Consider the following 144,179-nt stretch of genomic DNA (forward strand, 5'->3'; position numbering starts at 1 on the left):
AATTAACATCTTAACCATCTTGAGTCTTCCGACCAATGAATTTGATACATCTTTCCACTTACTTAGGATTTCTTTTTATCTCACTGTGTATTATAGCTTTCTGTATATAGTTGTTGACCAAATTTTGTCATATTTATCCCTATCTCATAATTTTTGATGCTATTGTAAATGGTATTCATCCTTTCAATTTCTAATTGTTCCTTACTAGTATATGGAAGTACAATTAAACTTATATTTTACATACTACAAATTGCTAAACTCACTAATTAGTTCTAGTAGGTATCTTGTAGATACAGATATTCTATATACAAATTAAAATGTCATCTGAGAATAAGATAAGCTTTGATATGTTATTTTTTGTTTTTATTTAGTTTTCCATATTTTTAATTTCCTTTATGATTTACTCTTTTATATATAGTTATTGCTGTGTGTTATATATGTTGCAAATATTTCAATGTTTCTAGAGACCTTTCTGATATTGATTTCTAATTTAGTTTCATTTTGTATTTAAAGGATGTATTTTTTAAGACTTGAAACTTTTCACATTTATTGAGCCTTGTTTTATAGCCCAGAAGATGGTTTATCTTAATGTTTCTTATACACTGGGGAAAAAAATATATAGTTTGCTGTTGTCTGAAGTGTTATATAAATATCAAATACACCAAGTTGTTAGTGTTTAAGTTTTTATGTCCTTACAGATTTCTACTTGTTCAATTTATTTTTGAGAGGGTGGTATTAAAATTGACTATAATTTTAGATTTCTTTATTTTCCGTCTAGATTTATAAGCTTTTTCCTCATGTATTTTAGAGCTCTGTTATTAGGTGGTAAATATTTAGGATTGCTATATCATCTTAATCAGTAGGCTTCTTATCATTATGAAATATACTTTTTTTTGAAATACACTTCTTTAGCATTATTTATATTTTTTCTCTGAAATCTAGTGTGTCTAATAATAATATGACCCTTTCAGCTTTCTTTTGGTTAGTGATAGCATTGGATATCTTTTTTTTTTTTTTACTTGTAATCTATTTGGATCTTTATATTTAAGAGTATTTTCTGTAGACATTATATAGTTTGGTCTTGCTTTTATATTCATTCTGACAAATGCTTCCTAACAATTGTGGTACATAGAATGTTTACGTTTAATGTAATTATTGATATGGTTATTTAAGTCTGTCATCTTGCCATATGTTTATTTATGTTCTATTTATTCTTTCAGTTATTTTTCTTCTTTTTCTCCCAGTTCTGTATTGCTGGAGAATTCTTACTGTAAACGCAGTCTCAAAAGGAAATAAAATTTTTTGACATAATTATGGTTCTAGCGATTATTAGCAGAGGTTGCTATTACCATCCTTGTGAAGACATTTAATCACCCCATGTCATTATGAAGGGTGCCAGTTATTTCATTCTAAATTTTTTGCAATCCTTTTTAAATTAGCAGAGTACAGATATTGATATGAAAAAATTTGAAATGAACTCATTTCTAATTTCCAAGAAAAATCTAAAGGGCATGCTTTTAATAACTCCTGCTGCAAACAAGTATTACATAACAGGTTTCTTGTTGATATAAAAATATAAATATCCCGAGAAATGTTGGATGAACCAAGATCCAACAGAGCATGACTTTTACAGAACTTACTAATTTTTAAGAATCACCACAAAATGCAAACCTATTTCAAAGCAAGTTTGAGGAAGCTGAAAGAAATACTGCCATTATGAGCTCTGAAAATGGAGATACTTGGATGACTTCTGTCTTCATAGCTTATGAGTTCTTTAAATAGGAAAGCCTGTTCTGTAGATTTCACCGAGGCAAATTTGGCATAGACCCTGGCCCGCCTGGAAAAACTCCATTGTGCTAATGTATAAAGCAGAGTTAGGGCCTGTCTCCTTGGCATAGTATGGCCACATAGAAAAGGATGCATATGGCTCTAGTTTAGTTTTTTCCTCAAAGAATTTCCTTGCTGCTTTGAGTACTAGAATTTTTCTCCTTAACTTTGCAAATATTTATACAGCACATGTCTGATAACTCTTTTTTTAAAAAAGGTACAGGCCCTAGAAAGTTAAGAAGGCAAAATGCAATATGCTTAGAAAAATAATTAATAAAAATGCTAGTGTTTTCTTCATTGCTGGTATCCTACAGCCCAGTGAAGGTTCTTACAAAAAGTAAGATCTCTGTAAGCATTTTTGAATCAGTAAATGTCAAAACATGCCACCTCTCATTCAGAAGAGAAGTCTTCTGTGGTATTTTCACTTATGGACTTTTTCTGACTGCAAGGTTACTATTCATAGTAGGAAACACTGCACTTCAGGGTATAAATTATGGCCATTATCTAGGCTGGGGATAGGAAACTCCCCTCGCCCCAACAAGAACTTGCAATGATGTTGTGGAAACAGGACATAAAAAGATGAGTTACAATAAAATGTAATAGTAAAATCAATAGAGCTACAGAAACTGAAAAGAGTGAGAAGAGAGAAGGTGGGAGATGAGTAAGATGTTGATATTTGGGTGAGAGTGAGAAGGGAATAAAATATACTAATTGGGAATGTATGCCTGGAGGCAAATTCTGTGAACAAATCAATAGTTTTTTGTTTGTTTTGGTTTTGTTTTGCTTTTTGTTTTTTTGTGTTGTTTTTTTTTTTTTGCTAGGGCTGGTATATTCCTGTAGTGAGCGTGAAATATGAAGAGGTATCCAAGAGTCAAATTATGGAAGACGATGAATGCCAGTCTATGACAATTGAACCCTGCGTTTCTTAAGCAAAGTTAGTGTGTGAAAATGGTGTTAACAGAAAATCAAACCCGCAGAATTTGATAAAAAGAATTGGAAGACCTAGAAGGTAGAGTAGAGGGACCATTAGCAGGCTTCAGAAATGGCTTCAGATATGATGTGGTCAGAAACTGGTAGTGATGATGGGAATCAGATAAAAGATATGGATAAAAGAGCCATTAAAATGGAAGCCTGGCTCTGGGGAAGGAGGGTATTTGAAATAATTATTCCAACTATTCAAGGCTGAGTTCTTATAAGCATGAGGGCACATTTCATGGGAATGAGAAGATGTGCATTTTGGAAAATGATGATAAATTCAGTTTTAGATATGTTGAGTTTTGAGGTGAAAGGTCAAATAAGACATTTATAGCAAAATTTTGAATATCCAAGTTAGAAACTTAAATATGGCAATGATAAACATTCAACTGCATAGACCTGGGAAATAAATTCACAAAAGTAGGATAGAGAGGAAAAAGAGATGTGAGATAAGTGCAGAACCACATTTAAGTGGGTGGGGGGGTGTAGAAGAGACCATGAGGAATAAGTCAGTTAGATGATTGAAAAATTAGACACTTCAGTATAATGTAAAGCAAATAATGATACCCAAATTTTTCCATTGTATTTACAGTTACAGAATGCCAAAGGAAAATCAAACTTGATGTAAGCCATTAAATTAGTGATTAGTAGGACATCAATAAATAAATACCAGAGAAAGTTACAAAATGTTAGTTTGCAAACTAGGGCCTAATTAAATGCATAAATAATTCAAAACAACTGAAAATAAAATTCTTTGAATATGGATTATTGCTAATGCAAATATTATACATGGCTTTATTTTATTAATTTTCTATTTTTTAATCCACTGATATTTATAATTTATATTAAAATTCATTTTGTGTTGTAGAGTTCTATGCGTTTTTAAAATGTGTAATGTCATAGATCTATTACTATTACAGAATCATACAGATTAGTATTTTGTACACCTAAAAATCCATTTTTTTTTTTAATTTTTTTTAATCCATTTCTTGTTCTTCACCTATTCACCTTTCCCTTCTGCCCTCCTTTTGACAACCACTGTTCATTTTACTGTCTCTATTGTTTTGTCTTTTTCAGAATGTCAATCAGTTGGAATCATACATTATATATCCTCTTCAGATCAACTTCTTTAACTTGCCAATATGAATTTAAAGTCCTTTCATTTCTTTTTGTGGCTTGATAGCTCATTTATTCTTATCACTGAATAATATTTCGTCTTATGGATGTACCACAGTCGGTTTATCCATTTACCTATTGAAGTATACCTTTTTTACCTCTAAGTTTTGGCCACTATGCATAAAGTTGCTGTAAACATTTATGTGCAGGTTTTTATGTAGACATAAGTTTTCAACTCAGTTGGGTACATATTGAGGAGTTTGAGTGTTTGGATCATATGGTAACATTATATTTAGATTCATAAGAAATTACCAAAATGTCTTTCAAAATGGTTATACTTTTGCATTCTGACCAGCAATAAATGACAGTTCCTGTTGCTCTGCACCCTTGCCAAAATTTGGTGTTGCTATTTTTCTAATCTCGGTCTAAATAGGTATGTAGTAGTATCTCATTGTTTTAATTTTGAATTTCCTAATGATTTATGATGTTGCACATCTTTTCGTATGCTTGTCATCTGTATATCTTGTTGGTTAAGGGTCTTTTCATATATTTTATCCATTTTTTATTCAGTTGTTTGCTTTCTTACTGTTAAATTTTACGATTTCTTTGTATGTTTTGGATAAAAGTCTTTATCAGATATGTGTTTTACAAATATTTTCTCCCAGGCTTTGGCTTGTAGTTCTCCCAGGCTTTGGCTTGTATTTGTCTTAGTGTCGCTCACAGAGCAAAAGTTTTTAATTTCAAAAAGACCAACCTATCACATTTTTCTTTCATGGAGTACATTTTTGGTGTTCCATTTAATAAGTCATTGCCAAACCCAACATCAGACATTCTCTTAGTTTATCTTCTAAAAATTTTACAGTTTTGCATTTCATATTTAGGCCAATGATTTATTTTGAGTTAATATCTGTGAAAGGCATAGGTCTATGTCTAGATTCATTTTTTAAAATTGTATATGGATGTCCAGTTGTTCCAGCATCATTTGTTGAAAAGACTATTCTTTCTCCATTGAATTGCCTTTGCCCTGTGTCAAAGATCAAATGACTGTATTTGTGTGGGTCTATTTCTGGGCTGTCTGTTGTGATCAATTGATCTAGTTTTCTATTCTTTAACCAATACCACACATCTTGATTATGGTAGCTTTATATTGTCTTGAAGTTGGTTAGTGCCAATTCTCTGACTTTGTTTTTCTTCTCCTGTACTATGTTGGTTATTCTAGGTCTTTTGATTTTTCATTTAAACTTCAGAATCAATATAACTTGCTGGGATTTTGATTGAGATTGTGTTAAATAGATTGCATTGGCAAGAATTGACATCTTAGCATTATTGAATAACCATTTCTCCAAACCTGATATACACATGTCCAACAAGCACATGGAAAGATGCTCAAGAATAGTCAGTAGTGAAATGCAAATTAAAACCACAGTGAGATACCACTTCACTCCCATTAGAATGGCTACCATTATTAAAAAAAAAAGCACACACAAAGAATTACCATATGACCCAACAATTTCACTTCTAGGTATATATACCAAATAACTGAAAACAGGTACTTAACAAATACTTGGATATGTGTGCTTACAGCAGCACTATTTGAAGTAGCCAAAAGGTGGGAACAGTTCAAGTGTCCATTAACAGATAAACAGATAAGCAAAATGTGATGTAAACATACAATAGAATATTATTCAGCCATAAAAATCAATGATATGCTGACCTAAATAGATATTTTTCCAAAGAAGACATACGGATGGCCAAGAAGCACCTGAAAAGATGTTCAAAATCGCTAATTATTAGAGAAATGCAAATCAAAACTGCAATGAGGTATCACCTCACACCGGTCAGAATGACCATTATCATAAAGTCTACACATAATAAATGCTATAGAGGGTATGGAAAGAAGGGAACTCTCCTACATTGTTGGTGGGAATGTAAATTTGTGCAGCCACTATGGAGAACAGTATGGAGGTTTCTTAAAAAACTAACAATAGAGCTACCATATGATCCAGCAATCCCACTCATGGGCATATATCTGGAGAAAACTGTAATTGGAAAAGACATATGCACCCCAATGTTCATTGCAGCACTACTTACAATAGCTAAGATGTGGAAGCAACTAAAACGCCCATTGACAGATGGACGGATAAAGAAGATGTGGTCTATATATACAATGGAATATTACTCAGCCATAAAAAAGAATGAAATAATGCCATTGGCAGCAACATGGATGGACCTAGAGATTATCATACTAAGAGAAGCAAGCCAGACACAGAAAGACAAATATCATAGGATATCACTAATATGTGGAATCTAAAATTTAAAAAAGACACAAATGAACTTATTTCCAAAAGAGAGGGGGACTCACAGACATAGAAAACAACTTTATGGTTACCAAAGGGGAAAGGGGGTGTGTGAGGTATAAATTAGGAAGCTGGGATTAACATATACACAGTACAGTACTATGTACAAAATAGATAACCAACAAGGACCTACTGTATAGAACAGGGAACTATACTCAATATTATGTAATAACCTATAAGGGAAAATAATCTGAAAAAGAATATGTACTGTACACCTGAAACTTGTACACCTGTAAATCAACTATACTTCAATTAAAAATTTTTTTAAATGAATGATGTGCTAATACATAGTACAACATAGATGATTCTTGAAAACATTATATTAAATGAAAGAAGCCAGACACAAAAGGTCACATATTGAATGATTTCATTCATATTAAATATCCAGAGTAGGTAAATCCTTAGAGGCAGAAAACTGATGGAGGGTGAGGGGGTTAATGGGAAGTAATTGCTTAATGGTTAGCGAGTTTTTCTTTTACGTTGATAAAATGCTTTGGAAGTAGACAGAAACAGTGGTTGCGCAAAATTCTGAATGTACGTAATGCCACTGGATTGATCTCCTGTGAAAGGGTTAATTTTATGTTATGTGAACTTCACCTCAAAAAAAAAATTTTTTTTAAGCATCTCTATTTGAAGGCATTAGAGAGTGATCCAGGCAGGACTTGATAAGCCCTGGTCCTGAGGAGAAAGGAAGCGAATTTTAGCAATTCTGACATTTAGTACTTTTTCTGCATTAAACCATTTGCTGATTCTAAGCATCAGCTCAGGGGCTAAATAACTGAGCTGAAAGAAGTAAATGATAAAATCAGAAGCTCAGCAAAACTTTCAATAATTTTATGGGACTAAGATTGGGTGTAAAGTGTGGGACAAAAATTACAGTTCTGTTTCCAATAATGAAGAGAGGCTCAAACAAACTAGAATAAAGATGAATTAGAAACAGACCAGCCTCAAGTAGACAAACTCAGCTAAAAAACACCTCATTCCTAATTGAATTATGTGTTCCTACCCAAAAGAATGCCAGAAGCAAACTTGAATCCTTCTGCAGGAATGTAAAATCATCCAGGTCTCTAATAATAATGAGTGTCTTGGTCAAGTTAATGAGAGCAAAGATGGAGTGTAAGGGATGGACGTAAAATGAAGTTAACTGAACTATCGACCATCAATTTGAGTTTGAGGGCAGGGAAGGAGTCAGAAGGAAGAGACTCAGAATTAAAATTTGAGCATCTAGGAGGATAGTAGTGGTATCACTTGAGTAGGACATACAGGAGGAGTGGGTTTAAGAAATGAAAGAGTAAATAAGCTTGGATGGGGATTTACTATACTTTGAAGTATCTGTGGATTTGTTCCAGGTGGAAATGTGTCCTGTTACAGGAAAACTGTCTAGAAAAACAATATTTTTTATACGTTTGGACCTGACTCTTTGCATTTGCCATCACTGGGCAGCCTGACTATACATGATGTGAATGCCACCTGTTACAAAGTTCGTCTGAAATAGCTATGTGGTTAAAGTCGAAAAAGTACAGATTGTCATGTTGGTAATGAACTCTCTTAAGTGCATAAAAGAAAATAAATTTATAAAAGTGAAATGGAAGTATTACTTTACATATATGAAGTAGAATTCCTAAGCTCACAGTCAATTAAAAAAAATTTTATCTCAGCGTAGTTTTTCCATTCAACTGTGAATTTGATACTACTGAAATATCAGTATATGCTGGAAACACATTCTCCTCAGTTTGCAACTTTACAGAAGACATTCCTGTCTCAATCCCAGGTTATACAGAAAGCTTTAATAATATTTGAAAACTGTATATAACTAAAAAATGATTTACATTTTCAATTGTTTGCAAGCCTTCATCTAATTTATATTACATATCTTAACACATGATATTCTATGTTAATTTCTTTCTCTCTCAGCATATTTACCTAAAAATCCTTTTCCAAGGAATTTTACTTCTTTCCATTGAGAGCAGTGGTTTTTAAATCAGCTCTGAGCTTTATAAGGAAACAACTGATGAAAATTGATGAATTCATTTAGAAACAGATTATATAAAGTAAAATATGCACTTACTGTATTCGATATAAACATATACCTTATAAATATATTTTTTTCTTTATTATAGTAAAGAGAGAGTGGCAGAGATCTAAAAAGAATGTCTATATTGAATACACATGAAGAATGAATAAGAAGGGGGTTTACAAAGCATTTCATGAAAGGAAAAGTATACACCTTTGTTTTGGTAGAAAGATCAAATGGTTGATTTGGGCAATTTTAAAAAACAACTATATCCATTTTCAGAAAAGTGGTGAAAGCGTCTAAGAGCCAATCTATAACAACTGATCCAGAATCTCAGTTCATCTACTTAGATTTCAGCTCATACTCATGTCCTCCTCATAGACAATAGAGAGTTCCCTATTGCAGAGCTCATTCAAAGCTAATTCAAGACATTAAAAGTCCCTGATTATTGAAAGTAGTCCCTGCCAACTACTTGCTATAATGTCATAGGCAGAGATATTCCTGAATCACCCCCTCAGATGGAAGACTGGATAAATCCACTGGCATTTGGAAAGGACTGAACCTATAAAAGCAGGACCCTGAGGTATTGTATCTGACCTAGACCTCTAGAAAAAAATTTAAAAAAAAAAAACTTTTATTTATCATTGAGCAAAGACAGATAATATAAATTAATAGCAAAATTCAATTGTAAGCCAAGCAACACACACAAGCCACTGAACTCTTCAGACAGACAATCACATAATAAGGTCTAAGTAATAGAATAGTCCTATGCCATCATAAAAGTAATCACTCATTAATCAATGTTGGTAAAATCTAACATTGCTTATCCTACATAGTTTGGTTACATTGCATATTTTATGGTTACATTAGCTAAAAATGGATTATAGGTTTTGGCTAGTGAGTCACTCACTACAAATATACATGGTAGATTAATTTTTCAATTAAAATTTAGATTACATGAGAGGAATTCAGAATCATTATGAAATACCATTTAATTTTCTATTTAACCAAAGTGACAGTAGAAGATGTTAAAGGCAAAAACAGAAGGTTGTATAGTTGTTAATATTGAAAAGACTGGGTTTTCTTAAGTAATCAAAGACCTGATAAAGACAATGTGAAGCACAGTAAATTATTTTAAGATGGAAAATCTTTGCCGTTCAGGCAGATTACTTAAATGTAAAGCAAAATCTTTGTTTACAATTTCTTATAAGAGAAGACCAACACCTAAACAAACTTTGTCCTTTCAACAGAAAGAAAATCAAATTCTAATTTTGTACCAGCATACTTTTAATATTAAACCTCATTTTTTAAAAATTTAAATAAATCCCTTTGAATCTTAGCAAGCTTGAGCACATATAAAATTTCTTTCCCAGGATTCCTTTTCCACAAACCTTCTAAACTTTCTTACATCCATTCAGTTTTTGTCCTATTTTTTTTTCCTTTTACTCATTCTGGAACAGCCAGTCACTTTACTTTCCTTACCTACTTTTTGTACACAGTGCTTTCTTTTCACCCTCTAAGTAGTTTTAATTACATATATTTATTAGAATTCTTAACCCTTAGAATCCTTAATTCCTAGTGAAAACTAAGAAGTAAGCAATTGTGGACTGTCTGTTATGCTAGCATTCTGTATATTGGCAAATTTATAAATACATTTCTGAATTTCTAGAAGCATTGATGCATTCCTCCTCATAGTAAATTTTCCAGTGTGGCACAGACATGTTTACTAGTAGACCCAAATATCTCTAGCTCCTTGGTAAAAGAAAGCCAAAAATGAATAAACCTGTGTTCAGTAATTAATTTTTCAGTATTTTATCTTATTCCAAAACAGTCTAGATATTCAATGAATATTCATCATTTAATTTTCTCAGCATAACTGTAAGGATTCAAGTTACCAAAAAGATTTTGGAAACTATTTTTAAGTAGACATACCATAAAGCATAGTTATTGCTGAAAAGCTCATTTATAAACTTTTATCTTACTTATTTCTATTTAACTTATTTGTTCTTAACAATATATTTAGATTACTTGTGAAAATTTCATGAGACATTGAACAGCTAATCATCACCTTAAGTTCTCTTACTGACAAATTCTGTAACAGAGATAACATGAGCTTATTTGACTTTTAGTAAACCTAGGCAGAATAAAAGTTACATGCCTGCATTATATTTACTATTAATAGCTCTAAAGATATGCCTGTTTTAATTAAACCAACAAGCTTAAACTAGCTTTTATTTGCTGAAGACTATCCTAGATCACTTGAACTTGAAAAATGTTTGGTTTAGTTTCTATATTTCTGAGAGTATGCTTGATTTATATAAATGCTCAGTTTTCTTTAAGCCAGTTAAATTGAGGTCTTTACAAATTAATTTTGGAAATTCCATTGGAGGTAGAAAGAAAATCACTCATCTATATAACGTACATAGATATACATAAACATATAGAGAGATGTAAACAGAGATCTTACAGCTCTGGGTTCATAGAGGAGACTGTGTAGAACATTTACTTCTCAAAGGCACAAAGAAAAAATATCAGTTTCTCTAGGAAGAGTTTTTTTTTTTTTTTCCTAAGTCCAGATCTTTTGCAATATCGGCAAGCCTCTTAAGATGCATACAGGAGGTTTGGGGACTGGTCAAAAGGATAGGTGGCCTTTGAATTATTTTTAGAGCTGCATTTCTGTTCTTGTAAAGACTGGATTTGTAAAACGAGTACAGTTGTTTTTTCACTCCTCAAAGAATTGGGTTGCAACCAGAATGATATCAAGAGGCTGACCCAGCCATCCAACTACATTACCTTTAATTTGTTTCTTTATATCAAGAAGAAGATTTTCAACTAAGGTGGAAATAAAAAATTCCTATGTTCTACACTTGGAACATATCTTTGGAATGTTGAGGCAAACCCTTCCACAAAGGCCTCAGAATCTTAGCTTAGGGAAGAAAGCCTTAAAAAAAAAAAAAAAAATGCTCCTATCAGGCTCTGAATATCAGCTTTCAATTTCACCAACATCTCACCATAGAGATTTCTTAGAAAATCTTATCAGGTTTCAGCTGGGACAAATAGTCAATATTCCTGGAAGTACTGAACAATCCCATGGATGTAAGAAGCATCCCCAAAGAAAGTAAAGAAGATACCACCCTCCTAAGATCCAGAGCCACGCCCAAGGAAAACCAAAAGAAAGAAAGACAATTTCCCTGAGAGCCGGCAACAATTTGTGGGACCCTAGCCATAAATGGAGTGAAACCCACATTTCTGTTAAGCCATATTTTCGGGGTCCCCAACCTGACGGTTAAGCTGCCTGGACACACAAGAACCTGTGTGCCCCAGTCAGGCAGAAAGCCAAGTTCTCAGGACACAGAACAAAAAGCCAAACAAGAAGGCAATAGCTGTCCCTGGAGAGGACAGATCAACAACCAAAGAGTACCTGAAAGCAAATTTACAAGTCACAATTCAGAGATCTAACTCTTACACATGTTTTTTCTTGCCAATGTGAAAGAAAGGGGCAATATGAAATTTCACCTTCCTCTTTTACCCAGGGAACAAAAACAGACATCTGGGAGAGCTTTGGTAAAAATTCTTACCCTTTGCTGGCTTCTGTCAGTTTTCCCAGCATCCTTTCTACAGGCTCTAGAGCAAGTGGGTTGTCCCAGCAAATCTCTCCCTGGTCACCAGAAACTGTGGAGAAGGAAAAGTCATTTCCCTCTATCCTTTATGGTGAACGTTTGGCTGAGACCCCTTTTTCTTTAGAGCACCTGGTAAATGGATAAGCTAACCTAGGTTAAAAGTTCTCCACTGTGGCCACTGTAATTCAAGATGATCTTTGGTAAAGTTAACCCACTCGTGCAGTTTTAAAGCAAAATTTTACCCACCTGAAACCTCACACCGGACCCAGGCAGACCCAGCCCTACCCCAGACCCAGAAATGCTCCAAGTCTGAAAGCTCGTGATGCAAAAGCTGCAATGCTACGATGGGAGAGGGACTTACTCCCCACCTCCAAAGGAAGCAAGAAAACAGTGAACTGAAGGGGCTCGACAGGTACCTTCACCTGCTGGCTCACTGCTCCTGGGGCCGTTGGGGGTCTCTTCAGTTCCCTCTTCCAACTCCAGGACTGTTAAAAGATAAACTGAGGCATATTAAATTTAAGCATTTATTTGAGCAAAAATCAATTCCAACCTGAGCTCTGAGGACATGTAGGAAATGAAAAACCTTTATAGGCAGAAGGGAGCAGGAACAAGAAAGTTATACTGACAAAGAAGTGGGTTGGTTATTACAAAGTTACTTTCCTTTAGGGGATGGCAAAGATCTGTTACCTAATTGACAGATTACCTAACTAGTGCTGATCAGGTGATCCTTGAAGGACTGAAGATTCATTTTCTGGGAGAGCCAAAACGTTAATTAAGTCTTGGTTTGATGACATGGGATTTAGCATAAGCAACTCAATTTGGGGCCTGTTGTCTTGTTTTTAACACACCTTAACGAACTAAATCCTGCTGTAATGCAGAGATTTATCAATGTAAAGGTAATTAGTTTCATTAATTAGACTGAGGTGGCTCTAATGCCATGGCAGCCAATGTAAGCAAACCAAAATCTAAACCTATAAGTGCCTCAAGGACATGAAATTAAAACGCTAAGGACAACCGATTACAAACAGCCAACTAGGATTTAAGCTACAGCCAATCAATAATCTTCTTACTTTGCTTCCAAACTTTCTCTACGTAAGTCTCTCCTCAAGCTCCTGTCAGCAGTGGGATCCTAACCACTTCTGGTTTGCTGCTGCCCAATCTGAATCACTTTTTGCTCAAACTCTTAAAAGTTTTAATATACCTCAGTTTATGTTTTAACAGCTCCAAATGACTTATCATTTTTCTGGATTCTCCTTTGATACTTAAGCTTCCAGTTCTGTTCAAAACCCAGTGTCTGGCAGTAACAACTTTCCAAGTCTTATTTGATAATTCGAATTCATTGCAAGATGAGAAACTGTGACAGAGAAGAATAAATCTGACTCCGTATTGGATCTATTCCTTCAGCTCTAACCCTTGTGCTCTGTTGCCTGTGCTTGGTCACGCTGGCTCTGCATCTAAGAGAGTATTGCCTATAGCCAGAAATATGCAAGATAGCCCATTCTCAAGGCTCTGACCTTTATAAAAAGTTGCAGAGCAGAAAATAACAATTGTCTTGTTGGAGGTTTACAGGAACATTGTGAGCAGACCTACATGGACAGCTGCCAGAACGAAGGATTCCTGCACCAAGAAATTTGTTACCAACCAGCCACGGTGCTCCTGCACTGCCTTTTTGTATAAAAGAAGCCTGAATTCTTACTCGGGTAGATGGTTCTTTGGGACATTAATCCACCATCTTCTTGGTCTGCTGGCTCTCTGAATAAAGTTGCTGTTCCTTGCCCCACCAACTAGTCTATTTAGTGGCCTGTCCTGTGGCGAGCAGTACGAGCTTGGACTCGGTAACAAAACAAGGTAACAGAGCTAATGGGAATTGGATAGAAGAATAAGGTTCCTGCTTTAAGTCTCTTGGCTTTAACAGACCCACTAGATTCATGGTAAAGGAGGGGCCTTTTAAACTCCCTGTTTGTAGCTCTGTTTGCCTTGGCTACAGTGGCTGAAATTTTAGCTGATATCAAGTGGTATGTAAGTTACAATATTTTGCTATGCTGGGGACATTTCCTTTGCGATTAGATGGGCTAATAAGGGAAATCCTTCTACCTAATAGGCTTGTTTTATGAAGAGACTATTTTTGGAGTGGTCAAAACACAGGCTTTGGGGTTCAGCAGATTTGACTATAAGCCCCATTTAGTGGTGTATGGGTTTAGGCAAGATGCTTTAACTTGCTAAGTTTCAATTATCTCATCTGTAGCCTAGAACAATACTGGACTCTCATAGAGCTGCTGTAGGGATTAAACGGTATAACGCGTTAACCATATCGCGGATAGGAAAGGTCACACACCGTAAGCATTAACGAAGTTAGAGTTTATAATGATGATGACTTTTTATTGGAGAAGACAAATCTATATTCATACTTTAAAATTTGTCTGAGAGGGCTTCCCTGGTGGTGCAGTGGTTGAGAGTCAGCCTGCCGATGCAGGGGACACGGGTTCGTGCCCCGGTCCGGGAAGATCCCACATGCTGCGGAGTGGGTAGGCCTGTGAGCCATGGCCGCTGAGCCTGCGCGTCCGGAGCCTGTGCTCCGCAACGGGGGAGGCCACAACAGTGAGAGGCCCGTGTACCGCAAAAAAAAAAAAAAAAATTTGTCTGAGAGGTTTTTCTATCTTGCATTATACGAATTACCATAGTATCAGGGGAGTGTGTCATCATGAATCTGTAGTAAAATAACTGTGATAGCCTATAATAATTCTATTTAATTAATACTTTTAAGGAAAGTAAATTGGTTATTTTGCCCTGCAGAGGGCTAAAAAAGACTCCATTGAGTCTATTTATTCCAATAATAAAATGGGTTCCATTTAATAACTATGAAAAACTAATTTTGACTAATTTTACAAAATTAATTAATTTATTTTGGAATCGGTAGTCATACTTTTCAGTTCCTCCTTCATGTAATTTTCAGAAAAAACTATAATTGGAAAGATATTTTAGTGAGGGAATATATAACTTTGATGTAGCCTATATCCTTGATTTAAAGTAAAGCTTTAGTCCATTGTTGATGGTGGAAGTAGTTTGAAAGTTTTACAGCTTTGCTATGCAATCTGACCTTTACAACACCCCAAAAATGGAATGCTTACATGCCATGCTTAAATTCCATCTTACAATATGGTAATGCCATTCTTTTTCAACATAGCATAGTCATTTTAGACCACTGTAAGCTTGACACCTGATTTCACTTTAACAGCACCTGCCCGGAGTACAATTAGCAGTCCATTTTTAAAGAAGGATTTCCATACTGCACAGATGGCATTCCTCATACCAGACAAGCAATGATGTATGTTTGGAAACCAGCCAAACTGTCTGCAAAAAAAATTGTGAGAATTTCAAGACAGGCACCTGCGCAGAAGGAAATTTTTCCCTTTTCTCTCCAACTATAAATGAACATCTGTTAAAGCCTATTCTCCTTAACTTTTCTTTCTATTTATTCTCATCCGACTTGGTATATTATTAGTACAATTTCAAAGACTATAACCAAATTTTTGCTTTGGCTTGTGACACCCATGTACTGCCCATTAAGAAAATGTACCAGAGCTCCATTTTACAACGAATTTGGATCTACAGGTATATCTTTGAATGGATGTCATGTCATTTCACTCATGAATTAATTCAACAAATATTTATTGCTTGCTACAACTGAAACCATGCCCCACGGACTTAACAGAAGCTGACGGCTAAGGGGAACTCTAGAACTTGTCCTGAAGAGCAACAGATATGGGAACAGCTTGTCAAAACCCCTCTGCTTGTAAAGGGCCTTCACTGATGAAGCTGGCGATATTTTTCCTTTTTCTTTCCCTCTCTTTCATTGCCTACCTTCCCAGCTTCAAGTAGCCCAGTTGTTTTACAGGAACTTGGAGTCAGCTCTCGTCCAGTGCGAGCCCGCTAAGGCCGGTTGGGCCCACCGACCCTAAAACTGGACCTGTGCAGATGAATGGCCTTTTGAAGTCTGAGGACTGGAAAACTCCACCCTCAGATCCTTCTAAGCCAGCGGTCCCCAACCTTTTTGGCACCAGGGACCGGTTTCGTGGAAGAAAATTTTTCCACAGACAGGGGTGGGGGAGGGGTGGTCAGGCGGTAATGGGAGCGATGGAGAGCGCTGGGGAGCGCTGGAGAGCTGCAGATGAAGCTTCCCTGGCTCACCTGCTGCCCACCTCCTGCTGTGCAGCCGGTTCCTCAAAGGCCGTGGAACGGTCCCGGTAGCGGTCCGCGGCCTGGGGTTTGGGGACTCCTGTTCTAAGCGCCTCCATTTTGAATACGCAGCTGCAATTCCGCAGTGACGGAATACGCCTCCGCAGATTACGTCACCTCTTCCCGCTTCCAATCACCTTTCGCCAGCTTAGGACCACCAGGCGCAGCCCATAAATATCCCAACCCCCTTGCCTCCGTGGAGGCGGATCTAAGACTTGTTCTCTGTTTCCTTGCTTGGCTGCCTTGTGAATAAACTCTTTCTTGGTTGCAAACCTTGGCTTCTCAGCATTTGGCTTGCCGCTCACAGGGCAAAGGAACTTGGTTCAGTAATATAACCTTTCAAGCACAGGATCGATGTTTATAATTGCGCAAATCATGCGTTGCTCACCGCCAGGGCATGTCATTTACTTCACAATTACCATTGCAGTTTTACAACGCACACTCTGCTCACTGAGCATGGCATTCTGATATTTTGAGGCAGGAGTGCCCTTTTGTAATTCCCACAGATTCAGGATATGGGCTGGTGGTCGGGCTTCCAAGGACAGTTCAACGTACTGGAGACAGAGTAATGAGCCCAATACACAAAGTCCTTGCTCCCAGAAAGTCTGCAATCAATAAGGGGAAAAAAATCAGTAGATGCCTTCCTAACAGCTAAAAAGGAAAAAACAATACTACTTAAAGGGGTAGAATGTGACAGGTGGTGCCGTTTTATTTAAGATCAGGGATTGCCTATGTAAGGAAGTGGAAGCCTAAAGGAAATGAGGGAGTAAGTCCGAGACCTATGTCGTGGAAGAGCATTCCAGGCAGAGGGGTTGGGGAATGCGAGGCCTGAATGAGAGAGGCATGAACTCAGCGTGGTCAAGGGTAGGCATGAAGCCAAGAGTGGTTGGAGCTGAGGCCGTGCAGAGAAAGTATTGGCAGACAAGTCAGCAGTTTGTGGCCAGATTTGCCTGTCTTGAGGCCCAGGTGAAGGTTTTGGTTTTTATTCTGAGCCACTGGAGTATTGTACGCAAAGGAGGGACATGATCTGATTTGCCTTTTAAAAACATCTACAAATGTTACATTATGGACTACAGCTTTCGCTTGAAATTTTACATTTGCAAGAGTCCCCATGAACCATTTATTAATCTGATTTGCATTTTAAAGGGACCACTCTGACCGCAGTGTGGAGAACTGATTATAGCAGAAGAGGAATGGAAATGAGGACAACTATTTTCATGTGTTAAATTTCCCTAAATAGTTTGTAAGTGGCTTTAGCATAGGACCACTGCATTCTTCTGTCCTTCTGCCCAGAGAACCACCTAGAATTTCAAATGCTGTTTGGAAAACAGTAACTTTCATAAGCATAGGTAGGTGTGTAAATTGGTATTTTTAGGCGGGAAATCGGCAATGTGTACAAAAATTCCTAGCAATGAGCACACCTCCCTGTCCCAAATAATCTACTTCCTATAAAAATCCCTTCATGGGAAAAATCAGATTTTGCAAAGAGGAATGTAAAAAGAAGTTCATTTCAATATTGTTTAGGGAAAATTTGGGGGAGGGGGAGTAAATACTCGCTAATAAAGGATTTATTCAATATTGCATACTACATCCACATAAGGGAATACTATTTAGGTATTAAATATGCTTATATTATTAAAACCAAAACAAAACAAAACAAACAGCTTACAGAGCAGCATGTATGCTCTTTCAACTATTACTCAAAATATACATTTTTACTGAAAAATATTTTCTAAAATTTTGTGTAATGTAAATAAAAAGTTCCTGTTACCCATATATATTCCAAGAACATGCAGACGGCATCTCTCCTAAGAAAACATCTACACATAATTTGAATATTGCCAACAAGTAAGCCTAAATCTAGTTAAAGAGGCTTGCACAATTTCTATGTCAATAGTACATTTTAGTAATCAGGGTAACAGTAAAGATGCTGATAGAATCTTCACGAGGCTACCAGATAAGAGTATGGTCACAATTAAGCATCTTTTCATTTAATCAATCTGACTTGTGGTCTGTTGTCAGACTGAACATTCTAATAAGACAAAGTCTCCTTATAAATGTTCTGACTCTAACCTCATGAGTGGTATGACATTCAGTAAGTATTTCATTTTAGATACAATTGATAGATCTTGTCCATCATCATTCTTTGACATCAGCTAAAATTGCATCTTTCCACAGAGCCAAAACTTGTGGTGGTCCGAGAGGCAAATTCGAAAAGAATATCTAATGAATTCTAAAAGAAGTTGAGTTGATGCTACTTTTATAAAATTTCTAATGTCATGAGTTACTTTATCTTTTTCTATTGAACAATTGAAGAAGTCTTTTTCAATTTTATCACTTTAGATAAAATGTTCTCTGTCCACTTTTTCAATGTTTTTAAACACTTAAACATTCTCTTACACTTTACAGGCCTGATGTCGTGAAAAATTACTATATCCCAGTGTTGGCAAATCCAAAGAAAATTGAACTCTGCCCTAAAGAAAGTGAAAGCCAAGCAAATAATTTACCTAGGATTAGTAGTCTGGCTTTAAACGTATAGTGTGGGTCTAACGTTTCATCAAACTGAGCAAGTAATGATATATTTTTAAAGTTAACATGTGTACTAAATATAAAAATAATATTTAATGTTTTCAACTACCAATATTATTAACATGTATGCAAGAATGCAATGTATGTTTAATACTTTTAGGATAGTGTAATTGTTCCTTAACATTGTGATTTCTTTCATTTAAAGCAAATACATGTTTGTGTCAGTGCATTTAGTTCATAAAAGGCACAAATATAAATTATAGCCTAAACTTGATATTACTATATACTAAATCACTATATCATCCCTTACATGAAGTGGATGTGACAATAATTTATATTTACAAATTCATTCTCCATTGGAAAGTGTTTCTGAGAATCATCTTGACACAAAAGTGACCAATATCTTAAAGGGGGTTCACTGAGCTGGCTGAATATACTGTAACCCAGTAAACATTTTTCTTGATTTTTTTCTTGACCACGGTTTGAAGCTGGGTTTGAATAAAAGTTAGTAGCTATTATGGAGAAAAAAAGATATAAAAGTAAAAAACAAAAAATGTTTACTCTGTTAAATGTACTCTCAATATATTTAACCATTTTAAATGTCAAGATGAGAGTATTTAAAATAGGGAATTTAGATAAAATAGGGAATTAGATAAAGAAAAACCATATTTATGTCCTGAAGTACATATTTTATAGGTTTTTCAGAGTTTGGTGTAGCCATCTTTTTCTGGGGCCGTTTTTGTTCCTTTGTCCACTACCTCTAGTGCTATTTTATAAGAGCTAAAAGCAGAAATGTTGAGGTACCCATGAAAAGGACTGTTCTTCAATATTCCGGTTAGCTTCAGGCATATTTAGGGAAAATGAAAACATAATAAAAAAGCCCACTTTTATAACAGTATTTGCAGATCGATCTTGCAGATTTCTAATGCTCATAAGATTTGAAATGTTTAGAATATCAAACTAAATGCTGAATTCGTAATAGCTCTGAATTTGTTTTTACTTACAGATTGCTTTTTACTGAAGGAATGCAACAAAAGGAGCTAACAAGAAAATACAATTATTCCCCAATGGTTCAAATAACTATACCAATTATGTATTTGTATTTGATAGTTTAAACATTGCATTGTAATCTAAATACCACTCACCTCGAATATTAACTGAATTATGTTAATACCGTTTTATTAGAAAATAGACCATGGTATAAGTGACTTATTCTTAAAATTCACCCGCCTAAATATATTTAGAAATTAAGGTGAACACGTTTTACAGTAAAGCTTTCTAGTCACTAACTTAGGATAGCTACCATCTTGTTGCTGATTTTATTTTAGCTCTATAGTTTTCTCTAAACTTCTCTCAGAAGAAAATTAGCGTTTGCCATTATAAATATGCCAGTAATTTAAAAAATGTTCTTGAAAACCAGTAGCATTAGAAACATAAAATATATATTTTTATAATTTACTTCACTTTTCTATCCACCCTCTAATCTCATTCTATTATCCTAAGGAAAGCCCTTATTGAATGTCACAAGTCATTCTCACGTTTATTTTATGTAATGTCATCCAGGAGTGTACTAAAACTGTGGGTGGGATAATTTTAAGTGCATTTAGTTTGCTTAAAAAAACAACAAAATGGCAAACTCAGTTCTCAGGTCTATGAAGGGGAAAATATAGGTTGACAACCCTAGGTAAATATGGGAAGTAAGAGATAATTGGGATCATATTACTAATGAGGTAAAAGTATGTGGATCAGCTTTTGGAAAAACTTTGTAGTGTTCATCCCTCTAAATCCTGTGGGAAAAATCACTCTAACCATGATTCCATACTATTTTCAGAGAAAGGTGCTTTCATGCTATTATAAAGTTCCATGGAGCTTCAAGCTCTGACACAGAATTATATGAAAAGGGCATTATGTGAAAAGATACCATGGCAAGCCAGGATCCCAGTGTAGAATCAAAACAAATAAAGTTCTTTTAGATTTTGTCATTTCTGGAGTAAATTAAACCCGATAGTACGTGAGAATATCTGACGTTTCCTTATGGGATTTTAATTCTAGAAGGATGCTGAGTCACCGTCTAGCAAACTTAAGCACCACTTTTAAGATAAGAGAATACAAAAATACTCCAAAAAGACAGTAAGTTCTTCCAATTAAAATTAACCTAGCCTGCTTGTTTACCTGTCAGTGTGTCATCATTTTGCTAATGTGTTCCAGCATCTTATATGGTGGATCACTTTAATCCACTGTGAATAAAATGATGCCCCCTTTTGGTCAGCCAGTGGCCTCTTCTGCCTAGTGATTCTTAACGTTCTCCAGAGTCAAGTTTCACTTCATCATTTTAGAATAGCTTATGATTCTCTAATAAAGGAATGGTCCAGAATACAAATGCTTCACATTTCCTAAATGTCATATCTATTCAGAATCACTTTTTCCCACTTCATTTATCACGCTAAGTGGTAATTCTCGTATCTTTCTATTTGGCCACAGCCCTTAGCTCTCATTTTAGCTGCTTTTCAGCTGTCCTTTCCTCTTATTACTGGAGATTATTTTCCTGCTGAAATGAAATATTCTCCACTTTGTCCCTATAGAACTCAATTGGATTTTTTTATCTTCCCACTTCTGTCAAGATGTTTTGAATTTAAATCCAAAGTAAGAAAAGTCAGTCCACCCAAGTAGATGTCATCAGTACAAATATACTTTGTATTCATTCAAGTAATTGATAGAAGAGTATCTGTTTTATGCCTGGAAGATGTTAATCTGAATTGTCTCCCTCCAAAAGTTAATTTAGAAATATTGCTAACTGCCGTGATAAAATTTATTACACAAAGGGAAAAATGTGATATGAACAATCTAATTATTCTATTTCTTGAATACTCTGTATTTATCATGCTAGACTAAGCAAATTAAAATTAACCAAATCTATTTTTTTGTCAGTCTCACCATTCTAAAGCAAATGAAATCCAATAATGAGGTTTTTGGAAATTTTTACGGATTAGTGTTCTTTATTTTTATTTCTAATTAATTAGGGGATGGGGGAACTGCTGGATATTTCAGAATATTTTTGGTTAAAATATGGGACACAAGAAAAACAGTGTTATAAAGTTATTAAGTAGGATGTAGATATCCAATGTATGTGCGATCATGCATGATACAAAGTACATTAAGTTAACATAATGCTTGACTTCTTATATTGGTAATGTCCACTAGGACTAAGAATTCTGATTAGCTTATTTTCACATCAACAACTCTGGATATTTTTACTTAGAAACAATCATTGGATAATTCATCTCTATTTATACATAAGCTTAAAAATGTATGACTGTGTTGTTTCTCACATTGTGGTGAATAATATTACTTTTTCTCCTACTTTTGTCTTTGATTTCATAAAACATACAAAGAAATCTATTTGGCATATTCTTCAAATCAGGGAAATGGCTTACCACATGCCTATTCTCAGATGCTTTTTTATTACACAAGGATTTTTTTCAGTAATAAAAAAGTTCAGAAATTTAAAAAATGTGGACGATTCACTAATTATGATCATCTGGGTTTACACAAGTGCAGACGAATTGGCACTTCAGCTTTATCATGAAAACCTGTAAACATTTAGGAAATCACTGTAGGGAGACCAAAATTATTTACAAAGGATCATTTATTAAACACTTTTTTTTTTTACAAAATACAAAGATTGTTGTTCTGCGTGAATACATCATATATGAAAAAATAATGTGTTTTTACTGAATTTAATTTGAAAACATTCAGAATTTTACCTTCTACCAACTTGAGGAATCAATTTTGTTTTGCAACTTGTCTACCAAGGCCAATCAGGGGGGAACCCTTTTTCTTGTTAATTAAATCATATTCACAACAGCTAACATTTTATAGAAATAAAATCAGACAATGTCTGTCATACAAAGCTCTTTCTGCAAGTAACTGATTTGCCTATGATCCTAAATTTTTTTTCCAAGCTATAAGATAGGAAGAACTGAGGAGCTAGGTAAGTTTTATAATAATGTATTAGCAGCAGTTGATAGAAAATGCAACATAAGATTTGTTTTGTCTGTGGTACAAGAATATGTCCTATCAGACTCTAATGTATTTTTCTCTACTCAAACACAAGTAAGCATGTGCTGATTGTTTCTGGGATGACAAAATGTATAAAAAGACAAGAAGCTGGCTCTGGCTGTCATTGTGAGTGCCTATTTTCATCAGCTAATACGAATGCATTGCTAAACTTAGTGAAGACAGTAAAATGACTTAAGGGTAATATATACAGAGTTAAAATACATTTTTTAATCCACTTAAGAGTGATTTCAGGCACTGTGGCTGTTCAGGATAAAATGTCTCATGGTTTATTCTTGATAGTAGTGTAATTGTCAGTGCAAGCAAGAGCAAATACCTGCCCACTGTCACACACATAACCTCGGACATCTGGAATGTTCAGAGCAAATTCACCTTCTGCATCTTCACTCTGGAGGCACCTTCAATGCACGTCTCATAGTTTGCTCTTGATAGCAATTTAATTTTCAGTGCAAGCAAAAGCAAACACAAAGCTGCTCACTGTCATACACACGACCAACACATCTGCAATATTCAAAGCAAGTTCACCTCCATCTTCACTGTAGTAGAAACTTTAATAAGTGGCACTTAGTGTAAACCCTCTATATATCATGAGAAACAGACTCGAGATGCCTGAATTTAATAATATTAAAAATCACGGTCCTAGTCATCTCTCTGTGTAAACGATGTTCGAAGAAGGCTTGCCATCACAACATTTCTTTCCTGAGAATGGAGCTGATCCCCTCCGTGTATATCATAAGTGTGCATGCTCTGAGCTGTGGTCACTGTCGTGGCTGTCTTCATTCGCTAGAGAGTCCCCTGTTTGTTGGAGAGTGGCTGCACCGATTCCCGAAAGCTCTGAAGGGAGAAGTGTTCCTTTTTTCACATTCACCAGTTCCTTTTCTCGAGCAGCAGCTCCTTGCTGTCCTCCTTTTACTCTCTTCCACTTCATTCGCCTGTTCTGGAACCAGACTTTCACCTTTAACGAAGAAAGGGAGCAAACAAAAGAAAGCACGAAAGAAAGTTAAATGGACCATTTTATTCTTCCTTTTTGGTCATCAGTGAAAAAAGTAGCTTTTCAAAGCCTTATACAAACACACTATGAAAGAGTGAATATGAAAATAAATCAACATTGAATTTAATCATGTCCCATGTTCATGAGAATAATTTTAAAAGTTTCAGAAGGTACCAAGGACTATATTTCACGTTTTATGACTTACAGTATAAAAAATAGATGGGAAAGTACTCTATCATTTTAGGTGGTTCAAAGGTATTTAGCTTTATAAAGAGTTTCTGTGAATTAGAACTAACATTTAATAATTGTCTGGGTCAAAATACAGCCCTCCTCCCCACCCCCCCGGGCTGTCAATTCCTGAACCCATTTTAAAAATGCTCAGGGAGGGCTTCCCTGGTGGCTCAGTAGTTGAGAGTCCGCCTGCCGATGCAGGGAACACGGGTTCGTGCCCCGGTCCGGGAAGATCCCACATGCCGCGGAGCGGCTGGGCCCGTGAGCCATGGCCGCTGAGCCTGCGCGTCCGGAACCTGTGTTCCGCAACGGAAGAAGCCACAACAGTGAGAGGCCCGCGTACCGCAAAAAAAAAGAAATGCTCAGGGAGCTACTGATGAAGCTACATCTGGAAGGTCATTCTGTGCCGCTGCAGTCCACGGCTGCATTCCCAAAGCTTTACTTGACCATTCCACCTCAGAGTGAATCCATCTTCTTTTGAACTCTGCTTTTTTTCTGCCCTTAGTACTTTTATTTTACTTTACATATATGTGATTCCAATGATTTCCTCAAAACACGATCGAGATCCAAAATTTTCACTGATACTTGTTAATTGCTAATACTGAGATTGTATATTATGTTAGTCTCATCAGCTTTGTAGAGACATGCATTAAATGACCATCCATGACCACAACCATAATAATTAATGGCATCATTTCACTTTCTTGTTTAGGAGGAACTGACTTCCTTTCCTGCTGCACTTCTCATCACTGTATATTCTTATTAGGCTAACTATTCCTTTTACATTGCATTTCTCTGTCTACCCCACTCAAAGTTACCACAAGCCTGAATTTTGTGTTTATCATCCCCAAGCCCTTATTTGAAACAAAGAAATAAACAGAGACAACAGCTTTTTTCACTACATGTGACCCTAAAGAGTACTGTTTAATTTCGCCTGTCTTTTAGATTTATCGAAATGGAATGTTTTTAACTATAGCCTTCTTGCCTTATCCATGTTGATTCAAGGGACTGCATTCATTCATTTTTCATGACTGTATACGATTTCATTGTGTGAATATATCACGGTGTACCCATTCTCCTGTTCATGGACACTTGAACAACTTGTTTTTTTCCATTATAAATGATGCTGTTATAAATATTCTTGCATTTGTGTTGTGATAAACATGTGATAGAACTTCTCTGAGTATACACTCAGGAGTTGCCATCGTACACAGGGTGTATGAATGTTGAATTTAACAGGATAATACAGAAAAATTATTTTCTAAAGCTTCATCAATTTAACCCCCCCACAGTCCGGGGTGTAAGAGTTCTTACCAGTCCACATCTTTGTCAATATTTGGAGTTATCAGTCAGTTTTTTTCCAACATAATGACTATAAATGTTATCGCACCATCTTCTTAGTCTGCATTTCCTGATTACTATGAAGTACAGCATCTTTAAGTGTTTATGGCCCATTTGTATCTCTTCTTTTGTGAAATGCCTCCACATCTTTGGGTTACACTGAGTTGTTTTTGGATTTAATTTCATTCCTTATGGACTCTTAAAATATGTTCTGAATGCTCATTTAATGCTTTGTGGTTATATGGCTGTTACTATAGTCTCTCAATTTATAGTGTGTCCATTTCCTTTCCTTAGACTATCTTTTGATGATCAGAAACTCTAAAATTTATTATATTCAAATTTATCAATTGTTTCTCTTATGGCTATCTTTTTCATGTCGTCTCTAAAAATCTTCTTTCTTCTGAGACCATTAAGATATTCTTCTTTGTCTTCTAAAAGTTTTAAGGTTTGCATTTCAAATTGGAGTGCTCAATCCATGACATACTGATTTTAGTATATACTGCAAAGAAAATTTCTAAATTTACTTTATTCCACTTGTACAATAAGTTATTCCAAGACCATTTAATGAATAGTCCACCCTTTTTCCAGAGATTATTGTTTTCAACTTTGTCATACATCAAGTTTCCATTTACACATAGCTTTATTGATGCACTCATTTGTTATATCCTTTTGATAAAACCACAGTCTTAATTATTATAATTTCATAGTAAGTCTTTATATCTGGCAGAGATAGTTCTGTTTTATTCTACTCCAGGAATATTTTGAATATTCTCCATTTTCATTTTAGAAACAATCTCAATTTCTGTAAATGCAGAGTGCTAAAGAGAAAGTAAAGAGAAACATATTACATTTCTAAAGATGTACTTATTTTAGTGGTCTTCAAATCACAATACTCCATCAAAATTTGTACAGTTTTCTCAGCTGCGGCACCAAAAAACATTTAAACCAAGTCATTTCTCAACTCTGGATTTTCACTGTTCTATCAGGCCATAATTAAAATCTTGTATCTTACATTATCCATACATATATTAATCCACTTAACAAGCAAAAATAAGAAAATGTAGGAAAAGATTGCTTAGAAACGCAGAATATGTAGTAAAATAGACTGATTAAAAACAAGCTGATTGGAGTTCTTGTATTATTATTACTTAACAGCCAAATGACAAGCTGTGATTTTTAATCACATATCTACTTAGGGCTAAGCCCCTATACTGATAGGTGCTATATATGCATTTTTCAAATACTCAAAATTTTTTCTATATGATTCCTGTTTTATAGATGAGGCAGTTGAGACTCAAAGGTTAAGTGACTTGCCTAAGAGTACACAGACGGGAAAATGTGTTGCCAGAATTTAAACCTGGTGGTTTGTTTGGCTCCAAATTGATTTTTTTTTTTTTTTTTGGTTTTGTTCCTGTTATATTTCAAACTCCTGCTTTTTAAGCCTTCAGGTTAGAAAAGTAAAGGATATAAAGTATGTGAACTCCATCCATATGATTACTATCATTCAGGTAATTCTCCTACCCAATATAATTAGGTTTGTAAATATGACAGTATTTTCCTGTACTGTAATTTAGGTAATTATACTACTCAATTTAATTACCTTTGCAAGTTTGACATTGCATGTTTCATTAGATCTTTTCCACATGAGTTGGGCTCTACTCCTGGCTTCACTTCTGAGTTTCTGTGTGAATTTGAGAAAATTATACTTCTCTCTGCCTCAATTTTCATATTTGTAATATTGGAATAATGAGCCTTTCAAGATTCTCCATAGGGACATTTTCTCCATGGACAATTCCAGATGGAAGAAACACATCATCATCATTGTCACCAAAGAGTGAAATATCCAGCCAAAATAATCTTGGCAGAAAATGGGAGGAATAGATTTCTTTAAATCTATACTTATTTCCTTTTCTGGGAGGAGGGGTGCATTAATTCTATAATACCAGTATAAAACCTGTTATGTGCAATTCTAAATGAGAAAAATGTAAGAATATGGTATTGATTTTAGAAACAGTATAGGTTATTTTGTGTTGTTTCCTATGTCTACCATGTGAAATTTTGCCATTTCATTTTCTTAAACAGACAAATGAAAGACTTCAGAGTTTTCAATAGTAGCTATGTATCAATATATATACATGGATATATAGATATATGCATGTATATGTGAAAGCATTTGATGATTATATAATAAATCTAATAATTCTAATACCTTTAGGTATTTTCTTGAGGTATTTCTTGAAATGCCTTGAGGTATTTTCTTAGTTCAAGCTACATATTTGATACAGGAACTCCATGAATTTAGTAATGGAACAAAACACAGAAACAGATCCATGATGAGTACACCATATAAAAATGGGAAGGAAGAGTACAGAACTTCAAAAGTCAGTGTGTCCAGTTGTATTTTCAAATATACTATAAAATATTGGGATGAATTGAAATAAGGAGAGGAAGATTTTGGGGAAAAGCATATGTTTTTCTACAACCATCACAGTATTAAAAACAAATCTATAAAAGTATTCCGGATTATGTCAATCTTGCCATTAGAATAATAACTCCATGGTTTTATAAATAAAGAAACTTTATAGTTTAATTTATTATCACTTAATAATCCAGCTTCATTGGCTGGATTGAAAAAATACTTTTGTAAGATAGCTAAAGAATAATCATTCAAATGCTTGACAATTTTTAAAATATGCAAATTATTTTGATTAAAATTTGCAAGTGTGTTTCATATAATAATCTGCACTTATAAACTAAGTAGAGTAAAACTAATCTTGTGTTTCCTTGGTGACTTGGAATCTCTAGTCATTCATTCATACACTCAATATTAGTGAATGTTTAGTAACAGGTAAGAGGGGTTAGATTGAGGAATGTGTACAAATAAATAAGAAATAGTTCCTGCCCTCAAGGGCAGTTTACTGACTGTATATGAGGCCTTTGGCGTACTGAGGTGAGTAAAGATTAGCTTCATCTTTTACAGAATATCCTTAAACTGCTTGTTGTTGTAGTTGGTGTCATTGCTAATCCCCTAATAAGAGGTTCCCCCAATGGTCCATGAGATGGCATGAACTCTACCCCTACATTCAATGTCCCACACTGTTTTGCTGCCACACAATTATTATAGCAAATGATTTCTTTCCTCTGGGAATCTCATGCTCTTGTTGTTACTGGCATCCTGTGTGTCTCTGAATTTTTTGTTCTACTAACCTAGGGTAGTACCTTAGGTGCTAGGAAATTGGATCATCAAATATTTTGCATACAACTAAAACAAATCTGTCCATCTTGGAGTATGATATATAAATTTTGTGAACTTTTGTTATTTTATTTGTGCTTAAACTCAATTTATCTCCTATTGGCAATTTCTCTGGAAATGCTGGTTAACGAGTTTGTTTGTTTGTTTGTTTTTAGTATTTCCTTTTTTTAAGATTGGATCTAGGGCAAGATTCCATATGAAGTATGTTTTGTTACACAGTATGATTAATAACTCAGATAAAAATAAGTTCTTTCTCCCACAAGAATCTGAGTAAGGAAAAAATACCATTGTTCATGAAACCAAAGCAATAAGAACCGAACTTACAGCCTCTTAATATTTCTGCATGAAGGTAATATTTTTCAAAAAAATCTTCAAAATAAAAAAAAACAAAGGAAATAATAGCCTGCAGGATTAGTAGTAAATATTTAAAGTGCTCAGTTATAAACCTTACTTTTCAGAACATCTGATTATTATGAAGCCTCACTTTTTAATCCCCTAGTTTACAAGTATTTAGTATTCACATTGCCTGGATAATCAAACTACTATTTAAATAAATAGGAAAACGTTTTTTCACATCTTGACTCTCGTTACTGAAGAAAGCAGCTAAGGGAATCTTACTGTAGCTAATTTGTTTAAATGATATTTCAGAATCTAGAAATCTAATATTTCTCTTTAATAAAAATACTGTAACTGAGAATCATTGTTACTATTTGCTAAACATTCGTTTTATCTCTTTAATTTATTTAGTCATTCACATATGGCCTTCTATGTATAAGTTCATAACACCTGTCCTTGAGGGTTCACAATATATCAGGAGAACACAAAAGAAATATGTAGCTGTATTGTCATACAATTTTCTAAAATGGCCAGAGGCAAACTGGTTGATAGAAAGTAGAATCTATATAATGCTATAACCCATATTTATAGACTACCATAAATGTCTGTCTTTTGAAGAAACAGTCATAACACGTAACATCTGGATGAAAACGAAATATTTCAGTGACATATCTAGATGTCTCTAAACATCTGGAGTTTGTAGATTTAAAATTTCAACTGTTTCTATTTGTATATGACCACTTGAAATACTGTAAACACTAACAAATATTTATTCACATCTTTAACATGTGAAAACATGCAAAGGAGTAATTGTATGAATATAATTTTATCACAGGTGTGATTAAATTTGATCATGGCGGCTGATCTAGTAAACCTACTGTATCAGTAAATGGATCCCAGTAAGACTTATCTAAGTAATTCAGTGGCAAAGTCAGTGGTTAAACTGAAGAATTAGAACCAAGAATGCTCTATAAGGTAAGGATGAAAAATGGGGGAAAAGTAAGCTTCTTTACTCTTCCTGTCTGAATAGATTTATATCTGATTAAGAGAAGGAATTCCTCGGCTATTTCCAAGAAGCACATGGGAGCTACCGGTTGACTGCTGTTTCTATAGCAGTGCAACAAGGGGTTGGGACGTGGGGGGTGTGTGTGTGTGTGTGTGTGTGTGTGTGTGTTGGGGGGTGAAGGGGGTTAGGACATATTCCATGACTAAAGCCTGAATCCCTGCGTAGAGGACTGCCACTCACCTTTCTCCTCTATTTTAACACAATGTTTAAGACCAGGAAATCATTTTCCGGCCTCTAAAATTTTCAGTTTCAAAGTCTCTTTTTTTTCTTTTTGTACTTAGAATGCTTGAGAACCAGGCTCACTAAAAAAATATGTAGTCATAAAACATTTACTGTTTCACACGACTTTGAACAAACTGAATACGCATCAGCCATTGGCAGCCGTGGGCAAATAACATGTTGAACAAGAAATAAACTATTTTCTAGGCAACAAATGAAATTCTCCATAATAAATGGTAAAGCAATGGGTACTATTACAAGCCAATCACATGTATTATATTCTCCTTAACAAAAATGCAGCCAGAGTCATCATTCACATGATGAGCAAAATTCTTAGAGGACTGACCACTTTTAAATTTGACCCTTTAGAAATGTCACAGTAGTAGTAAATGCTAACAATTATACCTCTTTTGTCATACCTGATGAAATTCAATTCAAATGACCTACTTTATTAATATGAATTTACAGTGAAAATTCACTACACTATTTCTACACAAGATTAAAAAAAAACATACATCTTTTAGTTATTCTAAGTGAAATACTGTTTAGCTCAGTATATCATGAGTAAATGACTTCAGCAAATCTAAGTGGAAATATCAAAACTAAATTAGGCATTTTTCTCCATTACTGTGTTAACAAATTCCTGAATAGCAATTCTTGAATACATGGAAATTGTGTATTCTGACCCACAGCTGCTACTTACCTTGTTTAAACTACTAAGATCAACTAGAATGATGACCTTTGCTCGCAACATCTTGCCTAATCTCTGGGATAATGTTTAACAATAGTTAGCAATATATCACAATCAGTATATACAATTTTAAGAAATGAACTTTATCCTAGCCACTGTCTAGTTAAGTGAAATCTATCAAATGTAAATATTTGATTGAAACACAGAAACTCACCATTCTTATAAGAGCAGTAGAATATTGGCAATTCTTATGATTCAATCTAATTAAATATTCTGATTATTTCTTGACAACTAATTTCAAGATCAGAATACATGTGAACCTTCACTACACTTTTATTAGATTTTGGGACTGTCTCCAAAATTATTCTAAGAATTTATAATGGCAATTATTACTATCATATGAATATACACTGACCACAAAAGTATTCAGTAATTTCAATAACTGGGAAAATTTCAAAAAATTGAAAAAAAACTGTTCAGCATAAGAATTAGAAGTGATAAAGAGAAATGAAGTTAAAATCCATCCTAAGTTAAATACATCTCAGGTTTTCATGAGGAGTCATGGAAATAGGGAGTTAATTGGTAGAATGTCTTTTATAGCCAAATTCTCTAGAAATTGTCCATTATTAGATCTGTATTTACTATTTTATAGATGTCATAGAACATATGCAATGCTCTATATACATTTTTAGATAACAGAACATCTCTTTAAAGTTGAAGATGTTAACATAAAACTTGAACCAGCTTCTCAAAATTTCCAGAAGCTTCTTAGTTTTATGAAGAAAACGTATATGATCGCAAGGATACTGTGGAAAACGAGTAATCTTTCATTACAGAAGATTTTTTTCTTTAACATTACACTTTAAATGATGATCTGTGTTGCAACGCATATGTTTCAGAATGTTACTGTCGATTTATTGATTAAATATAAGTTAATTATGTTTCCTTATTGAGGAAATACCTAAAATTAAGGCTCATTTTATATGTGTGTGTATATACAAATAGGTAGATAGCGATGTATCTGTATATCTCTACGTCTATCTCTCTATTCATCTACCTAAGAACGTTTTAAAAAATAGATTCTTTACATACTCTCAAGGCTGGTTCAATAAGGGTGGAGTCTTATTTTTCTGATTTTTTTCTATATTATTTCAAAATTGGATATTTACATTGGTAAATGGTTAGGGTTCAATTGTTTATTTCTCAGCCTTCTACTTTATACAGCTAATATCTCTGAAAATTAAGTTAGGAGAGGCTGGAATTGTTAATCTTCTCTTTATAGATTTTGCTTTATTGTTGATATTCTTAAATTTTACATCATAGCCTTTGTTTTGTGGAACCTAAGGCAGTTCTGAATGTGGCTTTTAGAGCTCACCACACATTGTCGATACGCATTTCTTTAAAAAAACAAACAAACAGCATCACTCAGGAAATATCTCTTTTTATTTTGAACTAAGATTCCATTGTATATTCCACCATCAAATTGTCCACCCTATTCTACCCCATTTTTCCCATCCGAGTCAAATTATATTTAATCTCTCAAATTAGCAGGCACACCATGATTTAAGCAAAAGAAATATCTAACCGTTACTCTATGTGACTGTTAAATACTACTCTAAAGAAATGAGGAAATATCTAAAATCACTGGCTACACAGGTATTCTTGGATTACCTTGAATAGACAATATGTCTGATCTTGGAGACATAATTTATTACCTAAGTAACTGAAAGTATTCACAGAAATGTATAGAAATAAACCTGCAAAGGGGAGGGATTGCGCAAAATTCTGAGTAAAACACAAAACCACTGTTTATTTGGCACAGGAAAAATTCTCCTTCACAGTCATCCAAAAAATGGACGTCTATTTGGAAAATACTTGGCATTGAGCCATTTAATGATTTATGAGTAACAAACAAAACATAATCCCTCTCATTCCCACTAATGTAATATGATCCAACTAGGTGGGATTTTCCATTTATCTTGGCAGAGGTATCATGAATTCAGGCTGTTTATCCTGGTAATCTTAGCTTACAAATCTGCAACATTGCACCTTTGATTAGCTCTGTGAAATGATTTTGTGAAAAGGAAGGATCTCCCATTCTTTCTATATTTGGCAGCTTTAACTCTATAAATATGTCCATTTTGTCACTCCTATAGTTTTATGCAGCTGCCTTCCCTCCTCTTCCCATTGTGAGACATTAAAAATTCGGCATGAGCTTTTTCCAAGTGTATCTGGATGGATGAAAAAGCAGAATAAGCTTGTGAAACTTAAAAAAAATCTTGGGACAGGAGGGTCTTTAGACTGACTGGCTCTTCAAAGTATTCCAAGTGGGTCTGCCAACTGAGGATTATTAGATGTTGACTGAGAAGGGTATATGAGAATATGTTGTACACTTGAGGCTGTAAATTAGAAACTGGAAGGTTACTAGAGTGGTAACTGTTCCACAAAAAACCACTATATAATTAAAATATTTAAAGCTCAACTTTGTTCCAGTGTATCCATTTTTATTTAACATAAAACAATTTTCTTGAACACCTAAGTGCTAACATGGAATTCCCTTTGCAGGATAAGCCTCTTTTTCTCCTTCTTTCTTCTTCCTCTTTGGCCCGATGGAGTTCAAAGGGGATTACAGACTTCCCCTACCTGTATAGGCATTGCATTATGGGAGACACAAACATAAAAGTCCTATTTCTTTGGAGATTTCAGAACTATTCTTCAGGTTTGAAAATTTGAGTCCCGAGTGATATTTAAGGATTTAGTGTACCTTACTTTTCTCTAAAAGGAAACCTAATCATTATTGCAAATATTTATAATCACATGTATGTGGCCCATCAGAGCATTGTGGCAAGTATATTGATTGGGTGATATAAACAAGGGAGCAGTATCTACAAATAGCATATCAATTATACATATATACATATCAAATATACCTATATACATATATACATATACATATATACATATCAAATATACATATATTATACATATATGTATATTATACATATACAGTATCTACAAATAACATATCAATTATACATATTTTATAGGCAATTATGTAAATTTTCTAAATAAAATTACATCTAAAAACTGTTTCTGGTTATAAAGTAAGTTTTCATTTAGAAGAAAGTTATTTCTTGTGAAACAATTCTGCTATTAATGGAAATGATTCAATATTTGTTGTTTTTTCCCTTTACATTATTAGAACAAACAAGTTCTTTTTCTATATTTGAATTTTGACAGGCTTTTAAAAAATCAATAAAAAAATTTTTTAGGAGATTAAACATTCTATTAAAGTTAAGGAAAACACTGAGCAAAATGGAGTTAGATATAATATTCTTTGGTGTATACATTTAAGTTACTTTAATAAATCTCATGTTATTTTAAAGTGTGGAAAAAATCTTGCAGCAGAATGAAACTGAAAAATTGTACATCTATAATTAGAATATTTTACACGTGGAAATCCTATAAAAGGGGAGTTAGTTAAGATTTCATATGTCAAGATATAGATTACATAGGTAAGTATGTATGACATTAATGCAAAATCAAAGTAATGGAATAGCTGTATCTCAATTAAAAGAAGATGAATGCAAAGGGTTCAGTTTATAACTCTATGTTTATAATTTTAAAAGCCCAACCATGAGAAAATGAACTGAAAATATCTCACTGGGATGAGCACTCTGGCATCTTGGAGGAATATGCTTTCAGACCTTTAAGAATAGCAAAATTGATTGACAGCATACAATATTTTTCTGATGAATTTAGCATAGTAAAATTCAGCCCAGAATAAAAGTCTTCAGATTCTTAATTTAAGATATTGAATGTGCACAGAAGTAGAGGAAAAAGACATGAACATTTGGCATAACCAGAAACATTCTCTCAGATGACCCTGTCATTCCTCTCTTTTGATATTCAACACTCATCACAATAGTGAACACTTGTTCAATTTTTGCTTCTTCCATGAGTTCTACCAGACTTGTCCAGCTTATTTTAACAAGATTTTATTTCTATCATTTAGCTCAACAAATATTTGTGTTACAAAAGGATTAACTCACTATGCCTTGCATAGCAAAGAAGTTTTCCCCCCTCTGGGTGATAGATTTGTTTTATAGTTTATGCTAAGATTTCTTTCACATCCATTGTGACATATAAACCTGAGTAGAAGAAAGAGAAGGTAGTTTTAATTTCCATTTTAGGCCTTGGGGAGATTGTTACTTGCCTAAGAATACCCAATTCCAATTGGCAAATCTAGGATTTTTGTTCAGATTTTTCTCATAACAATTAAATTTTTTTCTGACTAACAAAAACTAAAGACATAATTTTGATTGGGAATTTAGATTCCACATGCATCCATCATATTTTCTTATTAACTTGCAAAACCGTTAACAAAGGTTTATAGGATAAAAAAACTCTTCTACACAATACCAAATTTTGAATTCTTTGAAAACCTAATTAACTCTTAGTGTTTGTTGTTGTTATTTTTTCCCTTTATGAGGCTATAGTTAGATTGTTTCCCTAATGACCTCCAAAAAATTTTGCCTTCCTTCCATGTGTCTACTCCCATAGGCGGTCCTCTCTTACAATGACACGGAACTTGGTCATATGATTCACTTTAGACAATGGGACATTAGTAAATATGATGCAAGCAGAGGCTTTGAAAGCCCTTGTACGTTGGCGTTTTTCCTCTAACTACTCCTGGGAATGCTTCTACCACCATTTGTGAATCCCAGGGAGCCTATTAGAAGATGAAACCACATATGCAACAGGGACAAGATGTCCCAGGTGAGGCTGCCTACACCAACCAATTCTTAGTTACTCACCAGCTGACTACAGTTCCATGAGGGCTCTAGGTAAGGCCAGAAGTAGGCCAATTGAGCCCAGTCAAAATCTTTGATCCTCAAAATTTTGAGCAAATTAAATGTTGGTTATTATTTAAAGCCATTAAGACTTTTGAGTGGCTTGTTACACAGCAAAGGCTAAGTGATACAAATTTTAAAGGGACCCTTTTGAAAAAACAAAGATTAAAATTGTGCATGTGCGTGTATATAGTGTGTGTGGGGGGTATGTATATATATGTACATAAGTTTTTCACATAACGGCTTCTGATTCTTTTCCAAGAATGGCAAGTCAGTTAGAAAAAAGAAGAAATACCCAAAATACCTTCAAAATTCCCAAACCAAATTTAAAGAATTTCTCCTAAAAAGACATTATTCTTAGCCAAAAGTGAGACCTCTGCTCTATGATCAGATAATGACAGGTAACCATAGGACATTCCCAGAAAAGAAAGCACAGATCTTGACTTTTCTCTAGACTAAACACAGTAATGCATCCCATATTTCTGTAGATTACAAGCAAACTCTAGTTTCTTATTTCCTTTATGTATCATTTAAAATATAGTTTCATTTCCTAGAATTCACTGTCTCTATACAAAAACATTAATGTATAATTCCACCCTCCTTCTTTTTTTCTGTTTCCAGTTAAAAAAAAAAAAAGCGAAAAAACAGAGGTCTGACAATGTAGATTTTGGATCCTGCTTTCCAGCATGCCAAATGTATACTTATGGAGAGAACTTTGTATGTGAAGTTCAAGGGAATGAAAATGTTGTGCTCCATAACTTCGGTACTTGTCGTAATATTTAATAAAATATAAACTGCCAATAAATAAAACCACATAAAAGTGTTCCTCTGTATATTTTCACTACCCAGAATTATCCTACTAAAACCTGAAATACAGAAATTAACAGAAGGAAAGCAGATGATTGAAGAAGTTGGATAAAATAACTTGCTCTCCTAAGATAGTATTCATCTGTCCACACTATGTTGATATTTCTTTGCTTCCAGTGGGATCCCTGGAGGAGGTGCGTACAGTGGAAGAGGAAATGAGACTCTACTCCTAAGAGTGCCAATCAAAACGGCACTGTCCATAAAGATGTTTGCATTTGCCTTTCAGGAATGTTTTCCTAAAGATTAGCAACTATTAACCATCAGTAGGGTAGATTCTCCTAGGGAAAATCAGAATCCATATAAGGAGTGCTCTGGGAACACTACTGGAGTAAATCATATGCCATTCAATTAAAATACAAGAAAGGACCTAAAAAGGAATTAATTAAAAATATTATTTAGGTCTTATTAACTGGTGTCCACAGGTCACTAATAATTTCAAAGTGTTCTCTAAATGAGTGGGTACCAGAATTTTGAATTTCTGAGACCAATACAATTTCAAAAATATTGGAAGTAATGGGGTAGAAATGTTTACCAATGATCTATGTAGCCTTGCTCCCATAATTTCCCAGCTCCCTTGAATTTAAGTAGTACCATTGACTATTTCCAGACATTAGAGTGTAAATGGAAGTGACATGGGTCATTTCCAGGTGAAAACATTTAAAGGTCAATGCATGAACCTCCAACTCGTTCTTACCTCCTGTGGTTACCAAGGACACCACATGTCAGGATGCCAGAGGGTCAGATTGGGTCCCTGAGTGATTATTTGGAGTGCTGGACTTGTAAAGTTAGTATACTGAGAGTGAACAAACAATGAATTTTTTTCTTATGTCACTGAGGTTTGGGGGTTAATGTGCAACATAAACCCTATTCTGAGCAATAGAGGAAACCAACATGGGACTGCCAACTTTCTACTGTGCAAAATAAGGAGATTTTAAAATATAAGCAAATAAAATTCCTCTCCATATGCCGTCATTATATAAAAGAAATAATATTTTAAAATAAAAAAATATAAGAAAGGTACAATCACAGAACAAAGGATGATTCCTTAAACTGAATAAATGCAGTTTTCTATAAAACATGGCTATCTTATTCTTTCTTAATTTTGTCATTTTGCTGGGCAAAAACTTCATCATGAAAGAGAAAATCTGTCTTCCCAATGATATTTAAGAACCACAGAGCTAGACATTTCAAAAATGGTGGGAGAAGACTGTTGACCCAAAGCAATTAAAAATATCATATAATCTCAATATCCGACATTACCTGTCTTTCAGTGAGATCCAGATTCACTGCTATCTCATATCGCCTCAGTCTGGTCAGATAATTATGATGGGCAAATTCTGCTTCAAGTTCTCTGATTTGCTCTTTGGTAAAAGCTGTCCTTTCCTTCCTGGGTTTGCTATTGACTTCTGACTTGTAATTTCCTTCCTGGGAGTCTGAAAATAAAAGAGAGAATTAGAGTTAGTTCATTCATTTAAGCATGTTCAATCATATCATTCATACCAGAAACATTTACTGAGCAACTACTTTTCCAGGTAGCGTTAGACATGATAAAAATAGAGAGAGACCAAAGACAGTAAGACTTATCTCAACACGGTGAGATAAATTTCTTTTTTTTCCCAGTGTGCCCCCAAGTGACTCACAACCTAATTGGGGAAGTGTCTAGTTTTCTTCTTTTAAAATAGGAACAAAAAACTTAACTGCTCTTAACATGCTGTTATAATAACAAGATAAAACAAAGCCCCTCTAGAAAACAATTTTATATCTCAAACTATTCAGATATAAAATTTCTTCTAATAAGTTTTTCAACATAAATTCTTGAGATCTAAGGATGACTAAACAGAGTGATCCTAAGAAACAGTGGTGACTCAGTATGTGACTATCTGAGCAATTCAAATATCTAGCAACTGGACCATAAAAGTTAGTTCAAGCTCAGAGTAAGCATACGTGTGTGTGTGTGTGTGTATTTATTGTTTTTTTAATTTCAATTTAAGTGCAGTCTCCTTGAAGGCAATAGCAATGCTCTCCTTTTATTTTGAGTAATACTTAGTGCAATGTGGAATCTGTAAATACAATTTTGTTCATTTAACTCAAAATATGAACAGAGTTTTAAATGTTTTTTCCCTACATATGAGATAAACATAAGATGCACAACACCTAAAATTAGGTACCCAAACACCAAATCTTGTAATGCCCTGTAGAAAAAATCATAATTTACAGCAAGCATATCATGCCATCTTTTCTTCTAAGAGTTCAAGACATAATTAACATAGAGTTATTTTACTTATCTTCATAATATCCCTGAGATGTAGGTTAGAAGACATTCTTAACATACTGAAGAACAGAACGTGTGTCTATAATGGAAAAAAATTCTACATATACAAAGTAATAGATAATCATACCAGCTCTAACAATTCATGTCAAATTTACCTCAGTGAAATATCAACATAATCAAGATAAAGTGGCATGTCTGTACTCTCTCAAAAATTATTCCAGTTTTCTAATTATTTTTGAGCCTGTACACACAAATAGTGATGCCTTTACCAGGTAGTGATACAATGAACTCTTCTATGAAGCCAAATAAGAGAAATGATATAGGAAAAATGACGGTCAATCACATTATGAAGTGTGACATTTTTTTTAACTGACAAATATAGTATGGTACAGCTTTATGAAGGACCTTTTAAAGTGGTATTTGTTTCTTCATCCAATGATGCTTAAATATGCTATGTACAAAATATTGTTGTTTTTTTTAGTGTTCTTTTCCTTTCTGTCTGGCTGGGGGAAGTCTAACTAAAGTCAAGAGGGGTCTGCATAATGGAAATCCTCTAGACAAGGTGCTCTAATGTAAACAGTTTTGATTTGACTCTTACCAGAATCTACGCTGGCCAAATGTAAAGTTTTCTAGGTCTAGTAGCAGCAGTGGCAATAGGTTTGCATCAAAATTTTGGCATACTTGGCCATTAATTTCCTGTGAGGGATCACAGGACATGTTTCACCTACTGGTGCACTGGCACTGTCATAAATTCTTTAGAATTCACAGACCACATTTCTGGGCTTGACACATAGCCCTGTGTTGACTGCCTCCACACCTTGACAGGGCAGTCAGGGCTTTATCCAGTGCAAAAAGTGGTTTGTGGTATGTTAGACACAGGCTGACTGTATCTGATTGTAAGCCACTGGGACCAGATGAGTTATGGATTAGAAGATGTGTGAGTTCTCAGCTAGGCTGTGTTTACACCACATGAACTTACCAGGCTCTAAGTGGAACCTGCATTATCCACTTTTTTAAGCCACAGATTTGCCAACCTCCACATCTTTGGTTCATTTTGCTATTCTGGTATTATGTGAACAAAACTTTCCGATGATTGATTTCTTTTTTTTTTTTTTTTTTAACTTTTCCATCAGCTGTACTGGCAGAGGCAAACTCAGTCACAGCCCAGAATATTCAGATAAGTCCCTCTCACAAGGACTCATGTTCTCACGTGAATCAAAAGTATATTTTTGCCAGTTTGGAGCCATGTTTAGTCTGAAATCTGTGGCTGATTATTCTTTATGTGGGGACAATGCTCTTTTCCCTTCAGTAATGCAACTCTGGAAACTGAAAGCAAAGCCAGGGCATTTTTTCTCATAAGCAATTCAGTTGGAATGATTCATGGTTAACACATTCCCTTATATAAGCATGAATGAACAAATTCACATTGAGGAAAGCCTATTAAGTTGTATTTATTTTTGAAACCGATTTCTTTTAACTTTTGCAGTATTCAGCAGTACTTCAAAAATGCCACAGACACACACAAACATACAACACTTGGGCCAGTTCTTGGAAGAAGGGTTACATGCAGTGGATCTACACGCATGCCCACTGAAACTAGAAATATACAAGAGAAGGTTTATACATCCAGTGACTGAATTTGAACAAAAGTCTGGCTATAATTCAACATGTATATCCAAAAGCAACTTACCAAGTGCCTGAATTCCAAACCAAAGTAGCTCACAAAGTGAAATTCAGTGACTAAAATGATGTGAGTTGTGCACACTTACAATAAGCACAAATGGAATAGTTATATTGTAATTAACATGACAAAGAGTGGGTATGTGCTTCTTGATTTCATTACCTAAAAGAGAATGTCAATGTAGCTGAGGTAGCACCAATGTCAATTAATTATGTGGGCACTTTTATCCTTGGATCTGTGATTCTGTTGTGGTTTCCACCCATGATGCTCCCACTTTTTCTTTCCTGTGAAAAACATGCTCCTTGGGATTGCATTTCTGGACTTACATTTTCTTATAAGAAAATATAACTTATAAATATAACATAAAAATATAACTTTTAAACTTACATTTTAAATCTTGGATTTAAAACATTTTTTGACTTTTTTCCCCTGTATTTTGCAAAGTCCATCGTTTGCTGACCCTGAAGCTTCTACTCCTATCACCTGACTAGCTTTTCTTTGGTGGAAAACGGGTGACAGCCTTGGACGAGGCTTTTGGCAAACTGCACATTAGCTTCCATCTGTTTCCCAGCTGTTTCAACTGAGGCAAAACTCCCTCCGTTTTCTTCAACCTCCCATATCCTATGCCAAATGGTAGGTGTTGAGGGGGGAGTCTGGAAACTGCCCTCCTTTCTTGCCTACAACCGCAAACAAAATGTCACCATCTGTACAGTACATTGCAATGTAAAATAGTACAATTGTTGTTTCTCGTCTCAGATACTTTAATGCACATATGGGTGCACTCTCACACTCCCTCACCGCTTGGAGGAAATGTTGACTTATGTGTTCAGGTATAGTTGGCAGTCCCAGTTCCCTAACCTTTTGCTCCCTGGGACTATGCTAATGGAAGAAGTCTGCAATACTTCCGTGGAGGATAAAAATTGCCCTCCAAGGATCGTTTCTGTCTAGCATTTAGAACTTCTCCACATGTGACTTTTTATTTCCCCTAGTGCAAGAGGATGCCAAAAGATAATAATGTTTTACTGACGACAAGTAATGTGAGGGCTTGGTCTGTTCACTAGTGGCACAGAATGCCTTTTAGCAAAAGAGAAATAATAAAGTATGATTGAGTATATTTTTGGCTACCCTGAGTAAACTTATTACCTTGTTTAAATGAAGAACATAATTTACCAATGTCTGTAAAATATCAAAATGTAAAGGAAGGTCTCCATAGCTTAGACTAAAATGAATACTTATTTCATATTCTGAAGAAAAAAATGAATACTAAGCCACTGTCTATTCTAGTGCTTTGCAACTTCTTGTGTTAACATTTTGTAAGCTATTCAAAATGAGAGATATTCTGTTATTATTAACAAAGCTCGGCAAATAGTAGATATAGGAAGCTAATAATTATATTTATATAGGCATAGAGATTGTGGATAGATGTAGGGTAATTTATAGAATAATCCTATTGATGCTAGTAATTTTCACATTTAAACGGGAAATTGCCTTCCTTATGGGAAACTTATCCTACTTGCTACTCCAGCTTCTTAATGAGTGGGCATTTCAGCCTTTCCAGATTTTTTTTTTTTTTTTCAGAGTAAATAATCTTCCCCAGGGGTTCTTAAATCCTCTAGGTGATCCACTCTCCAGATTTGAGAACCACAATCATAGTGAGCTACTATTACTAATGAATGTGGCTATTATACACTGAGGTATGTAAGGGAAAAAAAGGATTGAAAACTACTATGCTAAATCTAGAATAGAAATTAGCATTGAAAATATCCACTGTTTCTTATATCACTGATGTGAAAAATGTAGAGCTACTATAACAGTTTCCCTTATAAAGCAAACCCAAATTTCAAAGACCAAAAAAAAAAAAGAAATTTCCATTTTTAGTAACAGTTTAGTAATAGTAACAGTTGTATTCAACATGCAAAAGTCATTCTATGGGCTGGACCAGTGACTATCAATTGGTGAATGTACTCTTTTACCATCCAGCCTCCCTCTTCACTGCCTCCTTGATTACTCACGGGATTGTCTAGTATGCTTTCAGGAATGAAATAAGTCAGATAAATCTCACATTAGTGAAACTGAAGATATATTTATTTTTATTACATTTGTGTTGCCAGTTGTATGTTTTGAACAAATAATTCATAAAGGATACCCTATTTACTTCTGTTAAAGGCATTTAGGTTCTTACTTGGTGGGAGATACTGAAAGATTAACTGTATGTAGCTAAAACTTACGTAATAGAATAGTTACTATTATGTCAGAGTAAATTTTAGTTTACAGATTTGACTTTTTCCCAACACACTTGGGCATAATTTTATACAACTAATTCTTAAAGTGAGAAAAGTCAAAATTCAGTGTACATGACTGTGTCAGTATTTAGCATTAGTTACCTATATAATCAAATATTATAATTGGTAACATTACAGAATCATACCACACGATGTAATTACATAGAGGGAAAGAGTATGAAGACTTGAGATACTTTATAAAATCTATGTATTTTTAGGTCACATTTTAGAATGAGAGCGAAAGAGAGAGACATAATAGCACAAGATTGTTCTTAAATTAGTACCAATTTAATAACTTAGTATGAATCTGGATATAAATAACTTGAAAACAAATACCTCAGAATATACATAAAAATAAAATATTTGGGTCTCTTAAAGTCACCCACACCTTATACATAGATGTTTCCCCACAATAGGTAATAATCTTACCTTGGCATTGCATTGTATTCTGAGGATAAACTGGCAAATATTATAACAAAGTCCTTCTCTTTGCTTCCTCCCTCCTCTATAATTTTAAGATGATAGCAGTTATAGGAATTTTAGCCAATTTAAAGTAGATAGGGGCATTTTAGCAATATTAATTCTTCCAATCCAGGAGTACAGGATATCTTTCCATTTTTTGTGTCTTCTTCACTTTCTTTCATCAATGTCTTATAATTTTTAATGTACAGGTCTTTCACCTCTTTGGTTAAATTTACTCCTAGGTATTGATATTTTCTTCTTTTTGATGTGATTGTAAATGAGATTGTTCTCTTGAGTTACCTTTCTGATAGTTCATTTCTAGTGTATAGAAATGCAACAGATTTTTGTATATTAATTTTTTGTCCTGCAACTTTACTGAATTCATTTATTAGTTCTAACAGTTTTTTTGGTGGCATATTTAGGGTTTTCTATGTATAGTATTATGTCATCTGCAAATAGTGATGGTTTTTACTTCTTTCTTTCCAATTTATGTCTTTTACTGCTTTTTCTTTCCTAATTGCTGTGGCTTAGACTTCCAATACTATATTGAATAAAAGTGGCAATAATGGACATGCCTGTCTTGTTCCTGATCTTAGAGGAAAAGCTTTCAGCCTTTTACCATTGAGTATAATATTAGCTGTAGCTTTGTCATACATGGCCTTTATTATGTTGAGATGCATTTCCTTTATACCACTTTGCTGAGAGGTTATTTTTTAACCATAAATGGAAGTTGAATTTTGTCAAATACTTTTTTTTGCATCTATTGAGATGATCATATGATTTTTATCTTTCATTTTGACAATGTGGCCTATCACGTTGATTGATGTGCAAATGTTAAACCATCCTTCAAAAATTCCACTTGATCATACTAATGTATTGTTAATACATTAATGTATCGTTAGATTTGGTTTGCTAATACTTAATGTATTGTTAGATTTGGTTTGCTAATATTTTGTTGGGAATTTTTGTATCTATGTTCATCAGCAATATTGGCCTGTAATTTTAGGTGTGTATGTTGTTCTTGTTTGGTTTTGGTATCAGGGTAATGCTGACCTCATAAAATAAGTTTGGAAGTGTTCCCTCTTCCCCAATTTTTTGAAAGACTTTGAGAAGGATATGTATTAACTCTTCTTTGAATGTTTGGTAGAATTCACCAGTGAAACATCTGGTCCTGGATTTTGTTTGTTGGGAGGTTTTTGATTAATGATTCAACCTTCTTACTAGTAATCAGTATGATTGTATTTAATACTGTTAAAATGTCCATACTATCCTAAGCAATTTACAGATTCAATGTAATCCCTATAAAAATTCCAATGCATTTTTAACAGAACTAGAACAAATAATTCTAAAATTTGTATGGAACAACAAAAGACCCCAAATAGCCAAAAACAATCTTGAGAATGAAGAACAAAGCTGAAAGTATCATGCTCCTTGATTTTAAACTATATTACAAACCTATAGTAACCAAAACAATATGGTATTAGCATAAAAAACAGACATAGAGATCATTGGAACAGAAGAGAGAGCCAAGAAATAAATCCACCATATATGATTAACTAATTTACAACAAAGGAGGTAAGAATGTACAATGGAGAAAGGACAGCTTCTTCAATAAATGGTGTTGGGAAATCTGGACAGCTATATGCAAAAGTAAGAAACTGAACAACTATCCTACACCGTATACAAAAATTAATGCAAAATGGATTAAACACTTGAATGTAAAACCTGAAACCATAAAATTCCTAGAAGAAAACATAAACATTAAGCCCCCTGACATTGGTCTTAGCAATTTCTTTTTTATGACTCCAAAGTCAAAGGAAAAAAAGCAAAACTAAACAAATGGGACTACAGCCAACTAAAAAGCTTCTATACAGTGATGTAAGCCATCAAAAAAATGAAAAGGCAACCTAGTAAATGGGAGAAGATATTTAAAAATCATATTTCCAATTAGGGGTTAATGTCTAAAATATATAAAGAATTTATACAACTCAATAACAAAAAAAAGCACTTGAAAAGATGCTCAACATCACCAATCATTAGGGAAATGCAAATCAAAACCACAATGAGATATAATCTCACATCTGTCAGAATGGCTATTAACAAAAAGACAACAAATAACAGTGTAACAAATAACAGTGTTGGTGAGGATGTGAAGAAATGGGAACCTTTATGCACTGTTCGATGGGAATGTAAGTTGGTACAGCCACTATGGAAAAACAGTATGGAAGTTCTTCTGAAACTTAAAAATAGATCTACCATATGATCCAACAATTCACTGAGTGTCTCTCCAAAGAAAATAAAAAAACTAATTCAAAAAGATATACACATCTTCACTGCAGCATTATTTTCAATAGTCAAGATATGGAAATAACCTAAATGTTCATGGATGGATGAATGGATAAAGAAATTGTGGTATACATATACAATGGAATACTACTCAGCCGTAAAAAAGAATGATGTCTTACCATTTCTGACAAGATGGATGGACCTTGAGGGTATTATGCTAAGTGAAATAAGTCAGAGGAAGACAAATACTACATTTCACTTATATGTGGAATCTAAAAAGCAAAACAAAACAAACAAACAAAACAAAATAACACCGAGGCTCACAGATACAGATTGGTGTTTGCAGAGGGAAGTTGATGGCCTGGGGGGCCATGAAATGGGTGAAGGAGATCAAGAAGTACAAATTTCTGGTTATAAAATAAATAAATCATGGGAATGTAAAGTATAGCATGGGGAATAGACTCAATAATATCATATTAATGTTGTATGGTTACAGATGGTAACTAGACTTATTGCGGTGATCATTCTACCATATATACAAATGCTGAAGCACTATGTTTTACACCTCAAACTGCTATAATATTGTAAGTCAGTTTTCCTCAATAAAAATATATGTAATAAAAATGATCAAAATAAAATAGATACCTAAGCAATAACTCATTTCAATTCTGTACTTTTTATGTCCATCAATATACGAATATAGTTTTACCTTACAGCTTCTTCTTGACAGAGTCCCTTTGTTTTAAATAATGAGACATGAACAGTTGATTTTTTTTTAATTCATTACCTTGGCTTTTTTATTATTTATTTACTATGTAGTTCTTTCTGATAGTAAGAGGCCAACTTAATTGTTCTTCCTTTGTGACATAAATACAAAGTGAAATGTCAAAGAACTAAGAAATTTTGATGAAATTAATATCATGATTGATGTACAATTCAAATATATTTAATAAAAAAAGTATTTTTGCTAAAAATTGAAAAAGAAGCCAAAGACACACAAAATGGAAATACAGTGCAACTTAACTTGAGTCAAATTTAGCATAGATTTAGTTCTCAATACAAAATTCAAAGTATTTAACACAAAAACAAAATCAACACATGTCTTCAGGGTAAACGTAAACGTCTCCAATCTTTTTTTTTTTTTTTTTGTGGTATGCAGGCCCTCACTGTTGTGGCCTCTCCCGTTGCAGAGCACAGGCTCCGGACCCGCAAGCTCAGCAGCCATGGCTCACGGGCCCAGCCGCTCCGCGGCATATGGGATCTTCCCGGACCGGGACAGGAACCCGTGTCCCCTGCATCGGCAGGTAGACTCTCAACCACTGCGCCACCAGGGAGGCCCAACGTCTCCGATCTTGCTACACACTTCTAGGCTTAGAAACTCATTACAGAAGCCTAGAATTGACTTTCTGCCTCTAGTTATATCCCAGGACAAGGGGATGCAACAGAACAAGGCACACGTACCTGCTGGGATTGTGCCTGATAGCAAAGGCTTTCACTAGGATCACCATTTCCACCTCCAATGGGACCAGGAACTCCTAGTGAAGAGCTTTTGACATACAGCATTCCATTATATTTTCCCTGATCATATTAGTTTAAAAGTGCACCTCTCCTCTGGGATCCCATGAAACGGTCGCGTTTCCTTTTTACAATGCTTACCACATTCTGCCACTGTATGGATTCTTTACTTCCCCTACTAGAACATAAATGTTTGATGTCACCTATTGTTCTCATTTATTCAGTAATTGGGGATGAATACGTACATTCATATTTACATTTTAATACACACATAAGCAATAGTCAAGGATATGAAGAGGATGCAAACCTCCAATCTATTTCTCATTCACCTTCTATTCAGCTCTATGTCAGCAAAAGGCATGGGGTTACATGGTGTTACAGTGTCCCTGAGAGAATAAGGAGGGAAAGAAACTCTTTCAGAAGTCAGGGATCTACGTCAGTTGGCTGTGCCAGAAGAATTGTGACATTTCTAATTTACATCTGTCAACAGGTCAAAAGGGACTGAGATCCCTTTCAATGTCAGACAGCACCATATAGCTTTTGCAGTGAGGCCTTAGAAAATTCTGAACCAATTCTGCTAACAGCTTGATAAATCCCTTGGACATGGAAGAGCGGAGCTTCCATAGTTTTCTTTTATATACTGGAAGACAAGTCTACGTCTTCTAAGAGTGTGAGGGCTTGCATTTATGCCATTGTTCTCAGCCTTTTTTTGGCAATTCACCATATATATTTTTTGGCAAGTGACTTTAATATATTTTTATAGCAGTAACTCATAAATTACTGAGCTTTTCATTTATCTTCATGTCTGCTTTCCTTCTCTGGATTCTAGACTTTAGGTAATTTAATATTAAGAAATTTGCCTTATTCATGTTCATATTCCCAATGCTAAGCACCTAATTCTGAATCTGTTCTGGATCTTTGATTTCCATGCTGTGGTCATGAGTTATGATTTCAGTGACAATCCTAAGGGGCTTTCTTCTGTTATAAAAATTTGAATGACCTTCAACTTAAAAAAAAAGAAAGCATCACTCAATATTGCTTTGTATTAACTTTTCAAAGCACACATCTTTCATATAATTGATGGCAGCTCGAGACAGATCCACATTCTAACTGAATATGGAGACATATTCTGATAGAAAAGTGCCAAAGCAGTGTCACGATTATAAAATTTAAAACTCAAGAGATTAAATGTTATACCAAGTGAAGGAACTGATTATACATAGTTCATAATTCCCACCCTCAGCACTATTGACATTTTGGACTGGATAATTCTTATTACATTTATATGCAGTGAAATATGAGCATATTCAAGATAAATGGATGATGGCTGTCCTGGGCATTGTAAGATATTTAGCAGCATCCCTGGCTTCTACTCACTAGATGCCTGCAGCAACTCCCATCTCCACTTCAGTGTTGTCAGATACTACACAGAACTTCCAGTTCAATTTAAAATCCAGATAAACAATGAACAGCATTTTAGTTACGTATACCCCAAATATTGCTTGGGATATACTTATATTAAAAATATTGATCTTTGGGGCTTCCCTGGTGGCGCAGTGGTTGGGAGTCCACCTGCCGATGCAGGGGACACGGGATCGTGCCCCAGTCTGAGAAGATCCCACATGCCGCGGAGCGGCTGGGCCCGTAAGTAAGCCATGGCCGCTGAGCCTGCGCATCCGGAGCCTGTGCTCCGCAACCGGAGAAGCCACAACAGTGAGAGGCCCGCGGACCGCAAAAAAAAAGAAATTGATCTTTGATCGAAAATTCAAATTTAACTTGGAATTGTGTATTTATATTGGTGAAATCTGGCAACCTTACCCCAGTCGTGACACTCAAAATGTCTCCAATTGTTTTCAGTGCCCCCAAGGGGCAAAATTACTCCCACTTGAGAACCACTGAGTACAGATAATATTTGAGACAAAACATCAGGGCTTCCCTGGTGGCACAGTGGTTCAGAATCTGCCTGCTAATGCAGGGGACACGGGTTCGAGCCCTGGTCTGGGAGGATCCCACATGCTGCAGAGCAACAAGGCCCGTGAGCCACAACTACTGAGCCTGTGCGTCTGGAGCCTGTGCTCCGCAACAAGAGAGGCCGCGATAGTGGGAGGCCCGCGCACCGCGTTTAAAAAAAAAAAAATCAATAACTCCAGGTTATACAACTCTCTCTAGGAATGACCAACTTGATTCAGAAGTAACTGTCTTATGTGCAAATACCACCCTTTTATTCCACAGCCAAGTCTTACCTCCTCCAAGTCAATGACTAGATTGTCCGCAGATTAAAATTGCTCATGAAGTATTTTTGTCAATGCTATGTTTCTACAATATGTCAAATCACGTAAGAGCTATAATAAATCCATTATTTTATTAAATATATATCATTTAATTAGTAAATTCTTGGTTTAATTAATAAATCTTGATTTAATATGCATGAATTTTAGAACTTGAACAGATTCTTACAAATCATCTAGTTCCACCTGCTATATTTACAGATAAGAAATAAAGACACTCAGAGTGACTAAAGTGCTCATCAGAGATCACATACTATCAGGTCATGTTAATAGGCCTCAAGTGTCACTCAGTTATAGAAAGAGACATAAAAGCATTTTTCCAACTCCTTAAATATCCTTATGTATTGCATGGTGTCTTCTCAAGAACAAGGATTTCAGAAACTTCACTATTTAATTGTGATACTAAATATGGCTATGAAAGCTACACAAACAGAATCTTTATTATCCAAAATGCCAAATGAGCAGATGTTAAGACCACAGTCTCTGCCACTTATCTGCATATTCAACCATTAAACTTCCTTTTCTGCATATTTAACATAGAATTAAAGTGAAGGAGATAAAATTAAGTAAATCATTTAGCATAGGACTTGCATACTGTGGGCAGTCAGTAATCAACTGCAAACTCTAGCCATTATTAGGGGGGGACTAGGCTCTAAGGACCTCAGTAATTGAAAATGATAGATTTGATAGAATCAGAATTAAGAAAGGTTTTTTTTTTTAAGCATATGAAAATTTTGTTCTGAAAACAGAAGTCAACCTAAAACCTAGGAAGTTTAGAATTTACACAGTAACTAGCAGAGCTTTATTTTACATTCAAAAATGCACAAATCTCTAAAAGAATCTGTGTGTTATTTTTGGCTAGTCTACAAATGAAGCTTAAGGTTTAATTATGATTTTTCCAATGAAACTGTTGAGGTGACATTTTACAAGGCCCAGTGGGATCAATGTATGAATTCTTGTTTCCTCTGAAAGTTTTATTGGGATATTTGATGAAATTTAACCAAACCTGGAGTCAGATAGTGTGCTTGTGTGTGTGTGTGTGTGTGTGTGTGTGTGTGCACGCGCGCGCGCCTACCTGCATGTGTTTATTCTCCTGCAAAGAATCCTAACAGCCAGGTATATGGTTTTAGGTAGAGAAGAGTCATATTCTGCCTTGATATTAGAGTACACAAAATGTTTAACTAACATTCTTAAATTGATTAAAAAAGTAAAATCAGAAGTATTTACTAAACAGCATTATGAACCCATATATAGTCTACTTACAACTTTCTTCACATAGAGGGTTTGAGAAGTTAATCACATAGGTATTTTTTAACCTCAGAAATAACTATACGGGAAGATTAATAGCAAATGACTTATAGATTGATTTTTCTTTAATTTCACAGTAATAAAAGATAAGTTATAAACACAATTAATAGATAAAAGTAATACAATAAAAATAATTGGAAAATCCCAGCCAACTCGGGATTCTGGCCCATGCAACCAAGCAGCAGTTGGTTTCCTTTTGACGGCCGCTGATAAAATTCAATGCATTGTGATCCATTTCTCTGCTTCAGCTGTACTGGCAAGAAGGAAAACAGCCTCAGGGTGACCAATCTGCATTAAGTCAATTTGTGATTGTTTTCATAAAGGGATTTTTTTTTTGAATTCTTAGCTGCTTTCTTTTTTTTTTTAACATCTTTATTGGAGTATAATTGCTTTACAATGAATGGTGTGTTAGTTTCTGCTTTATAACAAAGTGAATCAGTGATACATATACATATCTCCCCATATCTCTTCCCTCTTGCGTCTCCCTCCCTCCCACCCTCCCTATCCCACCCCTCTAGGTGGTCACAAAGCACCTAGCTGATCTCCCTGTGCTATGCGGCTGCTTCCCACTAGCTATCTATTTTATGTTTGGTAGTGTATATATGTCCATGCCACGCTCTCACTTTGTCACAGCTTACTCTTCCCCCTCCCCGTGTCCTCAAGTCTGTTGTCTAGTAGGTCTGTGTCTTTATTCCCGTCTTACCCCTAGGTTCTTCATGACATTTTTTTGCAATTGGGAGAAGTCTAAGAATTTATGACTTACATTCATGGAACATTACTTAGGTACTCTCCACAAATAGAATTCTGTTTACATTCACTAAGCAGTACATGCTTTATAAAAAATAAAAACCAATAAAAATAAAATCAGTGCTCTATGATTAAATCAACCTGTGATTTAATAATTTTACAAAATAACAAAGTCTGATGTAAATGTTTGCGCATAATAATATTAAAGTGACAAAAGTGTTGATGATGGTTCTCAAAGTGTACAAGTCATACCATCCTCTTTCTCCTCATAATTATTACTGCTACTTACTACTTATATATATTTTGAGTTGGGAAAAACTGCAGTGAAATTTACTTTGAAAAAAATCTGAAACATAAGATCTGACTGAAGAGATGAAATGATAATTTAAAAGAATTTTTTGATGGTAAAATGTTAAGAACTACCGGGCTACGCGATAAAGAATATGGAAGCAAAGGTGGTTGACGACAGAGACCAATGAAGCCAGAATGGTTGCAATGAATAAGAGGAAAAGATAAGCCTCCATTTAGTATATATATATATTATCCTGAGAGATGAAGAAAGAGGTTGAGGTCAGAAGGACTGATTCTAGAGTTACACTTCTTGGACAAAAGAAGGTAGGAACGATGGTCGAGTCTGGGATCTGCCTGTCTGTGGAGGAAGGAGGGTTGGGATCTGACAATCTTGTTGAACTCTGAGGCTCAATAATAAAGTGGCATTTGCATACCAGTTTATGCTATAATCCATCTTTGAATCAGGCATCCATAGCCTAATACTCTATGTTGAGAGTGTTGTGTGTTAGACACAAACATGAATAGTTTATTGTGTAAAGTGCTAGGAAATGGAGCAATATGACATAGTACCTGTCTTAAGGTAGCTTACAATCAAGTTGGGGATAGAAGCTGCTTAAGATAAATCCACAAATAATTATAAATAATCATTTTGGGCATACTATCTTGACAGTCTGATGTTTGATTGTCGAAATGTGATGTTTTGGGATGCATAACCTGTGTTTTTGTTAAGAGCACTTTATGGGAAATACTTGGATAATATCATTATTAGTCCATTTCATGTGGGGGGAGCAATTTTAGAAAGATACATGTGTATATTTGCATATATAACGTACGCTAACCATGAAGCCTTCCTTTAATCCCACATACGGCATAAAATATTCTGCAAAGCCGTAAGAATTGCTAACTATATAGGGAGCTTCTAAAATACTTTTTGGAAGTCTTAAATGCAATTCCCCTTACATAGAAACTTAAGAACTTAAATGCAATTATTATCTATGCCTTCACAATATTTTTGAGACTAACTTGAATGTAGCACTGTAAGAATTTCACTAGGATATTCACTGAAGTGTGAAAAATAAAAATGATCATAATTACTTTTATATTAGATTTGAAAAATCTTCTACACTTATTTTGAATCTCTACCAGGATAACATATAAATGGTACAGAGTTAAGTCTATCACAAAGTAAAGCTTTCATCTAGGTCCTCCGGACAATTCATGGCTAGTAATTTTACATCAAATTAAGGCATTCCGTCAAAACTCAGTTTAATAATTTTTTCACATGTCACAGATCACAGCCTGTAGCTTTTGAAATGAAGGTTAGGTATTGAATAGCATTCAGTATTCCACTACACTGTGGAGGGAAAGGGGCCTGAAGTATCAACATTATGTTTTACTTAACACCTGTGGATCAACACCTGTGTTGTACAAAAGGAGTACAAAATTTTCAATAGGTGGAAAAAAATCTGAACAGTACACATTTTTAAAAGTTTTGCCTTGAGTACACAGAACTGTGGTTATAATTAAAGCTATATACATTTTACAGCTTTACATACTATTTACAACTTTTATGTATTTAGAAGGGAAGAATGACTTAGAGAAAGTATCAGGAGATTTGAAGCCAGTCAACCTCAGTTAGAAGTCCACTGTAGCTACTTACAACCTGTGTGGTCTTAGGTCTTTTGCAATTCAGATTCCACATGTACAGAATCCACACATGATGGCTATACAGAGGAAAATGAGCAAATTTACAGTGTGTATATCTGAGATGTATTATGAATCCAATAATATACACCTATTATTAATAATATTATTAAACTTAAAATGTATCATAAGTAAGATTTAATTAACTGAAATTTTTACTAAATCACATTTATTAGTCTTTTAAATTTATTTGAATTGCTTAGTTGTCATTTCTCACCTAGTATTTAGTTAAATACATGTTGATTTGTTTTTTTAAAAAATGATATTGATTTCAAAAGGAGGTGATTATATTTTCTAGCTCTTTCTACCAACACACGTTAAAAGACCCAGCTGTGCTCATAATTTCTTTGGCCAATCAGCAAGGTTTAATTATGTTTCCTTTTAAAAAATAAATGGGTGCTGCAAGTCTGTATGATTTTATTTCTTTCATACTTTCTTTTTACAGCTTTGCTACTAAAAAGTGTAGCCAAAATTAAAGCACACATTTTTCCTGAGTGTAATTAAACGTCATTGTCTTTTATTTTCAAAGTAAGCCAAAATAAAGTGTATATATGTTTGTATGTGTGTGAGTACATATATATTTATACTCTGAATATTTAAAATATTTTGTTTTATTTAGTCATCATTTGTCACATAGGCATTTAGTCGAATTCAGGCAAATTTTGGTACATATATAAAGCACTTCTAGATTTTTACATTTTCAATCACATGCAGTATTTGAATCCTCTTTTTGAATGACTACAAATGAATTTTATCCAGTTCTGTGCTGGAAGGTGGGGGAAATGCTCTGGTTTGTATTTTCATGTTGTAAATACTCTCACCATAGTGAATTTCAAGCCAGTAAGTTAATGTGATGGCAACTAGCTCTCAAACTTCCTGAAAAGTTAACAATTGTCTCTCTAGAGCCACTACTAACTGGCCCTAGCACACTGCTGTAACCCCTTACTATTTCACAAAGCTGAATACTGGGATTCAGAAACTATCATAACATCATGGATAACAATCTATAGTTAGAACTTTCTAGAAAAGAAAGATAGATTAGGCTAAGACGGTATGATTAGCTAACCTGGGAATGATCTCAATGATTATACAATAGTATTCAGAGCAGTATTCTAAAGTTTATCTATAGAACTGATGACATTTATCTATGATTCATTAAAAACCCTTCCTGCTGTGCTTATCTGACAATTAATTCATCAAAATGGGTAAATCACAGAGGCTATGCTCATGTCACTGTGAACAAAGAAAAGGTTAGAAGTTGCTATAAGTAAGTGAAAAATATTTCTTTTTAATTCTGTTCAACACACAGGGAGCTGTTGCTAATCATAGAATTGGGGTATCCAGCAATGATCACTGCATCTGAGTGTTTTGTTTTTTAAATGAAATAATAGCTGTGTAAACCTAAAGCATAGAATAAAATATGTCAAGAAGAAAAAGACCACCCTTCAATATCCAAGTATTGGAAACTAAAAGCACAGACACGGTCGCATAAGAGTGAAAAAAAGCTCCAAATTTCCCATCATTGCAATAATATTTTTCTCTTAAGATGGATACTGGTGTTATTTTCTCTTGAAGATGTTTCCACGTTGAAATTACTTAAGGAACTAGCAAACTGAAACAAAGAAAAGATGAATAATTGTTTGGAAGACAACAGAGTACCTGAATTATCAGGACTGTCAACAAAGATAAAAATATGTCTTAGATGCTCTCTTGGTTATCACGCTATTTTAAGTACCAGACAATGTAAGTAAACTATACAAAGTACCTAGTCTCTAGAAAGAGTTGGCTTTCAAATAGTAAACAAAAGGAAAACTACTACGTATACAAGCCTTGTAGCATTCTGAGAAATGTGTATGAGTATTTTTGTGTCATGTGCATTTTGTTTCACACACATTTAGGTGTGTGCTTACAGGTATGTACTTGTGGCAGTACTAAGGGAAAATTTTCCTATTTTTAAGCTTATATTTAATTACAACATCAAAGGGAATCTTCCATAATGAGCACTTACTATGAAATATTGGAAATTTAAATGAATGTGTTTATAATTAAGCTCCATGTTAGTAGCCACACAAGAAATGTCAATTAATCTACACTAAAACACCAAGTTCTCTGGCAATAGCTACGAAAATGAAAATGGCAACACACTTGTAAAAACCTCAGTGGTGTGAAACCCTGTTCATTTATGTAATAGTTGTAATCCTTTTGTTCTCAGTTTACTGCCAGCCTCAGGTTTCTTAAATGAACAAATGAGATAATATACATGAAAGTACTTTATAAACATCCCCATAAATAAATAGAACATTTTACCTGGGACAAAGTTTATATAGCACTTTGGAAATATATTTTTACAATGTAATTGTACTTTTTTTTCTTCCCAGACATCAAGTAAAGTGATACTGGTTTTCTATTATTGTCTCCTTCAAATACCTACACATTTCCTTCCTTCAACTCTGGAATATACTATTTCTCAACTGAAGAAGAGAATATCTCTGCAACATAGAAAAGTTTTGAACTTGAGTTTGAAGTATGTCAAACTCAGTAAAATCCATGGTATTAAAGATCTAGGCTATTGGAAATACTGTACTCAAGAGATTATAATTTAATTGCTCATTATATTACAAACAGAGCTCTTCATGCATTTAGTTAGCTATAAAGCAATGACTTATTAAAAGAAAGTACTCCATGGAACCTAAGAAGTTTTTTATAATGAAAAGAAAAAGCTCCATAATTCATAATTATATTTAATCCTGAATTTGAGAAGAGCTCCAGCATTTTTCACTTAAATAAATCACACTGACATAAAATTAATATCCAGATTAGTGGTTTGGTAATGCTTTAGTGAACCTGTATTAACTCTTCCTCTCTAAGATAATAATTCATTTTAACAAGTATTTTCTCTTTAATGATAGCTCATTATCCTCAAGGGACTATATTGAATGTGATGTGTATATTTCAAAATATATTTGCCACACTAAATGCAATTTATATACAGTATTATCCACACATTCTCCGTGCTATAGAGAATGGTATACACACCAAGAAAAAAAATATAACAAATATATTTATTATGTTAAACAACCCATAGCTAAAGCTAAAATTTATCTAATGTTCATAAATAAGACTAGTAGTAGAAAAAGTTCTTATTTTAGGTATTTCAATAGTTCTATAGGAAGAAAGTTTTTATTAGCTTAAGTAAGGTCTTTTCTGATAATGATTATGCTCTAAAAATATGAATTAGGGTTTCTGTTGGGAAAAATAAACCATCATGCAATTCCCACAAACCTGTGATACTTGAATATACATAAAATGAAGTTGGAAGAATATTTTCATTGCTCATTTTTACCAATAATCCAGGTTTGCCTCATGAACTCATCATAACAGTATCTCGGCGAGGTATCTGTACTTTCCACATTAAAATGGTAAGACATTTTCAGACATATGGCTCAAAGATATGTTTTAGTAAATTCTATAGCTAAGTTCAACAAGCACCAAGATTCTGCTTATTATGCAAAAGTCTACTTTGATGGTTCAATTTCTTTGTCTTCTCATATTACACTATTTCCTTTCCTTAGCAATTGTATGCATTAACATAGCAAAATCTCAAGGATCATGATCTAGGTTCTAAAATGTAAAGACAGGAAGCTCAATTTTATGGAACATGAAACTAAAGCTGCTGTGAACAGTTATTACATTCTAGTGGCAACGCTACAAGATTTAAACTTTATAATTGCTTTTAATAGCCAATAACAACTACGAATCCTGGAATGTTTATTATTGCAATTTTCCTGAAATTGGTAGAACATAATTTCTCATTTTAAAAGATGACCATTAACAAAGCAATAGGACTTTTAAACTTTAATTAACTTTGAAAAGAATGATCACTTTTTCTAGGATTAGCATGTATGCATTAGCTCATCTTCTTACAAAGACTTGACTTCAGAACTCTTTTTATTTTTAAATGCCTCAATTTACAAACCATGTTTTGGAGGGTTCACAAGACAAACTCAAATAATGGAAACATAATAATCTCAGAAGGATTTCCTTTATCCACTCATTAAAGTGGGAAAATCTGGTCTTCAAAATGCTGAATATCCTATCATGCTAGAGATATTCCCAAAGTATTCAAATTCATCCTTATGACATGTGCTTTTTAATTAAATGAATACATATTGGAATAAATATCAAGAATAGGCAAGCTTTGTCTCTTTCATATTTAAAAAGTCTTCAAGATTTAATGTAATATTTTCTTCTCCGAATTGTCATTAGCAGCATGAATAATAAATGTTTACAGATAAAGCACAGCTACTTTAAAAGTTGACTTAAATAGCATTAGTTAATTGAATAACAAGACAATTTTGAACCATACAATCATGTAGTAGGGGACTTCTTTTTTCTCTTTAAAAATGTAACCAACTACACATAAAAAAAAATTTGATGCTGCTGTGGATGAGGAAAAAAATAAAACCAGGAAAGTGAATATCTCATCACACAGTAAATAAATGACAGATTTCGTTTGGAAGGTTTAAGATGGCCCTCTTTTTGGAGTCTGTAATAATCACTGCTGGACTAGAGAGGTAAGGATAGCGGGCCAGAGAAGCGGATCTGGGTCCTTTATTGTTACCATTAAAGTCATACATAAAACTGTCTCCGCATTCCATAAAAATGCCATGGTGCTTCAGGAAAAATACAGACCTGAGACAATAGTTTATTTTGGCTGGAACTAAAGTTCCAGAACTGAAGAGTTACTGCCAGAAATAGGAACCAGCTTTGAGAAAAATTTAACGGCACTAGTATGCAAAGAAAGTGCGGCAGTATTAATACCCTAGCGCTTCAGGATCTGAATCAAGGGTCCTTTGTTAAGAACCTTGAAACATAATTGATCATTCAGAGGACGTAAAGAGGTATGAGGTTGCAGTCCAGTTAGCCAGGGAATACCCTTTTCCTCTGACACCCACTTGCCAGTACAACTATAAAATAGGAGCAGAAATGTCTCACTCTGTAAAGGATTAATAATATCTGATTTCCATGAAGTTGAGTTGTTCTCTAGCTAAGCCGCAGTTGACCTGGGTTCTAGGGAGGGCCTCCCACAGCTCCCTGAATAACCAAAGCAAGTCACCCTGTCTGGGCTTCCTCATCTCTGTTCCCCTTATTCTTTTCTCTCAAAATGGGGAATTCTGCAAAGGGCTATGCTTAATCTGCTATCTTCCAATTATGAATTTTCATATCCTAACAGTTCTCCATTTTCAAGGTGTCAATTACCATATAAATTCCACTCAATTAATATTTATTGAATACATACAAACTGGTAAGTCATATATCATGTAACTTCATTAAGTTAAAAAAAAGTGTGTGTGGGGGGAGGGGTGGGGTGTGTGTGTGTGTGTGTGTGTGTGTGTGTGTGTGTGTGTGTTGTGTGGAGATATCAGGAAAAGCGATATTTTTTAAGTTCAAAAATAATTCAGAACTTCAAAGAACAGGCTTGGTGATGGAATAGAGATACAAACGCCCATGGATAATCAAAGAAGAAAAAAAAAACCACATGAAATTGAGGAATCATGAAAAGTTTCATGAACAAATTACATTTATGATGGTACTTTAAAAAAGGCAGTACTTCTACAATGGGAGATGGCAGAGATACCTTTCCAGGTAACAGGGAAAATAAGAGTAAAAAGTAAGGTTAGAGGGGCTTCCCTGGTGGTGCAGTGGTTGAGAGTCTGCCTGCTGATGCAGGGGACACGGGTTCGTGCCCCGGTCCGGGAAGATCCCACATGCCGCGGAGCGGCTAGGCCCGTGAGCCATGGCCGCTGAGCCTGCGTGTCCGGAGCCTGTGCTCCTCAATGGGAGAGGCCACAACAGTAAGAGGCCCGCGTACCGCCAAAAAAAAAAAAAAAAGTAAGGTTAGAAACCAACTAGTGAGTGCAGAAAATAGCAAGTACCTAGATTATACAGTACACGTGGAATAGATGACAGAATCACCCCAGAAAATAGGCTGAGGCCATCTGGTGCCTCGAATGACAGGCTAAGGAAGTAATATGTTTCTGACCAAAAAAAAAAAAAGTTCTATTACAGTAGTAAGGAAGGGGATATGGCAAAAGTACAGGTGCCCAGAGTACAGGCTCGCGGAACAAGGAAGGGTAGATCAGGACACTATGCTGCTGACAAACCATCTGAAATTCAGGGCAGGGCTCTAGTTCAGCAGAGCGCCTGATACCTCACGGAAAAGTAAAACAGAAGACTTTCAAATTTAGACAACACTATAGAGATTAAGGCTAAGATGGACTTGTGTGTGTTGCAAAACAATTTATTCTAAACTCTCAAAGTTGGTGACCAGACAGGACTACAGATCAAAGGTTTTGGGGATCAACAGCTAAGTAGGGTGGATGTCAGGAGAGCTCTCAGTCCCACTTCTGACTGCCTCCTGGCATTCCCTCTTGGTTGTCTTGCCACTCCCTACAGGTCAACAGATTCCGTGTTTTCCTCCTCAAAACTAAACTAGCTACCTTTTCCAAACTCCCTATCAGTGGCATAACAGTTATCTCAATTCCAGGCTCAAAATCCTTAAAGCATTTTGATTCCTTCCACTTTTTCCCATCCCCCCACAACCTATTAGTCGCAATGTTTTGTGTAATTTTCCTTTGAGAAGGTAAACAACACCTGAGTCAGGTTCAGCATTTCGTGCTAAGATTACCACAATAACCAATCAGCCCGATTCACACTAGATATATGAATTTGCTTTTACTCTGCCTAAGAAACTATGTTCTTATTTTATCAAGGTAGGTATCATATGTTCAAATGATGCTGGTCTCAGTACTCTATCCCAAGAACATTTTAAACTAATTCCATCTCCTGTGGATGCAATTATTCATAAAATGTTTACTGAATGCTTCCTATGTGCCAATAACTGTGCTGGGCACAGCAGAGGACATGAAGGTGAGCAAAAAATTCCTCCTGCCCCTGAGGAGCTCACAGTATCAGAGAGGAGAGAGTGGGGGGCAGAAAGAGAGAGGGAGAAAAAGAAGAGAGAGAGAGGGAGGCAGGGAGAGAAGGAAAGAGAGAGAGAGGAAAAAAAAAAACCATGGACGCCAATTATACTCTTCATTGTACTTTCCTGTAGTTATAAACTTTGAAATATAAAATCAATTAGATTGAAAAGAAATAAGTCAATACAATGAAGGGGGTAGGGTAGAGGTATTTGCATAGTGGTTTGAAAAGAGAGAGAAGCACTCAGCTTGCTTGATTTTAGTTAAGATGGAACCCATAGAAGGCAACTGTGAGCCAGAATTTGGAAATGGAGAAGAGTTTGCCTAAAAGAGAAACCCAGAATTGCATTAGAATCAGAGTGAACAGAGGACTGAGATGGAGCACCTTGAATATGCCAGGAACACTAACTACCTCAAAGTGCTAGAAATGAGGATGTGGGGAAGGAGGCGGTTTAAGGCCAGGGCCAGCCTGTGAGAGCCTTTAATTTCCATGCTGAGTGTTTTCTCTTAATAAAAGCCATTGATGGGGACTTCCCTGGTGGCACAGTGGTTAAGGATCCGCCTGCCAATGCAGGGGACACAGGTTCGATCTCTGGTCCGGGAAGATCCCACATGCCACAGAGCAACTAAGCCCGTGCGCCACAACTACTGAGCCTGCGCTCTAAAGCCCGTGAGCCACGACTACTGAGCCCGAGTGCCACAACTACTGAAGCCCGCGCACCTAGAGTCCGTGCTCAGCAACAAGAGAAGCCACGACAATGAGAAGCCCGCGCACAGCAACCAACAGTAGCCCCCGCTCGCCGCAACTAGAGAAAGCCTGCACACAGCAACAAAGACCCAACGCAGCCAAAACTAAAAGATAAATAAATAAATTTATTTATTTAAAATAAAAAAGCCATTGATGGTTTTAAAACAGGGGAAATAAAAGATTCATTTTGAATGTCTAATTTTGGTATTTATAAATGAAATATGATATATACTTCCTCTATACTGCTATGGAAATCTTCATTCTCCTGTCCAGAGTAAATAAAAGCAGGGATGATTTAATGCATCATCACTAATAGTAGTGCATGGTAGGCACTGAACAAAAACCAATCAATTAATTCTAGCATAAGCTTGATGGTTGCAGATGGTAAGCTATTGCCTCTGGTAAAATTCCAATGCAATACCATTTCTAATCACTAAAAAAGAGAAATGCTTTAAGAATATAGTGGAATTTTACAGCATTCTTGATGTTGATATCATAGTAATGGCTACCCCCTAAGTTGTGCTTATTATGTACCAGGCTGTATTCTAAGCACCTACATTTATTGACTCAATCCCTCATTTCAGGAATAAGGAAACTGAGGCACAGAGAGGTCCAATAACACATGCAAGGTCATGTGGCCAGCTAGGCCAAAGCTAGGGTTTAATCCTGAGGATTCTTCCTCCAGAGTCTGTGCATTTAGCCATTGAACACAACTATCTTGTCCCAGTACTTCATTTTGAACCCATATCAAAAGAAATGCAAAGAATGAAAGAAATGCAAAATAAGGAGAAAAAAACACATGAGCAACATTTAATTGCTTGAACCTTCCCAATATAAAAACTTGAAAGCCATATTGTTTCAAAATTCTCAAGGTCTTTAATTATGTAGGGGACCACATTATTAATAAGCTGACATGATTACTAGTTAATTTTGCTGCACCAACGTAAGGCCACTGGACCTTAACAAGCACATCCTGGGAAGAAGGAATGATCTAGAACCCATCCAATGATAAACTCATTGGCTTCTCAGCCTTATATTCTTCCAAAAAGGGATCTAAACAGCTTGCAAAATACCATGTTTAACAGTGTGATACTTACTATTGGGTATAATGATAGGGTGTTATTCTTCGACTACTTTGAACATAGAGGCATCTCAGCATTTAATTCATTTTCTTTTGACTTTTTCTGAAAATTAATTTTCAAATGCAGTTATGCTTTTTTTTTTTTTTTTTTTTTTACTGCTCAAAAGGAACTATGGTAGGTGAACTAGCTGTAACAGGGTATTCTTAGGATACCCCTATAGAAGCTTTTCACTAAGTGTAAAACTCCTTTGTAATTACTCATGTTCCCTGAATACTCTAAGTAATTTACAATATTTTCAACAAAATGTATGTGGCATAAAAGCATGGAACATATGTTGTGACATCTTTTGTAAACACCAGTCATGTAAGCAGATCTTCTATCCTCAGCCAAAAGAAGTAGTTCCTATTTGAAAGGCAGCACTAACATCTTCTCTTTGGAAGAGAAAATATACACTATGAGTATAAACTATATAATGGCCCATATAAAAAGTTAAATAAATGTATATTATTTTATATAAAGATATGCTAGGGCTTCCCTGGTGGCGCAGTGGTTGAGAGTTCGCCTGTCGATGCAGGGGGACATGGATTTGTGCCCTAGTCCGGGAGGATCCCACATGCCGCGGAGCGGCTGGGCCTGTGAGCCATGGCCGCTGAGCCTGCGCGTCCGGAGCCTGTGCTCCGCAACGGGAGAGGCCACAACAGTGAGAGGCCCGCGTACCGGAAAAAAAAAAAGAAAAGAAAAGAAAAGAAAAAAGACGTAACTTTACGGTTTCTACACCACTCATATTTTAAAATAACATTGCATAGTTTATAAGTTTATACATTAAATGTAAATTTGGGGGCTTCTTTTTCCAGAAAGATAGAATAAATGTACTTTTGTGGATTCCTTCCATTAAGTACCACTGAAAATACTGGACACTTGTAGTAAAACAAACCTAAGATGATTCTGAAAGGTAGAGAAACGAAGGCAGAATGGCTAGGGAATTTGACACGAGAAATGACATGGTGGTCAGGTCCCTGAGTTGGCTTTTGCCTTCTGTGTCCCAGACTTGGAGCTGAAGAAGACAGCAACCTCAAAACGCCAACAAACACAAACAAAAAAGCTCTGACAAAAGTCTGCTGTCTTTGGGCAAAGGTCCAGAAAAGGGGTAGCCTCACAGAGCAAAATACTTCATTCAAGACAACAACTGCTCTACTCAAGCAAAACAACTTTTGCTCTGTGAAAGCCCCTATTCAGAGGGTCAGGAGTTAAAGAGGAGTTAACTATTGATGAATCTCACCAAGTTGGATAATCTCCCTAGAATGATGGTGAGAAAAAAGTCAATCCCAAAGGTTGTAAATATGTTGTATTATTCCATTTATATAACATACTTGAAAGGAAAATTTACAGAAATAGAACAGAATAGCAGTTGCTAGAAATAAAGGGATGGAACCCAGGGAGCACTGGCCTATAAAACAGTAGTATGAGGGATCTTTATGGTGATGGAAATGTTCTGAATCTTGACTGTTTCAAGGCCAACATCCTGACTGTGATATTGTGCTCTACTTTTGCAAGATAACCATTGGGTAAAACTCGTCAAAGAGTACTTGGAATTTCCTTGTGTTATTTATGGCTGCATGTGAATCAACAATCATCTCAAAATGTAAAAGTTAATTTAATAAAAAATTATGATGGCTTAGTAGTTCTTTAGCATATCTTTTTTTTTGGACCAGATAATTCTTTGTTGTGGACAGTTAATTTGGACCAGATAATTCTTTGTTGTGGGCACTGTCCTGTGTATTGGAAGATGTTTAGTAGGATCCTTGGCCGCCAACCAGTAGACTCCAATAGCATTTCACCTACATTCAAGTTGTGACAAGTATCTGTCTCTATATATTGCCAGCTGTCACCTTGGAGATGAAATCACCCTGGTTCGAAAACAACCAATCCCATTTTAAAGTTCTAGCACTGTGCTGACATATAGTCAGTGGTCACTGAAGGATGTTTATATCAATGTTCATACTTGCATTTAAAAAATGAGGAAGGAAGCATTGGGATAAACTGGAGAGGTATTCTTGTAATGATACAGGTGAAAAATAGCATTTCTAAACTAAGAAATTAGATTAAGGGAAATATTAAACAGTTGTTCAGAATGTAAAATTGATAGCCTTTGACAACTAAATACATAAATAACTTTCCTATTGGTAAGTGGTTTATTTTCTTTCCTTATCAAACTTACAGCTGAGATCTTAGAACTAAGCAAATTAGCATGATTTGAGAGAATATCCAAATTATTTCAATTCTGCTCTTAATTGATGACTACATTAACATGTTCATTAAATTGACTTGGTCAAATAGGCACCTACATAATATATGGGGCCTGAGTTTTAGACACTTTTTGCTTTTTAAATCAACCACACATTTTTTTTTTTAGAAGTACAGCACTTTGCCAATAGGAGGCACTCAATATGCACATTATAAATGACTGAATGACTGAACAAGTTGGGGTGATAAATCAATCATCCTAAAAATATGATCCACCTTTTCAAAGTGTCCTTCTTGTCCTTTTCCATTTATGGCTGAGCAAACACACACAGTTCTCTGTGTAACAGAGAATGCATTTATTATATGACTGGTGATGATTAGAGCAGTGCTCTATAGCCACGAAAGAAAGTCATTCTCTAAAGGAAGCTAATGTCCCAAAACCTGAGCTTGTGGTTTTGGCATTATTAGCACTCTATCCACTTGAGCTAATTGACAAATTTTCCAGTAACAGATAATGACTGGCTGGGGTAGCAGATATAGGTGCCACTACCACCATAATTATATTTAATCACATAATACAAGACAGCATTACGCAGTGAGAAGAGTCAAGTTCAATAGGATAAAAGAACATAATTTTGTAGTTAGAACTTTGCACAGTTAACCATTTCATATTTATTTTAGGCAAGACCATCCTTACACCCTGGAATTAAAAAGGACAAGAGCACTCTCTGCTCCCCCCCGACTAAACTTTATTCTCTTTCCTGGTGTTGACTAAGGAAATCTGGAGTGGAAAATCAACACCACTACTGCTATTTGCTTGCTAGATTATCTTTGAAAATGAAAAATAAGATCAACCAAAGACTATTATTTAGAGAATTCTATATTTATCAACTTTGAGGTCTTCAAGGAACGGTGCCATGTTAATGAAATACATAATACTTGTTCTTTAGGGAAAGGTTTGACTTTTAGTGTTTTTCAGTTCTCCATTGTCTTAAACTGAAAGCAATTAAGCAGATAGAGAAAGAAATCTTGAATCAACTCTATAATCAATAAAGTGGATATATCAAATGGCTCCTGTAGCGTGAGGAGAATATCAGCTGTACAATATTCCGAAGAGATTTTAACTGTCAGCAGATCGAACTTGAGAATGATACTGCATTCAAAATAAAGGAATAAACATAGGATTGGAAATTAAACATATTTTGTAGTTGCCAGGCAATATAAATTTTCAAGGTTGAGTAATGCATTAATCCCCTATAGAAATAAGCAGACTTTTAGTTTCCACAGTCTTATAAGCCAAATTTTGATATTTTTGGCTTAGAACAATGGAGCAGGCCCCCATTCCTTCAACATTTTTCCACATCCTCTTTAATATCCACACAGTGCAGTGACTGAGTATTTTTGGTAATTTATTTGTATTTCATCCTGAGATTTATAAAGAATGAAACTATTCTAAGAGATTTATGATTTAATGTCCTACATATGAAAATGTAAAAACACAGTTCCATTAAACCAATCAATCTTTCCCATAATTAGAAAGTAATAGCCTAACAGACAATAAAATCTTCGTGTTCTGGAGGTCAAAGTCTAAGGTATTATCAATACTGCCCTAGAATTAAAAGGCCTCTATACCTTTTTATCAAATAATTGAAAGATGTAAATTACTCAAGACTCAAATATACTAACACAGTGGCCATTTCCACATCTGTAAATAACCAAAGCCAAACCTGTGGATAGAAAATCAACTTTCCTATTGCAGTTCCCAATGACTGAGGCTGCACAGAGCATACTGGTATGACACTCTTTCATAGCTACAAACTGTATTTTGTTTAAAAGTACCAGGAATCTCTGAAAACCAATATAATTATAAATTTATTGATGATAAGGTGATAAATAGATTCCATTTTAAAACGATGGAATGAAATAAGAACTCTCATCTTGGCACCAAAACTGTTCATGTCAAGCAAGAGAAATTTCTATGATAATTTTAAAAATATCTGATGGCATAGCATCAGATTTATTTTAAAAATGTATTTTTAAAAGAAAAAGTAAATGTGCAAGTTTCTTGAAGGCAGAACCATTATAAATAATTGCACAGTGCAGGCATCCTTAAAGTAGTGACAGATTAGTATAAAGCAGGCAGTGAGAAGCCTGAGTACAGTAATGGCATTATTCCAGTCACTGGGCTATTGGCAGACACAAAATAACTTACTGTCTTGATCTCCCCAGTTACGCTCTTGGTCCTTTCTACATCATCTATTTGAAATCTATGTATGTATGTATGTACGTATCGGTCTATCACCCGAGTTAAGGGGTTTATCAACCTTGAGATGAAAAAAGTTTTTAGTTCAAACAAAAATTGTAATTTGGATCGTGTGTTTTGCTTTTTTTTTTTTTTTTTTTTTTAGTATTATGATGTTAAAACAAATATCCATCACAGTAACTTGTGCTCACAGACCTAAGAACTACATGTAAAGGAAATGGGTTAAGAGAAATTTGCTCTGTTACTGAGACAAATAAATTCCTTAATTAAAAATAAAGGATGGGGCTTCCCTGGTGGCGCAGTGGTTGAGAGTCCGCCTGCCGATGCGGGGGACACGGGTTCGTGCCCCGGTCCGGGAGGATCCCACATGCCGCGGAGTGGCTGGGCCCGTGAGCCATGGCCGCTGAGCCTGCGCGTCCGGAGCCTGTGCTCCGCAACGGGAGAGGCCACGACAGTGAGAGGCCCGCATACCGCAAAAATAAAAAATAAAAAAAATAAAGGATGAACACAAAATTTAAAGAAAATAGCAATGTATCACCCTTTTAAATTTAATTTGGAGATATACTTGAGTTTTCTTTATTTCCTTTGTATCTTATTTGATTTTTGGTCTTTCTAGGAGCTTTAACATTTGGCTTCTGTTGTTGTTCTGCCTCTTACTTGACTTTGTATTTCCCTAGTGAATTCCTGGCTAGAATACATGTGCATTTACTTTAAAGAAACCCATTTATTTTGACTGAGATAAACAAAAATAAAACATATGTCTGGAGTTCTCTGAAATTAAATAAGCAAGCAAACAAGCAAACAAAAAGCCCTCAGTGATGGATGCTTGACGTTTACTCCTTAACCAAGACCCTGCCTTTCTAATACATGTTCTTATGTCAGGATCAACTGTCATTTGATTTAAAGTAGAAAATGAAATACCCTAAAGATAAAACAACTCTGTGCCTAATTCAGCTGGGGGCCACAGGCCTCCAGATTCCTGGCCTTTCCTCTTCAAATTTCCTAGGTTTCCATAATTCAGGCTTTCAACTTAAGAAGTTTCCAAGGGCCTTCCAAAGTTTTTTCTTGGCTTCGTCTCTGCACTTTTGCTGAACGTCAAGGTCTGAGGTTTGTTTGAATTCCTGCTCTGTGGAGATCTGCTGGACTTTCTAGCAGGTGTGAAGACCCCATGGCTCCTTCTGTTGCATCTCATTTCCACTTATTAAATACTTTATCTTGGAGGATGAAGCAAAAGTGACTTTCGTGTTTCCTGGCAGTCTCCTGCTTCAAAGAACTTAATAGTGATTTGTTTATTTCTGAGGAAATGGAGACCAGTCAGTGATGACAGATTTATTAGTTAAGTGGACATCACCCGCAAAAAAACCTTTTCTTACAGTTCAGGCTTTCTTCTAAGCACACTCTAAATGTTCAAGACGATGTTATACATTTTGGCAAATCAAACCTATGTGATTCAATATAGTCAAATGTGTGAACTGATACAACTTCTTCCACATACATTTCCAGAATAACTTAAAGAAAAGAAAATGAACAAAGAAAGCTACTATTACCCTAAACTAAGAGAAAAAAAAAAGCACCCTGATGAACCGGTAACACTGAATATGTTTTGGAAGATAACCGAAGGAATATTAAAAGCAAAAAGTGATGAAACAAAAAAATTCAAGTAAGATGTCTGGAATTGAGAAAAAGCACTTGCAATACTGGGGAACCCTCAAATGCCAGATCATAAGTAATTTCAAGTATAACAATACTATAGATTTAATTTTTATATTAATCACTGATAAAATATATGTTAATGTTTAAATTTTCAGAGTAAATATGAAGAATAGACATCAACTCCAGAATGGCCCAAATTATTCCTCCTCAACGAATGACCAGTTTTACCAGGAAGTAAATGTTAAGCAAGGCAGACACTGAGATCCCATCAAAGGAAATTCTATCCCTTCCAGATTCAAGTAAAAGAAATCAGCTAACTAACACTCAGTATTCATTCAAACCAAGTGGACAGTGGTAATGAAATGATAATATTGCTAGTCTAGGAAAGTAGATTTATATGCTTTCAATACCCTTACTGTAGAAAGTGAACAGTTGAGCAAGAAAGAGTGTAGCTATTTGACATCTTAATATTAAATAAAAGGGGTGAAATTTTCAAACAGCAGATTATAGAAATAAGAGAAAGTTACTGAATTGGAAGTTATTAGCCCCATCTCTGCATACATTATTTTAGGGATGCCACTCTCTGAGCCTCAATTTTCTCATCTTTAAGATTGACAGGGTGGTTTTGATAAATTCTAGAATCCCTTCCAGTTCTAACATTCTGTGAAGGTGCTTAAATATAGTCTGCAGGAAAGTCTTAACAGCTCTCAAGATAAAGATGGAGAGAAATGCCAAGAAGACTAAAGAAGGGAAACCTAGGAAGGACTAAAAGTCATCTCACTTGTTTCACAATATTCTAGTAAAGTCAGCCCTTGAAATATGGGAGAGCTAGTAACACCACAGTCATGCCTATAAATGTACTCCACAACGTCCTCCATGGGCCTAATCCTTTCCTGCCTTATCAAGATAACATCGATATCATGCCAAGTATAATACAGCATATATATTTAACCAGCTAGCATCTTTTACCTTTCACTGTGATTTTAGCAAATAATAACCTGGGGATAAAATTTTTGAATTACAAAGTTTAGCTATGTACAATCAATTACTGCCCCACAAACCTTGGTGCATAAGACAAATGAATGCTTAACTCATATGATTAAAGGTATGGATATGAGTGTCCTAGGGACTCTTGTGCATGATTTTGTGCAGGATCCCAGGAGCCCAAAACCTACTCTGCATTTCATATCTACAATATTCAACTAGGATACTCATATTTTTCTCCAAGGGTGATCTGATCCAGGCCACAGTTTAATAGATTTTTAGGTACTCATGCCTTCAGAAGGGAGAAGTAAGAAATGAGAGGAATTGAGGGAGGTGTCATGCACTTTCTGAAACCTTCCTGGATTTCTCAGGATGTTTTCATCACCTTTGCTACATTATTATTTCTTCTATTATATTGCTGCATTTAGTTGTTTCCATCTTTGCCTTCCCTACTATGCTATGGACCCCTCCAGAAACCTCAAGGTGTTCTATTCGTATCAGTGTACCCACATCACGGAACCAAGTCCCTCGCACAGAGTACTCATTTAATGAGTTATGTCTGAGTTTGTGAATTATGAGGCTACTGAAATACCTATGGCATTGGTGTGTGTGTCCTGTGTGTTTCTGGGGGCAGGGGGAGGATAGGCTACAATTTGATACTAATTACCATTTATCTAGATAGTCTTTCTCTGAGTTACTTGTTTGTAAGATTTCAGCTTTATCTAAAATACTAATGCTGCTTCCTAAGGTTAATAGGTGGTTCAAAAAGAAGTATAATTCTATCAGAAAATGTAAAATGAGAACTCTCTGTGTTTCAGTTTTTGTTTCTAATATTAGGAGAAGGGTAGAGAAAATGTGAGGGTATTTATAGCTGAACTGAGAAGAGCACAACTACCTCATGAAGAACATCCCTTAATAATAGTTCTGCTTGTGACTCTTGTGTGAAGCGGCCCCTCGCTCATTCAGCACCTCTTCAGGACACAGTTAAATTGTGGAACCTCTTTATTCCACCCACTTTGAATAACATATTTAAATTTCCTATTGGTTTAGTTTGGCTTTTTGACAACCTGAGTTGTCAAGGTAAAACCATCCAATCTGGAAGTCACCTATTTCTACTGTGTACTAACATCCATTCAACTCTATTGCATTTAGCCAACATTCTTTAATTAGCGATGCTCTTTTTTAAATAGAGATGCTTTGCCAATGCAGACTCTTTCTTCTATCTGGTTTTCATAAAAATATAACCCCTTATCTCTATTACTGGGTCCATGGAAAAAACATCTTTTTTTTTTAACTGGGAAAAACTAAGATTTCTTCATCTAAAGTAAAAATCCAATTGCCATTAGTAACAGAGATGACCACATCCACACATTTACACACCAATGGCCACCAACATCTTATGAGCAAATTTTCAATACAAAATTTCTCTCACTGAAAACTACTAAAATGTTTTCTTTACTCTTCTTCTACACTGCCAATAACACTTTATTACAAATTACATTTGGTCTGGCCTGATTCTATTCCAAAACCTCTCAAAAAACTGTGAGAGTTGCCTGGACACTTACGTATGCTTGGCCCAGTGCTATAATATATATATTTGTTTTTTGTGTGTTCCTAAGATAGTCTGAACGCAATCATTAACATTCTTCCTACATTTTCCTACATGAATATACACTCTCAACTCATAAATTCTAACATGAAAGTATCCAGTGAGATTGTTGCTTAATACGTAGTATTAATATTGCCTTTTCTCCCATAAATCGCCAGCAGTTCAATCATCAGTTAGTTACCAATTAATCTCTATTAAAGATGAATCCACTGATGAATAGTCCTGCTTCCCACATATTCAAAACTCTGCGGTTGGCAGCTTAATTGTGTAATGTATGGCTGCAGCCAAACAGGCCCAGATGGTTCACAGGACAGATGTGAGACTCCCTATACCTCACTTTTCCTTGCATTTGCTCTTTGCTCATGCCAAGATGAATATTTTACCCTCATTTTCTTCCCCCAAAGTTAAAAATCTTCTCTAATACACTCTTCTGTTTGTCAGCTACCTGACTTGCAATTCTGGAATTCATACCAGGGACTATAAAAGACCAAATCTTTTGAGAGGCTTTAAAAGTTAATAATTCTTTGTCATTAATTGCCACTGTCTGATTCTATTAAGTTTTCATACTTTCCCCCTGGAAAATCTAGCCTAATTCCTGGCATGTTCCCCACCCGTTCCCAGAAAAATGTTCTCCTCCCTATTCCTCAAGAGGCCTGGAAGAATCTCCCTAGTTGACCTTACATTTTTGAATATGCTTTCATTGTTTGCCTTCCCACTTCCAAAATTCTATTATTTTTTACATTCACACTCATCATTATGTTGTGATTTACTTCGTTTTAATTCTGCATTTATAATTCAACAATTTAACATCTTTCATTTTGCTTTTATTTTGGTAAGTGCCCAAATCCCACATTACACATTATGTTTAATTAACCATTATTTTAAGGTACACTTTGGCCTTTTCAAAACCATGAATGTATTTTATTTTAGTAAACATGTGGTTGAGTAAAGCAAGCGTTTATCCAAGAAACCTTTTAGCAAGGTAATGCTCCTTACATTTTAATTTCAGATATTTTTCAACTTTTACAGCTATACTTTTAACTGAATTTGGCTTTGTGTGGTATTTGAATTCTCATTATCTCTTTCTCTACTTGAGAAGGTTCCCATCCTTGATGACTCTTTCAATAGCCGAAGAGTCAGAAAGTTTGTCTTTTTGTCTAGAAGCACTGTTCAAGTGGACTTTCTAACAGATTGAAATGTTCTATATCTGCACTGTTCAATACATTAGCCAATTAGCCACACGTGGCTAGTGAGTATTTGGAATGTGTTTACTGATACAAAGGAACTGGTTTTTAAATTTAATTAACTTTAATTAATTAAAATTTAAATAGTCGTATATGGCTAGCGGCTACCATACTACACAGCATAGGAGAGTATTATGATTATTGGTGATAAACAGAGATATACAAATGGCCATTTCTAGGAAATGTGTAATGTTTTATTGAGTGACCGTGTCTAACATTGCTCTCCATGGGCAGAAAAGGGTAAGATTTAGAATACAGCATCCCTGCCCCTCATAGCTTTTTAACCTAGAAACAAGAGTAGTTCTCTGTCTTGGCTATACATTAGAATCACTTGAGAGAACTACCCATTGGTAGTTCTCTGTCTTGGCTATACATTAGAATCACTTGAGAGCTTTTTAAAAGTATCAGTGTTCAGATGAAATAACACGAAATCTGAGATTTGTTTCAAAGTAATTGGGACAAGGTAAGGGAGGAATGGAATGATAAATGAGTTAAGATTTGCCACGTGTTGATCTATATTGAACATGATGGGCACCTGAGGGTTCATTATACTATTATCTCTATTCTTTTAATGACATAATTTTCCATTATAAAATTTAAAAAATTCCACCTCTGCTCTAGATTAACTTAATCATACTCTATGAGGCACGAGAATTTTTTAAGAGTGCCCAGATCATTCCAATGTAACATCAGTGTTGAGAGTTACTGGTCTGAATAAAGTAATCTCATGATACCATGTTAATGAAAAGGTCCAGAAGCATGGAAAATCTGAAAGTTATTTTTCTTTATGAGCTGAAGGAATTGTTAAAATAGAATCAGTATCAGAGTCATGGATAACAGAGTTTTTAAAAAATTGTCAAAATGTTTTGCAATATGGATTAATTTTACCTCTTTTACAAAAATAAATGCTAACTTACTTGCATAAGTAGACTTACTGCAAACTTTCTTTTCATGAGACAGTTTGTGTGATGTGTGACTAAGCTCAAAGCCACAAGTGAGATGATTTTTTTTAGCCTGCCCACTTCTCACTGTCATTGCTCTTTCCTTACTAGCCAGACCACCTCATGTGTGGTCACTTGTCAGTGTCTTGGATCCACATTCTCTAATCACATACCATTGTTTGAATCTGGTTAACCAGTCATACTTAAAGCAGAATGATACAGGCTGAGGCATCATGGATTGAATCAGCATCACTGTATCAAGGCACTCAGAAAAGGGATTTTTCATTTCTTTTTTAAAATTCAGCATACTTGAAAATTTTGAAAATTATCTATCTTCTTTTTCAAATCACCATTTGTGCCACTATCCAACACTACAATACTGATTGATCAATACTCCATATTTTCCCCAAATGCCTGATAATTTCAAGTTTAATTTAATTTTTTGGCTTTGTTAGACAGAGATTTTAAGTACTATGATTACTTGGTTGTATGTAATGTGCAAAAGCTCAACAATTCACAGCATAACTGCACAGAATTTTCATAGAATCTCGCCTCACCTCAAAATAATGGAATGAGACACTTCTATACATTAGTTAATGGGAAACTGGGCTTAACAATCACTAAATTGTTGAAAGTATATGCACCTTACTTTTTAAAATGTAGGTGATTTTTGCTGATTTATAATAAAGTTTCTAATAAATGAGTATTTATTTTTGTCTCGATTAATTCACAAATGGTAAATATATGCCATGTAATCAAAGGTATTTCACTTTAGAAAGCATCCATAAAAATCATTCAGAAACAAATACAGATAATTACTTAAAGTCAATATTCATTAAACTCCCTTATGGATTGACCAACAATCTTCTGAATTTGCCCAACTACTAGAATCCTGGGACCAAGAGTCTCAGAAAACCCCCGATACAAACAATTCATTCAACATTAGTGAAGCATTTTCTATGCCACAAATGGGATTTACCAAACACTTCTGTGCACCTATCCTAATGCTGGATACCACATTAAAAGAAAAAGAGGATAGACTTTTTCTTTGGGAATACATGTAATTCAAATCAAAGACTAGAGACATGTGAAATAAAACAGCAAATTTAACTGTGTTGTTATGCAGAATACAGACATTAATGTGGTAAGAGAAATGCAGTCATTAGCTTAGGGTGGTATTGACCTGAGAAGGTGTCACAAGCTGTATATTAATGAAAATAATAAATACATATTGGAAAAAGATATTACAGGCTTCAGAATCAAAATACAAAATAAATCTGGCAGGCAGCATAGAGCTAAATACACACACACATACACACAAGAGTGCAAGAGAGCTAGTGAAATCTGAATAAGATTAGCGGACTTTATCAATGTCAGTTCCTGGTTATACAACTGTATTACAATATTAACACTGGGGAAAACTAAGTAAAGGGTATCGAGATCCCTCTGTATTATTTCTTACAACTATATGTGATTATACAATTTTCTCAAAATAATAAACTTTTTAAAAAGGGGTAGACATAAACAAGTTTATTGAGGAAATATTGGTTTAAAAAAAAAGCAAAATCAATAACAACAAAACTGGCCCAGCTGGTCAACAAAGCCTTTAATGACTGAGTTGGGATATTGTAGATGGAATCCCATTAATATATATCCCTAAATTTTTAGCAAAAGAAATTGGATAGTAAGTAATATGTAGCATGTCTTGTCAAATGGAAGATGCAGGAATCTTGTGTGAAAAATTCTTCAATGCAATTATGACTATAAATGTTTAGCTACCCACATTAGGAATTATCAGAACACAGTTTTAAAGTAACATTTCACATTGTACTCCAAAGACTAAATGAAAGATGACTTTGCCAGAAAAAAACTGCTCTAAATATATCTATCAGATTATATATGTAATATGTATGAGATTATATTATATATTTAATTATATGTAATATATAACATATAATTAGATATAAATGATATTAAACAAAAAGTAATTGCACACAAGAAGCAGTACAAGTAAAACTTAGTGGTATATCATTGACGACCATTAGCCACTCCATGCATATGCATCAAAGCCTATAATTAAACATTCATATTGTCAGTGTAGAATACTTTCAGTTTAATGCAGAATTCCAAGAAGAGGAATGACAAAGTCGAAATATTACTATATGTTGAATGTAGAATTTAATTAGGGAAGAATGAGCAGAAGTAAAGATACCTGGAAGAGAGAGCTACATCAGAAATCCTGTAGAGAGAACAAAATTAAGTGCAAGAAACATCAAAGTAGGAATACGAAAAATAATATAGAATGATATGCAGTAGAATAGATTTGGCCTGAGCTGTGTAGGAAAAGGCGGCATGACTGACTTTGAATTTAAGTCTAGTGGAAAAGGAGTGGAAAATCATCAATTGAGACCATTAACATGAAGGGATTTTGGCTGTAAATTAAAATGAACTAGGTAGAAGAGGAATTATTTTTTATCACCTTGGAAATAGAGTTGTGTTTAGACAAAAGAGGAAAAAAATTCTTGGAAGAACCAACTGTATATTTTATGTTTAATTTTGTTTTCGAGGGCCTAGTAAAAACTAAGGATCTGGAATTTCCATGAGAGGTCGGTGTTAGAGTGTTCCAGAGGTTATATGGTTCACTGTATTGGGGAGAAGCACATGGGTCTGGTGTTTACAGATGATGGCGAAGACGGGTGTCAGCAGAACAGGAAGAGAAACAAGGAAGGCACATCTGGTCAGCAAAGGCAAAAAATGGTCAATCATTAACATTTTTTAGTATCTTCTGGGCAAAAAAAAGATTGTATTCAATTAAAAAATAAGATCAATAATTATTTTAAAATGGAGTTAAAGTTAAGACTTGAGACAAGGGAAAGTTGCTTGGTGTCTACTTGTAACTATTTATTACATTGCACACAAAATGCAAATATGTTATAGGTAAAGCCCAATTAAATAAAATCTACTAGTATTGCATTAGACATTTTAAAACAGGAGACAGATTCTTCAGTTCACAAATGGCTACCCAAAATATGATTCCCTTTATATAAATACCTGTTACTTATAGATATCATATAGCAAAGTCCATCTGCACATTACCATATATTAAACTTTAAAATGCTATGGTTTATTGTACAAGGTGTCAAAAATATGCAGGCACAATGGTAACCCATAGCAAGAACTACGTCATCAGAAAACTGAAGCTAAGAAAGAATAACAGTGTTCATATTTATAAAACAAGAATGAAAAATGACCGAGGTCATCATAAATTCAGATTCAGAGAGAGGTAGTTTACACCCAGGTAAAGCATTTTGCCAAATTTTTATTCACTCAAAAGCAGTAGCCAACATTTTAAATGAGCTGAAATTTACTTTCATTGGGAAGACTAAATACTTAAAGTTTCAAAATATGATATGAGATTTTCCTTTTAAGGGCACTAGGCTGAAGTTAAGATATGGAAGTTCAGTTGGTACTACTTGGCTGAGTGCACAGACATTACTCAACTTCTCTGGGTGCAGTCTCTCATCTAGAAAATACATTAATCGATCTGTGTGATGCCTTGGGTCTCTTCTAGTGTCTTGATAATTCTGATTCTAATCATCTGTTGAAACATTATCGATTATAAATCATTTAGAAAACTGACACATCAAGCCTACCCTTGAAACCCAAGAGGAACGAAATAGTTGATGAAGTTGGCTCTTCCTTGCCGCTTCTGTGTATTACTGAACATGCAATGTTTTGTTTTCTTCTTGTACCCCTGTCCCTACCACCTCTCAGCCCTCCCATTATCTAGCAGAGAAGTAATCAATAGTCCTGTAAAACTCTCTCATTTTAGGGATTAAATTGCTGTCAATCTAAGAGCTTTGAAAGAGTTAGCTCTTGACATTTAGAATTTTAATATAGTATTTGATTCTACTATTTATTCAAAAACAACTGCCACAGACCATCACATATAATAATATAAAATTTCTCTGAAATACATTTCTGAATTCGCCACATTAAACTGTGAGCATAGGAGAGGTGAGTAAGCTGAATAGAATGAAACTAGCTAATCACTCAGGACTTACAACTTGGGCGGGTTTTGTTCTCTATTGCCTCAACCTAAGCAACAATTCTCAGGAATTTATTAAATATAAATAAATACACAAACAAATAAATAATCATTTCCTTTGAAAAAATAACTTATCACCATAAATATGTCTTTATGCATTTTATGTGAGATATAATACAGTTTTAGTTTTTTGTAGCATTTGCATATTTACCATTCATGAGGGTGTCCAAATGGAACCATCAAAAATAACAAAGGGCTATAATATGTAAATTCTCTCAGCAATGAACTTTATAACAGAGCAGAACAATGTCAAGTCCAACTTCCTAGTTAGCAACGGCAAGAGAGACCTGATATTTTATTTTCATATTTAAAACCCTTTGGTTTAAGTTCTGTTCCCTCTTGACTAAATACCCCTTTGTACATTCCTCTTGAAAACAGGTGTTTGATGGAGAAGTGGTAGGAGACATTTGAGAAAGGTTAGGAGATGTCCAAACAAAAAGGGTAAAGAATGGGAATCTTAAGTGAAGGAAACTTGAGTCTCTTACACAGCTTGGTCTAAAACTCATCCTACATTTCAGGAAAATGGCATGAGACATAATTCTAGGGACAGTTGCAGATTATTTTAAATAGCAATCTCAGGCAAGCAACATTTCCTACAGTAATGTTAGCAGTAAAATACAAATAAACAGGCAATATAAAACAGAGATTGTTTCCAGATGGTGTATACCCACAACATAATTGCACCTACATTGATAGAAGATAAAAATAACAACACTTACTGAGCCAGACATTGTTTTAAGTACTTTATGTTTACTGACTCACTTTAATTTTTAGGAAACTACACTACAGAGAAGTTAACTTATAGTTAGAAGAGACAGAAGGATCTGTTGTGTTCTCCCAGATCAACTCTTGACATTTCTCTTCTATGGCCTGCATTCCTTTAGGTAGACTTCTATGGATTTTATCTACCGAGACCTCTGCGATCTGCTTCTCTATATTCTGATTATATCTGGCCAGTGGGAGGCAACAGAAGGAGATGGGAAGGCATGAAGAGAGGCTACTGTGTGATATTTGAGATTAGCTGCAATCTTCCATCTGAAGTCCCAACTTTGCTGGAAGGCTTCTGTCCTGCTGCTCTTACTGGATTCCAGATTCGTGTAAAAGCTCCCTCTATTTTGTCAGGTTTACAGGCGCTAATGTTTTCCAATTGTGGGCAGGCCCTGAGTGATGCCCCATCCTGTTGCTTCCCGACACACTGCCCACCATTAAATAGTCACCATCAACCTCTCTTCAGTTATTGCTATGGGTGTGCCACCTATTTTCTTGCCTCATAGGATAACAAAGAAATAAGATAAATCCTTTGTGATCTATGAACTATTGACTAAAAATGCAAAAAAATTAAAAAATAGCATTGCTGTTTCTTCTTATTTTCCCAAACATCTGGGTATCCAAGAAAAAATGGGGTGCTCTACTTCTAGGAACAAAGAATAGTTCTGGAAGAAAAGGCCTCCACAAGTCCCTGAATTTTGAAGGTAAATGTTCAAAAGATAGTAATCCTGGAAATGTGTGTGGCAGCAGGCCCCTAAATTTGGGTGCCTAACCTCTGGTTTTCCTGTCAATTCAGTCTTTCTTAGTAGTTTACGTGTAGATATTCTCTAGTTTAATGCATCCAGACCCATTTACACTACAAATAAGGAAAGAAAACCCAAAGTAAATGTAGCCTGTAGTTGGGGAGATTTTCATTGTTAAAGACATTAAAAATACTGAAAACTCATTTTACTTTTGAAAATATTAAATAAGAGAGATATCACTTAAAAGTCAATGTATCCAGTTGGGAGTAAAGCTCTCTTTGGATGGTTCTTAAAATGTGAAAGCCATTTGCTAAATTACTGGCATCCTACAAAATCAAAGCTACTATTTATCAATTTAGTTCCCAGTAAGTTTTTGACGGCACAATTCTATTTTCCTGAGCTGTGTATTTTAACTAACAAAATAAAATCAATCTTTTGTGAAATGTACTTGGTATTCATTGTTTATTTGATAAGAGTCATTGGCCATTTTATACATTTTTTTAAACTAATAAGAATACACCTCAGTTTACTTTGCTAGTTTTTCAGGAGGCTAAGAATACTCATCCAGAAGTTTCCTGTGCAGTCTAGAAAGCTGTAAGAAGCTGCCTATACAGACACCGAATATATTTCACCACTACACTTGCAAATAACTATCATTTGCAAAAATAAGTTTTTATTTGGGTGTTATTTCTGGCAAAGCTTTAAGGCTATATTTTCAAAGAGCAAAACTCTAGGCCTTTAAAATTCTACTGGCATCCACCAACCCAAGCTGGACTCTCCTCTAGGTTTCCACAGAGCCTGAGAGAGAGATGACTTCATCTTAATCATTTTCTTGCCCACAGTCATGTAAGATAACTGGGATTTTTTTTTTTCTTGCAGCATTATAAAATCTCTTGAAATGTGTGGAGAGAAAAACAAAAGAAAACAGAAACTGCAGGGAGTTGGCAGATTTGATTTTACGACTAGCACTGATTATCAGCTTCAGCCTGTTGGACTCTCCACACAGCCGTATATGCTTCAAACTTAATATTTTATTTTGTAACTAGAACACTTAACATCATATTATCGTCTCTAATTGGATACTTTAGTTCAGATGATCTGTTACGAAGAAATTAAATTTGAAATTCTATTAGTGTATATATACATTTATATAAATAATTATTTTTAAATGTTTATTGTATTTTATTTTTTTAACACCTTTATTGTAGTATAATTGCTTTACGATGTTGTGTTAGTTTCTGCTGCATAACAGTGAATCAGCTATATGTATACAGTGTGCTTTAAGTGTAGCTGCCATGTCCTAGTTAATTCAGCACCTTCACAGTTTTTTTATACCATTAACCTTTCTATTAAAATACAGTAGGGACTAAAAACTATAAAAAATAAACACCTTATGTTCACAATTTCAACCAATACAGTCTATCTAGCTTCAAGAAACATACCTATAACATCTTAGAAAGAAGGCTTATGAAAACAAACACTAGGATATTTAAATGTTGGCTTGGCCAAAAAATTCGTTCGGGTTTTTCTGTAACATCTTACGGAAAAACCCAAACGAACTTTTTGCCTGCCCAATACATTTGAAACATTCTAATCGAATTGATTCTATGAAATTTTGAAGAGCAACGATTTCTGAATTTAAATCTTTAAACAAAACCCTAACATTTTCGCTACTACGAGTTATTACCTACTAAACTTATATTTGCGATAAAACTAAAAACTCCAAGGATGTAAGAATTAAGTCACCAAAATACACAAATATTTTAGAACTATTAAACTTTTAAGGAAATGATAATTTTGAAAAGTAACATAGGTATAATATCAGATAAACTGAAGATTAAATTTATTAACATTTAAATCTATATAGTATAGAGAGCAAAGTAATTATTTTTGAGCTTTCCCCATACAAACCCCTTCCAAAAATGTGTACTTATTAATACAGATTTCACCTGATTTTTCTTATTCGTATGCACATGGAAGTGATCAAAAAGCATATCATAAAATAATTTCAGAGCCCTATGAAAATCAATATTCCAAATTTGTACCAAAAAGTACACAAAGTACCAAATTTGGTACCAAAAAAGTACCAAATCTGCAGGCAGTAACACGTTAAATTCAGAAATATTATATTGCTGTGGAAAATGTGACATTATAAATAAAGGTTTCATGGATAAGGGGACTTTAATTGTATATTTCAAATTCCAAATATAAAGGAATATTAATAATTGACCCAATCAATTCCAAATGAAGGTATATTTTTACCAAGTAATTCTCAATTAATTTAGTAAGAAGTATTTCAAAAGGTTTTAAAAAGAAATATTACTCTGAAGTATGAAAAAACATCTGAAATTTATACAAATGGATTAATAGATATATTATTTATTACTTTGTATCATAAAATACTATCTAACACAATTCCTTAAAGGGAAAATAAATTCCTTACGTTTCTGTAATGTAAGTAGAAAATCATTAGAGAAAAGGGGATCCAAGTTAAGTTACTTCTGCCTCTACATAGGTAATGCAAATTGAAGCCTGGGATGTAAAATGACCTTTACTATTTTAAGTTTTACTTCATGAGAGTAATAAAATATTCTACAAGGTTTCCTCCAATTGATTTTTGAACCTCACTGATGACTATGATTTAGAAGTAGTGTGGAGAATGAGAGAGTGTTGTAACTCATTTTTCTTTATTGTGTTACTCCATCTCGACTTGGGGGTTTCAGTTTGATACAGCTATTCCAATAAATAATCATAAAGGTATCATAACAAAAATAGGCAAAATGTTAGTGTTTGATTTTCTTTATAAACTTTACAAAAAGCTTATTATTGATAACTAAACCATATTAATGACTAAAACACATGAGAGAAATAAGTTGTGAGTGTTTTATCTTTTTTTTTTAATGAAACCATTGAAATCAGTCACCAATACAATAATCCAGGAAATGTAATTTACCTGGCCACTCAATAATTAATCCTTCTTATTTTATGATTACAATCAAGTGGGAAAGAATTCTACTCCTGATAGTCTTACTTCACATGCTAATATATTTTCCTCACAAAATTTTTTATTATTATAAAAAACAACATGGCAAAAATACAAAAGAAATGAGAGATAAATCATCCACAACTCTTAAGGCAACAAATACTAGTTAAGGAATTCCTGTGTGTATTTTATTTGCTAATATCTTTTCACCCTTATCATTTATCACTCGTAAATGTTTGTAATAATTGTAGCAATTCTTGGGAAAAAAATCTCACTCTTAAATTTTAAAAATAAATTACTGAAGTGAACACAGTCTAAAACTAAAATATATTATAACACAGCCTAAAACTAAAATATATTATTGTATTATATTGTTTATTTTCATTTGAAATGAAAATCTAAAAGACATCACATTTTTTGTGTGTTTCTGGCTGCCACTTTTAATACAGTAAATAACGAAATTTCCCAGCACATATATATTTTAATATAGTAAATGAATAAAACTGGCACCATTACTAGGCTAAATACATGTAATAGGTTTATATGTGGGGATTTTTTTTAACATAAATCAGCTATTAATTCACACATAGGTTATTTCTTAAAAAAAAAAATGTTAATTCTTCTACTAAATATAGAATTAGTCTCTCAAGTTTCTCTGATTCTAAGGGGATGGGTTGTCCCTACTGTTATTTTATTTTGTTTAAAATTAATTTCTTAAGACTGTTTAGGTCTTATAATAAAAATTATATTATAAATTCCAATGCTGTGATGAAGGGTCTATGTTTTCAAACACAGACAAACAAAGTAATGTTTAAAATATGTTTTTCAGTTTATTAGTGGCGATCAGCTTACTGTGTGCCAACATAATGGTTTCCATTGATAATTACTGTAAAAAAGATTAAAATTTTAAATACTTGGTAAAGGCTTTTTAACCCAAATGAATGTTTTAGCAGTGTCATGTATTACATTTGATGCTTTTCCTTTTCAAATCAACTATAAAGATATTTACGGAGAAATGGAAACTATTTCAGTATTTATTTGCATTCTTCCTTCCATCCATTGCTGACTTTCCACAATAAAGCGCCTTGATTCTAAACGAGTTGCTGCTCTTGACTTTTGAGCGTAATCATTTGAGAACACTCATGTAGGTCAATGGTACTTAGCAGTTTTTTTTATCTCAGGTCATCGTTTAAAAATGTTCACACCTAAAATTAATCTACCACTCCAAGAAAAAGACTGAAAATGGTACTTTTTAAATTCCATAGATTCGAGGCCCTTAATTTCTTCAGTACTGTCCTATAATCATCTATATCCAAAAGACTGTATTTTAAATTCTAAAGCAAATGCTAAAAAGTCATCATCCAGCAACACAGGGATGAATAATAAAGTAACTTTTTTTCTTTCAGAAAACATGACGATAGAAATATCAAGAAAAAAGTGTAATATAATTCTAGAGTTAGGGTAGGTACGACACTACTCGGTATTTTAATTTCTAGCATATTAACATAATACTTGTGTATCATTCTGCAGAGCCAGGCATACAGACAGACATAATTTGACAACAAGTATTTTATGATCTTGTAGCTATAATAAAATGTTTACAATTTTACAAGAATCTGATTCAAAACCTTGTAAAATCACTACCCCCGAATCACTCCCTTCCTTTTTGATATAATTTTGATTTTTTATAAAATTAATTAATTTGAATATAAAATACTTACATATTTATACTGTATATTACCTGCATAAAAACTAAAGTTAGATTGATTAATCTATTTTGGTGATATTAACTGAAAGTAGGCAGTATTATACTTATTACTACATTGCTTGGTGAATAATCAAAAGTAACTGAAGCTAAGTAATTCACACTATTTATAGACATTTTTTCAGAATCACCTGCTTTCTATAGATTGTTTTAAGTACAGTTGTAAAGTTTTGATTTTTAAGAGTTGCTTTGAAGGCATGGCAGATGTTGGTTTTGCTAATAGTGCTGGAAAGCACAGCAGGTTCAAAGTTGCAAATATGCTTAACACATATAAAAAAATAGTGTGATTTTCTATTAAACTTCGTTGTTTTCAATTGTCAGTAAACTATAGTGGAAGCCTAAAGTCCATAAATATTTGCTTCTAGACCCTCAAACTTCTTGAGTTTGTATATGCGTGTGTCCATGTGTGTTTGGGAAGGGTAACACATGTAAATGTACACTGGAAAATGTTACATATTATAATTTTAGCATCAGTACCATGGATAAATATTGGGGTTGTTTTCCAGGGCTTAAAATTCCATTAGAATTTCACACAGTCATACACACATACACATATTCATACAATCTGGGTATGAGATGCAAGGATACAGAATTTTGGTTCCGACTTTGCCCTGGGTTTATGTATTACATTTACTCTCAACTAGAAATACACAGAAATTATAAACTGCCTAACAAAATATAAATGGTCTCTATAATGCATGATGTGAGTTTTGTCTAATACAATTTTAAAATTTCAAGAGTGCAGAAGTTACTTTAATATAGTTTTTTGGAAATACCGAAACATTAAACTATGCTATAAGTAATGAGAGATATATGTGTTAACAATATACCAATATTACACTGACTTTGTACTTTGCTTTAGTTTCTGCTAGCTCAAGATGCCCTTATAATAATATGAAATGAAATAACTGTGAACATAAATTATAGAAGACCAAATACAATATCATTCCAGGAAAAAGCTACCTTGAATTTAAATCTAGCTAAAGACCTAACAAATATTAATTAACTAAAATATTGAATTTGGCTAATTAAATTTTATTTTCAAAGAGTATACAGATATTTAACCAGAAACTATTGTTATATTTCTTTTTAGATAGCCAAGAGTTCTTTCAAAATATCCCATCAAAGAAAATGTTCATTCTAACTCCCCAGTGATTCTACCCTTGGTGATGGCTAATTGTATTTCCCGCTCAAGATGTAATCTATTAATACTTTATGTAGCTGATGAAAACTTTTGTTTGTCTTTCCAGGCCTTTAATTGCCAGCTTCAACATGAAAAAATAAACGTATTTTGCTATATGGTTATTTCCCACCAAAGGAGGGTAGCACTGTTAATATAACCAATATTCTTAAGAAAGTTGTTATTAAAATAATTGAAGGGAACCAGTTCTTAGATCCCATTTTCCTTATTTCTCCTCAACCAAAATAACATACGCCTATATGAAAATTCAATTTGCCCTATGAAACTTAGGTGCATTGGTTCAGTTGAGGCAGCATATGAAACAATCCATCACATAGGTTTCTCACTGCAGAAAGTAAAATGAACAGTAAGAGCTTCTGGTAAATGCTAAAGTGCCGCTAACCAAACTGACCTTGGATCCTCTTATCCCAGAAAAGTTATATTGATATCAAATGCTAACTCTATAAAATGATCTCATTCTAAAATTGACTTTTTTTTTTCTAATGAAGATGGAAACCTTGCTATGATTAACCTTTTAACTCTCTGTCTGAAGGGTGTTTCACTTATGGTTAGTAAAAACCATTAAAATGAGTGATACTGCTGGCAACTTTCTTGGATATTAACTAATTTGTGATGGGGCATTAGAAGTTCACCCGACCTTGGAATGTAAAAGTCAGATTTTAAGTCTGTGATAGAAGAATCCATCCCATACTAACGCTTAAGAATAACTGATACCATTGCTGCAAAAGAACATGAAATATGCGGCTCATTCATTGTCATTCATGTGGGATCTTACCTAAAGCATTATAAAGGATAGACATTTTTCAGTCTTTCAAACCAATATCTGGAATTATCTTCCAGGACTGTTAAACCAATTCCGCAAAGAAAGAAAATATGTAAATATTATATTAAACAAACGACAGCTTACGAAAAGACGGAACGCAGGCTGCACTATAGCTACAGAAGAAAACTCACAACCTCCTTAATTATAAAGCATCTTTTAACAATTTCATAAGGATACGGATAGGTCAGGGCTTTGATGAGTTGCCTGCAAAACTTCAGTTTCTCTGGACTGCTAAAATTTAGTTGGCAGCCTCTGCCTTCAGGCATCCGCATTCAGTAAGGTTCCCCTTTTTGCATGGCGGCTCAAGTTATCCCCACGTAGGTCTGTGCCTCCTGCGCACACCCTCCAGTACCAGCGCTACCCGGGTTGCTGTTTGTTTCCCAGTACTTGTTTCCGATAATACTCACCTGGAGGAGAATTTTACTTTCCACTTTAAAAACTTAGATTTTCTTTTTTGTTAGCATCACATAAATACAACTACTATTAAGAATCGTCTTTCTTCAAGGGTCTGAGCATGTATTTAGTTAAAATTCTCTTACATTCCTTAAAATCCTCTGAATTCCTAGACTGTCTTCTTCCCCAAGAAAGGGAAATTTTTACCATTTGGAATAGGGTGCTATTTAAAGAACTCTGAAATCAGAATTTAAAAAAAAAAAAACACAACGAAAACTTTTTTCTCATATGCTCTGCCAAGTTCCATTGCAAGTTCCAACTATTGTGCAATAATTTGGAAATCCAGTTAACGATGGGAAAAATCTAGCCACTCAGTCGGGAACTTGCAATGGAAAAGTCAAGGAACGGCACCCGCACGCACGGCCAGCGGACGCTGCATCCCAGGGTGCAATCCTCTCCCCATCGCTCAGATGGAAGGTCACGCTTCGCAATCGATTTCACATACTTGTCACTTGTCCTTTTTTCTCAACGCTCTGGTAAACTAGTTTGAATCTTGGAGAGCTTAACGCAGTTGGCTGAGTGTTGCGCTCGGAGAAACACGTGCCCCCAAAATAAAAGGACCAAAGCAGCCTCGCCGAATTTGGCGGCGAGGAGCCAGGGAGGAAAGACCTGTACCATAACGCCCGCCGCCTCACTCTAGGGCGAGAATCTTCCCAGTCATCTCTCCGCCCCCTTTCGCCGAGGGTGCCCGGCGCGCCCTTACCTGAGCTATCGCTTTTCCTCTTGCCGCCACTTCTCTTCTCCGCCTCCGCGGGTGACAGCGCCTGGCGGCCGTAGTCCCCTGGCGGGCACGCGGCCCCGGTCGGGGTGCTGGAGCCCAAGCTGGAAGAGTTGGAACACAGGACCGGCGGGCTGCTTCCCAGCTCCGGGGGCCCTCCCGAGTCCGGCTGGAGGCAGAGGCTGTGCCGAGCCGCGCTTGGCGGGGAGGACATCTGCGGGAGGTGCCAGTTGGTTTGCAGAGCCTGGTGCTGCTGCTGCTGGTGGTGGTGGTGGTGATGGTGGTGGTGGTGGTGGTGCCCCCTGTGATGCTGGCTGGCAAACATGCCCTCCTCGTTGGGGTATCCCGCGATTATGCAAGATGAGGAAGAAGTGGAGAGCTCGGGATAGGACATATGGTCAGATCTTCCATGGAGGGCGAGAGAGGACTGGGAGAACGGGTGCAAGCCTTGCGCGGTGGCGTGAGGGCTGCGCAGGCAGCCAAAGAGCGGGTGTTCCATAGCATGCAAGTCTCGGGTTCCAGACAGAAGACTTCACGACGGTTCCAAACGCCGCCACCCTCTGTTACTTTTCCCTGGAAACCGTGTGACTTTTCCCCCTCCCAAAGCAATAGCCGCCCGCGTTTCAGCAGAGCTCGGATAATCCCGGTCCTGAGCCCTAGCGGCCAGTCTCCTTTACATATAAACACTCGGACCTGGAGGAGCTTCCCTCCGAGCTACTCAGATGTTAAGAGTAGGAGAGGTTGAAGCCAAAAGAAGGTGGTCCCAGAGAACTGCTTTCAAGGGGAAACGGCTCTGAGAGGTTATAAATAGAGTGTAACGTGAGCTGGGGGCTGGCTTAGGAGCCCAGTGCTGACCACATGCGAACTCCCTCCAAAACTCCGGCTCAGTCCGCGCCATGCGCTCGCAGTTCCACTTCCTATCGCCGGCTGGACGCACGCAGCGCGCCCACGCCCGCCCGCCCCTGCCAGCAGCCGGGACTGCAAGCGGCGCGCCTGGCGCCTAAACCCGAGCCCCGGCGGGCAGCGGCTCCCTTTCCCACTCCGTCGGCCAGGCCGCGCCGCAGCGCCCCCCAGCCCCAACCCCGCACCCAGTGTCCGACCTGCTCACTGCTCTCATGAAAGGTGTCTTGTCAGTGCCCCTTGGGTACTGTCACCTGCAGGAAAGCTTGGGCTGCGCCTAACTGTGGAGGAGCACGAAAGGAGCACTAGGATTAAGGGAAAAGACCAGAGCTAGTCTGGCGCGCGCTCAGATAAGTTTCTCAAACTTCACATCAATTCGTGCCCTGGGCGCAGGGGCACTCCTAGCTTTTTACAGCCGGTGTCTGTGGGTGGGTTGTTAATGGGCTGGGACGTCAGATCCGAGGATGCTGGGAAGTGACCCACGAGCAAAGAAAGGGCCATTTTCGGTGCTGCAAGGAACGAGACCTGGTGGGGTGGTAGAAAGCATGGGGCGGTGACAGTTGCAGATGTCCTGACTCTGGCATCCTCACCTGCGGTGCCAGGTGGGGGTCTTTTCCTCTGCTTTCCGCAAATGTCCTCCCTCCCGATTTCCTAGTCCCACTCCATTTCCTAGCCACTTGTCCACCAAGAAGAACTTTTCCTGGATCAGGAGTATTCCGAAGCGATTACGTCCCGGTCACAAGTGAAGTGTATATTGCACGCACATTTCCAGTCTTTTCCCTCAGGAGCCAGCCCACGTCCCCTTGTTTTCCTCCAGAAACCCATCTCTCTTCCGCTCAAAGATAAATCAGCTAATCGCACCCCTCCCCACCTCCCGCCATGGTTCCATTTACTGAAAAAATATTGCACTTCGGTATCCCTTAAAGTTCGGGTCTCTCCCTGGTTACAATCTTGCATCATAGAAAATGAATTAGAAAACTTTCCACCAGTAAATTAATGCGAGCGGCGGCTGGGCTTTGATACCGTCACATGCTTGAGGGACGACACCGTCTGCTGGGGGCCAAGTCGTTTACACAAGGTAAGCACGCCGCCCGCTCATAATGAGCTGCAGGAACAGTCGCATCATTCCTGGGACGTGTCGCATCAGGAGAATATCGGCGCTCACCTATCCCGCCCGGGACCCCAAATGTGCCACCAGCAGCGTCGCCCTGTTATTTTCATTGTCTCAGGTGTCCAGAGGACGGGGACCAGGTCTTTGAAGTTGTTAATGAGATTAATGGGTACAGCAAACTGGGCCAGACATCTGGTTTGAATTAGGAAAAAGTATTGATTAATCTTTGAGAAATGTCACCAAGGCAGAACCTTTTCCCTAGCCCCGTCCCTCAGGCTTCAGCCTGACCATCTCCCTTTCCTTTTAAGTTGTCCTGTAGAATAGTGGCTTTGCAATAAACCTTTACATCCGTGTGAAAGTTCGAATTGTTTTCCAGTGCTCAGAGGTGGGATAGGGTGGGGGTGATCAGGAATTCTGAGATTTGTAAGCGCTGCTTTCTTTAACGGAAATTGAGCCCTATTTTGAGGGAAATTAGTTTTGCAGACTTCGTTTAAAAAAAAAAAAAAAAGCTAAAACTTTTGTTCACCAGCTGCTCAACTTTTCAGTCTGGGTCTGAGCTGGAACCTGCTGCAAGCGTTTGACGGTAAGGCTTTCTTTGCCGATATGTTCTGGGAATCTAATATTGTTTTACATTTCGAAAGGGGGTGTTCTTCACGTTGCACGCTTCTAAGGGTTTTAAGCGCTCGCAGGATGGCGTCCAGGGCTTAGATCTTAAGAATGTTTCTTCCTGCCACTCCCCACGCCCTTGGCTCTTTAAGGATAAAAAAGGAGGGGATATATTCTTCTAATATAGTCGGAATATTTTTTGAATTTTCATTGTGTTTATGGTTGCAATATGTGCTCTGATATTAAAAGTTAAAGTACAAAGAGCAGCACTAAACTTCCCAAACTCGGATAGCTCCTCTACGGATCCTGGGTGAAAGCATTAAAGGCTTTATCCAAAGAAAAATTTAGGCAACCACCTCCATAAAGTCACCAGACATATTTATATAATACTGTCTACTAAAAGTATTGGGGAAAATGTCAGACAAGACTAATTAAAAGATACACTTGATTTGCACACATCAATAAAAAACATCCATAAAGGTCCTTTTGGTTTGCATTACAGTGGTTTAGAGGGAGAGACACGAGAAATGAATGGATTTGAATTTAACCAGTGTGTTGCAGGTAACCAGCAACTAGCAAACACACAGAAGTTTCCCTCTCCAGGAGCTGCCACTTCTCCTTGAACCTGCCTTGTGACTGTGCTGGCTTTTTTTCTCACTGTGTCAGATGTTAACAACATGTCCAGAAATTTCTCTACAACCTGTCTCAGTCAGTCAGCTGAGTGTGGGGCTAAAAGTCTGGTGAAGAAAAATTAGAAAAGATTAGAAAAGAAAGGAGTCTCTCTGAAAGGCACACAGTTAAAAGAAAGCTAGCAGAAAAGGTCTTTTTAAATGTAGACCCAAAACATATATCAGGAAACTTGATGTCTAATAGAAAGTATAATATAAGGAAAATGTTACTTGGAAGAGAAAAAGTGTGATTCAAAGGAAAAAAATGTAAAAAAAGGAGGTCTTGATACATTCCAGAATTAAATATGACTGGTTTGTTTTCTCTGAATTTCTAAATATATACTAATTATTCCATAAAGTTTTTTTTCAGAAGTTTTTCAGAAGTTTCAGAAGTTTCTTAGAATATTTGGAAAAACATAAAATATTAACTTTTATTTTCTAGGCCATAGAGAATTTTTTTAAAATGCAATAATAACAGGAAAAATCCTAGCATTTTCTATAATAGCTACATCAATGTCTACATCTATAAAACCCAATGTTGAAAGATGCCTTTTTACCTCAAACGGCTAATTTCATGGAGAATGGTAAAAATTACCAAATTTATTAGAGAATTTCTATAGCATTCATTTTAAACTACATATAGCATAGTATTTACCATATATTTACAATATACTTGAATTTCTGTGAAAAATGTTTCATTAATAATATTTTATGCAAGATTTTGATATCAAGCAGCACATTATAACAAGAGGCTGAATATATGAAAAATGTAAGCTGCTCATCTTTTGTAGAAAACATGATCAAAATTATTTTAAACATGTGCTAAGCTCTTTAAACTTGATAAATGTGTATATCTATGATTCCTTCTGCTTAATGAAATGATATTCAGTAGTAAAGGCAGAGGTATTTTTTAATTAATATTTTAAGGGGAAAAGAACTTAAATTAAGCAAGCTGAAAAATTTATGTTTAAATTCTAAGACTCATGACGATTCTTTTAAGAGTTGCCATTCTTCTGTAAGTTTGTGACATGAGATATGATGGGAATAAAAATATTATAAATTAAAAATGATCTTTAGCTACAGATATTATACAACTTTATTTTGAATTTTACCTGCTAGATAAAATTGCCTTGGTAACATATAGTCATGATATATGAATTTAAGTACGGAAGATTATGCTGAAACCAGAATTTGTCTCTGAAAGTTTTGTTGAGAGTATAAATATTATTTCTGCTACACTTTTCCAAGAAATAAAGTCAGTTATTTTGAAATAAAGAATTTTGAAAATATATTAAAAGATGCTAAATACTCAATGGTAATTTATGTGATTTATGATGCGCTCCATTTTACAAAACTTTACAATTGGCTTTCTCCAGGAATTATGAACTATAAAATTTAAGGAAAAATTTGGCTATTGCATGTTATTTAGTGATTCTATATATTTTATTGATTTTTTAAATAAATTACTATTTTTACATAATAATTGGTGCTTTCACAATAAAATCTGCTATCCTTCTACATATACTAGAAGATATGAATACCTATTCATTACTCTGAAAAGTATAAAATAATATTCAGCATATTTTGTTTTTCTAATTTCTCTCTCTTCCTACAATTAGATTTATGATTTCTTTTAGAAATTGGTGGTTTTCTTCAAGTGTCATATAGTAAATAATGTGCTGAAAACTAGCATGAAATATAGATTATGACTGATAATATTAAATTTATGATTTAATTCAAAATTCAAAATATATGCAATCTTTCCTAATTCCAGTTGCTTTCCACATACATTTCATGAAGTTCTAATTATATATTTTTTTGCGGGGGTGTTCAAATTAGGAAGACAATGACTACCTCTCAAATTTCAAAAACTTCTACCTGAACTTCCTTTTGTCCACATGTCTTAAATCCAGAATTATTCAACAAAATTACTTTAAAATGATGCATATGAGGAAAAATTACATTCAATTCCTACATCTTCATTTGCACTCAACTTGTATGTTATTTTTATTGATAAAGTATGCATCTTAAATTTTTATAGTTGAAAATTGCCTCCTTTACATATCTAAGATGTAGAGGCACATTAAAGCAAGACAGTTCCATAACGAAATGCTATTTATTACATTATATATTCTATACCATCAAACACATAAGCATTAAATTTCTATCCATATTTTATGGGAAATAAACCATTTCTCCCATGTCATAAAAAGCAATGTTATACTTTTAAGCAGATTGAATTTAGAACAAGTTCATAAATCTTGGGGAAGAAAAATTCAATCAAAACTAAACAGGGGAATTTTAGGTAAAACCTTAGTCTTCTGTTTTAAGTTTTCCAACTTGAAGAGTTTAACATGACTAATGTAATTTTGACACTACGGTAGGTTTTTCTTATGTGTTTTTATTTTTCATGCTTCATCAATTTGTAGCATGTTTTATTCTTACAGTATCTCTTTCATTGTGAGCCTGGGTTTATGATTTGTATCACTAAAAACCTCTGTGTTTTAGTTGTGCTGGTATAGCTTCCCCAAAATATTTAACTGCACACTACAATTTATATAATTCAGACTCGGCAAAGAAAGACCAGCTGCCTTTGATATCAACATTTTTGTTTATAGGGATAAAGGGAAAATTTTTTGCTTACCAAATAAAATGGAAAGTGAAGGCCAAATACAAGATGTCTTATAACAAAATATTTTTAAGAGTTTAATATTAGTACTTTGATTCAGCTCAGATTTGTAAAAGATTTTGAGAAACGATCTGGAGTAATTTTATACAAGGTAATTGACATATAAAAATGGATCAAAACAAGAATGAAAATGACTAAATGACAAATATCTGCTTATGCCTCAGTTGACCTAAGAAATTAGAAGGATGATCAAAGGACAGATTAGGTCAAGGGAAAACCAGAAGAAAGTATTTAACAGGGGGAAAGGCAGAGAAATAAGATAAGCTTAAATATGCAGAAAATAATTCTATATTTGTAATTCATAAGCCATGTACACTTATAATAATGGTAAAAGGATCCCAGGAACATGTTTTAGTTTAAGTGGAATTTTACAAATAAGTAATCAGAAAGGTTTATGTTTAAACATATATGTGGCATTTATATTTTTGACAAAAGTAATAAAAACAAAATACTGTTTGAGAAACAGTTTCAAGTAATCACATGTGCATAATGTGAAATGTAGGTGCAGATGTGGTCAATGCCTAGAAATGTGCAAGCTACTGAATGTTTGAGGTTCTGAATAACTGTTGCCTTCTCGGCTTGCAAATATGTAACCTGATACTCAGTGTAGTCAATTGTTTTTCTAAATTTTATTTATTTTTAAAGGATGATTTTTGCTAAGTTGGGGTACTAGTATTTGGGAAGGGAATAGCTGGTTTTCAACAGCTTTCAGTGACTGAGGGGGATAAAGAAAAGTATTGGGCTAACTGCATCCTAGAGCACTTCAAAGTACAAGGGAATCCCGGTAGAATAAATCACTAACCAGAACTCAGAAGGAATATCAGCTGTGAGCCCAAGGGCTCAGGATAAGGCAATTCCTCCTACCATCAGCTAACAGTTTTTGTTTTTACTAACAAGGAGACCTGTGATCAAAGTAAAGCTTTCTCCGTATTACATGAGGTATGAGTACCAGTTGAAACCTCTTCAACACAGAGTGGCTATAAAAGATACCCCCTGCTTGGCAAATTCATTCTGCATGAAACTTGCCTTATTACCTCAGAATTGCAGTTATCCCTTTTGTCAAATTTCATATTTCTAAAGACTAATTCTTGAGAGCATAAGTAACTAATGGACAGGAAAACAGTCATGATTGAAAAAGTCCAAACAATCTTGGAATACTTTACGATAAAATACAGTAAATCTTACTACTGATCTTGAAAGCAGGCTGCATGAGTAGTGGGAAACCTAACAGTTCTTTTATTTAATCTAGAGCACCTGTAGCAATCTGCAGCAGTATTTCTGCACATACCTTATTTAAGATGACTACATGTACTGGTTTCAGTAGGTGTCTGTGAAGACATACTCAAAGTCAATTTAAATAAATTTTACCCATTATCGAATACAATAACATGTCCACTTACTGCAAACAGCTTTAAGAATATTTATATAGAGAAATAAAAATAGCTCAATTATGACTTTCTAGGATAACTGTTACTTTCTTTTTTTCATAACAAGTTACCATCTGTCGGCCAGTAGTCTCTGTCAATTGCTTATGAGATGCTTGGATTCCTCCAAGTTTTGTTCTTAGTCACCTCTTGTATCCTGCATTATGCAGTTAATGATGTGATTTGATCAGAGTAAAGAGCTGAGTAGCTTTGGATTATTAAGATCAGATTTTCCAAAGTACATGGCCTACCACCATCTAATAGACCCTGCCAAGGCAGATGGCTCAGGCCCAGGTGGCATCACTTGGAATTGTTCTTCCAGGTCCAAAGATAAGCACATGACTATGAAACCCCACAAAAATCATCACTGTTGCATGTGTGGTGACAAAGCTAAATGGGTATCTTTTAAAAAGATATAAAGAAGCACATAGAAGCTTCTACGTGCTGTAAATCTGAGGTTGTTGAATTAGATGTTGGTGTTCCTCTTTCTGTAATAACACTAAAGACGTGCCAACCCATGTGTAGTTCTGTTATGCAGATATTATTTTTCTTAAATAGCAGGTGTTAAATCATTATTATGTGGCATTTGTGACCAAATATAACCTAGTCATGGATAAAACAAACAAAAAAAATGGGTTAGGTTCCTTGCACTGTAGTGGCAATTCCAGTGACCCAAAATTGCTAAATCTCAACTTCACCTTAACAAGTCGCATGTCATTCTCTCTCTGAACTGCATCATTGCCAATCCAGTTTCTCCAGTCAGAAGTAGGAACTCACCCTCGACAAGCCCCTCCATTCTCACCATCCGGTATGCAATCAGTCATTAGGTACAGTAGTTCCGACTATACCGCTTTAATGTTCATTAACTTTATCCTTCTCTCCATCACCAAGGCCATTACCTTACTGGGTGGCCTCACTGTTCTTAGTTGGATGACACGGGACTCTCCACTGCAATCTACTTGCCTAGAGCATCTCCAGAAGCAGGAGGGAGAATGGTTTTGAATCTTAGCTCTATCATTTTCTGACTCTGTGAGTGCATTCATTTGTTAACTCAAAAGAATATTACAATGAATAAATTCAACAATGTTTTGAGTGTGCCTAATACAATGCCTAACATAAACTTAATAAACGTGGAATAGATTTAAGTTAAATCTAGAGCTGTGCTGTTAAATACAGCCTCATGTGGTTATTGAGCATTTGAAATGTGACCAGTCTAAATTAAGATATGCTTTAAGATTAAAATGCACATCAGATTTCAAAGACTTCAAGTGAAATTAATAACCTTTTATACTGATTACATGTTAAAATGATATTTGATGGATATACTGGCCTAGATAAAGTACATTATTAAAAATCAATTTTCTTTCTCCTTCTTTTAATATAGCTACTAGAATATTTAAAATTACAAATGTGGCTTATATAATATTTCTCTTAGACAGTGCTGATCTAGAGGAGGTAATTTAACTTTTTCTCTGTTTTATTCTCTCCCTCACAAATAGGTACCAAATTACATATAGATCTGTCAGAATGATGTAAGACCTGATGTAAGAAATCTCTCTGTAAGTTGATCCTGTTGACCCCATGATTAGGAGCTTCACAATGTGGTACCACACCTGGAAATCTCCAGAACAAGACCTCAAGGAAACACAGGAAATCCCTGGAGTGGCAAAACATCCGACTTGAAGACATTCAATTATTTCTCTGTGCATCAGGAGCATCACTGTTAATTAACTATTGATATGCTTGAAAGAGTTTGTTTAGCAATAGCCCTTGCAGAAAAAAAAAGAGCCGTGTATTATTCATGATGAACTAGACAATGCTGCCACAATGAGTTAACTTCTACATTTTATTCCCTTGGCAAAAGTTTCGTTCTTAATCCTGCAAATTTTGATGCAAGATGGTTGGCTCTCCAGGCAGATACTGACCTTGTGAAATAGTCATCTCAACATGTTCCTCCATAACAAGACTCCATAGCAGGGGAAGATGGAAGTGGAGGGTCACACACCTGGTCTCTTACACTTTGATGCAAAGGTGATACATGTCATTTTTACTTACAGCTTGTAGGCCAGAACAAAGCCTAATATACCTGCAAGGGGTCTGGAAAATATTCTGAAGCACATGGCTGTTTGATGAGCAGTAAATGTTTCTGCCACACCAGGCTTTGGCAGACTTCAAATTTCTTCCTAATAGGCCTAATTTACACCACTAACTGTATATCCCTTGAGTCTTCCTGGAATATTTTGTTAATGTTTTTCTAGTACAGTGTCTGGCACAAAGTATTCAATAAACATACTCAGCAGGACACTTAGATCTGTAAGTTTCACTTTATCTTTGGACTTAAGAACCCATGTAGCTGCTATATCATATCAGGAAAGTGTAACTGCAACTCTAACTGCAATGAAAATTAACAGATAAAATGCTCAGCCCAGCTTCAATTTTGTTTTGTTTTGTTTTTGATTTTTGTAGTTTTTGCTTTGTTTCTTTGTTCCAGAGCAGAAGTTCATACCTGATTGTCACTGGACTTAGAACAATAGTTGTGTCCACACACAATGGGAGTGGTTCAAATTCTTTGGGGAATTTGTCTTCAAGTATCTGAAGCCAGGTTGGGACACCAGTCTCTATGTGTAAATTAGGTTCATTCCCTTTCAGATGTTGTATTTTATTTTCGGTCAATACTGTCCATTCGGTAATGGTTCACTGCATAGACTTGAAGATGACATTTTGGGCTGTGTCTTGTATTTGTCACTAACTAGCACTTTGTGGCCAGGTTAATTAACTTTTTGGGTCTAGGTTTTCTCATTTCTAAATAAAAATGTTTATTTCTATAATTTCATGTTGACAAACTAGCAAGTCAATCTAAGTCTGGTAAGTGTGTGTGTATATCAGTGATAGATATTGTTATCATAATGATAATTTTCATTATCATCTATCCTAAAGATCTTATTCTATCTAAAAAGAAGTCCCTGTAAAAAATTTTGAAGTATTTACTTATATATATTTATTCATTCCACTATTTCCCTAATTAACACTCTAATATCTTAAAACATCTTGTCTTAAGACAAGATTCCATAAATGTTTGTTGAATGAGTAAATGATATACTAACGATAAATGTAACTCTATTCTCAGCATTTTGTACATAATGATCATACATTTAGGTTACACACATTTCACTTGACTTTTTTACTTGCTTCAAAATATGATTGTAAAAACCCTCTCAGCATATAAAACCTAGAAATTGGGGTGAGTGACAAAAACTCTTCAGTATGGCCAAAAGGACTATTAAGTTCTAAGGAAGAAGCTAACTAACATTGCTTAACTATAGTACTTTGGAATAAATTTACAGTAGCATTTGGCACATTTTATTTTAGGTTTTACTGGATCTAGGCTTTGGTTTAAAGGTAATGAACATTTTTTAATAGCAGATGTTTAGTGGGATAACAAGTGGACTAATCCTACCTTCCATTCTGTTGAAATATGCAACCCCTTGAATTCCAGACAATTAAGACATTTTAACGGTGAAACAAAATACCCCCAAATAAGTAACATTGTAGAACTTAAGATTTAACATCTATGTATATAACTTATGCTTCATTTATATATTGTGTATATGAATTAAGCTAAAAGTAAGCTAATTGTTACATAGGTAATGTTCAGAACTCACTACATCATCTATGCCTGAATAATCTGAGATAGCTATATTAGATAAACATGAACCTACATTTTATTATGCCAATTAAAATTTCTATTATTTTAGAATTGAAACTCTTCCTAGTTCCAGAAAGTTTTTCTGGTGATTTACAGTAGAACTTGATATAACAAAATAATTTAACACAAAGAAAGAAAAACCTACTAGAGCAGTCATTTCAGAACCCTAATCATCAGAAGGACCCTCTTTCTTCTGTTACAAAAGAAATTCATTATAGAACCAACTATGTGAAGTTAACAGAGAGAAGCAGAATAGTTATGACAGACTCAGGTAAAGGGAATCTGGTAGCACATGCCTAGTGTTTTGCCTTCTCCTCACTTACCACAGGTTTGTGGGTAGTACCTACAAAGAAACAAAGGAGCTAGGGACACAACCTGAAAACCACTAATCTCACTAATATATACAATCCACCCAGTAAGATGGCCCCTGAAATGCCATACCTGTGTTTTCCTGGTTCATTGATTTATTTGATGGGCACACTCCTGGGGTAAATATTTGAACCACATTATTTTATTTCTGTCTTCAAGTGTTAGTCATCAGTTCCTTCAGATTTTCTATTTAAAAAAAATATAAAGTTAGATTGTCAAACTTTATGACTGTAGAAATACTTTTAGTGGAGAAAATTTTAACGTAATAACCCTATATTTATCAAGTCAAAATTAGAGAAAAAAAATCTATATGAGGAACATCTCCATAAGATCTGAACAGCGCAGTGTTACTTAACAGAATCCAAAAAAGGACCTAATCCGTACAGAATTCAGTGCCAAAAAAAACAGATTGCCAGACAGAAAGGGGGGCAAATGACAAAAACTTCTAAATTATCAAAGAAAAAATACATATGATCAAGAAATATAAAAATATTGCAAGCTACTTGTAATGAAAATGCAAGGTAAAGATGATAGCATTTTCCTTCTACCAAATTGACAAAGTTTAAGAAACAAGTTACCATGACAAGGATTTAGGAAAATAATAAATCTCATACACTACTGGTAAGAGTGTAGTTAAAACAGATTACCAAGACAAAATCAGCAGTAAATGTTAACTTTTGATTCAATAATTTCAGATGAATATATTCAAAGGAAATAATCAGATATATCAAAAAGTTTGTATATAATCAATTGTCTGAAGTGATATTCATTGTATTGAAAATGTACATCTAAAAATAAAATTGATTAAATGCTTTATGATAAATCATTATGATATAGTGCAACTATTAAAAATCATGTTCTAAGCTAATAATAATATAGAATTATGATATAATTCTAAGAAAAAAAGCAGGCTACAAACATATGTAAAAGATGCTCCAAAAACAACCACATCATACATCTTTGGTTTGTATATATTATATATTTGTCATGTATATTATATATACACAAATATATGATATCAATAGATATACTCAAAATGACAGCAGTTTAATGAATGTTATCTCTGGTTGGTGAGATTAGTAGATATTTGTATTATTTCTTCACATGTTTCAAAGTTGTTTTTTAATTTTATAATGAAGCTATGTCACTTTTATAATCAAGAAAACAACATTATTATTTCTATACAATTAAAAGATGTCCTGTGAAGTAGAAAAAGTCTTTGCGGTTTGAATAAACTTTTTACATGTTAAATAGTTCCATCATGTATAGAAATAATCATCATATAATTATTGACTGACTGGCAGCTTGTGTCAAATACAGTGATTATCTTTGTTATACCTTTCCCTTAGAAACTATTGTTCCTCTTTCTAAATAACATCCATCAGTCTAAAACTGTATTATTATGCTATCTCCAATTCAGAACTACTAATCTGAATTGACTCAAATGTGAAAAGATTCAGTTGTCTGCCCGTACAGTATGGTGAAGCATATGGAGTGCACTACACCTAAGACTGAGAGTTTACACTGGCTGCATGACAGTGTCTGGAGTATAAACTAAGGTGTTGTCTTGGACAAATATAGTCCTTAATGGTTTGAGTTACTGTAAATTTGAAACCAATTCTCCCATGTGTGAAAGTAGAGATTGAGCAAGGGATTTTTTTTTTTTTTTGGCAATGGCAAGGTTCAATATTTACTGGGGGTCAGAACAGTAGAAGGTGTTCTCATATTAATGTATGACAAGGAAAAGTTCAGAGTATCACATGATGCCCTCCATTGTTTAAGAAGCACGAGATGCTACAGTGTTAAAGCAGAAGTTCACAGAGTTCCAGCATCTTGAGATTTTCACACCTACTGCAGAGCTCAAACTATTACCCTTTTCTCCCAGTTGATATCATTTTGGGAAATACATTATTTAACTAACAATGCAAAAATAGCACATTCAAATTTCTAACACATAACCAAAGAAGTTTCCTTTCCTTACTTGATAGTGAATGTACTGCACAAGAAAACACAGTTTAATATCCATGTGCAGTAAAGAAACATCCTCTTTCTCTCTCCCTTTCCCTCTCCTCTCTCTCCCTACCTCCACCATCTCTAGTATATGACTTAGATAATGTTATTGATATCTTTAATATTAAAATACCCTTGGCATCGTCAGAGTTTAAATCAGGCTGGAAATTCATTGAAATGTAAAATTAACAACGAATCTTTTTTTAAAAATAAATTTATTTATTTATTTTTGGCTGATTTGGGTCTTTGTTGCTGTGCACAGGCTTTCTCTAGTCGCAGTGAGCGGGGGCCACTCTTCATTGCAGTGAGTGAGCTTCTCACTGCGGTGGCTTCTCTTGTTGCGGAGCATGGGCTCTAGGTTCGCGGGCTTCAGTAGTTGCGGCGTGCAGGCTCAGTAGTTGTGGCTCATGGGCTCTAGAGCGCAGGTTCAGTAGTTGTGGTGCAAGGGCTTAGTTGCTGCACGGCATGTGGGATCTTCTCGGACCAGGGCTTGAACCCATGTCCCCTGCATTGGCAAGTGGATTCTTAACCACTGAGCCACGAGGGAAGTCCCAAAATGTTTCCTAATAAAAATATTTTTTCTCTGTTTTAGTCATGTTAATATGAATATTCACAGAATGAGCTACAAAATTCAGATTAGACTGATGTTAGCGTTTTTAGAAGTCTATGTTTATTACAAATGTCCACAATTGTTTCCTTAACATCATAGATTTTGACAATTATATAACTGGTAAATAAAAATAACCATGTGCCATAAAAGCAAATTACACTTTTTTTTCAAATTACACTTTTAATCAAAACATGTCAATATTGAGCAAGAACTGTTAATCAAAATAAAATGAAAACCATTTTCTATATTTATGAAGACAAGCATTACTGATTTAACTGAGAATGTACATATAAAGCATGAATATTCTACCATTATATTTAGTGAAAATGAAAACCTTCAAGTTAATTTTAATAATTTTGTTCTATAGTGTAAAAATACAGGTTAAAAATGTCAAAAATATACCTTAAAATAAAAATAAATTTCTATCATTTAAAAACATGAATCAGTGTTTACTTCAATAGGCACTAAAGGATATACAGATCCCTACGTTTGCCAGCATTTGGTTATATTGATTCTGGAAATAAGTGACAACCAGTTAGGTTTAAAAAAAAAAATGTTACAGGGCTTCCTGGTGGCGCAGTGGTTGGGAGTCCGCCTGCCGATACAGGGGACGCGGGTTTGTGCCTCGGTCCGCGAATGTCCCACATGCCGCGAGCGGCTGGGCCCGTGAGCCATGGCCTCTGAGCCTGCGCGTCCGGAGCCTGTGCTCCGCAACGGGAGAGGCCACAACGGTGAGAGGCCCGCGTACCGCAGAAAAAAAAATGTTACAGATTTTTCTTCTGCTTTATCTTTTCCCGTTGGACTTCATTTTTTATTTTAAATATGTCATATGTAAATAATTGCTCATTCTGTACTAAAACTTTGGGTTTTAATTATTAAACACTTACCCAGCTTTGCTAGAAAATTGTTAATAATCCAATAATTCAACTAAGTCAGAAATGATATAAGCCCAAAGAGCTCCAAAGAAGTGCACATCATAAAGGTAATATTTTAAAAGAATAGTCAGATTCCTGTCCTAAGGAAACTTGCTGTATTTTTAGTAAGAGAAGATTTATATACATGAGGAAGCTAGATATATTAAAACAGACATCCTTCTGTAGTTATGTAAAAAAAAGGTTTTACGTATTAGAGAGAATTGCAAAGCTTCTGTAGGAAGATAAAACAGCATAAATTTGAAGGAAGTTTGAAATTTCATTTAGAGGGAGTGCTTAGGCATTGTTTGGGCAGCAAGTTAGATAAATAGGAATTGTCAACTGATTATATTTTAGGATCAGAAAAGTAGTTATTAATGGTCATGGTGTCCATTCTTTTGGGACTAGGAGAACGTTGTTGTAGTTGACAGAATTGGAAATATCAAAAAGGGATTTCATCTAGAGAGGAAGGTGACGAGTTTTATATTAAATACATGAGATTTGAGCTGATGTTTGCTTACTGAATAGATCCCTTTATTAGATGAACTGGAGCATACATTAGAAGTAAGGATAAAAGACTTGGTTGCCAAGTGATCATTGAAGTTATGATGATGAATGAGCTTTCTGAGAGTATAAAAGGTAACAATATAAAAATAAGAGTTCAGCGTTGGTAGCCTCACAGAGAGCAAGAAAAGAATTGAAAACCAAAAGGAAGGCTTGTCAGATGAAATATTAGAGAAGCAAGTGGCAGACGTAGCACACTATTCTGAAAGCCAAGAGACGAGAAAAATTTTATAAATGGGTGATGAACAGTTTCAAGTAGAGTAGAGCTATTGTGGAAGATAATATTTGAGAAAAGACTCAGAAAAGGATATAGTTAACAGCATATAGACATGTTTCAGCACAGTATTCTTGGATCCGGAATGCAAAGGAAAGAAGGGAATGCAGCATTTTCCAAAAATTTGTACAATAGCCAGAAAAAAGAAAATAGTGCAGTTATCTACAGGAGAGGCAAAAATAGTGGAAATGCTTTTGTTTGTTTTTTCCTAAGGAAGAAGCAACTTTTGAGAAGGTAATGTTGAAGGAAAGAAACTGATTATGTTCTCATTACTTAATACATGTCAATATTTATTGAGTGGATAATTGAGAACTAGTTGGAAAAGGCAAAAAATAAGGAAAAAATAATACTTCTTGGAAGTCAGAGAGGGTTACTATAAGTAAGGAGTTTGTTTAAAGGAAGAGAGAGAGAGAAGTATGCTACTTGTAAAACATTTTAAAAGTCATCATATCTTTTCTATACATTGGGATGGGATTGTGGAGTTTTAATAAATTAACATTTTGATATTAAAGAATAATTATTAAAGAATAATAAGAATTTGTAAATAATAATAAGGAATATTGCTTGGAGGTCTTGGTTTATCTTTTCCATGTACATTTTTCTTTCAACCTTACTGTTTAAGGATGCTGGAGTTTGATATACAATATTCTCCTTATGTATCTGTAATCAATTCTATAATACATAAGTAATAAATAATACAATTACTAAATTTTATAATATGTAATAATGTAATCAAAATATGTGTATCAACATTCTGACCAATACAAACTTCGTAAAGAAAATCAACTAAACAACTCTCTCATTAAGACCTCAGAAAGTTGTTAAACATGCAATTTTTAGACACGTATCAGGAGAAAGTACTTTGGACTTCAGATCAGAATTTTAAAGACTCACTCTTTCATGCAAATTTATAACTTGCTTTGTCAACCTTAAATCACACTTCATCATTCTATGAAATGATCAAGAATTGACCATTAAGTTCAATCAAGCAACTCTCCTGTTTGCTTAAACTTAAGGTAGCATGTTTTCCCAATATTATCTTAGAGGAAACAGGAAGCCACATTTTGGATCTTTGAATCCTTGCATAGTCACATATGAGTGGGTCACTCACTTTATTTTGAACTACAAACCACCCTTTGGAAAGACATTTAATCTGAAGTAACTTCAATCAATAATAAAGTAAATGATGATAATAATAATTTTACTGCTTATAGAAATCACCCATAATAGAGTGATAAAAAAATGAAGGAAAAGAGGGCTTCCCTGGTGGCGCAGTGGTTGAGAGTCCACCTGCCGATGCCGGGGACACGGGTTCGTGCCCCGGTCTGGGAAGATCCCACATGCCACGGAGTGGCTGGGCCCGTGAGCCATTGCCGCTGAGCCTGCCCGTCCGGAGCCTGTGCTCCACAATGGGAGAGGCCACAACGGTGAGAGGCCCGCGTACTGCAAAAAAAAAAAAAAGGAAAAGAAATTTAACACAGATTTAATATTTTTCCCCAGGAAATGTTCTCAGAATTACAAGTGTTAGATATCTAATTAGTTTGGAGTCCTGTAAAGAAGTCTTTTAAAAATTACTTTAAAATAGGGAATGATTAAGTTGTGAGATCAAGCAGATACACTTCTAGGAAAAATAATGTCTTAATATTGTGCAACCAGTACGTAAACAGTGAGATAAAATTTCATGTGAAAGAATTATGAAGTTTTTAAAAGTTCTGTGTCTCAAAAGTATAGAAGAAGGTGAGGATTACATACTCTCGAAAACTGCCTTGGAAGATTCAAAAAGTGACTCCTGTGTGTATGAACGCACTGGTGTTGAAATGTATATTAAAAATGTACATATATTAGTGTAAATGTATTCCTAGGGCTGCTATGACAAATTATCAGAAATTGAGTAGTATAAAACAGGAGAAATTTATAGTTCTGGAGACTAGCAGTCTGAAATCAAGGTGTTAGCAGGGCCATGGTCCCTCTGAAAACACTTAGAGAAGGATCCTTTGTTGCTTCTTCATACCTTCTGGTGGGAGCCAGCAATCGCTGATGTTCTTTGGCCGTAGATACATCACTCATGCCTCCATCGTTATGTGGCCTTGTTCACTGTGTCTCTTTTTTTTCTTATAAGTACACCAGTCATATTGGATTTAGAGCTCAGTCTAATCTAAATAGTATGACCGCATCTTAACCAGTACCATCTGTAAATACTCTGTTTCCAAATAAGATCATATTCTGAGGTACCAGGTAGACATGAATTTTGGAAGAACACTAATCAATCTAATATAGGGAATGAAAGCATTCCATAAAAGTGGAGAGTGGAAAATAGCAACATTTCTAAATAATATATTATTTTACATAGGGTTTAGTTTAAGTATGTTATTGAAACTTGACAGGTTAAATAATATAAATAGACATATGGCTATTTACCTACATTCCTCAAAGTTTATAAATCCACAATGGCTAAGATCTCTCTTTTGCATCTTCCTAGGGGAAAAAAAAAAATCACCTTACACTCAGGCACAGATTGTAGTCTGATAAATACCCTTTTTAACACCACGGAAATAAAGTTGAGCTTAAACGTTAAGCAAGTAATTATACCTGGCATGCTTTGCAATGGAAAAACAAAATAAATATTCCTTCCTCAAATGGAAAATGCAAATCTAATCTGATCCACTTAAATCTTTTTCTTTTTTTTTTGTGGTACACGGGCCTCTCACTGTTCTGGCCTCTCCCGTTGCGGAGCACAGGCTCCGGACGCACAGGCTCAGCGGCCATGGCTCACGGGCCCAGCCGCTCCGCGGCATGTGGGATCTTCCTGGACCAGGGCACGAACCCGCATCCCCTGCATCGGCAGGCCGACTCTCAACCACTGCGCCACCAGGGAAGCCCCACTTAAATCTTTTTAAGTGGCGTTTCATTAAAGTTTTTGTGTCTTCCCTGTTTAAAGACAGGAGCATATCCATCACTAGATAGATATGACTCAAAGATATAGCAACACATGCCTTCCTTTTTCACTTTTTTTTCTGCTCTCTAAATGCTTAAAGGCCCAGTCCAAGACTCACTTTTGCCAGTAATAAACTATATACTTTATTTACTTAGTCTTCTACATATATCAACTATTGCTTCTCAAAAAGCAAACAGAACAAACAATACTCTTACTTGGAGTATGCAGGCATACCTCAGAGACATTGCAGGTTTGTTCCAGAACACCACAATAAAGTGAATATCACAATAAAGCAAGTCCCATGAATTTTTTTGTTTTAAAGTGTATATAAAAATTATGTTTATACTATAGTCTATAAGTGTGTGATAGCATTGTCTTTAAGAAATAATGTACATACCTTAATTTAAAAAGGCTTTATCTCTAAAAACTGTTAATCATCATCTGAGCCTTCAGCAAGTTGTAATCTATTTGCCGGTGGAAGGTCTTGCCTGGATGTTGATGGCTGCTGACCAATCAGAGCGGTGGCCGATGAAGGATGGGGCGGCAAACACAAACCTAAAAGAAGAAAACAGAAGTCTGCCACATTGACTGCCTCTTTCTTTCACAAATGATTTCTCTGTAGCATGCAATACTGTTTGATAGCATTTTTTTTTTTTTTTTTTTTTTTTTTGCAGTACGCAGGCCTCTCACTGTTGTGGCCTCTGCCGTTGCGGAGCACAGGCTCCTGACGTGCAGGCTCAGCAGCCGTGGCTCACGGGCCCAATCGCTCCGCAGCATGTGGGATCTTCCCGGACCGGGGCACGAACCCGTGTCCCCTGCATCGGCAGGCAGACTCTCAACCACTGCGCCACCAGGGAAGCCCTTGATAGCATTTTATTCACAGTAAAACTTCTTCCAAAATCAGAATCAATCTTCTCAAACCCTGCAGTTTTATCGTTTATGTAATATTCTAAATCGTCTATTGTCATTTCAACAGTCTTCACAGAATCTTCATCAGAATTAGATTCCATCTTAAGAAACCACTTTCTTTGCTCATCCATAAGAAGCAACTCCTTATCTATTTAAGTTTTATCATGAGATTGCAGCAATTCAGTCACATCTTCAGGCTCCACTTCTAATTCAAGTTCTCTTGTTATTTCCACAACATCTGCAGTTACTTCCTCCACTGAAGTCTTGAATTCAAAGTCATCCATGAGGGCTGGAATCAACTTCTTTTAAACTCCTGTTAATGTTGATATTTTGACCTCTTCACATGAATTATGAATGGTCTTAATGACATCTAGAATGGTGAATGCTTTCCAGAAGGTTTTCAATTTATTTTACTCTGCCCAGATCCATCAGAGGAAAGGAATTATGTATGAAATTCCTTACAAAATGTATTTCTTAAATAATAAGACTTCAAAGTCAAAATTACTCCTTGATCCATGGGTTGCAGAACGGATGTTGTGTTAGCAAGCATGAAAACATTAATCTCATTTTATATCTCCATCAGAGCTCTTGGGTGACCAGGTGCATTGACAATATTGACAATATTTTGAAAGAAATATATTTTTCTGAGCAGTAGGTCTCAGCAGTGGGCTTCAAAATATCCAGTAAACCATGTTGTAAACAGATGTGCTGTCATCCAAGCTTTGTTGGTCCATTTATAGAGCACAGGTAGAATAGAGTTAGCATAATTCTTAAGAGTCCTAGGATTTTCAGAATGGTAAATGTGCACTGGTTTCAACTTAAAGTCACCAGCTGCATTAGGCCCTAACAAGAGAGTCAGCTTGCTCTTTGAAACTCTGAAGTCAGGCATTGACTTCTCCTCTCTAGCTATGAAAGTGCCAGAGGGCATCTTCTTCCAATGAAGGGCTGTTTAGTCTACTTTGAAAATCTGTTGTTTAGTGTAGCCACCTTCATTAATTATCTTAGATAGATCTTCTGGATAACTTGCTGCAGCTTCTATATCAGCACTTGCTGCTTCATCTTGCACTTCGATGTTATGGAGGTCGCTTCTTTCCTTAAACCTCATGATCAAACCTCTGCTAGCTTCACACTTTTCTTCAGAAGCTTCCTCACCTCTCTCAGCCTTCACATAATTGAAGAGAGTTAGGTTCTTTCTCTGGATCAGGCTTTGGCTTAAGGGAATGCTGTGGCTGGTCTGATTTTCTATCCAGACCACTAAAACTTTCTCTATATCAGCAGTAAGGCTGTTTCACTTTCCTATCATCCATGTGTTCACTGGAGTAATTTCTTTCAATGACTTTCCTTTTGCATTTGCAACCTGGCTAATTGTTTATTGCAAGAGGCCTAGCTTTCAACCTATCTTGACTTTCGACATGCCTCCCTCACTAAGCTTAATCATTTCTAGCTTTTGACTTAAAGTGAGAGATGTGATTCTTCCTTTCACTTGAACACTTAGAGGCCATTGTAGGGTTATTAATTGGCCTAATTTCAATATTGTTGTGTCTCTGGGAATAGGGAGGCACAAGGAGAGGGACAGAGATGGGGAACTGCCAGTTGGTGGAGCAGTCAGAACATCTATATTAACTGATTAAGTTTGTAGTCTTATATGGTCATGGTTCATGGCACCCCCCCAAAATTATAACAGTAACATCAAAGATCACTGGTGACAGATCACCATAACAAATGTAATAATGAAAAAGCTTGAAATATTATGGGAATTACCAAAATGTGACACAAAGACATAAAGTGACCAAATGCTGTTGGAAAAATGGGACCAATAGATTTACTTGATGTAGGGTTGCCACAAATTTTCAATTTGTAAAAAAGCACAATATCTGCAAAGTACAATAAAGTAAAGGACAATAAACCAAGTATGCCTGTATTTATTCTCAATCAATTTACCACAGAGGTTAATACTTTGCCCAAGTTTGCAGAGCTCTTGGAGGCAAGGACTAATGTCCAACACTTTCAAATTGCAATCTATGTATTTATGACATAAAGTCTTTGTTGATTTTCTACTTTCTCTAAGCACTTTAAGATTTTATAATTGATATTACAGGGCTGAAAAGTGTTTCACCCTAGTTGTTTCGGTTAAGCTTACTTAAATCCATAGATTCCTATGGGAAGCAGCAGATTAATACATTTGGGACCCCAGGGTTTAAGAATCTAGGTCTGTATCCTGGCTTTACTAAATTCTGTTCCATGACCTTGGGCATGATATTTAATCTCTTTGCACTTCAGTGTCTTCATCTGAAAGTGAAAAGATATCAGAAGTATTACTGGAGTGAGGATTTAATGAAGTATTCTATGTCAGGTAAATGGAGCAGTACTGGGCAGACAGTAAGTGCTCAATAATCGTTAGCCATTGTTCTGTACCTCCTGCTGCCCCTCAAGCATTAAGCATGCAATAGCACCATTTGCATACTTTTCTCATTTTTAACAGTTCTTTGAAATATCTGATTTGATTTAAAGGCTGCCTTAGTGTTGAGTCATATATAATTTAACTTGAAAATTAATTGAAACATTATATTCCAAGTGTTATTTTAGTAAATTTGAAGTCTCTGATTAACAGCTCTTGAAGAGATGAAAATACACATAATTTAAAATATTTTTGAGGACACGGGGAAGGGGAAGGGGAAGCTGGGACGAAGTGAGAGAGTGGCATGGATATATATACTCTACCAAATGTAAAATAGATAGCTAGTGGGAAGCAGCTGCATAGCACAGGGAAATCAGCTCGGTGCTCTGTGACCACCTAGAGGGGTGGGATAGGGAGGGTGGGAGGGAGGGAGACACAAGAGGGAGGAGATACGGGGATATATGTATGTGTATAGCTGATTCACTTTGTTATAAAGCAGAAACTAACACACCATTGTAAAGCAATTATACTGCAATAAAGATGTTAAAAAATATTTTAAAAAAGAAGTGTCTTAATTTACACAATAAATTATAAGATTGCTCTAACTTGAAAAAAAATAATTTGGCTTTTAGGCACATTCTTTCAGATGTACCTATTTTAGTCTGCTACCCAAACTGTATTAAATTCAAAAGTATAGTAATATGATAGATACAAGGTCATGACCTGGATTACAAAAACACCATTCTAATTCCACTGTGTTGGTAATGCTAAATAAAAGTCAATATTTAATCATGTGTGATCCGTGCAATATAAAGGTATAGAATATAAGACTATAACTAATATATGAGAAGAAATATTATACCAATGAAGTAATACTATCTGTACTTCATTAACTAAAGGTAATGAAAATTCCTATGGAAGGAGAATTCCTATTTAGGAGAAAATTGCATGAGAAATAAACGCTGGAGACTGAGGTTACTGAAAAATATAAACAATATTTTTACACCCTTTGAAATAAAAATTTACCTAAAATACACTATATAATTAGATTCTCTGTCAGAGTTCACACACTTACAGCAAGTAAAAATACATGAAAGTCATTTCAGTTTTACTTACCATACCTGCTCAACAGGAAAACTTCAGCGTCTAGTCTTCTTGAAATTCCAATGAGATTTATACAATGCATTTTCTTTGTTGCACGAAATCTTCTCACTTACAATTTATAATTGTTGATCCTTATTTTATGCACAGAGTAACAAGAAAACTTGAGTAACTTTATTCCTGTACCACTTTCTCTGTCCAAGTTAAGTTCATGACAAAAACCAGGACCAACTAGCCAGTGTTTCATATTCATCTCAAGCCCTTCTCATTTAGACATAGTCAAATATTTCTAAGGAATAGTTTATTCTAGAACCTTCCATTTCTATTCGCCATGAAACTCTACCAGTTGTCAAACCTTATCAATCCTAAATTCTATCTCCTACATATGTTTTGCCTCTTTCTCTTTTCCTCCATAATTATCTTTATTGCACAGTTTGTAAAAATAACTTCCATGTTCTTTTGCTTCTACTTTAGGCCTTATCAAACCAACCTACATACTATTGCCTGGAGAATAAAACCCAGATTTGTTTATAAGATTTTTTATACAAATATAAAGCACACACAGAATGCCTCATATATAGAAAGATCCCATTTGAAGGTAGAACAGTGTTATTTTCCTCTTTAAAATCCCCTTCCTAAATTGCCACAATACATCCTGCTTGCTGTCAAAGTAAAAATCTTTTGCCTTGATGGACTGATTCAATGAGTTTGCTGCAAGAAAGCCAGACTCAAAGTGGCTTAACAAGAAGGTTATTTTGAATTTCACATAACATGGAGTTTAGAGAGAGATTGGGCTCTGGGCTAGGTCCCTCAGAGTTCAAGCCCTGCTTCTCAGGTTTTTTGGCTCTGCCTTGTGTCAGTTAATTATTCTCAATCTGGCTTCTTTCATGTTTGCAAGAGGGATTCCAGCAGTACCTATGGAACATAATTCTCACCCTGCTTGGAGAAAAAGTTGTTTCTCTTTTCCATGGAGCAAGGAAGTTTTTCTTTGAGTTCCTGTTTACTGAGCCAATTATTAGAGAAAGAACCAAATTACTATGATAGGTATATCACTAACTGGAGAATAATTATCTGGACTACAATAAATATTGAAGAGTCAATCATGTATTCCCTTTATGTAACATATCTAATTTTTACATGTTATAACCTTAATTTTGCCTATATATACTCTAAATGCTAATCACAACAAACTACCTCTGGTTCCTAAAAATCATGCTCTTCCTTCCCACGAGCCACCTTTTCCCTTTTGCATTCTTTAAAGGTTAGCTTAAGTTCCAACTTCTCTGGATACATTTCCCTGATTCTACCAAGTTGAATTAAGAACACCTTTCTTACGACCTTGCTTGCCTCAGCACAGTATTTCTCAACCTCCTCCACGTTGAGTTTACTTTGTGGATCATTTCAAAATACTGGTGGCTTGAAACCACTCTCAAATATTCTGATTCAATTGGTTTGGGAGGGAGCCTGGACATGGGGATTTTTTTTTAAACTTCTCAAGTGATTCTAATGTGAAGTTAGAGTTGAGAATCCTGCTCCAGCACATCACTTGCCACATCCGATTATTACCACAAATTTGTTTTTCTTTAGTTGGCTGTGAGTTTTTCAGGACGGGACTAGTCTTTCACCTTTGTAACCCAAGCACCTGAAAGAGTGCCTGGTACAAAGTTAGTACTCAAAATCAGTTGATGAAAAAAAGGCTGTTTTGAAAGATGGCCATTTCAGTTCAACTTAGCAGCTATTAATTGCCTACTGTGTGCTGGACTCTATTGGAGATTTGGTGTCCAAAGGTAAACAATACAATGTCAGCCTTTAGCGAAATGATTATTCAGTGGGGTGCTCAGAAATGAGCATACTGATAGTAGCATCAGTCCACTACATCTTAAATTACTGGTCAAGAACCACCAACATTCTCAATTGAACAGAACGAGTCATTCTTTCCTTCAATCATACTCCCATTACTGTAAGTAACTGAAGGCAAAGTTTAAAAAAATAGGGTCTTGCAAGTATATATTTATGAATATGTAAAGACTATAAACAGTTCCCTTTTGCTTTTTTCTTTATTTAAATATTTAATATATAAAAGAGCATCTATTTTTATCTGAGCTCCAAAATAAAAATACCAGAAAAAAGAAAACCTAATAAGTCTTACTTTGTTTGGTTCATTATTCAAGCAAAGGCAGGTGTTCACTAAATAGAATGTGAAAATTCAGCAGTCTAACTGCAGAAAGTCCCTTTGAGCCACAAGTTTAAAATTTTTAATGGTTTTACAATCTTCTCAAGCTGTAAATGGAAAAAAGTGGCTTGACATTGAACACATACCAAGTCAGTAGCATAACTATTTTATAATGTCTGATTGGTCACTGAAAAAAAATAGTTTAAAATTCAATCCATGTGATGGAAATGCCACTTAGAAAAACACCATTCATACTGCTGTGCTGCAGGAAAACTGTGGTTATAACAGTTCCCATTTCATTCAGCAACAGGATTCTTAAAGAATTACAAATGGAATGGTTCCTAGAATATTACACATTGGGTATTATGAATAAAAATTTTACCATCATAAAATTCATCATTGGTAAGAAGGAAAAAATACTATTTTTCCATCCCACGGATTGAAATGATTGCTCACATTAAATGAATATTCTCAGGTTAATTTATGGGTTACCCTCTGGAAATCTCCATTCATAATTCCACGAGGATATTCACACATTAATTTAATTGAATTATACTGAACACTTGTTACTGTTTCTCACAGTAGATACGGTTTGCCTAGTCATCTGTCCAACTTCCATGAATATTAGTCGTAGATTCTGAATTCTATTTGGGAAATCTATGAGTAGATACAGACTAATTAGTGATTATAGGTTGCTGAAACAGAATTGGTTGCTTCAAAAGATTTATATGTTGAATAACCCTCTACCCCTTCTGCAAAAACAAACAAGTAAAATAAGGAAATAAATCAAATAGTAAATTTAAAAATTCAACATCTGTTATGGAAAATTGTTATGAAAAGCTAAATAGACTTAACCACATTTAGAAATCAGATTCATCTCATATATCTCAGTACTAGATAGTTTTGAGGCCTATAGGTGCTAGTTTCAGCTAAATGTAAATTGCCTAGCTTTAAGAAATCCAAACTAATTGATTTTCTTTTATGCCTATTTTTCTATCTACTTTTGGGTTTTTCTTGATTAGTAGTTTCCAAAATGAAAAGGGACAAAGAAAGAAAGCATTACAAATCAAACAGAATTTGCCCTGTCTTGGTTATTCACTCTGAAGATAGTTTTAGTAGAAGGTTAAAATTAGTGGATAAAATAAAAATTTCAGATAATATGTGGATTTCCAAGATCTCTTTTATCCATTTTCTTCACCATTGGCCCAAATCAGGAATTAGTTCTACCAGGTAATTATTTGTTTTGAAATTTACCCCCATTCTCATCTATAATATGAAATTAAACATTAAAATCTACTTCAATAACTGTATGCTGATAACTAATAAAAATTCCTGTGAAGTACTGAGAGATTTTCAAGGACAAAATAGTTATGAGGTGATGTCTTTAAAGTACTTTGAGACCTGGAAAGGAAGCTAATTTATAGTTACATTTATTTTTTGACATAATTTCAATTAACTTAAAGAAAACATACTACTAAACTTTTATTTTGGTTATTAAATGAACTTTATTTTTTAGGTTCACAGCAAAATTAAGCAGAAAATTAGAGTTCCCATCTAACCCCTGCCTCCACACACACAGAGTTTCTCCCCACTATCAACACGCCCCACCAGAGTGGTACATTTGTTACAACTGGTGAACCTACATTGACACATCATTATCACCCAAAGTCCATAATTTACCTTAGCGTTCAGTCTTGGCGCTGTACATTCTATGGGTTTTGACAGATGTGTAAGGACATCTGTACACGATTACAATATCACATAGAATAGTTTCACTGCCCTAAAAATCCTCTGTGCTCTGCCTCCTCATCCCTCCCTTCACATAACCCCTAGCAATTAACCACCGATCTTTTTACTGTCTTCATAGCTTTGTCCTTTCTAGAATGTCATATAGTTGGAATTACACGGCGTGGAATCTTTTCGGATTGGCTTCTTCCACTTAATATGCATGTAAATTTCCTCCATGTTTTTTCATGTTTTGATAGCTCATTTCTTTTTAGTACTGAACAATATTCCATTGTCTGGACATATCACAGTTTATGTATCCATTCACCAATGAATGATATGTTGGTTGCCTCCAAATTTTGGCAATTAAAAATAAAATGCTATAAACATCTGTGTGCAGGTTTTTGTGTGGACGTAAGATTTCAACTCATTTCTGTAAATACCAAGGACTGTGATTGCTGGATCATATGGTACTACGTTTAGTTTTGTAAGAAACTGTAAAACTGTCTTCCAAAATGGCTGTACCATTTTGCAGTGAACGACAGCTGCGGTTGCTTCACATTCTTGTCAGCATTTGGTGTTGGCAGTGTTTGGATTTTGCCATTCTAATTGGTGTGTAGTGGTAATTTATTGTTGTTCTAATTTTCAGTTCCCAAATAATATATGATGTGGAGGGTCTTTTCGCATGCTTATTTGCCATCTGTATATCTTCTATAGTGAGGTGTCTGCTCAGCTTTTTGGCCTATTTTTTAGTTGGTTTGTTTACTTTCTTGTTGTTGACTTTTAAGTGTTTTTTATATATTTTGGATAATAGTACTTTATCAGATATGTCTTTTGCAAATATTTTCTCTCAGTCTGTGGCTTGTCTGCTCATTCTCTTGTCATTCACAGAGCAGAAGGGTTTTTTTTTTAATCTTAATGAAGTCCAACTTCTCAAGTCTTTCTTTCATGAATCATGCCTTTGGAATTGAATCTAAAAAGTCATCACCATACTTAAGGCCATCTAGATACTCTCCTGTTATCTTCTAGGAGTTTTATGAACTCACATTTTATATATTTACGTCTGTAATCCATTTTGAGTTAATTTTTGTGCAGCAGGTAAGGTCTGTGTCTAGATTCATTTTTTTGCATGTGGATGTTCAGTTGTATTAAGGTTTTAATATTTGTTTTGTGACCTGTGTTTTTGTGAAAATATCTTGTAAAATTTCATTACATTTGTTTTAAAAATACATTGTAAAAATTAGCCTTAGGAATAACTATCAAGGCCAAACAGTCAAGAATTATAACCACAACGTTTATGAAAAGAATGCCCTTTATAAAAAGCATCAGACAAATATGTAACACAACACTTCTATAAAAATCAGCAGAAACACTGAAAATATTTCCCTATTATATCTTAAATTGAATCTTAGTGAATTATATCTTCCTGAAGAAATAGCGAACAGTGGTTTCACTGTTTACTTGGGTAGTATTAGTAATCATTTATTAGACAAATTCATACCTAAACCTAAACCAAAAGAAATGCTGTCTGTAAATAGGACGGGCATAGCTCCTATTTTAAAAACCCAAGCCATTGCTTTACAGAAATGATGGGAGAAAGGAAAAGCAAAGAAGATAAATGTCTAGCATGTTCATTCAGCCTCTAATTTTAACAATTTATATGGCAATCACCATATACCCACTTCAAGTATTACAGCTAAAAAACATTCTAAGTCTAGGAGCTTGCTTTAGAAGGTAACTATCCATCCTTTAAATGTGAAAAATGCACAGTTACTATAAAAAGATATGTAGTTTAAAGGATTTGTAAAAGTCATTGTCTGTTATTGTGATATATTAAATGCCTTTTCCTCAATAGACAAGTAATATCCTTTTCACTGTGCACTGTTAGGATGAAAAGTCAAAAGCCATGGTATGTGTGTGTATATATGTGCCTGTGTGCATATACATGGTCTTTTTTTCATGTATAGGCTGAGAAGGTAAGAGAACTTTCCTTTTTCAGGACTTTGAGAATTACATATTTACATCTCTCCCTAAAACAAGTATAACAAGATGGTGTAAAAATGATGAAATATACCCAGAAATGAGGGGAGCAGAAATATTGACAAAAAACTTATGTAATATAGAGAAGAGAGTTAAATATGTGTGTAGAGAAGTTAAATCAATTAAGGTTTTCCTGGATATAGCTCTACGTACACACTATTTCAATAACTTGCCCTTTTTGGGGGTATAAAAGAACATATTTTGTTTTTTCTATCCTATATATATTATTAACATATGCAGATTTCCCCTTTCTCTTTCCTCTCAACCTCTGATCCATTTTCCAATCCCCCACTGATTCCATGTCAGCATGGTCTGTGTTTGACGACACAAATAGTACACAGATTTATTTCTACAGAAACAATCTCTGGTAAAATCATAGAGTGTCTGCTTAAATAATACCCAAAAGTTAACTGCGTGCTTTCCACTGACCAGAAATAACTCACAGAAAATGAATCCACAAACCAGTCAATGGAATATTATACCCCTCTTAGGGGAGCCATTGTACTATGAGAGAAATTTAGGGCAGTGAACCAGCCTTTATTTTACATACACACAGACACACACACACCGTCCTGTGTATGGTATTAACTATGGTAAGAATATGACAATTGATCTGCAAAAATTTCCACTTGAAGTCACGTAACGTTATGTTAATACTCCTTTCATTTACATTGTACCATGGTGATAGCTTATTAAAAATAATTTCATTTATTACTGTTGTAACACTGACAATGATCTGGATTGCAGTAATTCCAAAACAAGAATGGGCTGATATTACTTCTTAGATATAAATCAACATAGATGGAAAAGTTGGTAATATGGGATATGTGTTCCTTAAAGTAAATTCCAGAACTTATTTAAGGGGGAAAAAAAATTTCATACTTTCAGTGCATACATTCTGTATTTCTGAGATTAACTATAAGAATTAATTTCACAAATTTCTTTCACTAAAGTCACTTTGGAATTTGGTATCAAATCTAGGGCTGAAAGTGTGGAAAAGTGAAGATGGAAATAAAAATTTTTATAAGTAAAATTGAAATGTGTCACATGGGAAAAATCATTAACTTTTCAAGTAAGAATGTTTGACTATTGTTATATCATGGTTCTGCCAATGTGCAGATTCATCGTTTTATGATGACATGTTGTGCTATAATTTTTGTGTTATTTTTGGAAGCTCACTTTTGAAACTTTCTGTGAACATACTGGGAGAGGATCTAATGTGCCTGAAAACAAAGAAATGTACTTTTTTTAAGGAAATCAGTGCACCATTAAAAGTAGAGATACATTCTCAATTTGCCCCAGTGCAATTTAAATGTCCCTTAAATCTAAATGTCACTTAGAATTAACAGTCTTCCTTCCAGCCTACGGATTTGGTAAATCTTTTCCCCATCCCAAAATGATATTCCAAGGGATTTCCAGATCTTTCTTCCCTATTACACTTGATTGCTTGCTATCTCATCACCTCAAAATCTGATGTTTCCTAGAATATCTACACACTTACACACAAACATACACATGCACATTAACTACAATAACTATATTGTTTTCCCTTTAGGCCTAGTCACGTTTCCTACTTCATCTAAATTCTGGGCTAGTCACATTTCTCACTTCATCTAATTTCTGGGATGGTCACATTTCTTCACCTCAACTGAGCAAGGGCCGGATTTATCATGTCAGGACTGATAGTGAAAACAGCATGACAAAGGTGAGGAGAGCACACCGTTGCTTCCCATTGTGCCCACCCCCACCTCTCCTGAGAATACAGATCTCATACCATCATTCTTCTTTCAGAGGTGACCTTCCAAGAGATATAAGGAAGTGATCAGATTCACAGCCTGTTAGAGTGGCTCTGAGTACACAGGACCCTCTATGGGAACCTCATCTGAAGTCTTCTGCACCTTTTATAATTATTATTCCTCTGTGCTTTTATGTCTGTACATTCTTAATGGGGAAGACAAACAAACAAAAAAAAAAAAAGGGAAAAGAATCCCAAGGAGATAAAAATGGAGCCCTTTTTACAGAGCCCCCTAACAGAGCTTTCCTTCCAACCTGCATTTCTACTTCTTCCCTGGTCCTACCAGACCACTTGTGCCAGACATGGCACCACAAATGGTAGCTTACAGTTTATGAAATGCCAAATACTAAAACCTGCTAGGGTCTTCCTATTCCAGTGTCAGAGCTGGGGTGTGATTGTGGCATCTCAGGATAGGATTCTGACTGAATTTTTCTCATGTTTAATATTTTTTGCAATACTAGTACAGAATTATCCTTTATGTACAATATGTAGGCTAAACATTGTGGGTCAGGTTGGAAATGCAACCACCATTAACAACACTGATTTTTATTCCTTTGCTCAACAAATATCTATTAAGCACTATAAGGATTCATTCAAATTTGCAAGCAAATGAAAATATAAAGACCACACGTTTTTTAAACTGGCGATTATCTGGGATTAAAATGTGTATGTTGAAATTATTCTTTTTGTCCTCTTCCAGAAGATGTTTAAGAATAAATTTTAATTATTTAATCACCACTAGAGATTTAATATGATTTCTCCAGTTAGACGTGCTAGCGTAAGGTTTTCTTACTTTCAAAACATAGAAAACATATGTCCTAATTTTTTAAAAAAATGAAAGATTGTCTGACTATCCCTCTTTCTACCTATCTATATAGACAGATAGATATGTATATACAGAGATCTCTCTATAGATATCTATACCTAGATAAATATATTTCTCTATATATAGAGAGAAATGTATATAGAAATATAGATATCTATACTTATATCTTATACCTAATATTTATCTAATACCTAATATATGTCATATCCTCTTTGTAGACATATCTATCTACCTAGAGAGACAGAGAACCTTTCATTTGTGTTAATAATTTGGATATATATATGTATACATACCTACCACATTAAAGGGGAATATAAACTGGGAAAGTACTATGTATTTCTGCCATAAAAATAATAAAGTGACATGATCTGAAAAGATATTTTCTTCCTATGTAATTTTCATAAGACTTATTTTAAATTAATAACATATCTTCCCAATCTGAAGAAAACAAGCCTGTATTTGAAAAAGACACTACACCAAAAAATCTATTTCTGAATACAGGCTCAGGTACAGAGAAATGTTAAGAGACATTTTATTGCTAATCAAAGAAATTAAATTTTCACATCTATAATAACTACTACATGATATTTTAAAATCTCTATATTATCACAGAAATAGAATATTAAAATAGTTATTCAATGTTATTTAATATCAGTTTAATAGTTAATTTTATCAATGTATATTTTAAATTAAGACACACATAAAGGTTGAGTTAATTTTAAGAAGAAATTAATGGATTGAGGCAAAATAATACTGATATAGTTGAAGGAATACAGGTAGGCAGTTAGAAGCACTAAGCAGAATTTCTGACCTCTTGTCCAATTCTAATCTATAGTTTTGATTTTAAATTTTCAATATCTGAATATACAATACCTTAGTATGAAAGAGTTTGTTTTAAAGACATTTTGGGGTTTCTCATAACATCTTAAAATTTTTATATTTGTAATACTGTGCTTCATGCATTGAACCACAAAAAAAGATTTTCTTTTATTTTCAACCAATTTAGGTGAAAATAAAAGCCTTTTATTTTAATAACCTCTATCTACAAGATTATCATCTAAGTTGGAAGTATTTAACAATACGATACCAGCCTGTGATCTGCAAAGTAACAATCTGGCTATAATCTAACTGTAACTATGTTCATATAGTAATAATAGGCTCTTTTCTTGAAAATGATACTTAATTGGAGTTTCTAAATGATTGCATTTTCCCATCTAATTTCATTTATTCAGTGACATATTTCCAGTTATCTTTTCCATAAGTTACCTAGTGTTTTAAAAAGTGTTTGTTTTTAAAAAGACAAATTATGTTAAACAGATACAATCTTGGGGAGTTTGCAAAGTGCTTATAATTGGGTGAGAAAAGCTCATTAAGAGTTGTGGTTTGGGGACTGATGTAGTTAGGACATTCTCAATGTTCATGATTTATGATTGCCGTTACCATGATGACAAATCTTCAAATGGTCTTGGGATAATTTAGACCTCCAATATTCTAGAACTCTAAATATGTATTCTAAATACATATATAAATATATATATATATATGTTCAATTAATACATACATGTGAATATTTTTCCCAAATAAACACAATTATAACAGAAAAAAAGAATAAAGTAAAAACCCAATGGGTGACTAAAAGCCATTAACTTGGTTTAAAATCCAGTCAAAAAGATCACGGTTCTATGCAAACAAAGAAGCACAGGTTGTATGACTACTGTCTCATTCTTTCCTCACTTGTGTCCTGATAGCAGGAGGATATACATTTGGGTTCCCAAATTCTTGACACCCTAGGAGAATTTTCATTTCCCTATGATTCTCAGCAGTGAATATGAACCATTATTTCACACTGTATAACATTTCTTTCAATACAGCAGATGCTCAAGAAGGCATAATTAACTGAGTCACACCTATACATGGTATAATGAATTTTGAGCATTTGGGTTATAGTTGGAAATAAAAGTAATCTATAAAGGAAAAGAAAATATTGTAATAACATATTTAATTTAGATGATAAAAGTACTTTTTTTACATTACCGCTTTTTCTATTTTCATATTTTTGGCAAGAAATAAATACTTAGAGATCACCCAGAATTGAATTTTAAAATTAAAAAGTCAAACTCTATACTTTTAAAATTTAAGAATGTTAAAATGTTGTATTAAAATGTATAGATTTTAATGCCTCAAATTTAGAAGGCTTCTTGAGTGCCCAATTTATACATGGCCTATACTAAATACCATGATCTTCATAGAGAAAAGAGAAGACATTATCTTTAAGAATATTCCTTATCTGTATAAAATAGGTAACCAACAAGGACCTACTGTAGAGCACAGGGAACTATACTCAATATTTTGTAATAACCTATAAGGGAAAAGAATATATATATGAACTGAATCACTGTGGTGTACACCTGAAACTAACAAAACATTGTAAATCAACTGTACTTCAATTTTAATAAAATAAAATAAATTTCAAAACCCCCCAAAAAAACAAAACATAAAATCTTTCAAGACAAAACTAAAAAAAAAAAAAAAAAAAAATCCCTTATCTGCTTTTAATATGGAATGCCAATCTAAAAACTACACATTTAAGATGGTCTTTATGGAATTCTTTAGCTATAACTATTAGAAAATGGACATCCTTAGGTGACAGGTGAGCCCTGATAACTTTGTAATCATTTGAACAAAGACATTTGCCAATTATTGTATATGTATTTATTCTAAAATTTATATTTTAAATGTAGACTCTAAACCAATAGCAGATAATTCCTCCACATAATTACATTTTAATTTCTAGTAACAGAATAAATCTAAGGAAAAAACTTCTAAAAGTGTTGTGTTATTGTTGTTGTTGTTATGAAATGACCCATAATATGCAGATGTGGAAAATCCCTATTTTTCCAGTGGTCAGATGTTTTGAACTTGTGTTGACTGAACCACGAAAATGGCTGACTCCACCACTCTACCTCTAAGGAAATTAAACCTGAAAGATGTATTTCCTTGTTTTGTTCCTCTTCTTTCTTTTCCCCTCTGAATTATTTGCTTTTCCTACAAACTTCACAATCCCCTTTCTTATATTTTAAAATTATTCACTAAACTCACAAGCAAGTGAACAAGATAGTCTTAACCTGTTATGTGGCTGAAAGATGATAAAGACAAATGTTGCACCAGCCCTGCATGATTTTAAAGGTTTAGATGTTATAGAATTAAAGAGCTGAATTGGAACAGGATATAGTTATAGCAACCGACAAGAAAGAAAGGTCTTATATCCTAAAAAGCCTCTACTTCCTATGCTTATATGATCCATCACTGGCACCGAGATGTGGGGGAAAAAAATCACAAAAACAAAAACCAACTTAAGAAAAATTGGAAAATATGCTTAAGTGTTGGAGAAGTAGAAGTCTGTCAGGAACACTAGATTTAGACATCTTAATTATCTGGAAAAACAGCCAACCAAAAGCACTTCACAAAATACAATGACATTTCTGAGAATTACTTGGAAAATCAATTCTCAGTATATGTAACACTGATGAACATTCCCTCAACAGATTCTGCAAATATGGGAACTTGCTTTTGAAATTCTGAGAAAAGACTGGAAGAATGTTTTCATCCCTGACAGTGAATCACACCCTGTCAGCGCCATCTACCAGTTGCAGTTCAAAATGCAATGGAAGAAAAGATTCTAAAACAAGGCCTCTGACTGTAAATAACTCAAATACTTTCTTAAGCCATGTAATATACAGTTGTGTCTAACATAAAACATTTTATTTTAAACTCATCATTTTTTCCTTTTTATATGGCCTCATAATAAATGATGTAGGTGGTTTCCAGCTAGCCAAAAGTATGTAGTCACATAGTCCATGGATCACTACATATAGATCCACGGGTCACACAAAAACACAGCTTCCTAAGCTAGTTACTATTGGAAAATTCAATTAATTTTAATCAGGACCAATATTTTCTCCAGGACAATATAGTGTCCACACTTTGTCCATGTCTTTCTAACTGTGATGGTGTGTTATGCAGAGAATACTTCCATGACTTTCTGTATCACTGGCCTTCTCATGGTATTTTAGGGTACAGAAAAATCCTACCTTTTATCCTAATACAGATTTGAGCTTTACACTTAAAGGCCCGTTAGTCTTTACTTTTCTCTTGTGGTACTTGAAAATAATTGAAATGAAACGTATTACTAAATCATTAAAGTGTTATCACGAGACATTTTTGTATAGTCATTTGGTTTAGAGCCTGCTGAATGGGAGGCACACTATTCTAAATTTTGCCTTGGAACACTGCTTTAGTTAAAGACATTAAAGTCTCTCATGGGCATGTGGTATAGGCTTTTCTTTCCAAAACTAACAGTCAATTGGCTTATTATCATTTCCTACCCTCCCTTTCTTCCTCTTCCTCTTTCTCCTCCTCTTCTGACAGAAGCAGAGAAATTATTTGAGTACTTTGAAATAAATGTCCTTTTGGGGCCCAACATGTCTCTCTTTTCACTACACAATTAGAAAAGCAGAAGAGGAGAACTCGTCCAAACTGGGAGGCCAAAGGGTAAGCAAGTTTCCAAGATGAAACATAAATGCTTCCATGGGTAACTGAATTGGCTTTGGCACTTGAATCTACACTAAAGATTCAAAAAGATAATTTGCTTGTAAGCATAAACAATAAAAAGTTGTACATATTATTTACCTCAAGGCATTTCTTCTCTCATACATAATCTCCATTATGCATTATAAATGAAATGAATGAAAAGAACATTTGCTGGATCATAAAGCTCTATTTGGTTGACTTCGTTAAAAACTTTATGAAGAATTTTAAAGGGCCACAAATAATGTTCTGATTGTTTCACTTTTAGGAAGAAAGAGTATTCAGTTTGCATTTGTCCAGACTTCAGCAATATAAAGCCTTTTTCCTTTTTGGAAAGGAAGCTTTTTTATACACTTGGTTCACTTCACCAAAAACAATCTGGGACACAAATGTAGGCAATTTAAACTAGTTGTTTGGGTGAAAATCTCTCTGTCTTCATCTCACTCAAAATATTACCTAAATGTAATCTGAACCATTTAGAGTAGCTCTACTTAAACCATGTTATGTTTTCAGTAGTAAAGACTGATAACTCGATAGTTCCCAAGGGTTTGTTTCGTATAGTTTAACTACAGAGTTGACATTACATGCTATTTTTCTGAAAATCCCCAGGGCTATATGAGAGATGAGATAAGTAAAGATGTATAGAGCTGTTTAGAAATCTGGGGCTATCTTCAAACCCAGTACTACTAGTCAACATCCCTACAGATGTATTCATTCTCACAGTCATATAATCTTGTTAACTGGTAATTAGAAGAAGATAATGAAAACTTGGCCTCCAAGTTCTAAATATATACACATACATTATTTGTACTGTGAAAATGCCATTAAATACACTTTGTAGGTGTTATTTTTTGGAGGTTATGAATTCATTTTTTCATTCTAACACAGAATGAAAATTGTATTACCAGAAAAGCTCTTACTTCAGGCCATCATAACTTCTCCTCTGAACTACTGCTTCAGTCCCTGTGTTCCTAACCTCAATGACCCCATTCTTCAATTTATCCTTTGCACAGTTCTCACACTGATTTTCCTAATGTGATTATCCCACCATCACTACATAAAAATACACACTGGTACTCAACAACAGTCCCTCATGTTAAGATTTTATCTCCTCACTTCTCTAACTGAAACCTGAAATTCACCCACACCGAACTGGTGACAGTTATTTTAAAGGCCGTGTGCTTTCTCTCTCAATCACCCACTCCTAACCCCAATATCATATATTTAGGACATATTCATTCATTTAATGATAGCATTCTACTAAATGTTTACTAATTCTAACTACTTTTTTTTCTTTTTTGGCCACACCATGCAGCTCGCTGGATCTTAATTCCCAGGGATAGAACCCTGGCCCTTGGCAGTGAAAGCATGGAGTCCTAACCACTGGATGGCCAGGGAGTTCCCTACTAATTCTATCTAAAAAAAGGGCACTCCTATGAGTAATCTTTCCTGACCTCTTCAATCCCTCTATTAATCTACCCAGGCTTCCTACTCACATTGCACTGTAACCACTTACTTGGAAGTCATGATTTTAAAGGCAGAAAGCATGCTTGATCCATTTACTAATCCTAAAACTGGACAAGGCCTGACTAGAGATAACCAGTGTAAGTTCCCTGCATAAATGAATGGATGACTGAGTAAACAAACAGATCAACTTAGTAACTTTAGAAACAAGGAAATTGAGAGGCAGCTTGATTAAGAGACTTGCCTAAGGTCACCCTTCGAAAAAACTGCACTATAACTTACCAGATGACAATTATTATTATTCATCATTCAGTGTTCCTCCCCTTCTTATATCTTGATAGTAGTCCCAGAAAAATCTTAAGATCAATATCATTAGTTTATGAATAAATCTTGCTACAATGGTCCAGTAAGAATAACATGCTATGCTTTTTTCTTTGTATTTAAAGTACGTAATCTGGAACACCGCAATTTGAATCTAGTGGCCTCTGCCCCATGCCTGAGGTGGAGTACACAGTTTTGGGAGCTATGATTGAGTGACAGCCCTTTCTATGAAGCATCTAGGCTGCCCACAGTTTCTTGAATGCTTGGGTTTTCCTGACTTCCTCCAGTGCTGTTTTTTTGTTATTGTTGCTGTTATTGTTATTGTCGTTTGTTTTTTTTTTCTTTTTTGCGGTACGCGGGCCTCTCACCGCAGCGGCCTCTCCCGTCACGGAGCGCAGGCTCCGGACGTGCAGGCTCAGCGGCCATGGCTCACGGGCCCAGCCGCTCCGCGGCATGTGGGATCTTCCTGGACCGGGGCACGAACCCGTATCCCCTGCATCGGCAGGCGGACTCTCAAACACTGCGCCACCAGGGAAGCCCTATTGTTGTTTTTTAAGTTTGAAGTACAGCCAGCTGGCTAGAATCTGCTTCCATGCGTTCTTAATAATTTTTATTCCCGTAAGACCTTGCCTATGCTTATCAAACCTGACTACACATGAGAATCACCAGGGTAACTTTAAAGAAATACCAACGGGTAAGCCTATAACTAAACATACTGATTAAATTGTTCAGGGCTGGATCTTGGACAATAGTAGGTTATCAAAACTCCCATCTGATTCCAGTGTGTGGTTAGACCTGGCCCAGTCCACTCTTGACCTTTTCACGTGGAATACTAGAATGGCCTGACCTTTTATTCGATTTGTACAACATTTCTGCACACAACTTCCGGGGCAGAAGACCCTGCATACCAATATATAATGACTATTCAAATGTGGAAAGAATGATGCATTTGAAAAGACTGTTCTTTCCTTGTGTTATAGATTGAGAATGTTGCTGGGCAATAATGCCTATGACAGCCAATAGGAAGAGAAGGAACCACTGGATTCCCTACCATCAACGTCTGACCTTGTCTTGTAAAGAATATACTGGAAACCTATACAGATTTGGTTTTGGAAAGCCCCTCATTCCCCCTGAAAGTTGAGGCATGTGGTAGAAGAGTCTGAGTACAGAACAAAGAACCATTTCCCTTAATTTCTCTTCAATTCCTGCATAGTTTTAACTCAATTCCCATTCCACTAAACTCAACTCCCTCTTGCATCGAATATGTGATATGAATAGGTCCTCCATCAATGTCAAAAAAGATATTGCTAGTATTAACACAGTAGAAGATTAACGAAAAATGAACAATGAGCTACACTTAGCATAAATAACAGAAGAGATAGAAGACGCTAGTGCCTTATGACTGTCTAATCAGTGATGATTCTCTTGAGATATTAAATTTGGTGCTGCTGGAGGTTTAGGCAAAGGACACTGCAGCTAATGTGTCAGCCAATTCACCTGTCTTTTCTATGCTTCCTTTTCAGAGACGTTGCTTTGGCTCATAGTATCTGTCGACTGAGCAGTGGGTCTAGAGAAAGCTCCACCTCTGGCCATTTCTGACTGGACAAGAATAGACATTTGATTTAAAGCTATTCAGTTTCTTGGTTGGCCAGTGACCAATCTGATTCTCTTCCCAACACTCCTACTAATGGTGTCTGAGATATTAGGAGCGTTTTGGACACTGAAACCTTAAGGTTATACATTCTGTGGGCCAGTGGCCAAGTTCAGCAATGTGTAAGTTGATCATTAAACAGAAAACTATAGTTGCAAATTCAATGTATTGGGTATTCGGCTTAACGAGTGGCAGAAAATCACCAGGGTAACTCTGCGTCGCCACGCCAGGAGCGAAAGCGAAAGGGGAAGGGGACTGGCTTGCTGGCCCAGTGCAGTCCCCCAAAGACTCTCATCGACCCGAGCAAGCCGGGGCTCCAGGCACCCCCGCCCCCCGCGACGCGCTTTCCCCGCACCCCCTGGCCAACTACCACAAGGGCACACCCCGCCACGTAAGCCTGCACGGCCTCGAGCCCCACCTGGCACACAAGAAGCGCTGGTGCCTCTCCGTCTGCACAGCTTCACCAGCGCCCGGGCTGCCGTCGTGCGTCCCTACGCACCCAGGCTGCGTGGTCGCGGGAGACGGTCTGGAGCACTTCCGCCTGGAGCGCGGCCTGCTGGGAGGCGAGCCTCGTGCAGCTTCCGGGCGGGCGCCTGGTCACCGGCCTAAGGCTCTCCGCTTTCGGTCACCACCTCCTCGTAGCCTCGGCCCTTCGCCTCCCCTCCCCGGACAGCCTCCACAGAGCTGAAGGAGCCGCCCCAGTCTGGTCCGGTTCCCCGCCACCACGCCAGCCCACAGCCCTTCACCGGCGCTGGAAGCTGTGCTGGGTTCCCGCCACGTCCCTTTCCCACTCAGACGGACTAGGGCATTCCAGAGCCCCGGCAACCACAGGTACTGCTGTCTGTGCAACATCAGTTTCAGCAGCCGGTCCGCCGTCATCGCTCATGAAAATTATTACTGGTCCTCGCAAGTGCGGACGGAGCACGTGAAGTGAGCTAGGCACGATAGGATGGAGTGGTACCCGCTTTACACGCCCCACTTCTCTCTCCAGCAGCAGGACCGGCTAGCTTGTAGGATTGCAGAGATGGGACAACCCCCAGGGCCCTGGCTGCTGGGGATTCTTGCTCCCGGAACCTCACCAAGCACAGGGCATAGTAGAGGGATCCGCCTGGACCCTTGGCACTTAATAAATAAATTCAGTTTGATGAGCCAGCCTCAATGGCCAGAAGCTGATGGAGCCGCCCCTGGGATTCCTGATGACTTTTTGGTTCCGGGGAATCATTTCTACATTTCCTTTGAATTAGTTCAGGAGTTTCCCGTGTACTCATCCGAGGCATTAATTTATTTCCTCAGTTACTTTTGGTTCATTAAAATAACACTGCCCTTCACTAGGAAAATAACGAGTTCAAGAACATAGATACCTGGATTAATCTGCACCTGGATTTTCTTTACCAAAAAGATATTTAGTTTTGGATTGACAAATTTCCAAGGAAGGCTTTTCACCTAAAGGTTACAGTGGAAAGAACCACAGGCTTGTGCTATGGAGGAAAAAGCAGGAGAACTTGAAAGATGAGGAAAGCATCATATCAGTAAGTTATTTCTTCTTATATAAAACTTCATAATATTCTTTGCAGGAACAAAAATATTTTGTATACTTTTAAAAGGCTACATGGGTACACTGTTAAATACATAAAGAAAGAAAAATGCTGTCTTTTGAAGGAATGCTGATTATGATGATGATGATAATAATTGTTAATTATGCGTCAGCCTCTGTGCCAAAAAAATAACAACAAACTTTATATGGAAGAAAACATTGAATTCTAACAACAATTATATTAAATAAAAATTTTATGAAATATTATGCCTATTTTATGGATAAGTAAACTTAAGCTTAAAGTGATTTAATCATATGTCTAAAAGTTGTATCGCTGGAATGTGGTTATGCAGATTCAGGACGAGTCGAGTCTTGTTTTAGAGGCCATTATCTTAACCACTCCACTCTATTATACTTAGAGGGAAACTTTTCTCAATTTCTAGAGTTGGAAAATTACCCAGGGTCGTGGCAATGCAAACCATCTGAGAAGGGAGAGTCTGTGAGTATGGCTGTCTGAGAGAGAGCATTTCATTATAGCTGACGTCCTTGGGATGAATAGAGACTTTGTAAGATTTAATTTGAAAAAGATTATCTTGACACTTCTCAGGAGGGTTGATCAGAAAAAGAAACGTAAGTCAAAAGACTATTTAAGTAATTAGAACGAAACAAAGATCTGTGGACTTGGGTTACGGTTGTCGAGATTTGTGGATGTTGGTAAAGGAGAAAAAGAGTTACAGACAATTCTAAATTTTGAGTCTAGTGGACTAAAATATTATGGTGCCATGGGGAGCGACAGGAAAATTTGAAACTGTAAATTTTTTTATGAGGGAAGGAAAAATATCAATAATATGTGTTTTACTGGTGGTTCAGCCAAATTGCGAGCAGAGATGTGAGATAGATCTTTTTTTGAGATAGATCTTTTTTTGTTCAGGTGAATTGTCTTCCTCTTCTGTTCTAGACAGGTCTCCTGAGTGTGTAGCTCAGTATTTCAACTTCAGATTAATATTTTATCTGGTCTTAAATGTGGTCTTTGTCTTGTACTTTGGGACAGTGATTTTTCATCCCTTATCCATATTTCAGTAGCTAGATAGTACACAACTGTATGCCCTGATATCCTGTTGTGTTTCCCACAAGGATCAAAGGTTATGGAGACCTGTAACTTAACCCAGTGGTTGGAGTTTCTAACTAGCAGTAGCTCTTTGGTGCTAACTTTATATATACTACTTGGATCTTTGCTTATTGACTGATCTGCCCAGTTCTCATGGTGTTGTATTTTGCTTACTGTTCACTATATCACCTGGGTAACTGTTCCTGCATAAACCTGAACATTGTAGATATCTATCTAGTTTCCAGAGACCAGCTATTTCCAGTGGGGCTAATTCTACCTGGGCCACAGTCCAAATTTTTTGGTTCTCCTATTGATGCAGAATTCCTTGATTTCATTTAATACATCAGATATAATGTGTTGCAATAAATCTATAGTTTAGTAGCCAGTGTACCATCATCTTTCCTTCCTCTTTTTAAATTTGTAGTCACAAAAAAGAGGAACCACCAATAACCTCAAATTCTTTACTTTTTTACCTTACACAGTGAAAGTCATTCTTATGTTTGCTTGGTCACTTCCATCTCCCAAATGTAACCACTATAGAATTTGCTAAATATATTTTTTCTGATTTCCACACATTTGTACATATCTGCATATGTACTCTGATACATTTATTACATTCATTAATTAGCTTCTTGTGTACAAAACTGGAATCATGCTACATATATTGATTTTTGGCATTTTTATCCACTTAATAGATTATCATATGTAGGTTTACAGGTCAATATCTCATTCCATTTAATAGTTTCATAGTAATCTTTGAATAAAGGTACTGTATTTTTTCTCTTATGTTACTTTACTGACATTGAAACTGCATGTAATATTTGAAACCAGTATTGCTCTCTGTGAGAGTGTGAATATGTGTGTGCATGTGTTTGTGTGCTACCATGGTTAGGACAGTATAACTGGCCTAAGAATTTATACATCAAAAAGATATAAAGGGGGGCTTCCCTGGTGGCACAGTGGTTGAGAGTCCGCCTGCCGATATAGGGGACACAGGTTCGTGCCCCGGTCCGGGAAGATCCCACGTGCCTCGGAGCGGCTGGGCCCATGAGCCATGGCCGGTGAGCCTGCACGTCCGGAGGCTGTGCTCCGCAACGGAAGAGGCCACAACAGTGAGAGGCCCACGTACCGCAAAAAAAAAAAAAAAAATATATATATATATATATATATATATGTATATAAAGGGGTGTGGATTGACTTTGCACATCTACTGCATAGGTTCCAAATTAACTTTAATGTCTGCTGAAATGCACCAGTTGGCAAATCTTTGTGGCCTTAATCCATACTGGAGCTCAAATTATACTGAGGATCTCACTATTTTTTTTTTTAACATCTTTATTGGAGTATAATTGCTTTAAAATGTTGTGTTAGTTTCTGCTGTATAACAAAGTGAATCGGCTATATGTATACATATATACCCATTTCTCCTCCCTCTGGTGTCTCCCTCCCACCCTCCCTATTCCACCCCTCTAGGGGGTCACAAAGCACCGAGCTGATCTCCCTGTGCGATGCAGCTGCTTCCTACTAGCTATCTGTTTTACATTTGGTAGTGTATATATGTCATTGCTACTCTCTGACTTCATCCCAGCTTACCCTTCTCCCTCCCTGTGTCCTCAAGTCCATTCTCTATGTCTGCGTCTTTATTCCTGTCCTGTCCCTAGGTTCTTCAGAACCTTTTTTGTTTTTTAGATTCCATATGTATGTGTTAGCATAGGTATTTGTTTTTCTCTTTCTAACTTCACTCTATATGACAGACTCTAGGTCCATCCACCACACTACAAATAATTTCGTTTCTTTTTATGGCAGAGTAATATTCCATTATATATATGTGCCATATCTTCTTTATCCATTCATCTGTCGATGGACACTTAGGTTGCTTCCATGACCTGGCTATTGTAAATAGTTCTGCAGTGAACATTGTGGTACATGACTCTTTTTGAATTATGGTTTTCTCAGGGTCTGTGCCCAGTGGTGGGATTGCTGGGTCATATGGTAGTTTTGTTTTTAGTTTTTTAAGGAACCTCCATACTGTTCTCCATAGTGGCTGTATGAATTTACATTCCCACCAAAAGTGCAAGAGGGTTCCCTTTTCTCCACAACCTCTCTAGCATGTATTGTTTGTAGACCTTTTTTTTGGCGGGGTGGGTGGGTACACGGGTCTCTCACTGTTGTGGCCTCTCCTGTTGCGGAGCACAGTCTCCAGGCGTGCAGGCTCAGAGGCCTTGGCTCACGGGCCCAGCCGCTCTGCGGCATTGGCAGGCGGATATTCCCGGACTGGGGCGCGAACCCGCATCCCCTACTTTGGCAGGCGGACTCTCAACCACTGCGCCACCAGGGAAGCCCATGTAGACCTTTTGATAATGGCCATTCTGACCGGTGTGAGGTGATACCTCATTGTAGTTTTGATTTGCATTTCTCTAATGATTAGTGTTATTGAGCATCCTTTTCATGTGTTTGTTGGCAATATGTATATCTGCTTTGGAGAAATGTCTATTTAGCTCTTCTGCCCATTTTTGGATTGGGTTGTTTGTGTTTTTGGTATTCAGCTGCATGAGCTGCTTGTATATTTTGGAGATTAATCCTCTGTCAGTTGCTTCATTTGCAAATATTTTCTCCCATTCTGAGGGCTGTCTTTTCGTCTTGTTTATGGTTTCCCTTGCTGTGCAAAAGCTTTTAAGTTTCATTAGGTCTCATTTGTATATTTTTCTTTTTATTTCCATTTCTCTAGGAGGTGGGTCAAAAAGGATCTTGCTATGATTTATGTCATAGAGTGTTCTACCTGTTTTCCTCTAAGAGTTTTATAGTGTCTGGCCTTACATTTAGGTCTTTAATCCATTTTGAGTTTATTTTTGTATACGGTGCTAGGGAGTGTTCTAATTTCATTCTTTTACATGTAGCTGCCCAGTTTTCCCAGCACCATTTATTGAAGAGGCTGTCTTTTCTCCATTGTATATTCTTGCCTCCTTTATCAAAGATAAGGTGACCATATGTGTGTGTGTTTATTGCTGGGCTTTCTGTCCTGTTCCATTGATCTGTATTTCTGTTTTTGTACCAGTACCATGCTGTCTTGATTACTGTAGCATTGTAGTATAATCTGAAGTTAGGGAGCCTGATTCCTCCAGCTCTGTTTTTCGTTTTCAAGGTTGCTTTGGCTATTTGGGGTCTTTTGTGTTTCCATACAAATTGTGAAGTTTTTGTTCTAGTTCTGTGAAAAATGCTGTTGGTAGTTTGATAGGGATTGCTCTGAATCTGTGGATTGCTTTGGGTGGTATGGTCATTTTCACAATGTTGATTCTTCCAATCCAAGAACTTGGTATGTCTCTCCATCTTTTTGTATCATCTTTAGTTTCTTTCATCAGTGTCTTATAGTTTTCTGCATACAGGTCTTTTGTTTCCTTAGGTAGGTTTATTCCTAGGTGTTTAATTCTTTTTGTTGCAATGGTAAATGGGAGTGTTTCCTTAATTTCTCTTTCAGATTTTTCATCATTAGTGTATAGGATTGCAAGAGATTTCCGTGCACTAATTTTGTATCCTGCAAGTTTACCAAATTCACTGATTAGCTCTAGTAGTTTTCTGGTAGCATCTTTAGGATTCTCTATGTATAGTATCATGTCATCTGCAGTGATAGTTCTACTTTTTCTTTTCCAGTTTGGATTCCTTTTATTTCTTTTTCTTCTCTGATTGCTGTAGGTAAAACTTCCAAAACTATGTTGAATAATTGCAGTGAGAGTAGGCAACCTTGTCTTTTTCCTGATCTTAGAGGAAATGGTTTCAGTTTTTCACCATTGACAACAATGTTGGCTGGGGTTTTCATATATGGCCTTTATTATGTTGAGGTAGGTTCCCTCTATGCCTACTTTCTGGAGAGTTTTTATCATAAATGGGTGTTGAATTTTGTCAAAAGCTTTTTCTGCTTCTATTGAGATGATCATATGGTTTTTATTCTTCAATTTGTTAATATGGTATATCACATTGATTGATTTGTGTATATTGAAGAATCCTTGCATTCCTGGGATAAACCCCACTTGATCATGGTGTATGATCCTTTCAATGTGCTATTGGATTCTGTTTGCTAGTATTTTGTTGAGGATTTTTGCATCATGTTCATCAGTGTTATTGGCCTGTAGTATTCTTTCTGTGTGACACCTTTGTCTTCTTTTTGGTATCAGGGTGATGGTGGCCTCGTAGAATGACTTTGGGAGTGTTCCTCCCTCTGCTATATTTTGGAAGAGTTTGAGAAGGATAGGTGTTAGCTTTTCCCCAAATGTTTGATAGAATTCGCCTGTGAAGCTATCTTGTCCTGGACTTTTGTTTGTTGGAAGATTTTTAATCACAGTTTCCATTTCAGTGCTTCTGATTTGTCTGTTTATATTTTCTTTTTCTTCCTGGTTCAGCCTCAGAAGGTTGTGCTTTTAAGAATTTGTCCATTTCTTCCAGGTTGTCCATATTTTTGGCATATAGTTGCTTGTAGTAATCTCTCATCATCCTTTGTATTTCTGCAGTGTCAGTTGGCACTTCTCCTTTTTCATTTCTAATTCTATTGATTTGAGTCATCCCCCTTTTTTTCTTGAGGAGTCTGGCTAATGGCTTACCAATTTTGTTTATCTTCTCGGAAAACCAGCTTTTAGTTTTATTTATCTTTGCTATTGTTTCCTTCATTTCTTTTTCATTTATTTCTGATGTGTCCTTTATGTTTTCTTTCCTTCTGATAACTTTGGGGTTTTTTTGTTCTTTCTCTAATTGCTTTAGGTGTAAGTTTAGGTTGTTTAGTTGAGATGTTTCTTGTTTCTTGAGGTAGGTTTGTATGGCTATAAACCTCCCTCTTAGAACTGCTTTTCCTACATCCCATAGGTTTTGGGTGGTCATGTTTTCATTGTCATTTGTTTCTAGGTATTTTTTGATTTTCTCTTTGACTTCTTCAGTGATCTCTTGGTTATTTAATAGTGTGTTGTTTAGCCTCCATGTGTTTGTATCTTTTACAGATTTTTTTCCTGTAATTGATGTGTAGTCTCATAGTGGTGTGGTCAGAAAAGATACTTGATACGATTTCAGGTTTCTTAAATTTACCAAGTTGTGATTTGTGACCCAAGATATGATCTGTCCTGGAGAATGTTCCATGAGCACTTGAGAAGAATGTGTATTCTGTTGTTTTTGGATGGAATGTCCTATAAATATCAATTAAGTCCATCTTGTTTAATGTGTCATTTAAAGCTTGTGTTTCCTTATTTATTTTCATTTTGGAATGATCTGTCCATTGGTGAAAGTGGGGTGTTAAAGTCCCCTACTATTGTGTTACTGTCGATTTCCCCTTTTATGGCTGTTAGCATTTGCCTTGTGTATTGAGGTGCTCCTATGTTTGGTGCATAAATATATACAATTGTTATATCTTCTTGGATTGATCCCTTGATCAGTATGTAGTGTCCTTATTTGTCTCTTATAATAGTCTTTATTTTAAAGTCTATTTTGTCTGATATGAGAATTGCTAGTCTAGCTTTCTTTTGATTTCCATTTACATGGAATATCTTTTTCTATCCCTTCATTTTCAGTCTGTATGTGTCCCTAGGTCAGAAGTGGGTCTCTTGTAGACAGCATATATACGGGTCTTGTTTTTGTATCCCTTCAGCCAGTCTGTGTCTTTTGGTTGGAGAATTTAATCCATTTACATTTAAGATAACTGTCAACGTGTGTGTTCCTATTACCATTTTCTTAATTGTTTTGGGTTTGTTTTTGTAGGTCTTTTCCTTCTCTTGTATTTCCTGCCTAGAGAAGTTCCTTTAGCATTTGTTGTAAAGCTGGTTTGGTGATGATGAATTCTCTTAGCTTTTGCTTGTCTGTAAAGGTTTTAATTTCTCTGTCGAATCTGAATGATATCCTTGCTGGGTAGAGTAATCTTGCTTGTAGATTTTTACCTTTCATAACTTTAAATATGTCCTGCCACTCCCTTCTGGCTTGCAGAGTTTCTGCTGAAAGTTCAGCTGTTGACCTTATGGGAATTCCCTTGTATGTCATTTGTTGTTTCTCCCTTGCTGTTTTTTGTGTGTGTGTGTGTGTGGTACGCGAGCCTCTCACTGTTGTGGCCTCTCCCGTTGCGGAGCAGAGGCTCTGGACGCACAGGCTCAGCAGCCATGGCTCACGGGCCCAGCCTCTCCGCGGCATGTGGGATCTTCCCAGACCGGGGCACGAACCCATGTCCCCTGCCTTGGCAGGCAGACTCTCAACCACTGTGCCACCAGGGAAGCCCCTCCTTGCTGTTTTTAATATTTTTTCTTTTTGATAGTTTGATTAATATGTGTCTTGGCGTGTTTCTCCACGGTTTATCCTGTATGGGACTCTCTGCGCTTCCTGGACTTGATTGACTATTTCCTTTCTCATGTTAGGGAAGTTTTCAACTATAATCTCTTCAAATATTTTCTCAGTCCCTTTCTTTTTCTCTTCTACTGGGACCCCTATAAGTCGAATGTTTGTGCATTTAATGTTGTCCTGAGGTCTCTGAGACTGTCCTCAATTCTTTTCATTCTTTATTCTGCTCTGCAGTAGTTATTTCCACTATTTTATCTCCTAGGTCCCTTATCCATTCTTTTACCTCAGTTATTATGCTAGTGATTCCTTCTAGAGAATTTTTCATTTCATTTATTGTGCTGTTCATCATTGTTTATTTGCTCTTTAATTCTTCTAGGTCTAGTTAAACGTTTTTTGTGTTTTCTCCATTCTATGTCCAAGAGTTTGGATCACCTTTACTACCATTACTCTGAATTCTTTTTCAGGTATACTGCCTATTTCCTCCTCATTTGTTTGGTTTGGTGGGTTTTTACCTTGCTCCTTTATCTACTGCGTGTTTCTCTGTCTTCTCATTTTGTTTAACCTGCTGTGTTTGGGGTCTATTTTTCACAGGCTGCAGGTTCATAGTTCCCATTGTTTTTGGTGTCTGCCCCCAGTGGGTGAGGTTGGTTCAGTGCCTTGTGTAGCTTCCTGGTGTAGGGGACTGGTGCCTGTTTCCTGGTGGGTGGGGCTGGATCTTGTCTTCCTAGGTGGCTGGGCCGCATCCAGAGGTGCATTTTGGGGTGTTTGGGAACTTAGTATGATTTTACGCAGCCTGTCTGCTAATGAGTGGGGTTGTGTTCCTGTCTTGCTAGTTGTTTGGCATGGGGCGTCCAGCAGAGAGCTTGCTGGCCTTTGGGTGGAGCTGGGTCTTAGCATTGAGACGGAGATCTGTGGGAGAGCTGTTGCTGATTGATATTATGTGGGGCCGGGAGGTTTCTGGTGGTCCAATGTCCTGAACTCACCTCTCCCACCTCAGAGGCTCAGACCTGACACCAGGCTGGAGCACCAAGCCCCTGTCAGCCACGTGGCTTAGAAGAAAAGGGAGAAAAAAAGAAGGAAAAAAAATAAAAATAAATAAATTTTTTAAAATTATTAAAGTAAAAAATAAGAAGAAGAATAAAAAAAGAAGAGAGCAACCAAACCAATAAACAAATCCACAAATGATAACAAGCACTAAAAATTAAACTAATATAAACATAGAAAATCAAAAACAAATCAGTCGCAGACAGCAAACCCCAAGTCTACAATTCCTCCCAAAGTCCACCGCCTCAGTTTTGGGATGATTCGTTGTCTATTCAGGTATTCCACAGTTGCAGGGTACATCAAGTTGATTGTGGGTATTTAATCTGCTGCTCCTGAGGCTGCTGGGAGAAATTTCCCTTTCTCTTCTTTGCACAGCTCCTGGGATTCAGTTTTGTTTTGGCCCCTCCTCTCTGTGTGGGTCGCCTGAGAGCATCTGTTCTTCACCCAGACAGGATGGGGTTAAAGCAGCAGCTGATTAGGGGGCTCTTGCTCATTCAGGTCAGGGGGAGGGAGGGGTACGGAATGCAGGGTGAGCCTGCGGCAGCAGAGGCCAGCGTGACTTTACAATAGCCTGAGGCGCACCATGTGTTCTCCCAAGGAAGTTGTCCCTGGATCACGGGACCCTGGCAGTGGCGTGCTGCACAGGTTCCCAGGGGGTATGGATAGTGACGTGTGCTCGCACACAGGATTCTTGATGGCTGCAGCAGCAGCATTAGCGTCTCATGCCCGTCTCTGGGGTCCAGGCTGATAGCCACGGCTCACACCCATCTCTGGAGGTCGTTTAGGTGGCATTCTGCCTTCTTTGGGCAGACAGGGAAGGATTCCCCTATCCTCTTGAACCCTGAAACATTGGTCCCTTGCCTCTTAGGCAGGTCCAGACTTTTTCCCGGACTCCCTCCCGGCTAGCTGTCGTGCACTAGCCCCCTTTAGGCTGTGTTCACGCAGCCAATCCCAGTCCTCTCCGTGGGATCCGACCTCTGAAGCCCGAACCTCAGCTCCCAGCCCCTGCCCGCCCCGGCGGTGAGCAGACAAGCCTCTCAGGCTGGTGAGTGCTGGTCAGCACCGATCCTCTGTGCGGGAATCTCCCCGCTTTGCCTTCTGCACCCCTGTTGCTGCGCTCTCCTCCGTGGCTCTGAAGCTTCCCCCCAGCCCACTCACCGTCTCTGCCAGTGCAGTTTGTTCCTAGTGTGTGGAAACTTTTCCTCCTTCACAGCTCCCTCCCAGAGGTGCAGGTCCCATCCCAATTCTTTTTTCTCATTTTTTCTTTTTTTTTTGTCCTACCCAGGTTCGTGGGGATTTTCTTGCCTTTTGGGAAGTCTGAGGTCTTCTGCCAGTGTTCAGTAGGTGTTCTGTAGGGGTTGTTCCACATGCAGATGTATTTTTGATGTATTTGTGGGGAGGAAGGTGATCTCCATGTCTTAACTCCTCCACCGTCTTGAAGTCCCTCGAAAAGTAGATTCTTAAAGGCTGAATCATTGAGGCAAAAAGTAGACAAATTTTAAAATTACATACATATTCCCAGACTATGCTTCAAAACTCGTATCTACTCACACCAAATATTTGAGTGCCCTTTTACCACATCCTTGACAGCATTGTATTCTATCAGTGTTTTGATTTAGTTAAGTAGCTGTGTAAAAAGTATGACATTGTTTTAGTTATATTAAATTAACCAAGATGAGGATCTTTTTATGTTTGCGGAGGTATTAATTTGCATCTTCATTACTTTTATTCATTTTCTTATTTATTACATCTTCCTAAATTGTTTTAGAAATTAGTTACTAAGTTCTGTTTCTCAGATTTTACTAAACTTTATATGTAAGAGCTGCTCTTTATTAATATGCTATTTACATCTTTACTTTGGTGTAGTTTATTAAGATTAAATATATTCTTCTGTTTGAATATAGTATTTTAAACTTTATATTTTAAACAATTGTACTTAGAATGATTAAAAGTACATTAAACTAACCACAATTCATTTTTTTTTTGGATTTTACGTTAAGCAAGGACTACATGGAGAAAAAGATTTCATTTATCTGAATGCACATATAACTACGGAAAACTCACCACATGCACATGCACTTTAAAAACATGTAAAATATATCAGCCGTGTACAGTCTGCTCTTAATCATGGCAGTATGTTAAAGGAAATTTTAAAACTACTTAGCAGACATAATTGAAGTATTTACAAAGAATAAAAGAATTGAGATTATGCTTGCCAGAAGTAGTATGTTTTGCACGGTACTTCATATGCTATATTTTTAAGGCACAGCCAATTTTTAGCATATTTGTGAGAGGCATGTATAAACAAGTTTACGATGTTATTTCCCTTCAAAATGTTGTTTCGTAACTTCATACTGATTAACAATATAACAGTGATTACAGTGGTAGTATAGGGCTAGATTTACAGGCAGTAATCAGATTTCAGTGAATGTGTTTTAAAAGACGGAAGATTGAGACACTGAAAGAGAAATAGAAAATGATAAATTATAGCTAGAGAGAGATGCACCAGGAGCAAATCCCAGATTACTAGGGGAATCAAGATAAATACATTTATACTGGGGAAATTTTCCTTTGTTCATTTTCTCACCTTTTTTTTTAACTTTTAATTTTTTTTAATTTAATTTTACTTTTGGCTGTGTTGGGTCTTCATTGCTGCAGGTGGGCTTTCCTCTAGTTGCAGTGAGTGGGGGCTACTCTTTGTTGTGGTATGCGGGCTTCTCATTGCAATGGCTTCTGTTGTTGCGGAGCATGGGCTCTAGGCACACGGGCTTCAGTAGTTGCGGCACGTGGGCTCAACTTAGTTGCTCCGCGGCATGTGGGATCTTCCAGGACCAGGGCTTGAACCCGTGTCCCCTGCATTGGCAGGCGGATTCTTAACCACTGCGCCACCAGGGAAGTCCCTAACTTTTAATTTTATATTGGAGTATTTTCTCACCTTTCTTTCAGTCCAATCTCTCTTAATTCCTCTAGGAAAATGAAATTAATGGTAGAATTGCATATGTCTATGCCCATATATCAATAGAAATCTATATAATTCTTTTATTATTTTTTTCCCTATGAGTAAAATAAATCAACTAGAAACTTTCTTCACCTCTCCATATCATCTTGGGTCATGAAAAGACATCTCTAAGAGAGTTTCAGAGGAGAAAAGTTCTTGCTGTCAGAGAATTATAACCAGCACCAATGTCCATTGTCTCCTAGGTATGTAGTTGGTATGCATCAGGTTAAACATTATATACATTAAAATCACTCAATATTTATGAATTGGTGAATGAATATCCAACATTTATTGTGTATTTGTGATATGCTAAAGAATACAGTGGTGAGTCAAACCAGAAAGTTTCATTCATGGAACTCAAATATATTTTAACAAAAATATTTTTTAATTAGTTTTATAATACTATATAAAGAATATAGTGGTATATTATAAATCATGGTCTTTGGGGTCTCAGATATATAGATTGTTGTCCCAGCATTGCCACTTACTAGCTATATGACCTTGGGCAATTTTATTTGACCCCTCTAAGTGTTTTTAATTATTTTGTCAGAGATTATTTCCTCCTGTCATTCTAGAAGGTGTAATGGGAAGAACACTGAACTAGAAGTAGGATCTTGGCTTGTTGGTTTCCACTCCTGCCTCCTTACTCCTACTCACTGTGGGCCTCAGTTTCCTTATCTGTGAAAGAAGGAAATTGGATCAGGCAATTTCTTAAGCTTCTTCCATATTTTAGGATGCAAGGAATCTTTGTCCTCGCACTTAATTTCACATTCATGAAGTAAAATTAGGTTTCCTAGTGTTTCTCCATTCCTTTGTTTTTCAGGTTCTCTTGCAAGACTGTAGTTTTGAATCAAGGAACAAAGTACGTTGAAAGTTTTAAAGTTTCAAAATCATTTATTTACCAGAAAAGACCTTTGCCATTGGATTTCAAACAATGATAGGAGTGGTTTTAAGAAACACAGTCTGCACTACAACTTATTTCCCAAGGGCTCCAAAAGACAGACCTCTCCTTCTAAAACTTACATTGTTGGGAAGGGTGGAGCTGAACTCTCGTCTGTAGAAAACATCTGTCAGAATATATGACTCATTGCCAGAAGCCCTCTTTTGGAATCTTTTCTTAATAACAACAATGTATAACAAAAAGACGCTTTGTATTTCAGTAATGCCTTTATTTAGACCACCTTTCCAATCCATTTATAAACATGTCTAAGAAACAGGCTATGTCTAGACTACCAAACAAAACAAGGCACCAAAATTGAACAGGAAGAGTGTTATAGCATTGCTGAACTGCTGTATTCAGTAGTTTGATTCACAGTAGTTTATTCCATTTATAACTTTCATAAAGACTCTAGGAAAAAATACAAATTTTATGGCAGCAGATTTCATTTAAATCCTTCTTTATAGGTTTGGACGTATTTAAAACATCTTTGTTAATTGTGATTGGTGCTGGTAGCCTAAAGAAATGTAGGCTATGCCAGGCTTACCCACATAAAAAGATAAACATCAAAATAAGAGTGTCTTAAAATATTTTACCCATTTTTAAATTGTGTAATTTTCTAATTATTGATTTAGAGGAATTCTTTATATATTCGAGACATAAGTTCTTTCTCAGATACATGTCTTAGGCATATTTTATCCCAGTCCTTTTCTTGCCTTTTTGTTTTAATAAGTGTCTTTGAAAGGCAAACGTTTAGTATTTCCACATAAATTTGAGAAACAGATTGTTGATTTCTAAAATAAAGCCTACAGGGATTTTGATTGGGACTGCATTGAATCTAAAGAGAAATTCCCTGGCGGTCCAGTGTTTAGGACTCGGCACCTTCACTGTGGTGGCCCAGATTCAGCCCTTGGTCGGGGAACTAAGATCCTGCAAGCTGCGTGGCACAACCAAAAAAAAAAAAAAAAAGGAAGATAAATTTGCAAAGAATTAATGTCTTAACAATATTGGGTCATCCAAATTATGGATTCAAGATATTTCTGCATCTACTTAGGTCTTTATTTTATCCCAGGTATGTTTTGTAATTTTTAGTGTATAGGTCTTGCCCCTGTTCTGTCAAATTTATACCTGAATATTTCATATATTTGATATTATTATGTGGCATTATTTTCATAATTTCGGTTTCCAGTTATTCACTGATAATATAATAGAACTGTGATTAATTTTGTAAATTGATCTTGTATCATTGCAACCTTGTTAAACTCATTTACTAGTTCTGATAGCTTGTTTTGTAAATTTTGTAGGATTTTGTACATAGACAATTGCCTTTTAGTTCTTCTTCTACCTGAATGCACAGACTAGAATTTCCAGTACAACGTTGAACAGAAATAATGAAAATTATTACCACCTTGCATTGTTCCTAACTTTAGAGGAAAATATTTAGTCTTTCACCATTAAGTATAAGCTGTTAGTTTTTTGTAGATGCCATTTAACAGATTGCAAAGATTTTTATTATTATTGATATTTGAAAGCATTCACCAGACTTCACAGAGCACACACATATGAGGGTACTGTTTAGAGGCAAAGGATAAGGTACAGAATGAGAAAGAGAATGCAGGCAAGCAGCAAGGGGCTGAGAGACATTCCACAGGGGAGTTCCTGGTTCATACACATGTACCACACGTGTACCATGCTGTGTCTCCAGCTTGAACTGGCTGATCTGTGCAAGGAATGTTGGCTTCAGGAGAGTTCCCTGAGAAGCTTTCACTGGCCATTTAATCTGTCAAGCGAGGTTGTCAAAGTGGTTACACTAGTTGCAAGCATCAGTAAAGAAACTGACCAAGAAGGCCATCAGAAGAGTTTCAGACCTTAAACAGCACATCATAAAACCTGCTGCCTTTATCTGGTCCTAAAGTTACAAACCAGGTACCCAGGCATCCAGAAAGGTAAAGAGCTTTTCCAGTCCAGTAGTAAACCAACTCATGATCTCCTTGTAGTTTGAAGTTCACTTCTATTCTTACTGCTGAAAGTTTTTATCAGGAATGGGTAGTGTATTTCATCAAACACTTTTTCTGCAGCTATTCAGATGATCACACGGTTTTACCTTTTTAAGCTGTTAATACGGAGAATTACATTGGTTAATTTTCAAGTGAGACTAAGCAGGCACCCCTGGGATAAACCCCATTAGTTATGACGCATTTTTTTTACATATTGGTGGATTGAGTTGCTAAAACTTTTTAGGAATGTTTACATCTGTGATTATAAAGGATACTCATATCTAGCTTTCTTTTGTTGTAATATTTTTGTGGTTTTGGATCAGGATCATAATGGCCACACAGAGTTGGGAAATGTTCCTTCTTCTTCAGTTTTCTTGAAGATTTTTTGTGGAATTTAAATGTTCCATAGAATTTTCCAGTGAAACTGTCTGATCGTGGATTTTTCATTATAGGAAGACTTTAACTAATAGTTGGATAGATTTAGGGCTATTCAAATGACCTGTTTCTTCTTGAGTAAGCTTTGTTGGTTAGGGTCTTTCAAGGAAGTTTTTCATTTCTTCAAATTGTCAAATTTATTGTCGTAAAATTTATTATATTCCCTTATTATTCTTTGAGTGTGTTTACAATTTGTAATGACATCACCTCTCTTGTTCCAAATTTGGTAATTTGTGCCTTCTCACTTATTTTCTTTATCCATCTGGTTAGAAGTTTATCAGTTTTATTGGTCTTCTCAAACAAGCAGTTTTCATTTTTATTTGTTTCCATTTACTTCTGTTTTTCATAATTACTATTTCATTTCTTATGTTTTCTTTGTGATTAATTTTCTCAGATTTTGCTAGTTTCTGAATATAGATGACTACTGATTTGATAATTTTCTTTTTAACATAGATATTTTGTGCTATAATTTTATCTTTATTACGGTTTCAGCTGCATCTCAGAATTTTTGATAGGTTGTGTTTTCATTTTTCTTCAGTTCAGAATGCTTTCTAATTTCTTTTTTCATATATTCTTTGATTAATGGATTATTTAAAATTTTGTCTTATATTAATAGTTTCCAAATATTTTGGGACTTTCCTAATATTTTACTGTTATTGGTTACTAATTTAATTCCATTATGGTCAGAGAACACACTTTGTATAATTTGAGACTTTCTAAATTGAGACTTCTTTTATGGCCCTGAATAAAGCCTTTCTTGGTAAATGTTCTGTATGAACTTGAAATGAATGTATAATCTGTTGTTGAATGGAGTGTTTCATAAATATCAATTAGTTCATGTTCGTTGGTAATTTTGGTCATGGTTTTTATATCCTTAAGGATATTCTGTCTAATTGATCTATCAGTCACTGAGAGAAGGATGCAGTCTGGTCCTACATATATGGTTTTGTTTATGTTTTTCTTATAGTATCATCAGTTTGTTCTTTATGTGTTTTGAAGCTCTGTTATTTAGTGTACACACATTTAGGACTGTTACATTTATCTTATATTTATATTGATCCCTTTATCATTATGAAATGACCCTTTTTAGCCCCTTTAATATTCTTAGTTCTAAAATCTCTTATGTCTTAAATTACGACAGCCATTTTAGTGTTGTTTTCACTAATGTTACTATGGTATTTTCTCCTATTCCGTTAATTTTCATCCATTACTGTCTGTATACTGAAAGTGGGTTTCTTTCATGCAGTTGTATTTGGATCTTACTGTTTTATACAATCTAGCAATCTCTGTCTTTTAATTGGAGTGTTTAGATCA

The 144,179-nt window shown here is 35.6% G+C and overlaps 1 protein-coding gene across 1 annotated transcript; it reads right to left on the bottom strand.

Annotated features, from left to right (window-relative positions):
* Positions 1–22,302: 22,302 nt before the first annotated feature.
* On the bottom strand, positions 22,303–87,530 carry MEOX2 (mesenchyme homeobox 2). The gene is made up of 3 exons (XM_027102577.1): positions 86,731–87,530; positions 37,860–38,032; positions 22,303–23,706 (listed from the first exon to the last, which is right to left on the bottom strand). The coding sequence occupies exons 1-3, from the start codon at positions 87,242–87,244 to the stop codon at positions 23,482–23,484; spliced, it is 912 nt and encodes a 303-aa protein (XP_026958378.1). The 5' UTR covers positions 87,245–87,530; the 3' UTR covers positions 22,303–23,481.
* Positions 87,531–144,179: the final 56,649 nt, after the last annotated feature.

This window comes from Aethalodelphis obliquidens, unplaced genomic scaffold (genome assembly GCF_003676395.1).
Source record: "Aethalodelphis obliquidens isolate GAN/ISIS:26980383/991018 unplaced genomic scaffold, ASM367639v1 scaffold5, whole genome shotgun sequence".
Classification (NCBI taxonomy): domain Eukaryota; kingdom Metazoa; phylum Chordata; class Mammalia; order Artiodactyla; family Delphinidae; genus Aethalodelphis; species Aethalodelphis obliquidens.

Excerpts from the sequence above, each read along its gene's own strand:
- MEOX2 (XM_027102577.1), bottom strand. The coding sequence starts at position 87,244 with ATGGAACACCCGCTCTTTGGCTGCCTGCGCAGCCCTCACGCCACCGCG. Across the intron at positions 38,033-86,730 it reads GAGGAAAAGCGATAGCTCAG|ACTCCCAGGAAGGAAATTAC; the intron begins GTAAGGGCGCGC and ends TTTTATTTTCAG. Across the intron at positions 23,707-37,859 it reads TGGATCTCACTGAAAGACAG|GTGAAAGTCTGGTTCCAGAA; the intron begins GTAATGTCGGAT and ends TCTTCGTTAAAG.